The sequence below is a fragment of the Loxodonta africana genome, chromosome 13 (genome assembly GCF_030014295.1).
Source record: "Loxodonta africana isolate mLoxAfr1 chromosome 13, mLoxAfr1.hap2, whole genome shotgun sequence".
Lineage (NCBI taxonomy): Eukaryota > Metazoa > Chordata > Mammalia > Proboscidea > Elephantidae > Loxodonta > Loxodonta africana.
Window position 1 is genome coordinate 68,916,140 of NC_087354.1, and position 144,179 is coordinate 69,060,318.

The following is a 144,179-nucleotide window of genomic DNA, read 5'->3' on the forward strand; positions in this document are numbered from 1 at the left end:
TTCTAAATTACTGCCAGGCAAGTAGAACCAAACAAATTTTTGACTCTAAAAAAAAGGCTAAAATGAATTGTATCTTATTCTTAAAAGTAAACCTATTATTGTTTATTATTCAATTTTTACTTTGAAAAAAGAGAGAAGAAGGGGATGAAGGAAAAGACACAGAGAGAAAGAATTTGATGAAACTATTAAGGCAGGCATAAAATAATACTGTTGAAATCAAATTAAAACCAGAAAAGGAGAAAGAAGCAAATACCCTAACCACAAAGGATAATACAGTTACCGTGATTGAGGTCTATGCTTGGCCCTAAGCTTCTTGGCAGTCAAGACCAGAAAGAAAACACAGTAGGTTATATAATGCCAATGGGGAAAAAAAAGCATACAAATGCTTCAAGGAAGAAAACCTTTGTTTCTGGTAATAAATGTTCCAGAAAGCATTCATCATTAGATTAAACAATAATTGATAACAGTTGAGGTCTTTTGGAAGGAGATGCTTGCACCTACAGTCCTTAAAGGTTGCTATGCTATATCTTGGCTTACATTTATTATTCAACTCTTACTTTTGAGAGGTTAGTATGTATGCTAGTGACGCCACAATTTTATTGCTACAGAAAAATGTTTATGAGCATGGACACTATGTTCAAGTCTTACTTTCTCTGAGTTGTTCATAAGCAAGCTTTACTGTTTCAAACAATGCCAGAGGCCAGCGCCATGGTGGCATCCAAAAGAATTGGTTACATCTTCAAATCTACTAAAGAACATAAGGAATTGCCATTAATAATTAAGTGATCATTCTCCGTGGAATGACAGTGCCAGTGGAATGCTAAGAGACGTTGAATATTTCATTTAAGGTGAATTGGGTTCATTTCCATTTTAATGTCAGAAGTAGGGGAATGGGTTTGTTTTTCTTCTTTGCAGTAAAAAAAGAAGTACCTCTGCAAAAGCACAAGACTAGCACATCGAAAAGAGTTCTAGCAAAGATTAGGAAGTGGGAGATAAAGACTTATCCTAAGAGACAAAACAAGGGAATATAAATATCAATGGAAAGGGTACTAACAGGGACACTTAGGAAGGACACAGGAAAGAGATAAGGGTGGGATTTTCAGGGGGAAGGCAACTTTTAGAAATAAATTGCTGAAGACACTGCTTGAAAAGCAGAAATCAAGAACACAGGAAAAACAACTTACAGAGAATACAGGAATTCTGGAGAGCCAAGCGGTTACTTAAGGTGCAAGGAAAAGTAGGAAATGCTAACATATATAATAAACCACATTTTTGTTAAATCAGAACAAAAGCAATTACACCCTATGTGGGTATAAGGCCTTGTGACTGTTACTGGCATAGCCAAAAAAAAAGGAACCATAGGTGAACCAAAAGGATACCATAGGTGATTCAGTAGAGAAATAAGGGAAGAAGAGAGGTGAGACGAAAAGCAGCAGCATAGAAGAAAACATGGATTTGGAGTTAGGCTCACCTGGATGTGAATCCCTTTTTGCCACTCACTATTTCTATGATATAAGATAAGTTGCAAAACTTCTCCAAGCCTCAGTTTTTTAACTCGTTAAAAAAAAAAAAAAAAGATACAGTCAGAATTACGAGGAAAGTTAAATGGAATAATATGAAAAATACCTAGCACAGTGCCTTCCATAAGTAAATCATTGATGCATTTATAGGGAGAGCTACGATCAGAGGGAGAAGGCGTGCTAGGAGAGAGTAAGAAAGAAGGAGGGAAGGAGGAAAGGAGGGGAGGGGAGGGGAGGGGAGGGGAGGGGAGGGGAGGGGAGGGGAGGGGAGGGGAGGGGAGGGGAGGGGAGGGGAGGGGAGGGGAGGGGAGGAAGGAATTCCTACTTAGAAAGTGTGTGAACAAAGACAGCCAAATAAAACAGAGGAAAAAGTCCATGCTGTGATATATTATTGGAAGTTTTAGAGTGGAAATTCACCTTAGAGATTATTGAATTTAACTCCAGTTTTAAATATGCGTAAACTGAGACTCAAAGTGGTGCTAGCACATGATCACCTTGCAAGTTTGCAGTAGGTCTCTTCTCTGGGGGAAACAAAACCTATTATGGTTATTTTCAATATGAAAATTAATGTCAGGCAAGTTGGGTGGTTTATTTAGGGCCATAAATAAGGAAAGAGCATGAACCCTAGATGTCCAAATTTCCAAAATGCATGACTTGAGTTTTTAACCTACTTTTGACCTAATTACTTGGAGTCTTTCTTCTAAATTTAATGAATAGTGTTTCATATTCTATTTAAAGATAAACGTAGGAATTTATTGAACATTTTATTCATTATAAGACTGCCAAGACTGGGCATGTAACTCTTTGGAATAAATAATTATTACCCTTTTGTTACTTTAATCAGTGTCTGTGAAGACAGTTTAGCCCAGACATGTCAATTAATACCGGAATCATTAGTTCTTGGCAGCCATAGCTTCTTAATACCATTTCCTTTATTCTAGCCAAACCTTAGCAGCTATAACCACAGAGATCCATTTTAATGTCCTATAACCTGGTTGTTATTTTTAAATTGTAGCCAGAAAAAGTTTTTTTCTGAGGAAAAGAAATGTGTTCCAGCCAACGAAGGCATATTCTTGAATACGTTTATTTGTAGGGAGGGTAAGAGTGTGTTTCAGTTCTTTTTCTCATTGTTGAAAAATACAGAGCACTGAAAAATACTTAGAAAAGGATCTTAGTTTATATGCTTATTTTTACATCAGTATATGCAATTTTTTTAGGCCTACCCAGAATAATTGCATCTTAAGAAAATGTCAGAAGGTACTTGGTTCTACTTTTTAGCCAGGATTCTTGGCTTCTTACCAGGCAACCACTGCTAACCTCACTTCAATCCACAAATACTAGCTATGAGGTGTTTGGGGGCCCTTTTTATCTTCACAAAGAAGTATCAAACCGGTTTTTCTATCCTCCCAGTTTCCCAACTACACCAAAAAAAAAAAAAAAAAAAAAACCTTTGAGGTAATTCTGACTCACAGCGAGAGTCAGAATAGGTTTCCAAGGCTGTAAATCCCGATGGAAGCAGACTGCCACGTCCTTCTCCTGCACAGCCACTGGTGGTTTCAGACCACCAACCTCTCCCTCTCGGTTAGCAGTCAATCACTTTAACCGCTGCGCCTCGAGGGCTCTTTTCCCCATCTAAAGGAGGAGATAATACATAGTTTACAAGATAATTAAAAAGGAAATACGTCATTTTGCCAAATGAGTAGTTCAGTCAGACTGTCAACTGCAACCCAGTAGTGAATCCTGAAGTAGTTTCAGTAGTTTCAAATCAGTATTTACGTACAATAGAGTAAAATAGAACAGAATAGGATAGACTCAAAAAGGAATTCTCAGAATGCATCACAGGTGATGAGAACAGGAAATATTTCATGGAATATTATTTCTATTATGTATGTGTACACATCACATATATATATGTGCAGTGTATGGTGACGTAAAATTTATTTCTTAATATGTTGTAGTCAGAAGGAGCCCTGATGGCACAGTGGTTAAGCACTCTGCTGCTAACCCAAAGGTCAATGGTTTGAATCCACTAGCCACTCCTCAGGAGGAAAATGCAGCAGTCTGCTTCCATAAAGCTTACAGTCTCAGAAACCCTATGGGGCAGTTCTACTCTGCTCTATAGGGTCCTTTTGAGTAGGAATTGACTCGACAGCAACAGGTATGGTTTGGTTTTTGATTGTAGACAAAACGGTTTGAAAATGGTTTCGGTAGTCAGGATGGAGTACGCACACTTCACCCAGACTCTCTCACAGAATGTGAATAAAATCTGGACAGGATTCGTGTAGGAGCTATCTGAAGACTCTGAAAAGTTAAATGATTAAGAGAACGAAAAGACAAATCATAAACTGAGAGAAAATGTTTGCAAAACACAGATATGATAAAGGACTTGTTTCCAAAATATACTAAGAACTCTCAAAACTCAACAATAAGAAAACAAATAACCCAATTAAAAATGGGCAAAAGATCTGGAAACCTCACAAAAGAAGATAGCTAGATGGTAAATAAGCATATGAAAATGTGTTCAACATCATACATCATCAGAGAATTATGAGTCCAAACAGCCATGAAAAAATCACTACATACCTATTAGAATGGCTAAAATCCAAAACACTGACAACACCAAATGCTGGTGAGGATGTGGAGAAACGAGGCTCTCATTCGTTGCTGAAGGGACTGCAAAATGATGCAGCTGCTTTGCAAGATAGGTTGGCAGTTTCTTACAAAGCTAAACATAGTCTGACTGTGTGACCCAGCAATTGAGTGTCTTGCTATTTACCCAAATGAGTTAGAAATTCATGTCATACAAAAACCTACACACGAATATTTATAGCAGATTTATTTAATTGCCAAAACTTGCAGCAACCAATATGTTCATCAGGAGGTAAAAAGATAAACAGACTATGGTATATCTATACAATGAAATACTATTTAGTGCTGAAAAGAAATAAGCTGCCAAGTCATGAAAAGACTTGAAGGAACTTTATGCTGAGCAAAAGAAGCCAGTCTTAAAAGTCTACATACTGCCTGTTTCCAACTATGTGACATTCTGGAAAGGCAAAAGTATAGAGACAGTAAAAAGATCAGTAGTTATCAGAGGTTCAGGGGAAGAGAGGGAAAGATGAATAGGTGAAGCAAAGGGGATTTTTAGGGCAGGGAAATTATTCTCTGTGATACCACAATAGCAAATACATGACTTATACATTCGTTAAAACTGATGTTGTTGCTCTCAGGTGCCGTCAAGTCAGTTCCAACTCATAGTGACCCTATGTATGATAGAACGAAACACTCCCTGGTCCTGCACCACCCTCACAATTGTTGCTATGCTTGAGCTCATTGTTGCAGACACTGTGTCAATCCATCTCATTGAGGGTCTTCCTCTTTTTCACTGACCCCCTAATTTACCAAGCATGATGCCCTTCTCCAGTAACAGGTCCCTCCTGATAACATATCCAAAGTACATGAGACAAAGTCTCACCATCCTTGTTTCTAAGTAGCATCCTGGTTGTACTTCTTCCAAAACAAATTTGTTTATTCTTCTGGCAGGCAATGACATATTCAATATTCTTTACCTGACTCATTGTCCATCTTTCTTGTGTATATTAGGCGATTGAAAATGCATGACTTGGGTCAGGTGCACATTAGCCCTCAAAGTGACATCTTTGCTTTTCAATGCTTTAAAGAGGTCTTTTGCAGCAGATTTTCCCAATGCAATGTGTCATTTGATTTCTTGACTGCTGCTTCCGTGGGCATTGATTATAGGCCTAAGTAAAATGAAACCCTTGACAACTTCAATCTTTTCTCCGTTTAACATGATGTTGCTTATTGGTCCAGTTGTGAGAATTTTTAGATAGAACTCTGCAAAACAAAGAGTGAACTCGAATATAACTATGGGCTTTAGTTAATAATAATGTATTAAAATTAGTTCATCAATTGTAACAAATATACCACAAAAATGCAAGATGCAATAATAGGAGAAAGTATTAGGAAGTGAGAGGCTATATGGGGCCTCTGTACTTTCTGATCAATTTTTCTGTAAACTTAAAACTGCTCTAAGAAATAAAGTCTATTATATAAGAAACAAACAAACAAAAAGACAACTAAATAAAGTAGTTGCAGGCAGATCGAGGAAGGAAACCTGAACTTGAAGTGCTACCAAGCTGGTGGTGATTTTTCCATTTCTTTAGTATCTCCTGCCCTGTGCTCAAATGCAGCCTGAAAGTCAGAGCTGCACTGCAAGAGTGAAGAGAAAGTACATCAAGAGAACCCCTCCGTTTGACATCTAAGAAGCTAAAACGAAGGCCCTATAGGTCAGAATGAGTGGGGGAAATCTACCAGGATTTTTTGTTTTGTTTTTTCTGTTTTCTCCTGCCCCATTTCTCAGGCAACCTCGAAAAGTTAACTGAAACCCGAGTGAAGAGGAATCCTTCCATCTAACTGAAGGAGCTGTGTTTTTAAGAACATAAGAGAAATCCCTATTGTTTTTTCTGTCTTTATGCTCTCGTCGCTTGGCTCAGGGAGTCAGATCAAATCATAGAAAGTGCACCACAGAGCAAAAATACAAAAAAGTCCTAGCTTTCTAGCCAGATGACCTAGATGGAGGAATCCCTGGGAAGCAGAAAGTGTCAGGGAGAACAGAGATAGGAGGGAGCTCAAGAAAGTGGTCTCATAGAGCTGTATGTGAATTCCTGGGCTAAATCCACTACACAGTTTTTGAGAACTAAACCACAAGATAGACCACAATCCAGGTCCCTCATTAAGCACTAATTGGCAAATGAATGGGGAAGATCTGAATATCACTGCAAAGGCTTTGAAATTGAACTGACATTGAAATTTTAGCCCACAGAAGGAGCATAGAAAATTTCAACATTAACCTAACCAGCTGATTACCTGTTAACACAGACTTCCGCACCCCCCAAAAAAGAATCACCATTCTGCATAGGATTTAAACAAAAATCCAAGGATGCAATCCAAAATTACTTGACATATAGACAACCAAGAAAATCTCAACATCTAGCAAGGGAAAATTCAATCAATAGATGCCAACTTGAGGTGACACAAAATTTTTGGAATTTTTAGAAAAAACTTTAAAGGAGTTACTGTTACCAAGTTCCTAGAAGTAGTATGAATATTCTTGAAACAAATGTAAAGACAGAAAGTCTCACCAAAGACTCTGAAAATTTAAGCATTATATTGCAATCTTTTGAGAACCATCAAAATAACTATACAAAGAGATATAGTAAAGAAAAAAACTCTATAAATTAAAATTAAGTAACAAAAATATTCAAATAAATTAGAACAGAGAAACAAAATTCAGAGGGAAGAGACAGAAAACAATGATAGTAGATCTAAATCCAAAACATATCAGTTATTACATTAAATGTAAATTGTCTAAACATACCAATTAAAACAGAGAGAGATTTCCAAAAGAATCTAAAAACAAAACTATACAGTGATGAGTCACTTAATGTCCATGATATGTTTTGTGAAATAGGACTTTATGTGATTTGGATGTCATGCGAACACCATATTATATATTTAGCAAAGCTGTATGGGACACTGTAGTGTACCTGTATTGACTAAATATCCAAGATATTGTACACATACAGTACTGTATTTCAGCTAATGTATCTGGCAAGGTAATATATGGGTTAAGTAAGTTAATATTCTACAGTTAGCCTATCTAAGGTTTCAACAAATTCTTCTGCTGGCTTCTCATCAGTCCTTACAGACTCACCACTCTTACGTTATACAGTGAGAAACACTGTTTAAAGTGCTTGAACCACCAGGAGCTAGCGCTAAACTCGGTATAGTAATCTGGTCCTGCTTTTTCTTTAAGCGTCTTGAACAAGCTTCATGCCTCAGCCGTGATCATCAACATGCTGAGAAGAATTCACTTTTGTGTTTGGTCCTCAATCCACATCGTCAGCAATTTCTCCATATCTAACATAGTTCCCTCTCCCATTTTCATTCGCCTTATAACTTTCAGTGGAGCCGATCCTTTAACAGCTTGGAGAATTTTTTTGTTTTTGAGGATTGTTGTGATTGTCAAGTGGGACATGCCTAAATCTTTCACTGATTTTCCACCTTTGTGTTGTTTAATAACCTTTTGTTTCTCTTCAGATCGATACTTCTCCTTTGCCTCTTCCTGCTGCTATCGCTAGCAATAGTTTTGCTGCATGCGAGAGCCATGATGCACTTCATGGAAAAATTTTTGAAATAATTTAAACAGATAGAATTATAACACTCAAGAGATGGGTTATACATGATATTGGATGCTGCTGCCTACGAGTCAAAGCATACACTGTTATACAGTAAACTATTTGTAAGTAGGGTAGTTCACAATAAATAATAATAAAAACTATAGTACAGACATACATAAGCTAGTAACATAGGTGTTTATTATGACTGTGAAGACATATATGTACAGGTACCATTACATGCCTGGCAGTGCAACTGCTTTGTATGCAACAGACATGAGATACACGTATTGTGTGTTGGAAGCTATTGCATTAGCTATGCCTGGTTACATCCAGTACATCCCGTTCTCTGATCAGGATTTCTGAACGCTATTATAACCTTTTAGGACCACGGATGGAGATGCAGTCAGACGTTGCCTGAACAGAAGTTATATGGCACATGACTGTATACTGTCTATAAGAAACCCACTTTAAATATAAAGATTTAGGTGAGTTAAAGATTAAAAGGTTGGGAAAAGATACAGCATGCAAACACTAAAAAGCAGTCTAGAGTGGCTATATTAATATCAAACAAAGTAAACGTCACAGCAGAGATAAAGATAACACATGATAGAATGGTCAATTAACTAGGAAGGCACACATAACAATCCTAAATTTATATGTACCTAACAACAGCACCACAAAAACTGATCAAAACGGCAAGGAGAAAGGAACAATCCACAATTCTAGTTGGAAACTGCAACATTTCTTTCTCAGTTATTGGTAGAACAAGTAGATGGGAAATCAACAAGACTATAGAAGAACTAAAGAACACGATTAACAGGATCTAGCTGACATTTATAGAACATTCCACTACCAACAAAAAAATACACATTCTTTTCAAAGGCACATAGATTCTTGAATGGTATAAACCATACCCCTGGGTTCAGTCATAAAACAAATCTTATGAAATTTTAAAAGACTTGAAATCTTACAAAGAATGCATTTATTTAGAGACCAGTAACAGAAAGGTAAATCTCTACACACTTGGAAATCAAACCAAAAAAACTTTTAAATCACCCATGGGTAAAAGAGGAATTCTCAAGGGAAATTGGAAAATATTTTGAACACATCGAAATGAAAATAGAACATAAGAAAATTTGTGATGCAACAAAAACAGGGTTTAGAGGGTTGTTTATAGCATTAAATACTTATATCAGGAAAGAAGAAATATATCCAAATCAAGAGTCTAAGCTTTCACCTTAAAAAATTAGAAAAAGAAGAGGAAAAATAAAAACAAAGCAATCATCAAGAAGGAAATGATAAAGACAAGAGACGAAATCAGTGAAATTAAAAACAGAAAAACAATAGAGAAAAATCAGTGAAATCTAGAGCTGGTCAACTTGGTAAACTCTACCAAACCAAACCAAACCAAACCCATTGCCATCGAGTTGATTCCGATTCATAGCAACCCTACAGGACAAAGTAGAACTGCCCCATAGGGTTTCCAAGGAGCAGCTGGTGGATTTGAACTGCTTACCTTTTGGTTAGCAGCCGAGCTCTTAACCACTCTGCCACCAGGGCTCCTGGTAAACTTTTGCCAGACAGAAAATAGAGAAGACACAAATTACCAATATCAAGAGTGAAGGAGAAAAGTAACTACAGACCTCAAAGACATTAAAAGAATAACAAAGGAAAACTATAAGAAACTATACACATAAATTGAACAGCTTAGATGAAACGGACCAATTCTTTGAAGGCCATAGACTACCAAAACTTAATCACATCTTCAAAGACCCTTTATCTAAACAGTTCTAGGTCTATTAGAAATAGAATTTTTCATGAAAATGCTTCCCATTAAGAAAAATTCAGGACCAGCTGGTTTTATTAGTTAATTCTGCCAAACATTTAAAGAAGAAATATCACCAATTCTACAAATCTTTTCCAGAAAATAGATGTAATAAGTTATACTGTATTTAAACAATGTAGCATATACAGTTTCCAGGAATTAAGATATAAACATATCTTTGGGGCCACTCACTACAGTATTTGAATTAATTATGTCAAAATTCTAACATTTGTCAAGTCCAGATATTAGGCACATGGTTATATTTGAGCAGGGACCTAAAGAAGGTGAGGGAGCATGACATGTGGATAAACTGAGGAAAGCTTTTTACACAGAGAAAGAGCACCTGAGGTTGGAGTGCGCCCAGCCAGCATACTCAAAAAGCAGCAAGGAGTCCAGTGTGGCTGGAGTGGGAGAAGTAAAACGCCAAGTAGTAGAAACTCAGACATAACAGCAAGCCACACAATGTAGGATACTGTGGACCATATTGGAAACCCTGGTGGCGTAGTCGTTAAAAGCTACAGCTGCTAACCAAAGGGTCAGCAGTTCAAATCCACCAGGTGCTTGTTGGAAACTTGACTCAGCGGCAACAGGTGGACAATTTTAAAGGCTGACTTTCATTCTGTGTCAACTGGGAAGCCACTGGAAGGTTTTGAGTGAAATTATCATACTTAGTAGCATTATTTTGGCCCCTATGGGACAAGACAAGCAGGGAAGCCGGTAAAGAAACTACGTTAAAAATCAGCAAGACATAAGTTAGAGAGGAGAAGCAGGCAGATTCTGGATATATTTATAAGCTAAACCAGTTGCCATTGAGTCAATCCTGACTCATGGTGACCCCATGTGTGTCACAGTAGAACTGTGCTCCACAGGGTTTTCAGTGGCTGATTTTTTAGAAGTAGATTGCCAGGCCTTTCTTCCAAGGTGCCTGTGGGTGGACTCTAACTTCGAACATTTGAATTAGCAGCCAAGTATATTAACTCTTTGCATCACCTGGGGACCTCATTTACAAGGCAGAGTCTATGTAATTGGTTGATGAATTTGTATCAAATGTGAGAGAGGGGAAACGGATAACTGAAAGTTTTTGGCTTGAACAACCGAAAAACTAGACAGACCATTTTCTGTGATAGGCAATGCTATGGAAGAAGCAGAGGGATTTTAGCTCAGTGGGAAGATCAGGAGTTCAATGTTGGAAACATTAAGTGTGAGGTGTCTAGTATATATCCTACTGTACTGTCCAGTAGATAGTTGGATATATGAACCTGAAATTCAAGGGAGAGGGCTGCACTGCAGATACAAATTGGGGAATCATCAACTTACAGTAGGCATTTAGAGCCATAAGCCTGGGTAAGATCACCAAGGAGTGGAATAGATAGAGAATAGAAGAGGTCTAAGGACCCAGTCCTTGGGAATACCAACATTTAAGGAAGTCTGAGAGCTAAGGAGACACCTGTGGAAAAAAAAAAATTTTTTTTTTTTTTTTTAGAAAACCAGGAAGGTATGGTATCCTGGAAACAAAATGAAGAAAGTATCTCATGGAGAAAGGAGTTATCAATTATATTAAATGCTACTACTTAGTCAATTAAGATGCCCACCTGAGGATTGAGAATTGACTATTGGATTTAGCCTTTCCAAGTCAGTGATATACCTGACAAGACCAGTTTCTTGTGGAGGGGTAGAAGCAAAAGACAGGATCGTTGAGTTGATTCCAATTCATAGGAATCCTTCAGAACAGGGTAGAACTGCTCCATAGGGTTTCCGAGGCTGTAAAACTTTAGGAAAGCAGGCTGCCCCATCTTTCTCCCTCTGAGATGGCTGGTGAGTTCGAACCACTGACCTGGTTAGCAGGTGAGCGCTAACCACTGCACCATCAGCACTCCTTAAAAGATGAATTGGAGCGATATTATTAAGTCTTTGATTACCCTAAAATACTTAGCACAGACCAAAAACAAACCAAACCAAACCCAGCGCCATCCAGTCCATTACTACTCATAGCGACCCTGTAGGACAGAGTAGAACTGCCCCATAGAGTTTCCAAGGAGCGCCTGGCGGATTTGAACTGCCGGCCCTTTGGTTCGCAGCCATAGCACTTAACCACTCCGCCACCACGGTTTCCTTAGCGCAGATATTATCATATAAATGTATGTGTTCATTCAAGTTACTCTTGGTGGATAGTCATAAGTGCTGATTAGAAATATACACTCCAATATGGTCCAGTCAGAAAGTTTACACTCCAGAAGCAGCTACTAAAATTATTTCAGTTATTTTCATCTGAGATCAAAACCAGAGACCTTGCCTGTAAACATGATATTTCAACGAGTTTTCATAGCTGATGTTAGTGACAGGCAAGATCATGTGGACTGCCTAAAATATTTCTCCCCACTTTGGGTGAATAGGGTATAAAAAATCGAGTAATATATTTTTATGCAAATAACTGAGCCTTCTACCTTCGTTTGCCAACCACTCCCTCCCTTCCCGTACCCCCCAGGTATTTTTGTAAACGTGCTATACAAATTTTCTTTTCGACAATATGTAAAAAAAATTGGCATGGCAGCAGTTAGGAAAATATCTCTTGGAGGAGGGAGCGTTGGCAAACAAACATAGAAGGCGCGTGTTATTTGCCGTAAAAATGTAGTATGTCCTGCATACTTCAAGACTGCGCCCTTGCCATGATCCCCAATTTGATCTTATGTCCAGCTTTCAACTCAGAGGATTCTGGTTGTCCTAATGATGACTTTAGAATATTGTTTTGTTTGCCTTAATAAGGCTTTCCAGCCAGCTGGGGTCAGAATACATAAAAAGACAATGATTTGAAATGTTTGCCCCGTTTTAGTGCCTGCTTGCTAATGAATGCTGTACACATGTGAGAATTTTCTTTGAATCTACCTTTCCTCATAACTTGATAGTGGATTGTGGAGAAATAAAAACAAGCACGCTGCCATCCAGTCAAGTTCGACTCATGGCGACCCCATGTGTTGCAGAGTAGAACTGCTCCATATGTTTTTTGGGGCTGTAATCTTTACAGAAAAACCAAAGGGTTGTATCCTTTCACCATATTTATTCAATCTGTATTTTGAACAAATAATCCAAGAAGCTGGACTATATGAAGAAGAATGGGGCATTAGGATTGCAGAAAGACTCATTAACAACCTGCATTACGCAGATGACACAGCTTTGATTGCTGAAAGCCAAAAGGACTTGAAGCACTTACTGATGAAGACCAAAGACTACAGTATGAATTATACCTCAACATAAAGAAAACAAAGATCCTCACAACTGGACCAATAAGCAACATCATGATAAACAGAGAAAAGATTGAAGTTGTCAAGGTTTTCATTTTACTTGGATCCACAATTACCACCCATGGAAGCAGCAGTCAAGAAACCAAAAGACACTTTGCATTGGGCAAATCTGCACGAAAGACTTCTTTAAAGTGTTGTGAAGCAAAGAAGCCACCTTGAAGACTAAGGTGCGCCTGACCCAAGCCAAGGTGTTTTCAATCTCCTCATATGCATGTGAAAGCAGGACAACGAATAAGCAAGACCTAAGAGGAATTGAAGGCTTTGAGTTGTGGTGTCGGAGAAGAATATTGAATATACCATGGACTGCCAAAAGAATGAACAAATCAGCCTTGGAAGAAATACAAACAGAATGCTCCTCAGAAGCAAGGATGGCGAGACTGAATCTCACGTACTTTGGACATGTTATCAGGAGGGACCAGTCCCTGGAGAAAGACATCATGCTTGGTAGAGGGCCAACGAAAAAGAGGAAGACCCTCAATCAGATAGATTGACACAGTGGCTTTAACAACGGGCTCAAGCATAACAACAATTGTAAGGATAGGGCAGGAGCAGGCAGTGTTTCCCTCTGTTGTACGTAGGGTCGCTATGAGTCGGAAGCGACTCGGTGGCACCTAACAACAATGACAATTTTTACAGCAGCAAAATTGCCTGGCCTTTCTTTTGCAGTTACCACTGAGTGGGTTCAAACAGTCAATCTTTAGGTTAGAAATCAAACTCAATCCTTTTGCACCACCCAGGAATGACAACTCCTTAACTTCTCTGAGTATACACCATTATGTACCAAAAAGAACCTAATAGTTGTACATGTTCAAATTGGTCTGGGTCAGTTCACATCAAGTGGATTGAAGAAAGAACAGGAAGAGAGAAATTGGAGACTGAGTACAGACAATTTTTCAAGAAATTTTGTAAAGGGGAACGGAAGCATAGGGCCATAACTGCAGGGGAAAGTAAAGTCAAGAAAATCTATTGCATGATTTCCAAGTAGTTGATAAAGCAATCTTCCTGTCTTTTTTCATTTTTTTTAATAGTCCCTCAGTACTTTGAAAGTATCAAAAAAGAAAAGGAAAAAACAAAGAGCTTGTGGTGCTCCAAAAAAAAATTAAGTTGTTTTAATTCACATTCTTAATCTGTTATAGTCTACATTTGGATGCGCACATACACAATCTACTTATTTTCTCAGAAAGTCTGGCAAATTAGGAAACATATCTAGACCAATAGAATCAGTTTTTAAACTCCTAGAGGTTAGCCACTGGAAAACAGAGTCTTAAGCTTTCCGTTTGACAAATATTATTCTGTTCCATGTCTATGGAATGCCATTCCTCTTCAACCATCACAAAAAAAACTTTCAGCAGTATTTGTTCCTTGGGATATTTTATTTCCATAACTTCAGGTCACAGGAAGGTTGGATAAAAGGCAGGGATTTTTTGTTAATGAATACTGTTTTTCCAAAGGTTTAATCTTCATCCATTAGAATGCTTATTTTCTTCTGCAATAAATATACCCCAAGGCTATTTTCCCTGGCAAATTAGCTGGGTACAAATGGATCCTGTGTTTTCATGGCCTGAATTCAAAAATATTTTCTTTCACATTTGCCCACCTGGCAGAATCCTCAGATTGAAGACTGACTGACTCACACAGGCTTCAGGATTGAGCGTTCAGAACAAAATAATGAGACTCTTCAGCTGATGCTAGTTGCTGTATGGAAGTAACAAAGAAAAGGTGAGTCCTAAATATCTATTCTAGACAAAAGACTCAGCCAGCTAAAATAAATTAAGTATACTGAGACGAGGCACATTCTAAACATTTCTAACCCACTGTCCAGATGTTTCTATGAAAATATTTCTAAATTGGTTCCTTTTGGGTAGCAAAAGTTTGAAACACTGATGAAAACAAACCTCTTACTTTTCATCAGATCTAATGAATTGTTCTCCTTTATTAAACAAATATTTTATTCTTCTGCATTTGTCTTTTTCTCATATATCAAAGTTTAGTTTTAATAATAAAAATAATAAGTATTTGAATTCAAGGAGGCCTCAACTTGAAGAAAGTCAAGAATCCTATCGATTTTTAAGTTTAATCCTTGTTTAAAGATCAGATTGGAAAGGTATGAGAATGCTTAGCACTAGCTTACATTTACCTAAACTTTGTTTTCTTAAAGGACATTCACGTTCATTCTCCCACCTGATTGTCACAAAAGACCTGGGAGATGGGCTGGCAGGTATTATTATTACCATTTTGCAGATGAGGAAACCGGGGTTGAGAAATTCAAGGAGCTTACTGAAGGTCCCGCAGTGAATAAGAGCTAAAGGCAAAATCTAAGTACAGGGCTTCAAACTGCAATCCCAATGCTCCTTTTATGACTCGATTTATACCCTTTTTTTTTTGAGTATGGAGGCAGAAGACAGTGTATCTGTCGATATCAGCTCTGTTTCCGAGACGTTACATATCAGTGCTTTGTCAGGTGATTTCGTGAGACTGTCCTTACTGGATGGACTACCACAAAAACCATAGCAAATTTTGTTAAAAAAAAAAACTTTCAATGTTCAGATAAGCTCATGATTCTAACTTAACAGGGAGTAACGTCTAAAGATTTAGAAGGGATTAGTAGAGATATTTCTAGCTAATGCTGCATTTATACCATAATGATAAATGGTAAGTATGTATGCATACATACATGTATATAAAATATTAACTCATCAAGAGTAAGAAAGGAAAAAGTATACTCCTGGTAGGAAAAAAAACTGAGCAATGGGTCTAATAAAGTAATACCAATTGCTATACAGAGCTCATAAAGCTTTCAGTGCAAGGTGATAAACTAAACACATATATTTATTTTTCATTCCTTCCCAAACCCTACTTGAAAATATGAAAAATATATTTTTTTAAAGAGCAAATCCCTAACAGCACTGGAAACAAGAAGTACGATCACTAGACCAGAAATTCTGAGGAAATCGAAAGCAGATGGACGGAAAATCCAAACCAGAGAAAACTGCAACACACAATAGGTGTGGGAAAGACATGATGGAGGAGCCACTCATCTCTAAGGACCTCATCAGAGAAACTGCAAGCTCCGAATCCACACATATGAGGGCAGAGTGAGTGATGAAGAGATCAGTGCAATACCTTTAGAACAGCTGAGCCAGCTATATTGCTTTTTCTCCCTCTCTATGAAGATCTTCTGACTGGGATATGTGATTCCAGAGGATCTAACTGAAGAGGGCTCCTAGCATAGAGCAAGAAATAAAAGCACAGTAGACTCAGGTAACTCTAAATATTCACACATTCACAATGGGCATTTATACAGAGGAAACGATGCAACTTCCACACCTGAATCTTCCTGGTACTGGCAATCCTGGGGTCTCTCAGCCTGCCCAGCTGCTCCCAGCCAACACTCACAGAGAAACACTTTAATTCTCACGATATGCTATGTACCCAAACTCACACTGCTGTTGAGTGGATTCCAACTCATAGCGACTCATAGGATTTCTAAGGCTGTAAATCTTTATGGAAGCAGACTCCACAGCTAGTGGGTTTGAACTGCTGACTTTTTAGTTAGCAGCCAAATGCTTTAACCATTGCACCACCAGGGCTCCTTCTATGTACCCAGAAAACATAAATATTCAGAATTGTTTCCAGAATGAATTATAAACCCAACTTGTATAATAACCATAATAACCATACCAAAAAAAAAAAAAAATACCATAGATGACATTAAATACATGTAGAGTTGAGCGGGGGTGACTGGGATGGCAGATTTATGCCCCCAAAAAGGCACTGGGCTCAGATCGTTTTATGGGTAAGTTTGTTTCAGTAAAATAATCTATTTTAATTAAGTTGCCCCTACACATAAAATTTTAAAAGTATGCCTCTGAACTCATTCCCGATACAGCAAACTGGGTTCTATGGGCCAAATGTGTAGATAATTATGTTTAAACAACATATTTCTTTTAAATGGCAAATCTAAGTGCTGAGACCCGACATTTATTCTCCCATTACCACAGCCTCCATTTTTCCCTTTGTGAATTATATCTACATTGCTCAGGTTTTTAACTATTTTAGCTCCTGTGTTTTTTTTTAGTTTATAACCACAAATAATTTCACTTGTGAATGTGGATTGTAAAATTCTTGCTCAGATATTAGCAAATCAAATCTACCAATAGAAAGATCAAAGCATTATAACTAAGTACGGTTTGTACTAGTGCTGGTTTACTACTAGAAAATTAATTTACAGCTTACTACATTAATGGATTAAAGAACCATTCGATAGATGTTTAAACATACACACATACACACAAAGACACTTGAAAATTTTTGTATCCATTCCTGATTCTTTTGTAACTCTTAGTAAGTTAAGAATGGAAAAATAAAACTTTTTTAATTTGATAAAGAAATGTACCAGAAACATAAAGCAAATGACTTTCTTAAGGGTAAAGAGCAACGAACAACCAAGAAAAAAAAATCATCACTACTGTACTATTCAAAATTATTCTGGAGTTCCAGTACTGAAGTCACTCCCAAAGTTCCCCCTTCAGCCAAAGATTAGACAGGTCTACAGGGTCAACAACAACACACATGAGGGACATGCTCCATACTTCAATCACGTATACACCAGCCCAAAAGCAAAGAGGGGAAGACAGAAAGGGACAGGAAAACTGGACAAATGGAAACAAAGGGAAACTGGGGTGGAGAAGGGGAGAGTGTTGCCACGTCACAGGGTTGGCAACCAATGTCACAAAACTATTTGTGTATTAACTGTTTCATGAAAAGCTAATTTGTTCTCTAAACTTTCACCTAAATCACAATAAAAAAAAAATTATTTTGAAGTTCCTGGGTAATGCAATAAGAAAGCAAATGAACCATAAACATTAGAAGGACAAGACACAAAGCTTTGAATATTTACAGTTCAAAATAACTGTAAATTATTAAAACTAATGAGATTTTCCTGAGTGATTCAGATACATGATAAACATAACAAAATGAATGCATTACTATACATCAACAATAAACAATTAAAATGCAATTTAAAAATCCTATTTATAACAAAATAACAAGATTTTTTATGCACTTATTTTTTTTTATACTTAAGAATAACCTAACAAGCAAATTATTAAATATTTCTGAGAAGTATTTTTTATAATTTGAATAGATATCAAAATATTTTATTCATTTGTGCATAGGAAGATTCAACTGGTAAAGCCATCAATTTTTGCCAAATTGATATGTATAAATTCAATGTAATTCTGATTAAAATCCAAACTATTTTCAAATGGAACCCAAAAGGTTAATTCTAAAGGTTATCTATAATGTCACCCAAAAGTCAAAAATCGGAAAAAATAAATAAATAAATAATGACGGGGGGAGGATTTGTCCTAGCCAAAAACAAAAAAAAAATTTTTTTTTTTTATATCAGAACTATAAAGCCACCCTAATTAAAACAGAGAATCTATCTACATTAAAAATATAGTTACATAGACATAAACATAGAGCTAGAGATGGAAACTCAATGGGGCAGTTCTACTCTGTCCTATAGGGTCGCTATGAGTCGGAATTGACTCGACGGCACTGGGTATGTTTATGTCTACGTAACTATATTTTTGACGTAGGTAGGTTCATAGAGCTAGAGACGGAGATGGAGCCCTGGTGGCACAGTAGTTAAGAGCTATGGCTATTAACCAAAAGGTTGGCAGTTCTAATCCACCAGTTACTCCTTGGAAATCCTATGGGGCAGTTCTACTCCGTCCTATAGGGTCACTCTGAGTTGGAATCAACTTGACTCTAGTGGGAGAGAGAGAACACTCCCTCTCTAGGATAAATCCAGTGCCAACAGTGGCGAAAGAACTAATATGGCATTAAAAATGAAGTCTTCTTGAGTCTTCTTGTATCCTCAGTGCATCAGGATCAGCCACAGTGACCTCTAGAAGTTGAAAGTGGATGAGAGTATGCAGTTCAGGAACACTTTATATACACTATGGAGTATCCATAAAGACCAAATGCCTGTAACGTCTGAGTAATACTATGTTTAAATCTAATAACAATAATATGATTAAGGGTAAGCATTTAGTTATTCTTAATTGTGGCTCGCAGTTTCCTTTTTTTCTTCAGAAACTCATGAATTTTAACTCAGTATCAAAGCCTGAAAAAAATACTTGCACTATGACCTGGTCGACCAGGGTTTCTCAACCTGACGCTCTTGAAATGTGAGGGCATATAATTCTTAGTCGTGGAAGACATTCCTGTGCACTGTAGGATGTTTAGTAGCATCCCTAACCTCAACCCTCTAGATGCCAGTAGCACTCCTCACTCCAATTTCAACAAGCAAAACCATCTCCAGATATTGTTAAATGTCTGTTGGGAGCAAAGTTGCCTCAAACTGAGAACCACTGCTGTGGACAGTTGAAATCAAGTCTGCCTCCTCTGGGCCTCCACTTGAGCAGGCGAGCATAGACAAAGAATGTACACAGTGTACGTGGCCTCATTTCAAGATTGCTAACGTAAATCTGGGATGAGCCCTCCATATTGCCTTGCATTCCTGCATTACACCCTAGTCGATCCCTCTCCCACATTCCAGGAGTCTAAGAATAAAAATGGAGACGATTATTTCACTCCTCCTCCTCTTTTTTTCAAACCTCCATAAATGCATCCTCAATCCTCACTTTCTACATGTGGCTTTAGTTTCTATTTCACTGAGGAAATAGGAGCAATCATAAAACAACATCATCTTTCCATCACAAGATTTACCAGCTTTCATGCATCTGTAGCTCTATATTCAACCTTCCCTCTTGTTGCCATGAATGATCTCTCCCTGGTCCTAGCTAAGGCCAAGTTCATCCACCGATGCTGTGAAGGCCTTCCCCAGAAGCCTACTGAAGATTTTCTCCTGCAATTATAGCCTCTTCTCTTTTTCCTCTTACTCATTCCCATCTAAATGCAAACATGCTCTGATGCCACCCATTCTCTGCTCCCTTTGTAGCAAATTTCCTCCAAAAGATTATCTATACTCACTGTCCACATTTCCTCAACATTCATTCTCCCTTTGTTCTGCCTTTTTTTCCTAGTACTCTCCTGAACCCACACTCATCACAGTCACCAAGATCTCCATCATTCCTAATCCAAAGGTTAAGTTAGAGTCCTCACCAGTCTCTCAGCAGCGTTTGACACAGTTAATCATTTCCTTCTTGAAACACTTCCCATGTTTTTTGAGACATTAAATCCTCCCATTTTCTCCCATCTCAGTAGCTACTCCTTTGATGTTTCATTTCCTGCCTCCCCCTCTTCCTGGCCTCCAAAAGCTAATGCTCCAAGGCCAGTCCTCAACTTCTTCTATTCTTTTCACTACTAAAAACTCTCCCTAATGACCTCATCTAGTTTTGTGGCTTTAAATACCACAGATGACCCTCCCACCCCCCAAATATTATTTTCTAGCCTGGATAATTCCTCTGCTATCCAGACTCATATCCAACCTCGGACCAGATACTTCCACTTAGAGGTCTAATAGGCATTTCCAGTTTAGCATACCTATATCTGAGCCCTTTATATTTACCGCTTTCCTCCCCAGTGCTCCCCATCTCAGTGAGTGACAACAGCCACCCAGTTGCTCAGTCCTAAGACTTAGAAGTCACTATTATCTCTTTACAACCAACATTCAATCCAATGGTGGTTCCCATGATCTCTGCCTTCAAATTATTCCAGAATTTCACCCCGTTTCATAGTCTCTGGTGCTACCACCCTAGTCAAAGTCTTTGTCTCTCAATTTATTTTCAATGCAATAGCCTACACCTTGATAGTCTATTCTCCAGAAAGCAATCAGGGTGACATTTTTAAAAATAGGTCACCTCTCTCCCTTATTACAAAATCTCAATAATGACTTCCCATCAATTTGTAATAAAGTCCAAATTCTCTACCATGCCGTGACTGTCATAGAATGCACCACACAGATCTCCAACTACAGGAAGCATAATTGTGCTATGCTCTAAAATTCACCACTGTGTTTGCACTGAGTCTATGCTTTCCACATGGTTTCCACTGAAAGTGGCAGGGATACTAAATCCAACTGGTTCCTGACATTCACAAGGCTCCTCTGAAGGGCTCAAGACTCACTGATGACCTTGTGGAACCTTCCTTTTGTTATCGTTCTTAGTTGTTATTAGCTGCTGTTGAGTCAATTCAACTCATGGACACTGATGCCCAATCCTCTTTGTTTCTCTTTACTCAGGACAAATTTGCGTCATAACATCACAGTCTGATGGCTCTCTGGCCTTCACTGGAACTCCCCATCTTGTCTCACACAGGTATTCACTGACAGAATTCATTTACATTTCATCCCTTCTCCCCCACTAGAATATAAGCTCAATGAGGGCAAAGACATTGTCTGTTCATTACTGCAACCCCGCTGCCCGGCACAGGATACAAATTCAATATAACAAAATTAATTTTGTGAAATTAATTATTTTGGTGCTATATTTATGGAATGATAATACACACATGAATTTTGTTGCCTTTAGTAATTCATATTTACTGTCATTCAAAGTACATGTATTTAAATTAAGATATTGTCTTATTTCAGTTATGGCACCACTCAAATAATGCTCTACTTTTAAATTCTGATCTTATCATCTACTGATAATATTTATAGATATCCATAAAGGGTGAGAAGTTAGGATACCTGAGATCCATCAGCAAAGTCTCTGGAGGTCCCCATGTTTGTGAAGGGTGATAAGTCTTATTGATCGATATCAAGCAACTATACTCATGACTTTGAATAAATTGAGGCAGCTGGAGAAGGTGAAGGTGAAATTCTTTGGGTTGGTCCTTAACTTTTATCAACCTTGCTGATGAGAAACTAAATGTGGAAGCATTTTTGACAAGATTTTTATTGAGCACCTACTACAATGTTTTTAGAATCGCTCTAAACTCAGTGGGCTACTTTGGTAAGTTTGTGTATAACACCAAATTTAACACTGACTTTTAGGGTAAAATAGAATCTCCTTATGGTGATTCAACTCATGATGCAATTTTTCTGGCAAGAAAAAGAGACCGTCTGTTTATACCTGCCCTATCTTTCTCACAGGAACACTGTGAGCCTTAAAAAAGTTTCATTTAAATATGTTTTGAAAAAGTTAAGTGAGTTAAATCCAAACCAGTATTCCCCCAAAATCCAACCTCTACCCTGGAAATCTTACATTCTAAGGTGGGCAGTATGATTACTACGCATGTTGGCCCTTTTACCTTTAAAATTTTGTGGGCCCAGGGACTATATCTACTATATCCTTTTCTATTATATAAAACCCAAAAAAGGGGGAGAAAATGATGACAACAATCACAAACAAATAATACATAATCAGGAAGAGAGAAAGAATGAATACATTCTAACCCCTATTGTGAAAACCATAAGTGGACTGGGCTGGCTAAGTCTGGAAAGAGTCCATTGGTGAGGTGAGTCATGGGTTGTGATTGAAGGATAAGAGTGTGTTTTACAAAAAGGAACTGGGAGGGTATTCCAGTCAGGGTGAGTGGCAGATGTGATGGCTAGATGGCGGGAAAGGGTGAAACTGGATAGTACCTGCAGGAAAACTGTCAAACACATTTGGCTAAAATCAGAGAGCATATAGGCTCAAGAGTAGGGTCTTAGTTATAACAAAAAATCAATAAATATAGACTAGTAGGATTTCAATTTGTGATGCTGACAGAGATAAGACAATCAGGAGTTTTGGTTTAATGTGATTCAAGGAAAGAGAACATGAAGGGCCTTGCAGAGTTTTGGAATGGACTTTCACTGTGCATGCAAACCTAACCACACAGTGGCTCTATGAATTGTACAACTGGATCTGAATAGAAATAGAAAGGGGGGGTGTGGTGGAGTCTTTCACATGAGCTCTTAAGTCAGTTCTTACCAGACATTAAGCATACAGGAGAAAAAAATGTTGTGGGGAAACACTACCACAGCCCAGAACCAAAAAAGGGAACATTTCCAAGGAACAAATGGGTAAGGGCTCAAAATAAAAGCGTTTAAACTTCTGTTAAAACAATACCTCGAACTTAGTATCCTCAGGTATAATTTTTTTTAAAGTGTCATATGGGTGAAAAAAATATATATATATTTTTTTTTTTTACATATGGGTAGAAATCAGAAAACTAGAACCTGAGTAAACATTTCCCGTAGTGACTAACACTAACATAATATCAAACTAAAATGATGAGTAATCACTTATAACCACATCCTGGAGACTCACCTACATCAGTAATTTCCTAATGTTATCTAAGCACTAACCACTGTATGAATTATAAAATATTGACACAACACCAACCTAGAAGATATTATGCACACTTGATTGAAAAAAGATAGCAATAAATAATTGCTTCAAGAAAATATCAATATTGAATTTTATTTGTTGAAGAGGCAATAAGCATTGAATAAAATCACAAATAAATTAAGTAAGAAAATGTTCTTGTGTTTTAGAGACACTTAATGAAATACTTTGGAGCAAAGGTGGGTCAGTGGTAGAATTCTCAGCTTCCATATGGGAGAGCCAGGTGGGATTCCTGGCCAATGCAACTCAAGCACACCAATCACCTGTCTGTCAGTGGAGGCTCACGTGTTGTCCTGATGCTGAACAGGTTTCAGGAGAAGTTCCAGACTAAGACAGATTAGAAAGAAAAGCTGCCAATCTACTTCCTAAAATCAGCCAGTGAAAACCCAACGGATCACAACTGTCAGATCTACAACCGATCATAGGGATGGTGCACGGCTGGGCACCATTTTGTTCCATTGTGCATGGGCTGCCATGAGTAGAAGGCGAACTCCATGGTAGTTAACAACAATGAAATACAGGCAGTATCCAGGTTACGAACGTCCAACTTACTTCTTACACTAAAGTACATGTAAGGCTGTGTAAGAACTGTTTGCACCTGTTCTGACTTACCTACAAATTCCACTTACAGACACAGTTAGGAATGGATTTTGTTCATAACCTGGGGACTACTTGTATTTATGAATGAAATATGATATCTATAATTTACTTTAAAATACTTCTCTAGAAATATATACATTTATCAAGAAAACTGTTGTTGTTGTTGTTGTTTTAACTGTTAAGCCTAAAGAACAGTTCATGAGCCAACAAATTGGATCGGAACAATGGAGCTAAGAATGTAGTGATGTGTGCCAAAGAATCTGCAAAACCATGCTATCATTTCAAGCCACAGAGTTCAAGTTTTAGATGTTCTTCCAAATACATTCAAATCAGAAAGCTGTAAAAGAAGGTCCTTGAGATACTATCTAGTCTATCCATCCTTCTTTAGGCTGAGCAAGCTCTAAGTCTTCCAATTGAGGGATGAGAAGGCCACTGGGGAAAAATAACTGATATCCATGGAAGATGACTGAGTTGTTGGAGATAGTAGAGTGAAACAGAACTCTGAAATCCTGAGTGTAAATTCTTCACAGCACAAAACTCATTCACCAGTATTGGACATCTATTTCTCAACAGTAGTCTTTGCCTTGAATGACAAATAAATGATGAAAGAAATTCAAGATACGCTCTTGCTGCAGATAGAACACACTGTTAATTAAACATTACTTAATCAATAAATGGAAACCCTGGTGGTGTAGTGGTTAAGTGCTACGGCTGCTAACCAAAAGGTCAGCAGTTCGCATCCACCAGGCTCTCCTTGGAAACTCTACGGGGCAGTTCTACTCTGTCCTATAGGGTCGCTATGAGTCAGAATCGACTCTATGGCAGTGGGTTAATGGGGTTTTTTTTTTAATCAATAAATATACATTAAATACTAGAAGTCTCAACTATTGCTTTTTCAACTCAGAATGCGGATAAGACAATGGAGAAAGTCTTCAATTTTTAAAAAAGTAAACTAGAAATTAGAAACAGTCATTGCTTTAAACTTTACCTCACATGCAAGCTTCGTTGTCTTTTGTTCACCTCCATAAACCCAAACCCACTGCCATTGAGTCGATTCTGACTCATAGCGACCCTATAGGACAGAGTAGAACTGCTCCGAAAAGTATAATTAGAATCATTTCTCCATAAAATTCCTTTTCCAAAAGCTACCAAGAAGTCCTGAAAAAGCCTAATGTCGTACATATTCATTGTGGATGGTTTGATTTTTCGTCCACATATTACAAAAATAAAGTTCACAAAAAGATTTATACTCACTACTAAGCAATGTTTCTGCATTTCTTTTCCTACTGTTTCTAATTACTAAGTTATTTTGAATGTGTGTAAGCTCCAGGAGTTTGCCTAAAGGCTGAGCTTGACATCTGTAGAACAATACACCTCCTTATTGCCCATCTCAATGACCTGTTCTCACTCCTCATTCTTTTTGACCTCTCTTGACCACCCATTCATTCCTGAAACTCTCTCCTTTCTTCATGTCACAGACACTGCCCTTCCCTGGTTCTTTTCTCTGATGTTTCAGTCTCTTTTTGACAAGCTTCTAGTCATCTTTTATCTTAATTGAATGTTTTGTACAAGATTCTGTCCTGGTCTCTTTGCTTTTTTCTGTTTCACACTGTTTCCAAATTAAATGAATCCAACTCATGACTTTAGATGCTAATTACTACACTTATGTTTCAAGCCTGAGGCCCTCACCTAGACCTAGGTCTATAGGTTTATATGCCCTCAGGCATCTGCTTTGGAATGTTCTCAAACTGCTTCAGAATTGAACTCCTTCCCGCTTACATACCCCCATCTTCCAAAGGTGGCTTCTCTTTCTACCTGCCTTAATGGGTTCACTGTTAATCTTCCTTACCTGACTATTTTGTTTACATACTGTTTACGGCCTCTTTAAATCTAAAACAGCAGAGTTCAGTAATTGTGACAGAGACCACATGGCCCACAAAGCCAAAAAGTTAATTAAATAAACCATTAAAGAAAAAGTTTGCTTACCCCAATAGCAGGTAGCTCTATCCTAACAGTTAGTGGGTTGTTTTTAGCTGTTTGCATATCACTTTCCACTTCCAGGCTCTAGGCTTCTTTAGGATAAAACCAGCCCAACCAAACCCATTGCCATTGAATCGATTTGGACTCATAGCAACCCTATAGGACAAAGTTGAACTGCCCCATAAGGTTTCCAAGGAGTGCATGGTAGATTTGAACTGCCTGCCTTTTGGTTAGCAGCCGTAGCTCTTAGCCACTAAGCCACCGGGATTTCCTCTTTAGGGTGGGACCTGTCATATTCCTTTTTTTTTAAATCTCTACATAAAGCATGTGTGTACATAAAGCATAGCACCTGGTATACACTATTTACCCAGTAAATACTGGTGAATTGTTCTAAACTCCCTCGGGGAAATTTTGTGGTCATTTTTTGACATGGCCTACTTCACACCCTAGATCCAACCTGCTCTCTTCCCAACTTCTTGGTTCTGTTACATTGTTTGCAAAAATGGCTGCAAGAATTCCCTTTCTTTCCATGCTCTTGGTTAATCCCCTTCAGTACTGACTCAGGACTTGGTAATATTATTTGATTTGGCCAATGGGATAATAACAAATATGATGTAAACAGAGACTTGAAGAGTACTTAAGCACTGGGCTTGCCCTCTTGCTGCACTTGAAACCCTGATACCACTAGGTCATTCAGTCAGGATAGTCTGTTTAATGACAAAAGACAAATGGTCCACTTAGCCCCTGACTGCAGCCAACAGCCAGATATGTGAGCGAGGGCTGACTGCATACATGAGGAAACCCTGCTGTGTGAGTCAGCCCAGCCAAGACCAACAAAAGAACTGCCCAGTTGAGCCTAGCCCAAATTGCTGACCCACAAAATCATGAACTGATGAATCATTGTTTTAAGCCAGTATGTTTTGGGGTGTTTGTTACATAGCATTAGCTAGATGATACATTGGTCTTCATTTTAAATGTCTCCATGATTTATGCCTTAATCTTTACCACCCAACCACCAAAGTGGTGTCCATTACCCATTTATTCTCTATCCACATGCTTATACTAGGATAACAGCCCAACTTGACTTCTTGCTTCTGGTTTCTATTCAGTCAGATACATAAAACAATACTGTCAAATTAATCTTAAAATTTTCTTTCACCATACCCTAAACAATAATAAATAATGAAACCTTTTTTACTAAATCTAAAATCTAACCTCTCCAATTCTAGAGCCACATAATTATATAATTCTAGAACCATTGTAAATTCCATGAGGAATAAATCATAGTCAAAATTTCTTTTTTTTTTTTTATTAACCATACTATTTCCTATTTTTTACTCATCTAAATTGTTATGATGCTAAACAAGTTTTGGTAGAACTTCCAGTCTAAGACAGACTAGGAAGAAAGTCCTGCCGAACTACCTTTGAAAATCAGCTAATGAAAACCCTGTGGATCACAATGGTTCAATCTGTAACCAAACATGGGGATGGCACAGGACCCACAGGACCAGACAGCATTTCAGTCTGTTGTACGTGGGGTTGCCATGGGTCAGGGACCAATTCAACAGCAGCTAACAACAATAACCCATCTAAACAAGTTTCAACCTCACTCTCACCCCCAAATTCAAATCAACTGACACTTCACATTTAGAGCTTACCATTTTCCAAGGAGCATTACCATTTCTTCTATAAAGATAACAGCTTCTACGTCTAGTATTAATCCTAGAGAATTAATCTGTATGTTATCATAGTAAAGAATGTACAGAGGTGTTAATTGCAGCATTGTTTGTAAAAGTAAAAAACTGGAAAGGACCTAAAAGTCCATGATCAGGGCATTGATTAAATAAATATGGTACATCCATATTGCTTAAAAAAAACTACATGTATAACATGAAAAAAATAGCTAAAACATGTATTTACATAAAAAAAGAACGTTACTGAACGGCAGTTATAGTATGGTTCCATTTAACAAAAAGAAGCAAAAACAAAAAGATGTATGTTTGTGTTTATATATTAGTAGGAGAAGGATTGGAAGGACAAGCACTAAATGGATAAGTGACATAGGGGAGTAGAGTGGAAAGATGTGGTAAAGAGGCACGTTCATGTTTCACTTTATATACTCCTGTATTGTTTGAAGTGACGATATGTTCACGGATTATTTATATAATTTTTTTAGGGAGACAAGAATGCCCTACCACCACCATCGTTACCCCCAAGAAAGCACAGAGAATAATTGTCTCAGGCTGAGTTCTCTAGAGAAGTAAAACATATCAGTACACACAAAAAAAAAAAAAAAAATTTTTTTTTTTTTTTTACAGACAGGTGTATATCAAGGAAATGGCTCACACAGTTGTAGAGGATGGAACATCCCAAGTCTATGTGTCAGGAGAGGCTTCTCTTGAATCACGTAGCCACAGGGGCTGGCAAACACAAGATCAGCAGGTCAGAGAGCAAGGCTCTTGCTCACAGGCTGTGAAGATTGACAAATCCCAAGATCAGCAGGTAAGACCACAGGTAAGCTGCTAGCTCAAGTCTCAAGAACTGGAGGTCAGATGAACAGAAGCCAGCTGCAGGATCCAGCATGAGCAAAAGCCCAAGAGCCTTGCCAGAATACAGGCCACACACCCAAGGAAATCCCCTTTCATCTGACTGGCTACTCACAGCAGATCATGGAGCTGATCACATTGTATTAAATCTCATCATACAACTGTCAAACCACTGAGAATCATGGCCCAGCCAAACTGATACACAACCTTAACCATCACAGTAACATAAATGGTTTTTATTTTTGTTTTTTTCTTAGTGATGATAATCTACCTGCAAGCTAGTCTACTGATATTTGGTGCTGTACATTAGAAGTCAGCCAACTGCAGTACATGAGCTAAATCCAGCCTGTCACCTGGTTTTGTAAATAAAGTTTTATTGGAACACAGCCATGCTCATTTGTTTACATACTGTCTATTGCTGTTTTCAAGCTACAAGGGCAAGTTGGTGTCACTGTGATGGAGACCATATGGCCCTCAAAGCCAAAAATATTTAATATCTGGCCCTTTACAGAAAAGGTTTACTAACTCTATTCTAGAACAATGACAACAACAAATTTAATAGACAGCTGTATGAGGCTCAAATTCATATGATTGATCCCACTCAAGTCATGTTCAAATCTAGTTAACTGCCACAAACATTATCAATAACGGCAAAATACAAGTAAAAGCTGACTTTTTTTTTTTTTTCCCTAAAGACGTTTCCCCCTCATACAAACTTAATTTTCTTTAAGTGTCAACATGATGTTTAAAAGGTACAGTGTTTTGGTTGGACTCCATTTTCACCATGTCTAGACAAAACCTCTTATCTTTTGTATTAATTGACGTGGAGCAATTTATTTTATAGTAAAGCCTTTCTGCCTGCCACAGATACTGTATTATTTTTTATTAGAAGAAGAATGTAGACTGCCTGTAAATTTTAAAGTTGCTTATACCGCTTAAAGATTTACTGCTATCACAACAGTAAGATTTTGAACACTCAAAAGAGCTTGAGTTAGTACTATGTGTTTTCCTACAAATTAAAGGAAAACAAAATTTCCATTCTTTTGGCTAACAGAGAATAAATCAGTAGAATTAAAGAATAAAGTTTCCTGGGAGCACAATAAAAGCAGCAATATTTGGCATGGGAAGAGAGAACTAATGGTACATGTGGTATAGAAAACAAGTTCATAAATATGGTACTATGGCAAATTTACAGCAAATAGAGATACTTCAAAACAATAACTTTCTGGAGTATTTTGTTAATAGAGTATTCACCAAAAAAATCTATTATTATTATTGTTATTCATAAGTGTCAAGAACCATTCATCTGAGGGAGCACTCTGTCTAAATCCAAACAATGATCTACACACCTACTCCTTACTTATAGTTAAGTTCCAAAGACCAGGTAGTTATGCAAAAATTGGTGTCATGCAAAAATGGAGGATGACCCCACCAGATCACAAAATGGAGGATGATTACATCATTATATAACTGCCAAATTACACCATTACATAACAGCCAAACCACTGAAAATCATGGCCCAGGTAAGTTAACATATAACCTTAACCGTAACAGCTAGTGTTACTCTTGCCTTGCACCTTGGCATTTGTTACTGCTAGACATATGTCATTAATACCCAAAATAGTTGGATAGTAGATTTTTAATATTGTCATAAATGTAAAATGTCTGAAAATGAGAGAGCAGATAAGAGAGGAGTAGGTGTATTTCTCCCTGCCATAATCAATTCTGCATGCTGCCAAGAAGCTACCCAACCTGAAATATAGATCTTTCACTGGGTAAGAAACCTCAGCGGACTTGGAAACAAAGCTCTTCCATCCAAGACCCTCCACGATCCTTCTCCAACTTTCTGCCTCCTGTAATCATTCCAACATTATCCCCTGTTCATCCAAGACGATGTAAACCTTCATTCCAGCTCGTCCTTTCTCACTGAATTGATCTACCTCTTTCTCTCCTTTGAGCTGACTTTAAATCCCTCAACTTCCATGAGGTTTTTTAAAACAAGTGATCACTCTATAAAAAAAATAGCACTACATTATTTCCAGTTGTGCACATAACCTCACCACCTTGTTTGTCTGTCACCTTTCTTCAACAAGAATAAGACATCCAAACCAAAAACCAAAGCCAGTGCCGTTGAGTCGATTCCAACTCAGAGCAACCCTATAGGACAGAGTAGAACTGCCCCATAGGGTTTCCAAGGAGCACCTGGCGGCTCCCTTGGAAACTGCCGACCCTTTGGTTAGCAGCTGTAGCAGTTAACCACTATGGCACCAGGGTTTCTGAGTAAGACATAGCACCTTTTAAAAGGCACAGACTATGTCTTACCTTCCATATATTTTCATTAGCAATTAGTCAAAGGGCAATATGGTGTACTCAAAAATATTCTTGAAGAAACCACGGAAAACATAAAATAAAATTAACAGTTCTGTTTTCCCAACATTCAAACCTACACACAGTTCACTGAAAATTAATGTGCTCACATTACAGAATGCCAGAAATGTTATGCAGAGCAGTGCATTAGACCAGAAATTAGAAAACCTAATTACCAGGGGGCCTCTGCCATCATTGGAAGAATTTAAGCCCCTTTATACTCAATCCTTTCATTATAAAATTAGGGAGCTGATATAGATAATGGCTAAGGCACATTTTAACTCAAAAATACTGTTTCCACCTACCTGCTACTTACTAAGTATATGACCTTGAGCATGTCACTTAACTTTTCTGTTTCTGTTTTCTTCTCTTTAAAATGGGGGTCGTAACAGTTCCTTTGCAGAGCTGTTGTAATAATTACACCAGCTAACACATGCAAAGCACTGGGCATGTGGTAAATGTGCAAACAGTATTTATTGTTATTTAGTTATTATCATAAAGGATCATTCTACCGTTATTGTTACTAGTTAGCAACTAAGTGAATTAGGAAATGGACCTCAAGCCCAAAGTAACACCATCCTTGGAAGAAATATGGCAGTCAGAATATTCACACTAAGAGTTCAAATATTGGATTTTAAAATAGCTCATAAATACCGATATTCACTCTTTCTTTCATTCTGTGGTGCTGGGGGGCTACTGAAGAGCGGAAGGCCAGAGGCAAAAGCAGATATCCACTTGTATCTGTTCAAGACAGTTTTTTTTAAATAGATAAAATGATGACTCTTATACAAACATGAAGTTAATATGTGTCAAAGATTTTATTTAATTCATTAACTAATGAGGGAACCAGTAAGATGTTACAACCAGTTCAAAGAAAATTATGAAACCTCCACACACATATACGCAATCAGGAATGCTGAAATGAATTTACAAATAGATGCAAAGCTGGTCAACATCCACAGGGTAAGAATCACTTGATTCTGCACCAGATACAATTCATTTTCACTTTATAGACAAGAATCATTTGCATTGCTATTTGTTTTAAAATAGCTCAAAGACAATGAAAGTCACAGACTACACAGAAGAATGTATAGACAGGACACTAAGTAATCTTTTTTGCTAAGTTCAAATCTTTCACAAGTTCCCCTGATATATGTAAACAACCAGCTATAAAAGAATTGCCCTTCCCTCCCTTGCTTTGAAGTTACTCCACAGGAGATCTCTGTTACCTCTTCTAATTTAGTTCCCTCTTGAAAGACCTGGTAGCGCAGTGGTTAAGAACTTGGCTGCTAACCAAAATGTCAGTAGCTTGAATCTATCAGCCGCTCTTTGGACAGCAACTGGTATGGTTTTGAAAGGCTTAGACTATCTACTTCAAAAAATGAGTGATTGAGAACTCCGTGGAGCATAGTCCATACTTAGGGAAGCTATGAGTAGGAATCAATTCGAGGGCAAGTTTATTTCCTTTTTTTTTTTTTCCCCCTATTCAAGCTTATGCATTTTTTTGTTTGCCTTTTTTTATTACAAGTGTGACCCATAGTTCCTAAGCCCAAACTACCCATACAATGAAGGCATCATGGCACTAGTCTTGGCCTCTATTCCTTACTAGAAAAATCTAGAACTCTTTTATCTTGTTTAAAGGGCCCCTGCTGCGGTATCATATATGCTCCACTATGCATGCCTGTCCTTATCACCAACTCAGGGCATCAGTTCCCCTTCTAGCCTTTAGCTAATAGGTCTCTAGACACCATTGATCTCTCTGGCCCTAGTCACTACTGTAATCTCATATCCTGAAGTCACCCATTTTTGTCACATGAAGCTTCTTATTTGTCAGGTCTTTCTTCCTTGGAGCCACTGGGTGAGTTTGAACCGCTACCCTTTTGGTTGGCAGCCGAGCACTTAACCATTGCATTACCAGGGTTCCTTAGAGAGGTCCATAGGGAGATACATAATTTACTTTAAACTACCAACGCACAAACAAAAATAACACAAGGCAAAAAAAAAAAAAAAAGATCAGAAATATCTAAAAGCTTGGTAAATAATAGGAGCTCAGTAAATGCTAGAACAATTTCCTATATGTACAAAATAATATATTCACATTTAATAAAATAAATAATAATTTCTTAATATCATCAAATACCTAGTTCAAATTCAACTTTTCCCAGTTGTTCCAAAAGTGTCCTTTACAGTTGGTTTATCCAAACCAGGATTCAATCCAGGACTGTGTATTACAACAAGTTGTATTCCTTAAGTCTCTTTTAATCTAGAAAAATTCCTTTTTTATTGTCTCTGACTTGTTGAAGAAACAAGGGTAGTTGCCCAGTAAAATGTCATATCTTCTAGATTTGTCTACACGCTCTCTCACAGTACTTATCTGACTTGTTCCTCTATCCCCTGGAAACCCTGGTGGCGTAGTGGTTAAGTGCTACAGCTGCTACCCAAGAGGTCGGCAGTTCGAATCCACCAGGCACTCCTTGGAAACTCTATGGGGCAGTTCTAATCTGTCCTGTAGGGTTGTTATGAGTCGGAAAAGACTCGACAGCAGTGGGTTTTGGTTTTCTATCCCTCAGTTTTTTAGAAACTGGAAGCTACATCTAAAGATTTGATTATATTCAAATGAAACAGTTTTGACTGGATGGAATATATCATCACATTTAAACGACCAGTTGGCATCGAGTTGACTCCAATTCATGGTGACCCCATGTGTGTCAGAGTAGAACTGTGTTTCATGGGATTTTCCACAATTGATTTTTAGGAAGTAGATCTCCAGGCCTTTCTTCCAAGGTTCCTCTGCGTGAACTCAAACCTCAAACCTTTAGTAGTCAAGTGCATTAACGGTAGCCATCTTGCCATTAACACTTTGCAATATCACTAATGATGGTTGTCCCATCATTAATGATGCTAAAACTGACAGATTTCTTAGCCCTCTAACAGAGCCACCAGCAGTTAATAAAACACTGGGCTCCTCTGTGCTTTGATATATTTTGACCAGATAACCTGGGGTGTTAACCACCACGTACAACTTTGTTTCAGTAAGAAAACACTTCCGAATCCTTAGCAACATATTAACAACATAAAACTTTGGAATACTTCCTTTTGATAACAAACTGCCCCTAATAGTTTGTTTAAATTTAAAATGGGACTTCAGCTCCCCCTGGGCTCCTTGCTTCTTCTCCAGACCAGAGATGTTCGCTGCCAACAGAGCGCCCGGGCTACAGCACTGCTGAGTGTGGAGACAGGCTCAGCCCTCTTATGTATGTTTCCCCAGTTCCTTCTCCTCTCCTCCCACAGCCAGCTTCCCAGTCTTTATCTCTGCGATTCTCTGAACCCTTCATGTTTCATTTCCCCCTGGGAGCCCCAAAACATGAACGCAGCATTCCTAGTGAACACTGTGACACTCAGATCCTCTCCTGCATTTCAAGTTTGAGGATCCTGGGAGTTAGCGATTATGAAATTGATTTGCAAATTCAAACCAAGAAACTTAAATTCAGAAGAACATTTGCCCCAAGGATCCATGAAGAGTTGGTTTTTAAGTACTAGCTTGAGTACTTCTTAATCTTCGGTAATTATTTTCCAGAAAATCAATAACGATAATCTAATGCTGAGATACGTCAATGTAACCACCCTTAATGTTCCACTTGCTGAGCTGCTGGAACAAGAAGTCTAGTGTCATCAAGAAGCAAACAACAAAAAAAAACCAAGCCCACTGCCACCAAGTCAATCCCGGTTCATAGTGACCATATAGGACGGAGTAGAAGTGCCCCATAGGGTTTCCAAGGTTGTAATCTTTACAAGCAGACGGCCACGTCTTTCTCCCACAGAGCGGCTGGTGGGTTAGAACCATCAACCTTTTGGTTAGCAGCTAAGCACTTGAACCACTGTGCCACCAGAGCACCTTGTCATCAAGAAAGTCAGGCTAAAATCCAGGAGACCTGCAAAGCTGCATCCAACCCGCCTTCCAGGGAAAAGAAAAAAGCCTTGAAAGTTAAGTTGAAAAACTTAGTCAAATACATAAATTACATGTTCATTAAAAATACAAAGTAGGGAATATAGAGGCGGGACAAGTATATGAAATCTTGTCTATGGGAAAAGGAATTACTGTAGATACTGTTAACTTGGCTAAAAAATGGTTTGACTCCAATGAAATCATTTTCAGCAGAGAAGATGAGAATCTAAATCTCTAGCAACTAAGGAAAGTTGATGTTGTTCACACCTAGAATGAGATAGCCCCATCTCTTACAAAGGCCTCTCTGTGCTGGTGAGTCACAGAGATACATTTATTTATATTTGAAGGTCTTTGCAGTGGTTAAGAGCTTGGCTGCCAACCAAAAAGTCGGCAGTTTGAATCCACCAGCCAGTCCTTGGAAACCCTGTGGGGTTTCTACTCTGTCCTATAGGGTTGCTATGAGTTGAAATTGGCTCGATGGCAATGGGGTTTTGGTTCTTACAAGAGGGATTAAGCTCATTTTATGAATTTATCAACAGGTAACATTATAGGCAGGCAGATTTCATCCTGATGTCTTCCAGAAAAGTTTTAATAACTAGGCTTGTACCACTGTGGAATGAGTTGTCTCAGGAGATAGGGGTTAATGGATGTGCTCTAGAGAAAGCTGGACAGACTGATAAGTTCAGTCATACAGGTTGTGCGCTGCCCAAGTGTGTCTGGCCACAGGGTAAATAGGGGCTGAAAATCCAGCACATGTTGCACGTGCCAAGCTCTGAGATTTGGTATAGAAATGCCTCCCCTGAAAGGTGGCAGTAACTTTTTCTTCCCTCAAAGTATGGCCACTTGCCAAGCCATGTACCCAGAGAACACTTTTTTTTTTTAATGTGAGCTAAGGCTTTGGACATACTTTGGAAAACATGTTATCAGAAGAGGTCAATCCCTGGAGCAGGACATCATGCTTGGTAAAGTACAAGATCAGAGAAAAAGCAGCAAGACTCTCAAGGAGATTGATTGACACAATGGCTGCAACAATGGGCTCAAGCATAACAATTGTGAGGATGGCGCAGGACTGGGCAGTGTTTCCTTCTGTTGTACATAGGGTTGCTATGAGTTGGAGCAGATTCGATGGCACCTCACAACAACTCCTCTCCTCCCTTCATTCCCCCACCCCCACCCCCACCCCACTTTCATTTCAGAGAGGAAATAGTTAAAAGACTCCTGCCCTTCAGGGCCTGGAAGGAGGCGGCAGCTTCGTGCTTTATAGCGGCAATCTCCTTGGAGGGCTGGAACTTTAGGACGCTTTGCCTTCCTGGAGTGGAGCAGAAGGTCTGGGAGCTTTTGGAGGATAAGGGGAGGACAGACAGGAGGCGTGTTCCTCTGGAGTTTTCTTTTTCTTGGAAGCCCTCGCGCGCGCGCACAGTCATCCTTTTGGTCTGGCGATTGTGGAGAGGCTTAATCCCACACCGTCACCGGAGGCTGGAGGCTCTGTCAGACCTCCCCAGAGAAGCCCTGCAGGGGAAGTTTTCCAAAGCAGAGGCAGCTGTGCAGCCAGGGCCGCCCGCCGCCGCGCCGGAGCCCAGGACACCCGCCACCCTCCGCGCCACTCAACCTCGCCGACCAGGCGTCTCCTGCCCAGGCGCTGTGCGCTCACCCGGCAGCCATCTGAGCCCGCCGAGCTCCACGGTCGGTGAAACTCTTTTCTTTCGAGGACTTGGGTGGGGGTGGCAGTGACGCCGACTGGGCTCCTCGAGAGTGGAGACCTGAGCGTTCTGGCCGGCGGCTCTGCAGCTTGGGCGACCCGCCGCCGAAGCAGGGGCTTGCCACCTACCCGCCCCGCCCGGGGGCGCGAGGTGGGGCGGGCACCCTCCCTGGGAGGGGTGCGCTCGGGGAACGTTTGGGGATGGGGGAGCTGGTCGAAAGCACCTCAGCCTCCGCTGTCGGGATTCTGATTTTTAGGAAAGGGAAGACCAACAGTTCTTTCTGGGTCTCAGTCTTCCCCAAGCATGCAAGAGCTTTGTGGAACGTCACGCCGATGTTGTCGCTGGCTCCGAAGCCTAGTTGTGAAGTTGGCTCGGGGGCCCTTTCTTACGCGGTTGCTTCTCTTCCCCACACGCTGGGGTATGCCAAGGGTAGCCAAGTGCACTGGGTGTGAAGGACTGATGTGTTTTGGAAAAACCCTAGTGCAGATAGTCTTGGAAACCTGCCTGTGGAGGTCTAGGCGTTTTGTTCTGTGCTCTCCTTTAAAGGACACTTGTTGCTTATCAAGGAGCCTTGGTAGCGTAGTGGTTGAAGCACTCGGCAGCTAACCGAAAGGTTTGCGGTTGGAACCCACCAGCCACTCCAGGGGAGAAAGCTGTAGCAGTCTGCCCCCGTAAAGATTTCCAGCCTTGGAAACTTTATGGGGGCAGTTCTACTCTGTCCTGTATGATCGCTATAAGTCGGAATGGACGCGAAGGCAGTGGGTTGGGTTTGGTTGCCTTTCACGTGCGGAAAACTAGGGCAGTTTCTAGGTTAGCTTCTGTTTGCACCATCCTAATGGCGCTCCGCTGCTAGAGTTGGGGATGAAGGAAACAAAGTCAGCCTTCTTCAGTGAGGAAGAGCTGGTAATTTCTTCCCCAGAGAGCAAAACCCACCAAAAACTTGTAAAAAGTACCTACATTGTCTTTTTCGCCTCCCGTAGTTGTTTGTGGGGGCTTTCCCCTTCCTGCTCCCTTCTGCTTCAACTGTTAGCTAATTGAGAAACACCTTGGCAATCCTGTCATGTGAGTTACCGGCTCTAAACTCATATCATTTTGGTAAAGTTGGAATTTCCAGATTACTAATTACAGGTGAACCTTGTTCCTGAGAGTCCCAGGTGTTAAATGGTCTAAGTGTAAGCATAAGATTCCATTCTCTCTTTAATAATAGCTTTTGGGCTCCAGCGAACTCTCAGACCCCAAATCTGAGGCATACTGAGTCTACAGACCATGCTGTTCAGGTCTGAACCTTAAACTGCTTCACAAGAACTGTGACTGGTTATGACTAATGATTTGAAGCACATTTTGATAGAGATCTGTACAGATAAGCCACAGTCCCATTCTTGGTTGAACATCCATTTGAGAAGGTTTTCATTTTGTTTTGTATGTTTCACCCAATGATAGGATGGTGTCCACATGATTTTGTCAAGCATCCCTTAGCTGTACAGCTAAATATGTGTAGAGAGTAGATGGAGATGTCATCAGAAACGATGGTTGTGGTGGTATCATTGTTGGAGGAGGAAGCAAGGCGGTTTTGCTGACAGCTGACCCACAGCCTTGGCCCCCTTAGCTCCTGCTGTAATCAGCTGATCAAGCAAACCATGGTGCTGATGCTCAAAGTACTAATGGCACCTTTGATGATGGTAGGCTAACAACAACAAACCCCTTGCCCTCGAGTTGATTCCTACTCACAAAGGCCCTATTGAACAGAGTAGAACTGCCCCATAGGGTTTCCAAGGAATGGCTGGTGAATTTGAACTACCAATACTTTTTTTTTTTTTTTTTTTTTGGTTAGCAGCCGAGCTCTTAACCATGTCCAGGGTAGCCAGTTCTATTAACTAAATATCCTCCTAGCAGACTCTAATGGCCCGAAAGGGACCCATTCCCTTTCTGGAAAAGACCTTCCCTCTCTGTTTCTAGAGGAAACTATTACTTAAGATTCCATTCCAGTTGGGAAACTGGGAGGTTTAGTCATTAAACAGCATAAGAGATTGAAGTATTTCTAGTCTCCCATACCTGTGATCTGAAGAAAATGACCAAAAACTGTAAGCCAGTTATACTAAAATTTAGGCGTATGTGACAGGTACCTAGTATGCCTCTAGCTTTGAACATTTGATATTTTTATCATTTATTCAGACTGAGACAAGTCCTGTAAGTAAAGCTAGGCCTTCTAACCATCCTACCACTCCAGATGGTGCAAGTGGTTAACACACTCAGCAGCTAACTGAAAGATTGGAGTCTACCCAGAGGCACCTGGCAGCTTACTTCTGAAAAATCAGCTATTAAAACTCTATGGAGCACAGTTCTACTCTGACACACGTGGGGTCACCACAAGTTGGAATCAACTCAACAGCAACTGGTGGCCAGTTCTTGGCAATTGAAACCTTGACAAAGTCACTTAACTTCTTCAAGACTTAGTTTACTCATGAGTAAAATAGGGACATCCCCCCTACTACTGACTTAGAGTTGTAAAGTTCAGATAAAACCAAAACCAAACCCATTGCCGTCAAGTCAATTGTGACTCACAGAGACCCTATAGACCAGAGCAGAGCTGCCCCCTTCAGTTTCCAAGGAGTGGCAGGTGGATTTGAACTGCCTACCTTTTGGTTAGTAGCTGTAGCTCTTAACCACTGTGCCACCAGGGCCCTAAAGCTCAGATAGCAGGTACATATAGAATACATTATTATACATGTAAGATGCTATTATTATTTCAGTCTTCTTGGGGAAAAAAAACCCTGGGAAAAGCAAAAGTATATGGTAGTTGCACCTTATGTTTACCTTATGCCGTATATACAACTTACATAAGTCTTATTTCATCCAAATACTGACTAAACCTGAACTCTATTGATTTTACAAGATCACTGTCAAAAGTTCTGAAAGCATTAATACCAACTGTGATTAGGCTCAGAAAAAGGACACAATTTTTTAAAAATTAAATAAATTATGGACTGGGTATACATGACATACATACACACACACAGGCCACTCGGTAAATGAGGTTGTGGTCTTCGTTTAAAGATTCATATGAAACCACAGGAAGTGAAATTTATAAAACATTGGAAGGGGAGGAGGCTTTTTATTTACCTTTGCTTATTCTGTTACCACCAAACTCACTCACTTCCCCAACATCTTTTCTTTAAGAATGAAGGTGGAAACCTAGGCTTCTCAGGGAAAAGGGCACTTGCTGTCTTGCAGAGGAATAAAAGGAAAATCAGGTGGCCTTTTCAAAATGGCTACCCACCCTCCTGAACCCACTGATTCATCTAAACTCTGGAGACTTCTTTAAAACTCTTTAGGTGCTAGTAAGACTTGAGAATGAGAGACAGTATAATTTAGTGGGTAAGAGCTCAGGCTCTGGAGTCAGACTGACCTGGCTTAGAACCACAGCATTGCCTCCCACCACCCGTTGCCTTGACAGGCTACTTCATCTTTCTGAGTCTCTGTCTCCCAGACTTTATAATGGCACATATATCAGCTTCACAGAGTCGCTGTACGGATTTGATGTCTTCATGCAGGTAAAGTGCTCAGCACAATGACTGCCACATAATGAGTGTAACTATAGGATATGTATTTAAAATATATCATGAGGGTGAATATACCTTGGGAAGTCAAATAGTATAACTGGCCTGTGAAAGATCATTATGCCCAGTCCATTTTATTTCATACCTTGACAAACATAACAATGATAATTTGTGAGGGATGGAAAAGTAAACACTCGTGCTGGAAGCTGTAGTTTTTACATATCAGTCTTCAAGGTTTTTAGTAAAATAACTTCAAATATTTTTTCTATCAATTTTATCATTTTTAATTTTAAATTAGCCTTTTTAACACTTTAGATGATTACTTACGCTGCATTTTATTTGTATGTTCCATTATTTGCCATATGAAAAACAGCACACATTTTGGAATATTGAATTCACTGTGGAATTTGGTCATTTTATTTTATGCTTTAGCACTGTGTAACTTTTACTTGGCAAAGAGTGCCTTTTCTCCTTCGTTGAGAAATAGGGTTTTTTATCTCATCTCTTGCAGATTTTTGTAATTTAGGTTCTTATCAACCTGGGTGTAAACCCATTGCCGTCGAGTTTATTCCAACTCATAATGACCCTATAGGACAGAGGAGAACTGCCCCATAGAGTTTCCAAGGAGCACCTGGTAGATTTGAACTGCCAACCTTTTGGTTAGCAGCCGTAGCTCTTAACTACTACACCACCAGGGTTTCCTACCTGGGCATAGTGGGGAGGAAGAAAATAACTTTTCATCTACTACTTGAAGGAAAAACTAACATATCCTCATCTGTATTATGATATAGATATAGGAGTAGATATGGATAGAAATGAGATCAAGGTAGAGCAAGATAGAGATAACAGATATATATATACGTACGTACATAGCACGTACATAGGTAGGTAGGTGGATAGAACCTACCCTAACAGAGTTTCAGTCTTATCTGGTTTTATTCTACCACAGGGTAACCTGACATGGATATATCTTACCCAATTACCAAATATATCCTGCATTTTAATTGAGGCAGTAAATAATCATTGACTACGATCTTAATGACAGTTCGAGTTTGTAACCAAAATTATTTTTCCTCCTTTCTTTTTCCAGGTTGAAAAAAAAAAAAAAGAGAGAGAGCATAAAAGGAACACAATAAGAGACATTTCTTCAAATCTGCATCAAGATGGGAACCTTTTTCCTCAGGGCGTCCTTATGGTTGGTGATGATTGGTTGTGTGATAAGTGATCATCCTGAGAGATACAGCACAAATCTAAGTGATCACGTAGACGATTTCACCACTTCCCAAGGGACCGAGCTCAGCTTCCTGGTCACCACCCACCAACCCACTCATTTGGCCCTGCCCAGCAATAGCTCAACGCACATCTACTGCCCACAGCAGACTAAAATCACTTCAGCTTTCAAGTACATTAACACTGTGATATCTTGTACTATTTTCATCGTGGGAATGGTGGGGAATGCAACTCTGCTCAGGATCATTTACCAGAACAAATGTATGCGAAACGGCCCCAACGCACTGATAGCCAGCCTCGCTCTTGGAGACCTTATCTACGTGGTCATTGATCTCCCCATCAACGTATTTAAGGTAGGAAGGGACAACAAATGTATTTGCAGGTTTGAACACATGCTGATTCCACAGTAGGAGAGTCACTGCCGACTTTGTAAATGTTTGGAATATTTGCCTGTGTTTTGATTGAGAGCTATCTTCTGCTGCCTTAAAAATGCGGGGACATTTTGAATATTTACAGTTTGCTAAGTGTTAACACTAATTTTCTAACTCATTGTTGACAAAACAGTATTTCAGGAATGATTCTTCAAAGTCATGGTCTTTCATTCATTGCATTCTCATACCAGCCCTGAGTTTATTGGGTGGGTGTGTAGTCTTGGGAAGATCACTGGATTTTTCTGAGATTCAATTCCCAGAGTGAGAACTACTGAGCCTTGAAATTATTTTAAATTAGTATACCTTTAGTTTCAGTTCGTTTTCAATGTGATGTGTCTCAGAAGCCAGATATCCACGGTACAGTCTGAAATGAAAAGTCTTTTTGTTTTGACTGTCTGGGCTGATGATCGCAGTCAAAGGGCATCTTGGCTTTTCTCAGTTATCTGAGGGACTTAGAGATAATGGCATACGTGTGATAGCAGGCCAGCGTTGACCCCATTGAGCAGTTTTAATAGAACTCTTTAAAATATGTATTCATTTACTATTGTCTCCTTCATTTCTTCAGTTTACATTTATTGAGTGCCCACAGTGTGCCCACCCCTGAACTGGGTAATAAGGATCCAAAGACAAAATTAGTGCCTCAGGGCATTCCAGTGGGAAAGAAAGGTAACTAACCAAACCTTACTGTGGTCACCTGGATTTAGTACCAAAGCCATCTAAGCCCAAAAGGAATTAGATATTCCGTATTTGGTCTCGTGGTCATGAAGGGAAATTGCTATGAGGATTCAAATGAACTAAAATTCAAATGAAGTTACATGATGTATGCCAGATTTTACGAAATGTCTTTATTTTAAACTTAGGGCAAGTACTTCTATTGGTTTGTCATCCTCAGCCTTTGCTTACTTATTTTCTTCTATGTATTTTCCATAGAAACAAAATGATTCTGAGTAGTAGTATTCTGAAATACTACTTAAAATGTCAAGTTTTGTCAACTGAAGACACGATCGTTGTAAGTAGAACAGTAGCCTCTCAGTTTCCAGATAAACTGTGTGAATAATCAGTGGTCTCACAATAAAGATGAGAACAATGATTAAGCTTTTGAACCTTACAAATAAGAACCTTTCAGAGCTACACACTATACATTGTGCAATTAGACAACAAATAATCAAACGAAAAATCACTTACCATCTCTTTCCACAGAATAACATAAATACATGTGTTTTCTATTTGAACTTAAAATGGGATTTTAGAACAGAGCTATGACGTAAAATTGGAAATGTGTAATTAATTTAAAATGTTAACATATGCTACAGAACTCTTATGTCTACTTTTTCTCTTAAAAAAATCTTCATTTTTTCCTTATATGTACTCAACCCTTGGCTTTTTCATGACATCGTTCATTAATGATAAATTTGAAAAATGTTGACAGTGCTCTTATTCCGAGTTAGGCCCTTCGGCAGTCACAGTGTAGAATATTAAACAGTTGTATGATTATTCATGCTTGTGCATTAGTTAACCAACCCATCATTGCTCAGGAGAATAATTAGCCATCTCTGAATTAACAACTCCCAAATGATACTCACTCTGAAGTACTGTATATAGATTCAGCCATGTGCAAAACAGCTTCCTGGCAAATCAGAATCTGCAACTGCTCCGAAGGAGACTTGCTTATGTCTTTGGGATGCTATCTCCAGCCACCAAACTAGATTTCATTTCTATCCCATAGCAACATTTTAAGCCAAATAATCTGGGACACCTCCTCTAAATTTGGTGAAATTCCAAATAAAAAATTTTTTATGTTTATATAGCAGTGGATAAAAATTAACACATCCTTATTTGACCATATGGTTCTTTCCTCCAGTTGTTGTGTGCTGTTGAGTCTATTCCAACTTATACTTTTTTTTATAAGACAGAGTAGAACTGCCTCATAGAGTTTTCTAGGTTGTAATCTTTATAGGAACAGATTGCCAGGTCTTTTCTTCCTGGGAGTTCCTGGTGGGCTTGAATCGCCAACCATTCAGTTAGCAGCCGAGTGCTTAACCATTGCACCACCCGAGCTCCTTTCTTCCTTCTTAGAAATCCAATAGTTTATATACTTTAGAGTAGTTGTAAACAACATGGACAGTTTGACTGTGGTATTCTTCCATCACAGGAGTACATTTATGTAATTCCAGTTTTTCTAAAACTCATATAATGAGTAATTTAACAAGCATCAGTTTTAGAAAGTAAGCCTTTTAGGTTAAAAAATAGTTCTCTTTAGTCAGTTTAATCTTTTTCTAGAGGAAAAGAGAAAGGTATTGGAGTGAGCTAAAAAGTCTCACAGTATGTAGGGGTTATCTCTACTTCTTTCGTCAGTCCTCTTCCCTCAGTCAGGAGATCATAACATGTTGCTGTCTCTATGACTTCTGCCCAGGAGAGTCAAGAGAACTCCTCCCAGGCAATATGGTTCTTGGGTCAAATTCCTTTTCTCAACAGCAGTCTCCTGCAGTAAAATTCTGATGCTGTGGGGCTTCTCATGCCTCAGACCTATAAATTCCTCTAACCCCATCAAGTTCACTACATCTGTATTCAGGGCAAGAGAGCAGCTCCCAAATCTTTCACCTCACTTGTCCATTATGCTTAGGTACCTACAACAATAATGCATAGACTTGGAGAACATTCCATTAAAGAGATGCGTGAACCTTCTTTATCTCCCCCACTACTAGAAGAATTAGGCTAGCCCAGGATTCAAAATATCTGCTGTGCTCCTCAAGGACGGAAGGGTTTTCAAATCACACATGTTTTTGTGTTTAGCAATCATGTCAGTTGCTTTTCTACTCACTTCTAAGGCCTATCCAGAAAGAGAACATTGCATAAGTCACACCAGAGCCAGCATAAGTGGAAGTTGACAGTGTAAAGATGGTGTCTTTGGGCAAGCCAGAATTGCTGATTAGACTGCAGTAATGTTACAAGGAAAAGGAGAGGGCATGATAAACTGTTCTTTCTATTCACGTTTTATTCCCTTTCTCTCACTTTGAAAGAGATTGTACTGAAACAGTTTCATATGTCAGCATGATATAAAACACAACCAAAAAGCAATGCAGTGGTATCAGATAGCTAGGCTGTTTCTGACCTGTCGCAACCTGTGCAGCTGGGTAGCTCTGGATGGTCTTTGTGCATGAAAAGGTGTGTCACCCCTCACATGAATCTCCAGAAGTCTCAATGGAGTCCATGTCTTTAGGGTTTCTTCCTTCCAGTCTATCCTGGACTGTTTCTTCTTACCTAGTATCACCATTTGCTCAAAAACACTTACCCGTTGCCATCTAGTCAATTCCAACTCATAGTGACCACACAGAACACAGTAGAACTGCCCCATACCATAGGGTTTCCAAGGAGCGACTGGTGGATTCAAACTGCTGGTCTTTTGGTTAGCAGCCAAGCTCTTAAACATGGTGTCACCAGGGCTCCAAAAACACCTAGGAGCTCCCAATTGTACCCATGCCTCCTGCGTTTAGCAGTCAAGGCCATCCACATTCTGGCCAAATTTTACCTACTTCTTAGCAACCCCAACATGCACCCTCAGATCTTGTCAGGATGTCACCACTACCCCTAAGTAATACTCTTTGCCCTAAGTAACATTCTCAGAAAGGCTGGATGTCACCACCAAATTGCTGCTGTGGAAGCATTTACAGATCCTATATAGAGAAATGAGTTAGGTCTGGAGTCCTATACAGTACCTAGACAAGAAATAAACCAAAAGCTGAAGAGAAACTCCTCTGGCCCTGGCTTACATCCACACACAGACAGAGAGACACACCACCTGGTGATAAAAGAAAATCAGACAGTCTAAGACAATAAAATGTCTTAGTCTAAGATAATAAAAGCAGATGGAACCACAGGAAGCAAGTTAATGCGAGTTGCCCTTCTTGGTTTTCATATTATACAAGGACCTTGCAAATTAGCCATTACTAATTTTATCAAAGAATGACTCTCTAACTTTTAATCATTCAAAAAACAGGTATCACCAATCGCAAAAGAAGACTGAAAAAATAGGAGAAGGAAAGGACTTAGCAGACTCTTTCAAATACCCAAGCTTATGATCTAAACTGGTATGGATTCTGTGTGTCAAGAAATTACATTATCTGGTATCAGGAATTTCCAAGAACTGCAAAAACTTAGCCAAGTAAAGTTGATCTCTACATAAAATATCTACATTCATTAGAACAACAGCAACAAAAAAAATCAAAACACTGCCACTGTGTTTTGGACCAAAAATAACCCCAAGTTACTAAATGCCAATATCACTTGGAAATATAGAATTTAGTGATTTTATTCTTTCATGATTAATGTGATATATGACATGGAGTGTTACCTATAGGGAGATGGGTTATAATTTTGAATCGTGTGGAAACCCTAAAAATGATGAGTGTGCATGGGCAAAGGCTTGGCACCATGTAGTTCATCTATACATACACACAGACATGCGGATAAACCACTATACTTCGGCCATGCTGGCAGAGAGGAATGTGGAGAGACACATGTAAGAGAGAAATAGAATATGGGAGATTAGAATGAGAGCACAGGAAGGAGCAAGAAGTTGAATCCGGTGACTTGGCATAGAAATCTCTGGCACGCAGAGTGAAGAATTGAAGTCATTGGTGTCATAAGTAATACTTGTAGGTAATAATGCCTCCAGTTAGCATGTGGGGCAAAGTGGATCTTCAAGAACAAGTTAAATAACCAGCGATAGACTCCATTAACTTTCATTGTTGATTACTAGTTCTGTCCACTCTAAGCAACCACCTCTTGTTCAGGACAACAATGAAAAATAAACAAATACAATTTCTGCATGAAATTATCAGAAGTATTTTGCAATGAAAAGTCAAGATTCCCAACATGTTGCTCTGGCAAAAGATCTGAGCAATGTGGAAACCAGAGACATTCACATAGAGCCAGTTATCACCATGTTCACACACAGCTTTTGACATCTTGTGGAACTGAGATTCATCCTGTTTAGACAGCCATACAAAAGTTATTTCTTGACATATCAAGTTACCAAGGCAATTTCTGCCTCAAAAATAAATTGCCACAACTTAGTTATGGACGGGGTGCCTCAAACATAGCCGTGACTGTTGTGACTGTTGTTTTTAGCCACCATCAAGTCAGCCCCCAACACATGGCAACCTGACAGTGTTGCCCGGTCAGTTGCGGTCCATCGAGATTCATAAGGTTTTCACTGGCTGATTTTCAGAAGTAGATCACCAGGCCTTTCTTCCTAGTCCCTCTTAGTCTGAAAGCTCCCCCAAAACCTCTTCAGCATCATAGCAACACACATAGTAAGTGTTTGATAAATGTTTATTGATACGATTTGATTAGGATCCTTACTGTTAACACTGTAATCAGATTTCTCTGAGAACTTTAAGTGAAGATAATGATAACAATTTGCCAGAGGGATTTTTCATTTACAGACCAGGTGCAGGATATTATCTATAGTCTGCACACATTATTCTCCAAGTTAATCCAATTACTCATCAGATTCCATATGTGATAAGGGCATTGTTTCCATTTCACTGTGTCATTAAGCAAGTAAAAATGGCCCTTCCTCATGTATATGATTATATATTGTCATAACCAAAAATTAAGTTTAGAAGCTATATTCCTGCCTTTTAAGAGAGAGAATGTATCCTTGACTAATATCCCTGCCCCATGTTGGTGTGTTCCATTCCAGCGAGACGTTTCCCGGGAGGCAGCTTTGACCCTGCCTCCTCTCCAGGCACATCTGTCTTCACGCTTTTCCTCTCCCTGTGTCTCCTCCAGCTAACCTGGGTCTCAGTGTATCAAGATGATCCTCCTACCTGAAATGTTTTCACCTCATGCCTCCTCTGACTTGTTTCACTTTGTTCTTCAGATCTCAGCTTAAACATCTCTTTGTCTGGCGAGTATCCATAACCCAGATTGGGTTGGTGCCTCTCCCATGTGCTCCCACTACACCCTCTCATTAACCTTCAAAGTATTTAACACACACTCCGCTCTATTTGCCAAATCATTTGCCTGTCTGCCCTACTAGACTGCAAGTTCCTTGAGGCAAACTGCCATGATTCTCATTTATCATTGTATCCCCAGCATTCAGCACTGTACCCAGCTTTTAGAAGATTTGATGAATGGGTAAAATAGGAAAATATACTGTAAGAAATGTTTTTCTCCCACGCAATTCCAGGTCTTTAGCATTGGAACTCAAGGCAGACTTATTTCTTGAATTTCTACTTTTTTCCTGCAAACCAGGAATGTTTCACAGTCCATAAATCTGAGGAAAACTTATACAAAGGAGAATAACACATAACAGCAGGATCATTTTTCCCCTTTTCCCTTTTGTCTCTAGAGGTCAAGAATTCTTTTCCTATGGTTCAGACATTGTGTTGTTTAGCTAATTTCCACTCTCCCTAATACGTATGACCAATCCAAGGGTTGTGTATAACATGCATTCTTTGAGCATAGTTGCAGTTGAGGTTTTGATTGAAATATTAAACCTACAAGTGATTTGGAATATCAAAATGAACATTCTTATCACAGAAGATTTTATTTGTTCTTCAGAGAATAGGAAATAGGTTGATTTTCTGGCCTTGCCAAAACACACGTACATTGCAAAGATTCATTACATTAACTAGCTGATTGAAGAATGTATATACATAAAAATGGCAGAGCAATAAATTTATTACCCAATTTACTGTGAGTTATAAGGAAGTTTCTGTCTGGAAAGCTTTCAGAGCCCGCTCCCACTCTACATCCCCTCCTGACTTTTCATTTCCTGTGTCTGGGAACCTCATTGCTTTCTCTCATGGTAATGTTAAGTAATTATTCTCATGTGAGGTTACTCCACTAACCCTTAGCATTTGGCTCACAGCAAAGTTATTCTCCTTTCAGTGATGGGGGTGGAAACCATCCATAACTGTAAGATTGTTCCCATGGCTGAGGAGGGAGCAATGGTTTCAGTCCCATTCTTATTAGGAAGGTGTTGAGATGTTAGCAGCTTCATGGCTGGTGCTATTCTTCAGGTCAGCTCCTGGAAGAGTTTGTTGTATTACAAATTTAACATAAAATAATGAAAAAATTTTAGTTTCAAGAAAAGAATTTTCACATCATACACTTTTTTTTTCCACAAATATTGTTCTGATTCCAGCATTCTGATCAATAAAAGCAGATGTTCTAAGATACTTCTCTAGTAGGTACTGCTACGATGTGAGGGTTATTTTATTATTTAAAAAGTTTTTACGGTTAGTATAAAGCAAACAGAAACTCAAATGAAGGGGGATGAGGAATCAAGTTTATTGTCTCTAAAGTTGATTTTAAGACTTGAGGGGCTAAATAAAGAATGTTCTAAGTGATTTTGTCAAAATAAACCTGACATACAGCCAGAAACTCTCCAACTGCCTTCTGGATCTACCACATTCTCTTGGGTAGAATAACTGCTTTCTATAGCTACAATTTTTTGTTTTGAACTAAGTCTGGTTTTTGTAGAAAAAACTGTCTTGGGTTATAAAGTTAATAATTGAAATTAAATTCAGTAATGGAATGGAATGTAAGTATCATTCTGTATTAATTTTTGGCCGCATTTTTTTTTAATTTGAACATCAAAAATTATACAAAGCCACATGCTGTAAGGTGTCATTTAAATTTGGAAGATTTGAAGTCCCAGGTGCTCTTGGGCTCAGAAACCTAAAATCAAATGTACCCTCAGATGAATTTAATATTATTTTTGAATGTACAAATTTGGAGGTCATGCCTCAGAATTTAAACATCTCTAAGAGTGTCATTGACATTGTTTGTCATAATAAGTTTTAAAATGACTTACTTGGGGACTAATATTTATAATGGAAACTAGCCAAATCATGCTTCTTGTAATACTAGTCCAAAACATCAACCCAAACCAAACCTGTTGCCATCAAGTCAATTCCAAATCATAGTGACCCTATAGGACAGAGTAGAACTGCCGTATAGAATTTCCAAGGAGGAGCTGGCGGATTCAAAGTGGCAACCTTTTGGTTAGCAGCCAAATGCTTAACCACAGTGCCACCCAGGCTCTGTCCTAAACACAGGATGCCTATTATTTTAGATCATACTTTATACTAGAAGGCAATGGAGATGGTGAGTGATTGACCCCTTGGTTATATCAAGTCTTTCTTCTCTGTATTTTCTTCATTTATTCATTCAATAAATGTTTATTGAGCTCCTACTATAGTAGACATTGGGGAAATGGCAATGAACAAAACAGGCAAACATCCTTGCCCTCATGGAACTTATTCCAATAGAAGACAATGAGCAAAGTAAATAAATAAATAAATATCTACTATGTGAGATAGGTGCTAAGGAAAAAAGGCAAAATAGGGAAGAGGAACAGGAAGAACAGAAGATATAAATTTTAGAGTGGGTGGCCAAAGAAGGCTAAAACCAGGCGACAGCAAAGTAAAAACTTAAAACAGATGAAGAAGCAAACCATGCTGTTATCTAAGATAATAGCATTCTCACCAGAAACAGCAAACGCAAAGGCCCTGAGGCAGAAATGTGCCTAGAGAGTTAAAGAAACAGCAGTGTGCCATGATGCCTGAGTATAAGAAAGAGGACAGTAACAGATGAGATCACAGGGCTAAGGAGGGTAGGGCAGGAATGCGGCAGAGGCAGACCACATAGGGTCTGTCATGGACTGAATTATATCCCCCCAAAAATGTGTGTATCAATTTGGCTGGGCCATGATTCCCAGTATGGTATGGCTGTCCTCTATTTTGTGATTGTAATTTTATGTTAAAGAGGATTATGGTGGGATTCTAACACCCTTACTAATGTCACCTCCCTGATTCAATGTAAAGGGAGTTTCCCTGGGGTGTGACCTGCACCACCTTTTATCTCACAAGAGATAAAAGGAAAGGGAAGCAAGCAGAGATTGGGAGACCTCAAACCACCAAGAAAGCAGTGCCGGGAGCAGAGCAGGTCCTTTGGCCCCGGGGTCCGTGCATGGAGAAGCTCCTAGTCCAGGGAAAGGTTGATGAAAAGGACTTCCTCCAGAACTGACAGAGAGAGAAAGCCTTCCCCTGGAGCTAACACCCCGAATTTGGACTTTTAGCCTTCTTTACCGTGAAGACAAAAGTTTCTCTTTGTTCAAGCCATCTACTTGTGGTATTTCTGTTATAGCAGCACGAGATGACTAAGACAGGGTCCAACAGTAAAATGACCAGGACACTTTTGAGAGTGAAAAGAGGCACTATCAGTAATTTTGTCTGCACAGTAGGTATAAACCAGGATTGTCATGGATAAACTAGGAAAAATGGTCACCCTACCTGTTATGGGTTGACTTGTGTCCCTCCAAAATATCTGACAACTTGGCTAGGCCATGATTCCCAGTATTGTGTGATTGTCCACTATTTTGTCATCTGGTGTGATTTTCCTATATGTTGTAAATCCTACCTGTATGATGTTAATGAGGCAGGACTCAATCTACAAGATTAGGTTTTATCTTGAGTCGATCTATCTTGAGATATAAAAGTGAGAAGCAAGCAGAGAGACAGGAGCAGAGCATGTCCTTTGGACCTGGGGTCCCTGTGCTGAGAAGCCCCTAGACCAGGAGAAGATTGAGAGAAAGCTTTCCCCTGGAGCTGGTGCCCTAAATTTGGACTTCTAGCCTCCTAAACTGTGAGAGAATAAAATTTTATTTGTTAAAGCCATCAGTTTGTAGTATTTATGTTATAGCAGCACTAGATAACTAAGACAGAAATGCTTCTCAACAGTAGCCAGAAAGTTCTTGTTAAAATGTAAACCAGATTATGTCACTCATCTGTTTATAACCTTCCAAAAGCTTCCTATCTCCCTCAGAAAAAAAGCCAAAAGCTATATTTTATGAAAGGTAGGTAGGTAACGTCTCAGTTATCTATAACAAAAATACCACAAAAGGATGGCTTGAACAAAGAGAAACTTATTCTCTCACAGTGTAGTAGGCTAGAAGTCCAAATTAAGGGCATCAGCTCTAGGAGAAGGCTTTCTTTTTCCGTCAATTCTGGGGGAATGTCCTTGTCATCAATCTTTCCTGTCCTAGGAGCTTCTCAGCACAGGGACCCCAGGTCCAAAGAATGCACTATTCTCCTGGTCTTGTCTCTCAGTGGCATGAGGTCCCCATGTCTCTCTGCTCACTTTTCTATATCTCAAAAGAGATTGACTTAAAACATAATCTATTCTCATAGATTGAGTTCTGCCTCAGTGACATAACTGCCTCATTAATATCATAGAGGCAGGATTTACAACACATAGGAAAATCACATCAGTTGACAAAATAGTGGACAATCACACAATACTGGAAATCATGGCCTACCCAAGTTGACAGATATTTGGGAGGGACACAATTCAACCTATAACAATTTCCTAAACCATTGAAGGAAAAATATTAATCTTAAAATATGTTATACATAACTACATACCATGAGAATAACATTACCTAAAACTTAGTGTTTACACTGTTTCACAGTCATTGGATCCTCACAACAAACCTATGCGGAAATTTTACCTGATTTCTAAAAATGAAGACACTGCGGCACAAGGTGTTTAAATAATTTCTTAAGGTCACACAGCTAGCAAATTGCAGAACCAAGATTTGGATTCAGTCTGATCCCAGAGTTCACGCTATTCATTAAATAAATTGTCATGTTGCTACTCTTTCACAAATCTCATAAGACAGCCTTTTATACTTATTCAGATGTCATCCCTAACACAAAAATATATTTTCAAAGGCTAAGTTCAAAGATGAAAATCATTTCCTCCATTAAATCCAACAACTTTTTTAGTTCCTTATTTAAAACACAAGGAACACATTGTAAAGGAAAATATGTATGAGACAATGATTACTCTCCACGACGGCAGCTATGTTGTAAGTCTTAGAGATTGCCTTGGAACATCTGGTAAACCAAATTTTTGTATTCTGTACTCATTGTTATGTTGGTGAGGCCCACTGGAAGAAGGAAAGCAAAAAAATTTTGTTACAAAAACTGAGAAAAAAGGATGAGTTCTTTGATGGACTGATTGCCTAGATTGCTCATCTGCTCAGAGGATCCTTTTTTTTCCAAATTGGCGTCTCATCCAGTTATCGCTTCAAAGGTTAGGCAGTTTGTTCATGGACATGATACAGAACAATGAAAGTCTATGGCTAGCCTGCATCAGAGGTGGCAAACTTCAGGCTTTATTAATAAAGCTGGATGTTGCATTTCTAGACCTTTCTCCCTAGGGATTTGCCAGATGCACAGGAATTAAAGGGTGAAAGTGAAAGCATAATAGATGACATAAGAGGGTACGTCTTACCTGATCATTAAAAAGAAGCCAAAATCCTCCACCTTAAAAATTAGTATACTTTTTGAGAAATGGTTCCATTAAATCTAAAATTATTCAAATAAGGAGCTTTATTATTTATTCCTAATTTTAAAAAGCAACAAATAAATCAAAGAATATTGTTGAAAATGTCTAAAATCATTGCCAGACTAAATATGAAAGGTAATGGACACTTGTCTCTCTACCAAATGTTGAATTACCCAGCATTTCCCATTCTACGTAAGTTTTATGTCAGTTAAAGCAATTCTGGGCATTGGTGGCCCAGTAGTAGAATTGTTGACTTCCATGCTGAAGAGCCAAGTTCAGTTCCAGCAGATGCATCTCATATGTGCCTACCACTCGTCTGTCAGTAGGGGCTCATGTGTTGCTATGATGCTGAACAGATTTCAGCAGAGCTTCTGAACTAAGACGGCCTGGTGATCTACTTCCACACATCAGTCAGTGAGAACCCTATGGATAATAATAATCCAATCCACAATTGATCATGGGGATGGTGCAAGACCCTGCAGCATTTTGTTCCATGGTGCATCGGGTCACCATGAGTTACAGCCGGCTAACAACAATAACAAAGCAATTCTGCAGAATGTCTGTACAAATAAAACTCTGACTACTGTGAACTTCTAGCTTGAATTAAGACTTAAGGATTAGTTTCATAAAATAAAAATGTCCAGAAAACACCAAACTTTCTCTCTTAAAATGGTACCATTTATGTCATAAATATGGTGATTCTCTACATATTTCTATTGTTACCAATTTTGATTTGCTTATAAAGGTTAAATTTACGGCAACTAGAGCAGCATTACATCCTTTAAGAGCCCTAATGCTTTTCAAATTTTTTAACATTTTATTGAAATATAATATACATAGAGGAAAACGTACATGTCGTGTCTACTCAATTCTCACAGACTGAACAAAACTGTGTAACAAGGGTCAAAAACAGAATGTTACCAGCACCCCCACATTTGTGGTACCAGGATTAGAAAGCAGATGCATTCAATTCTCGTGACTGCTGTAACAGTTACTGCAAAGTGAGACTGAAATGTATTGCCTCACAGTTCTGGAGGCTACAAGTCCACATCCAGGGTCTTGGTAGGGTGCCCTGAATTCAGACAAAACACTGCCCAGTCCTGCACCATCCTCACAGTTATTGCTATGTTTGAGCCCATTGTTCCAGCCACTATATCAATCCATCTCGCCAAGGGTCTTCCTCTTTTTCACTGACTCTCTGCTTTACCAAGCATGATGTCCTTCTCCAGGGACTGGTCCCCCGGATAGCATGTCCAAGGTATGTAAGACAAAGTCTCTCCATCCTCACTTCTAAGGAGCATTCTGGCTATACTTCTTCCAAGACAGATTTGTTTGTTCTTCTGGCAGCCCATGGTATATTCAATATTCTTCATCAGCACCATAATTCGAAGGCATCAATTCTTCTTCAGTCTTTCTTATTTATTGTCCAGCTCTCATATGCATGTGAGGCAATTGAAAATACCATGGTTTGGGTCAGGCACACCTTAATCCTCAAAGTGACATCTTTGCTTTTTAACACTTTCAAGAGGTCTTTTGCAGCAGGTTTGCCCAATGCAATACTTTTGATTTCTTGACTGCTGCTTCCATGGGCATTGATTGTGGATCCAAGTAAAATGAAATCCTTGACAACTTCAATCTTTTCTCCATTTATCATGATGTTTCTAATTGGTCCAGTTGTGAGAATTTTTGTTTTCTTTATGTTGAGGTGTAATCCATACTGAAGACTGTAGTCTTTGATCTCCATCAGTAAGTGCTTCAAATCCTCTTCACTTTTAGCAAGCAAGGTTCTGTCATCTGCATGATGTAGGTTGTTAATGAGTCTTCCCCCAATCCTGGTCCTGTGTTCTTCTTCATATAGTCCAGCTTCTTGAATCATTCACTCAGCATATAGATTGCATAAGCATGGTGATAGGATACAACCCTTATGTACACCTTTCCTGATTTTAAACCATGCAGTATCCCCTTGTTCTGTTCAAACAACTGCCTCTTGGTCTATGTACATGTTCCACGTGAGCACAGTTAAGTGTTCTGGAGTTCCCATTCTTTGGAATATTATCCATAATTTGTTATGACCCACACTGTCCATTAAGGAAATGCAAATCAAAACCACAGTGAAATATCACTACATACCTATCAAAATGGCTAAAATACAAAAATAATACTGACATCAAATTCTCAGCAAGGATACAGAGAAACTGGATAACTCATAAATTGCTAGTGAGAATGTAAAATGGTACACCCACTCTGGAAAAGAGTTTGACAGATTCTTATAAAACTAAATATGAAATTACCATAAGACCCAGCCATTGCGCTCATGGACATTTATCCTAGAAGAATGAAAATTATGTTCACAAAAAAAAAAAAAAACTGTACATGAACATTCATTATTTATAACAGCCAAAACCTGGGAACAACTCAGATGTCCTTCAGTGGGTAAGTGGTTAAACGAACCATTATATCCATACCATGGAATACTACTTGGCAATAAAAAAGCAACAAGCCTTTGATACATGCAACAACTTGAATGATCTCAAGGAAATTATGCTGCGTGAAAAAAGCCAGGTTCAAAAGGTTATATACTGTATGATTCCATTTACATAACATTAAAAAGACAAAATTATAGATATAGGGAACATATTAATGATTGCCAGGGGTTAGGGATGGGCATTCGGGAGAGGGCATATGGTTATAAAAGGACATCACAAAGGATTCTAGTGGTGATGGAACGGTTCTTAATCATTACAAACATACAGAGTGATAAAATTGCATATAACTAAATACACACATATGAGAGCATATAAAATTGGAGAAACCTGAATAATATTGGTGGGTTGGACCAATGTCAAATTAAAAAATCGATTGTACCATTTTGCATTCCCACTGGCATTATATGAGGGTTCCTATTTCTTCACATTCAACTAGCACATTATCATTATTGTCTGGCTTTTTCATTACATCCACTCTAATGGCGTGTAGTGGTATCTCATTGTGGTTTTAATTTGCATTTCTTTAATGGCTGATGATGTTGAGCATTTTTCAGGTCCTTATCAGCTATTTGTTGGACCGATAAGCAACACCCTGATAAACGGAGAAAAGATTGAAGTTGTCGAAAATTTAATTTTGCTTGAATCTACAATCAAAGCCTATTTAAGCAGCAGTCAAGAAATCAAATGACATATTTCATTGGGCAAATCTGCTGCAAAAGACCTCTTGAAAGTGTTAAAAAGCAAAGATATCACTTTGAGGACTAAGGTGCACCTGCACAAGCCATGATGTTTTTCATAGGCGTGCAAAAGCTGGACAATGAAAAAGGAAGACCAAAGAAGAATTGATGCATTTGAATTATGGTGTTGGTCAAGAATATTGTATATACCATGGACTACCAGAAGAATGAAAAAATCTGTCTCGGAAGAAGTACAGCCAGAATGCTCCTTAGAAGCGAGGATGGAGAGACTTCATTTTACGTACTTGGGACGTGTTAGGAGGAATCAGTCTCTAGAGAAGGACATCATGCTTGGTAAAGTAGAGGGTCAGCAAAAAAGAAGAAGACCCTCAAAATGGATTGACACAGTGGCTGCAACAATGGGCTCAAGCATAATAACAACTGTGAGGGTGGCGCAGGACTGGGTAGTGTTTTGTTCTGTTGTACCTAGGGTTACTATGAGTCGGAACCAACCACCTAACAGCAATAATAACAAGTGGCTCTTTGTGTATCTACTTTGGTGAAATGTCTATTTAAATATTTTGCATATTTTTTACTTAGTTTTCCTTTATATTTTTTAGTTATAGGAATTCTTTGTGTATTCTGATTAGAAGTCTTTCATCAGATATAGGATTTGGAATTTTTTTTTTCCCGGTCTGTGGCTTATCTTTTCATTTTCTTAAGGGTGTCTTTTGAAGAGCAAAGTTTTTTTTATTTTGATGAAATTCAGTTTTTCCAATTTTTCTTTTATAGACCATGCTTTTGGTATCAAACCTAAGAAATTTTTGTCTAATCCAAGATCACAAAGATTTTCTCCTGCATTCTCTTCTAATGTTTTATACCTTTAGCTATGATCCATTTGAATTAAATTTTGTGTATGGTATGAGACAATGGTCTAAGCTCACTTTTTGGCACATGAATGTCCAGTTGTCCCAACATCATGTGTGGAAAAGACTATCTATCCTCTCCTCAGTGAGTTGCCCTGACACCTTTGTCAAAATTCAATTGATGATAAACAAAGATTTATTACTGGGCTTTCTTTCCTCTTATGATGATCTAGATGTCTATTGTTATGCCAATACTACCCTGTTTGATTACTGAGCTTTATAGTGAGTTTTGAAATCAAGTATTACATGATCTTACTTTGTTCTTTTTCAAAATTGTTTTGACTGTTTGAGTCCTTCACATTTCTACATAAATTTTAACATCAACTCATTAATTTCCTGGGATTTAGATAGTTTTGTTGAATTAATTTGGGAAGAGTGGCCATCTTAACAATATTGATTCTTCCAACCCATAAACACTTACTTAGATCTCCTTTAATTTCTCTAGGTAATTTCTTTTGTTAGATTTAGTCCTAAGTATTTTATTCTTTTTGATGCTGTTGTGAATGGAATTGTTTTTCTCAGTTTTGTTTTTTGACTTTTAATTGCTGACATACAGAAATGCAGTAATTTGTACATATTGATTTTATATCCTGTGACCTTGCTAAGTTCTTCACCATGGTTTTTGCACCATGATTTTTTTTTTTTTCTGTGAGTGTGTGACAGTGAAGAGCATGATGGTGATTTGTACAGTGTGGCACCACTGCCTTGACTGTGCTAAGGCACCAGGAGTTTGACCCACTATTGCTATCTCACCATCAGTGCAAATGTCAACACAGCGAACAAGGCGATAATGTCTTAGTGTTCTCTTGATCCTGCACACCCATGAAAGGCTCTCAAAGGTCATCAACGGTCCACAAACCACACTTTGAGAACCACTGATGTACATGATATCTAAGCTCTTTCCAAGTCTGAAATTCCACAATTCAAAAAATCCAGCGTAAATGTTGTTTACCAGACTCCAGACTTGTCTTCGTAACATTTGCTTATACAGCTGATTTTCACAGCAGTCAATATTCCTTAGACCATCACTGTAGGTGGAACAAGCTACTAATTCCTTTGAGAGAAATGAAAAATAAACAGAATATAAGCCCTAATTTCAAGGAAATGATACGAGACATCTATATGGGTATTCAAGGGTCTAGGAGAGGAGCCCTGGTGTCATGGTAGGCTAATTACATTAGATCCCAAATTTTTATGTTTTTTGTTCTAAGTGGCACTAAAAATAAACAAAATTCTTGAAGTAGAAAACGAAATTAAAAAAAAAAACAAACGTGTTGCTGTCAAGTCCATTCCGACTCACAGCAATCCTTTAGGACAGAGTAGAACTGCCCTATAGGGTTCCCAAAGAGCTTCTGGTGGATTTGAACTGCCAACTTTTTGGTTAGCAGCTAAGTTTGTAACCATTGTACTACCAGGGTTCCACTTGAAGTACAGATGTGGCATATATTAAATATTAAGACTAGAAATAAAAATAGGTAAAATCTATTGTTCTCGACTAGTACAACTTAATGTTATTTTATTTCCAAATGATAATAAATAAGACAAAGTGATATCAAACTTATTTTTAAAAAAGTTTTAAAGCTTTGATTTTACAGTATTATTTATGACAAACCCTTGACCAGAAGTTTAAAATAGCTACTTACCTAATTTTTTATTTTTTTACATTTTACACGGAGTCAAGATTGGACTTACAACATGATGTTTATAACCCACTGGCCAAACTACTATGTATTTTAGCTTTTCCTTTGAGATAATAAAATGCTATTTATGTATTCAAGGTAAATAAGTAATCTTAGTGCTTATTGTCTGTGGATTCCACAGGTTCTGGCATCCTTGGCCCTTTTGGGTGGAACAAAGGCAAAAGGAAGTAAAACACAGGAGAATCGGAGAGGAATTGGGGAAACAAAATTAAACATAAGATTGAGGCCAGGTTAGGGGTCAATGGAGCTGATAATAGTTTCAGAGAAACTAGTTACAGACTGGAGTTTTAATATGAAAATTATCTCACAATTTAACAGCTGGCAGAGGAGTTCAAAATAATCTAGTTCTAGCCCAACATTTCTAACTTAGCAGGGGAGGGAAATGAGGCCCCAAAATTTCCAATAGGATTAGAGCTGGATGCCAGGATTTCTAACTTTCTCTTTGGTAGGTTCTACCCTTCTCGCTCAGCACTGAATAACATTGGTGGTTTTAATACACCGCACAAGCATTTCCCTAGAACACAGCCAGGCTTCTAAAACTTTAATGGGTGAATTGTTAAAATGCATGTTATTCTTACGTGAATTATCATAACATGACTAGTAACGCAGATATCTTGAGTTTGTCTCTCTAGTGCATGCTAGGGCTCAGCTGTTGGTAGTTGTAAAGATTAATTTTCTAATTAATTTCTGTTAGTAAAAATAACAAATATTTATTATGTTTTTTATATACATATATGCACACACACATTTACCATAAGGTTTCTTACTATAGCGTGTCAGCTTCAACATCAACTGTATTTTTTTCCCCAAAGACACATATGGCATCCTTTACTGCATGCTGCATACCAAATCTTTGCTGAGTCATTGTTTCCATCTCCACACAGTATAATTATGACCACATGACACGATTTACAGTAAAGAACCAACTCAGGTTCTTAAGGAGCTATACATTAAATGATTAAATAAGCTGTATGCTTTCAAATATGCCTTTAGCTTTCCCTTTTTTTTTTTTCTTATCCATCACCACCTTCCTCATAAGTTTTTGGGGGCTACTACCTAAATTTGTACGTGAGGATCTCTGCTAGTTTGCTTTGGATTTTGTTCGTTGTTTGTTTTTGCCTTGCTTTTTTCTTTTAAATAAGTGCTAGCATGTTCTACCATAGAGAAGAGACTGCCAATTAAAATAAATAATAAAACCCTGCCATATGTTTTGGGGCCTTGGGTTACAATGTCCAGGTCAGGGAATCCATTTTCTATAACAAACTATGCTTGCACTTTGTTACAGCAAAATGTACTCCTCTAGCCGTGTATAAGGAGTCCTGGTGGCACAATGGTTAAGTGTGAGGCTGCTAACTGAAAGCTTGGCAGTTCGAACCCACCAGAGGCTCTGTGAGAGTGAAAGACCTGGCAACCTGCTCCCATAAAATTTACAGCCTAGGAAACCCTATGGGACAGTTCTACCCTGTCCTGTAGGGTTGCTATGGGTCAGAACTGACTCGAAGCACACAACGACAACTCACCATGTGAAATCTTTCCTCGATGCAGGAAATGTCCCTGTTCTTTCTTTCCAACATAAATCTTCTCTCTGTTATAAATTAAATCTTAAAGTATTAACAGAGTCATTCAGCGCTAGCCTGTGTAACTTTTATATTGAGTACCTCCCGGGTTCCTGGTTTAAAAAGTTTTGTTCTCGTCCATCCAATGATCCTTTGGTTTTATACATGCAAAAAATTACAAGGTTTAAGTCCCTGGCTTTGACATTGGCATCTTTATAATGGAGTTATTTCTTTTTTTCCCAGCCTTCAGGTGAGTGGGACTCTCAGAAATGATAAGCCCATATCCTGGGTAAATAATCTTTCCTCTAAGGATAAAACATTCATGACTCTGGAACTCTGGTTGAGAAAAAAAAAAAGTATTTTTCCTTTTTTTTTTCTCCTCCCCACCTGATTGTTATTAACATCTATGTATTTCAGGATCTAAAATGTAGGACCTCAGCAGAAACTGAAACACTGAATATTCAATAGTGAAAGAGGTGGGTAGCAAGTAGTAACAACCTTCCCATCTTTTGCCGTCTGAGTCCAGAGTAGCAAGAAGCAATTCTTCAAAATCCGTTTCTTGTAAGAATTAACATTTACAGTTTGCTGTGGGCCAGGCCCTGTTCTAATTGCATGTATTTATTCATTTAATCCTCACATCAACCATACGACATTTAAAAAAGAAAATGAAACCCATTGTCAAATTCAGACTCATAGTGACTATTATGAATTGAATTGTGTCCCCCAAAAACGTATGTCAACTTGGCTAGACCATGATTCCCAGTATTATGTGATTGTCCACCATTTTATCATCTGATATGATTTTCCTGTGTGTTATAAATCCTACCTCTATGAGTTGGAATCTACTCGAAGGCAACAAGTTTTTTTTAATTTTATTTTTTGGTATGTTGTTAATGAGGCAGGATTAGAGGCAATTATGCTAATGAGGCAGGACTCAATCTACATGATTAGATTGAATCTTGAGTCAACTCTTGAGCTATAAAAGAGAGAAGCAAGCAGAGAGAGAGAGGGGAAGGGGACTTCATTCTACCAAGAAACAAAAGCCAGGAGCAGAGTGCGTCCTTTGGACCCAGGGTTGCAGCACTGAGAAGCTCCTAGACAAGGACCTTCTGCCAGAACCAACAGAGAGAAAAAGGATTCCCCTGGAGCTATTGCCCTGAATTTGGACTTCTAGCCTCCAAGACCATGAGGGAATAAACTTCTTTTTGTTAAAGCCACCCACTTGTGGTATTTCTGTTATAGCAGCACTACATAACTAAGGCAGAGACTCTGTAGGAGAGAGTAGAACTGCCCCATAGGGTTTACAAGGCTGGAGTCTTTATGGAAACAGACCGCTACATCCTTCTACCTCAAAGCAATTGGTGGGTTCTAACCACCGACCTTTTGGTTAGTAGCCAAGTGCTTTAACCACTGTACCACCAGGTCTCCTACCATATGACATAGGTGCTATTTTATTGCCAGTTTTCACTGAGGGACTGTTAACTTGTCAAAGTCATGCTAGGGGACAAAGCTGGGAGGTGAGCCCTGCAGCTGGGTTCCAGAGCCTGTTCTTCACTACAGAGGAGCATCTAAGGAAAATAGCACCTGTGACAAGCATTGAAGTTGTGCCCGGCAGAGCTGTGATGAGCACCCGGGGCAATCTCTAAGTCTCGCCCCCTCCACCCACCAATTTCAAGATAAATAGACATTGATAGCTGTGATGGTGTCGAGCCAGCAGAAACACCTTCCCCTGTCTTATCTGGCTGCCTCAGCCAGCACCGTTCATATTTGTGGTGCCTTGGACTGTCATTCTGTACCTTCTGATGCCCCTTTGGATTTGCACCCGGGGGCAAATGCCTTCCTGTCCCCCCCCAGCTATACCTCTTCTTCACCATTAGACTACACAGCCTCTTCCTTCTATTGCGCTCCCCTCCCACAGAATGTTGCTTAGAGGTTTTGTTGTTGTTGTTGGTTGCCATTGAGTTGGCTCCAACTCATGGCAACCTTACGTATAAGAGAACAAAAATTTGCATGGTCCTGAGTCATCTTTATGGTTGTTGGTATGTTTGAGTCCATTTCTGTGTCCATTAGGGCTATTTTTAGGACCCATTATTTTGGTTCCCATCTTTTGGCAATAAGTTCCTTGAGAATGGGATCCTTTGCCCTTGTGGGACCCACCACCACCCCAGCATCTAATGATTTGGATAATCCCTCCTTCACAATCTCTTTGGGAAAACAGGACAAAACATAGAGATTGAGAACCATAGGTCCTTAAAATTGCTCCCATTCCCTGATACTTACTGTCTACCAGAGGTCCCTGGGTAGTGCACACAGTTTGTGATTGCCTACTAACCTGAAGGTTGGTGGTTCAAACCCATCCAGCAGCTCCATGGCAGAAAGGCCTGACAATCCGCTTCCATTCAGTTTAAGCCAAGAAAACCCTATGCAGCAGTTCTACTCTGTAACTCATGGATTCACCACGAGTCAGAAGTGATTGGGCAGCAACAGGTTTGGTTTGGGCTGGTATACTGTCTGCTGAGCCATTTATATGGATTGTCTCTTCCATTGTCACAAGGTAGGTACCACAACTCCTAGTTTTATAGACGCGGAAATCAAGAAGCAGAGAAGTTAGTCAACGTGCCAAGGTCACACTGTTGGGAAAAAGCAGAGCTCAGATTTAGTTCACCCCGGGGAGTCAGACTTCAGGGCCCATGCTCTTCACTACGATGACAAGTCATTTGCTGTAATTAGAGGGACTGCTGCTCCATGGCCCAGGTCACTGAGGGCACCCAGCGCCAATGTCCGTCAGGAATATTTATGGTGTGACTGCTCTGCTTTGCATTTGCCATATGCTCCAAATTCTTGGACTAGTCAGGGGCACGAGGCTCATCAAAAGAGTAAGTGTATAGATAGGGTGGAAGCCACAAATTTGTATTACATTTCTATGAAAGGTTTGTCTCAATCCTGAAGCAATTAAAGCAGAATGGATGGGCTAAAGCGTTCTCAGTCACGCAAAGTCATTTATTTATTTTGAGCCCATTGTTGCATTTATTTTACGGTATCCGCTTTGATATCTGCAATAGCCAAAGAGCATGTTTTCATTAAAGGCATGTCCTGGGCACCACAGTATTATAATCATCTGGCCTGTGTTGTTGCAGGATGTTTTTGTTTACTGCTGACTCGACTATGTGCAACTTCCACATGCCAACCTCTCCCCTAGCAAGAAAGAAAAGCTCAGAACCTCACTTTTTGAAGACTAATACCTGGTCGGTCATGTCCAATTCCAAGTGATCCTATAATAATTCATGTGAGAGGACAGGAACACTTTATTTGCTTTGATGTTTTTCAGCTCTCACATGCTGTATTCATAAATCCCTCACTCCTGTCTAGGATGGGTGGAGTAAGATGAAGGGGAAGAGGAGCATCACCGAATGAGGTGGAAGGAAAATTAGCTCGAAGAAAAGTGCCACTAGTTTTATTTGTACCATTTTAAGAAGCCACGGCGATATCAAAAATAAAGTCTAAGTAGTGGGATTAAATGGCAGGAGGTATTAGCATCAGGAATGAATAAAGGGAAGTAAATTCGTTTACATTATCCTTTCTTTTCATTAAGGCTCACATAAATGGTACATTTCAGTTTATGATTACAAATTATAGCAAGGTCTCAAAATAATAACTACCACTTGCATGGTGTACATTCCATTTGCAGAATTATTTCATTTGCATTGTCCCGTGTGAGTGTCCCAAATGGTAGCCATACCATGGTGGCAGGTATGAGTACCACTCCCATTTAACAACGAAGGAGACAGACTCAGAGTGGGTAAGTAGCTTGCCCAAGGCCACCTAGTAACACGTAAATTTTGTACTGGAACCTAAAAAAAAGTGGCTGTTGAGTCAACTCCAACTCATGGCAACCTCGTGTGTATCAAACTGTGTTCTGTGTAGTTTTCACTGGCTGATTTTTCAGAAGCAGATCACCGTGCCTTTCTTCCAAGGCTCCTCTGGGTGGACTCCAACCTCCAACCTTCTGGTTAGTAACCCAGCACAGTGAACCTAAGTCTTATGAATTCACAACCCAATTTGAATATAAGGGAAAAGCAGCTTTATAAGACCAAGCTGGTGAGGCTTAAGACGTTTGGGCTACACTTAGAGTTATTGAACTGTACCTTTGTATACGTTGTATGCTGGTGCCTTTAGGGATTCTGGCGGGAGAGGGGAATGGAGTGAAGGCTACATGGCCCCAGACCATTACGTTTTTTTATTTCTTACATCCATATTGAGTACTTTTTCCTGCTTCTCCCTCACTATCTGGCTGTCAGCTAGCACTTTTTGCTGATCATGGGGCGTCTACAGCAGTGGCCTCAAAGAATGGCTGGTGAACCAGCAACAGTAGTATCACCTGGGAACTTACTAGAAATGCAAATTTCGGGCTTTACCCTTGACCTATGGATCAGAAACTCTGGGGTGGGGCCCCGAGTCGGTGTTTTTAACGACCCTCGTCTCCCAGGTGATTCTGATGCTGCCAAAGTTTAGAATCGTTGTCCGAGGGCAGTGTTTCTCAGCCTTGGGTGTGCCCTGGAATCACCTGGGGAGACTTAGAAATACCAGTGCCACGGCCTCACCCCCGAAGATTCTGATCTAACTGGTCTAGGGCAGGGTTTCTCAGTTTCAGCACTATTGATATTTTGGGCTGGATAAGTCTTTGTTGCGAGGAGCTATCCCGTGCACTGTAAGATGTTTAGCAGCATCCCTGGCCTCTACCCACCAGATGCTAGTAGAACTCCAACTCCCCATCCCCCCGAACTACCACCAGTTGTGACAACCAAAAATGCCTCCAAACACAAAACCAAACCAGTTGCTGTCTGAGTAGAACGGTGCTCCACAAGAGTTTCCAATGTCTGTAATCTTCTTTGAATGTGCGATGGGCTAAAGAACAATAGAAGGTAAGTTTAATGGCATTGAGTGTAAAGTAAGAGTGAATCAAACTGTGGTAAAGACTCAGGCCATTTGCCTGTGAATAAAGTACATGCACTTCAGGGCATAAATTTTATATCAAACATCTTGTTCCTTAAATTCTTGCTCAGTTTCTGGTTGTGAGTTATGTTCCAGAGCACTGACATAAACAGGTGCATCTTGTGCCAAATATAGTGGTGGATGTAGATTTTGCTTTTGGATCTACCAAAAACCAGTCTTCATAAGGTAGATTCTGACTCATGGTGACTCCATGTGTATCAGAGTAGAACTGTGTCCCACAGGGTTTTCAGTGGCTGACTTTTTGGAAATAGATCACCAGGCCTTCCTTCCGAGGTACCTCTGGCTGGACTGAAACCACACGCCAACCTTTTGGTTAGCACCTGAGGGCCTTAACCATTTGCACACCAAAGGACTCTTGCTTTGGGGTCTAAACCCTGTTGCCATCGAGTTGACCCTGACTCATAGCAGCCCTGTAGGATCTAGCCATCCTAAAAACAGGGAGTCCTCAAGTGTGCTTATCAATGCACCGTGTGGTTGTTGTTGATGTTAGCTGCGGTTGAGTCAGTTCTGACTTATGGCAACCCAATGTGTGCAGAGTAGAACAGCTCCGTAGGGTTTTCAAGGCTGTGACGTTTCAGAAGCAGATCACCAGGCCTATCTTCTGCGATGCCTCTGGGTGGGTTCAAACCTCCAACCTTTTGGCTATAGTCAAGCATTAAACCCTTTGGACCAGCCAGGGACTCTGTATCATATGCTACAAGTTCTTAAGTAAATCAGACTTTGAATGATTAAAAACTTCAGCCTGTCAATTTTATGATGTTGATTTTGACATAATCCAAATCTGCCACACAATTAACAGAATTCTTACATGACTTTGTGCCATTTAGAAGTTCTTTAGTTTTCAGCCGGTAATCAGGGACTATAGGGTCGCTATGAGTCGGAATCGACTCAGCACCAACAGGTTTGGTTTTGGTTTGAGCCAGGGACTTTAACTAGACCACCATTTAGAAAAAAATCCCCTCATCTAGAGCAAAGGCAAGTGTCCTTCGGTAAAATCTGTGCTCAGCAGCTTATGCTCTTTTGTCACAGTGATTGCTTCTGTGGTGTTCTTATGTTATCCCTTGAGAAAGAAAAGCGTGTTAAGCACTGTGGTCTAAATACACCACAGGATGTGCGTCACCTCCAAGTGCCTGCTGTGTGGTTCTTAGCAGGCTGGGAAGTCTCCTCCCAGCCCAAAGCAAGATGTCTGCCTGCGAAGAGTCGGCGGCAGCCCTGCTTCAACCTAGACTCCTACTTCCTCAAACAGCTAAATGACAGGTGCATTGTTTTTCCCAACATAAAGAGTAGAAATACTACTTTGGGATACTGAGGAACAATTTTTAAATTGAAAATAAATTACATGATGAACGTGTTTCCATGGCAAAATCAGTACAATCTAATTTCAAAGTATGAAAATATTAGTGAGCTGTAGTCATTAATTCATTCAACACCTACTATGTGATGGGGCTTGTGTGATGTCCTTGGTGGTCATAAATATGAGGGTTACATAGCATAGACCTGTTAAGGGGTGACTACTCCAAACAAGCAGCCAGATTAACCCTTCGAATCGATTCAACCTATCATTTTGTCAAACTGGTTTGGTTTTCCTTCCATTGAATTGATAGTGACACTAATGAAACCAACTAGTTCTTTTGCCATGGTCTCGATATTACCTTGTGAGGCAGTGGTGGGTCAGTGGTAGAGTTCTCACCCTCCACGTGACAGACCTGGGTTCAATTCCTGGCCAATGAACCTCACGAACAGTCACCCCGGTCTGTCAGTGGAGGCTCGTGTGTTGCTGTGATTCTAAACAGGTTTCAGCAGAGCTTCCAGACTAAGATGGGCTAGGAAGAAAAGCCTGGCAGCCTACTTCTGAAAATCAGCCATTGAAAACTCTGTGAATCACAACGGTCCCTTCTGCAATTAGTCATGGGGATGACGCAGGACCGGGCAGCATTTCGTTCCATTGTGCACGGGTTTGCCGTGAGTCAGGGTCAGACTCGATGGCAGCTAACAGCAGCAGATGTTATCCTAAACAGTTACTTATCTTTTCTTATTCTAGTCTGAATTGTTCCACCAACGTATTTTTTTCAAGAATTAAAGACTTTTAATCAGACAATAGAACAGCTTCCCAGAAAATTACCCTAGGGGGAAAAAAAGCACAATAGACTGTCAAAAGGGATTATTTCCATATGTTCCCATTTAATTTAAAAAAAAAAGAAAAAAAAGGATACGTTTTTAGGTGTATAGGGAGTTTTCTGGAAGAAAATACAACTAATAGTGTTTGCCTTTGGGTAGGGAGTTTAGGGGCCTCAATTGGAATGGGGACTTATTTTCATTAGATAAATTTTTGTACAGTTTTTTTTTTTTTAACCATTTTATATATCGTATTTTCATTTTTTAAATGTCAGTAAATAACAGGAAGTACGCATCCCCGATAGTCTTCCAGAACATCAAAATGCCTTCTCTAAGTAAAAGAAAAAGAGATGAGCTATCCACTCCACCGCTATGGTACCCCCTCCTTTTTCCTGTGTTTCCTTGCTAAACTAGAGGGAACGAAAACAAGCCTTTGAACCTAGGATTGCTCCAACATTGTTCTATTAGAGAGTAAGAAGCAGGTTCTACTTTAGGTTGGGTACAGAATCCCTGGGTAGTATAAACAGTTCAGCACTTGGCTGTTAACTAAAATGTTGTCGGTTCAAATCCACCCAGAGATGTCTTGGAAGAAGGTCCTGGTGATTTACTTCCAAAAGATCACAGGCATTAAAAACCCTGTGGAGCAGTTCTACCTGGCACACACGGGGCTGCCATGAGTCAGAATCAACTCTGTGGTAACCGGTTTAGGTTTTTTGCTTTGTTTTAAGATTGGGTTGTTAATAATAGTCTCTCTGAGGAAGCTACATTTAACCAGAAAGGCAAGGAGAGGAAAATAATTGAGTCCAGGCAGGGCCCTAATTTTCCCCTGGCAGTATTGGGACAGTTACCATCCACATGTTCTCTCAGAATGAAGTAGCTGCAGATAAGGGAAGTGTGTCGTTATTGTTAGGTGCCACAGAGTTGGTTCCAACTCATAGCTACCCTATGTACCATAGAACAAAACACTGCCCAGTCGTGTGCCATCCTCACAATGTTGTTATTGCTTGAGCCCATTGTTGCAGCCACCGTGTCTGTCCAACTCCTTGAGAGTCTTCCTCTTTTTTACTGATCCTCTACTTTACCAAGCATAATGTCCTTCCCCAGGAACTGATCCCTCCTGATAGCATGCCCAGATTATGTGAGACCTAGTCTTGCCATCCTTGCTTCTAAGGAGCATTCTGGCTGTACTGCTTCCAAGACAGATTTTTTCTTTCTTTTGGCAGTCCACAGTAGATTCAATACTCTTCACCAACACCATAATTCAAAAACGAATTAAGGAAAGTATACACAGTGATAATACCTAAAAATTTCCTCCAGTGATTTCTTTCATAATGCTTTGACTGTAATTGCCAAGAAGAATGAATGCTCACTCCTGGGGGAAAAATGATAACAAGAAAAAAACACATTAGTGCCAAAGAAAGACAATTCCGTGATCATTTTGTTGCCCACCTCTTTCATGAAGTCTTTCCTTTCTGCCCTTCCTTTATACCTAGCCCTTGTTAAAAGTTTAAGGGAGTTTGAAAAAAGGAAAAACTTCAGTTGCAATTGAAAGAGCCTGAAACAATACATACTCGGTTGTGGTTTTTCTGGATCATCTTCCTAGCACTTGTCACTTAGATCTTCCCAAGATATCAGCTTTATCAAGCAAGAAACAGCCTTTGTTTTCTCTCCTTGTTGAATGTGTGAATTGGGAAACCCGTCCGCGTGGATTTCAGAATCTCCTGGTCTTGGAGAGTGAGCCAACAATAACAGCTCAATCATTCCGAAGCGTATCTCATAACAATCCCTGCACATTTTAAATACATCTCTGTGCTCTTTAGTGGAGAACTACATTTCAGTACCCAAAGGCCAAACTCTTACTCTATAAAAAAGCAGTTTTCAGGTTTTCTTGTCTTTATTATAGAGAGTGATTCATCCCAGATATACTGTTTTATGTCTTTACTTGCATCAAGCATTAGGAACCAATAGTCAACAATGATAACATTGTTAGCTTCATGGACACTGTCAAAGCTCAGTGCAGTGTTTCTGCGAAGAGCCTCGCAGTTGTCCTTGGAAAACATTTTATGTGGAAATTCTGGGAAGACACCACCCGAGAGTGGTTTTAGTGAACCAAAGAAGAGAACAGAGGCAGGATTGGGTTGAAGAAAAAGATCCTTTTAGAAAACTACTCAGAAGAAAGGAAAATATATATGAAAATTAAAAAGAAAGAACTTCTGAAACTAGGCCATATAAGGTCTTAGCCATGAAAATAGAATGAGAAACCCATGCTACTAAATTCTCAGAACGCCAAAGTTCTAATTTTGTTCTATGAAGTACCTCTTTCAATGGACTTATGTTGATGATAATACTCTCCATGACATTTGTTAGAAATATAAATCCACAAATCAAACTTCACATAACCTTTTAGAAATGGTACAACAGGAATTCAAAGCTCGACTTGGAGTTACTATGGCAAACGGTACTTTGCAAAAAAAAAAGACAAGTTCAAGTCAAGATAGTGGTATAGCCTTCCCTGTTAAAGTGAGTAAGTAAATTCTTGAGTCATTAAGCAAAAACTAGAAAGGAAATCAAGACTGTCTTTACTCTTGAAAAGGACCTATCTGTTCAGCAGGGACTCCCCTCACCCTTTTAGACAGCCCATGCTCTTAGTACAATACCTAATGAGATAAGTATGAGCGACTCACAGGGGACAGTTTGTAGTTGTTATTTTCTTGCTATTTGCCACAGCCACTAGAGAGTGTCCATCTTTTCCTTTGAATAAAACAAACAAAAAAAACCATTGGGGTCCAGTCAATTCCAGCTCATAGCGACGCTATAAGACAGAGTAGAACTGCCCCATAGGGTTTCCAAGGAGCAGCTGGTGGATTCAAACCGCTGACCTTTTGGTTAGCAGCCGAGTTCTTACCACTGTGCCACCAGAACAAAGATTTTAAATTGTTATCATGGAAGAATAGGTTTTTCTGCAAATGCTAGAAAAAGGTCACAGTAACTCCTTTTTTCTGTGTGAAGCCTGGGCCTAAACAAAAAGTCCTGGTGTTAACCACCAGGCAAAGTCAGTACACCCTGAACCACTACACTCTTCCGGTATTCCCCATAACCTCGTTCATTGTTTTAGCTGCTTCTCAGGAGGTAACATAACCTCCCAATGCCCCTAGTTGAAAATGACTTGCTTTACTCATTGTTTGGTAAGAATTGATAAGAGATGACTGACTGCTTCTTGGTTAAACAGTCACCCAAAAGGCAAAACTTTTGCTACTCTTTGAAAAGTGATTGTATTTGTCATTCACAGTATCTTTCCAGACCAAAGAATTACTGAGGCTTTCAATTTTGAAAAAGATAATAACCCCATTGCTACCCCAGGAACAGGAAAGTATAAAGAAAAATAAAACTTTGAAGTTTAGAAGCGTGACTGAAAATAAAGTGTCCACGTATCCCATGCCAGCTCTGCCATTTCTGACCACTGTGTCTCCTTTTTTCCAGCTGCTGGCTGGACGCTGGCCTTTTGACCACAATGACTTTGGCGTATTTCTTTGCAAGCTGTTCCCCTTTTTGCAGAAGTCCTCAGTGGGGATCACCGTCCTCAATCTCTGTGCTCTTAGCGTCGACAGGTAATGTGGTTTTTTTCTTTACTCTCTTGTCTAGTTTAGAAAAAGCTGTTTTCTTCCAAAAGAAGTCAAGAAGCCTTGAGAGTTGGTCCCCAGAAAAGATATTAATTAATTTCAAGTGAATTAAAATATTAATAATCTTGCCTCTACTGTTTATAATTGATTCACACATTTGCTGAGAATTAGTCATCTTTGGGTCAGGCAATTTGTACTTGGAAGATCCTGCCAGTTATATCTGTTTGCCAGCCTTATGGCAACAGAGTAGAAATGAACATATTAGATGCAATAAACTGTACAAAGGAGATCAAAGGACCCGTAATTCCTGTATTTTTAACTGGCAAGTTTACTATTAGAAAAAAGATACCTTTTAATTATATTTGCAATGCTTGATAACTTGAGCTGGGCGGTGAACATACAATATTGTTATGTTCTTCTCTCTGTTTTTTTGAATGCCTGAAATGTTTCAGAATTTTTAAGAGAGGGCTACAGCAGAAGCATCCCTTGACCCAATCCTGAGAATTCCATCAAGTATCTCAGAAATCTCAAATTGAGTCCTTCTAAAGAAGCCCTTCTGAATTTCATGACTTTCTAGATGGTATTTTCTTCAACCTTGTAATTTTCATAGAATGAATTATAAAGAATGAGGTTAAGAACTTTATAATACATTCTGTGGTACTCTTTTATATTCAATGTAATTTTACACAACTGACATTTAATTGGCTTCTGTACAGTTTAGAAGAAATCTCAATTTTTTTCTTTCTCACACCCTGCCAATCACTAAGTTCCATCATCATGGAAATAAAAAGCCCACTTTCTTAAAGAACATTTAAGGGTTTACAGATATTCTGTTATTTATCATTTATAATTAGGAGATCAAAATTGTTATTGCTGAAACATAAAAATATTCCATTTGTTGTTGAAAAGTATAATGTTATCCTTGTTATAAATTTATGGCTATAGTAATGGCAAAACACAAAACAAACAGTTTATTAGTGTTATTAAAAGTAAATATATTGCTGTAATTAAAACTAAGAATAATTCCATCGGTAGTGTAAAATGCAATAACGCTGTTGACAAAAATGTTAACATTGCAATAGTAAACACAAAGTAACACAACAGTCAATAGAAAGATCAGATACAATTTCATGACCCATTAATAGGATTCTCAACAGTTCTTAGGAAAACCCTGAGGTCTGTACAGGTTTCATTTGCATGGAAACACTTACATGGGGGTGGCCACTGTATCATTTCCACCTCATTAAATAGTAGATTTTGGTGCCATTTTCATAAAAAAATAACTAAACACCTATGATCTGGATTCAATTCACTAATAAATTCTCACTCTGATGTTCCCATCTCCAGTATCCCAATATTGCCACCTCTTCCTTCATGCAAAGCAGCATATTATCTAAAAATTAAAAGTTTTAAATTATATCTATTACATCGTTAATGTAAGGAAAACATTGAAATGTTTAATTATAACATAACTCTAAAATCTATGTGAGGAAAAGAAATGAGAAACCAATCGTGACATTTTTTAAGAAGAGGAACATGCCCTACACCTGTAAACCAAAAAAAAAAAAAAAATTCAAACCCTTTGCGGTCAAGTCGATTCCAACTCACAGGGACCCTATAGGACATAGTAGAACTTCCCCATAGGGTTTCCAAGGAGGGGTGGTGGATTTGAACTACCAACCTGTTGGTTATCAGCCAAGCTCTTAACCACTGTGCCACCAGGGTAGTATTTTTTAAATGATATTTAGAACAATGTGGTATGGGTACGTGAATGTAATGACAAATCAGCAGGAAGATCCAGAAACAGGCATTGGAGTATACAGGAATGTAAATAGAGGCTGAACTCACCTCAAGCATAAATAGGGAGGGAAAGATTCATCAACTGAAAAAAAAAAAAAGGCCAAACCCGTTGCCCTCAAGTTGATTCCAACTCACAGCGACCCTAAAGGACAGAGTAGAACTCCCCCATAGGGTTTCCAAGGAGCACCTGGTGGATTCGAACTGCCAACCTTTTGGCAGTGCCATTTAGCCATTTAAGGAACCTTGGTGGCGTAGTGGTTAAAGCACTTGCCTGCTAACCGAAACATTGGTGGTTGGAACCCACCAGGCACTCACTGAGAGAAAGATGAAGCAGTCTGCTTTCGTAAAGATTACAGCCTTGGAAACCCTGTGGGCAGTTCTACTCTGTCCTATAGGGTCGCTATGAGTTGGAATCAACTCAACGGCAATGGGTTTGGTTTTTGGTGGTATTCAGCCATTTAGGGAAATAAAAAGCACGTTGAAGCCTTATTCTATATACATAACAATATTTATAATAGCTATCATTTATAGAGTATTCGTAAGTACCAACTCTGTTAAAAATACAGACATTATCGTATTTAATCCTTACAACACCCTCTTGTGATAACCAACCAGCCGCCATAGAATCAATTCTGACTCATGGCAACCCCAGCTGTGATAGGTGCTATTATTATCCCCAATTTACAGATAAGGAAGCTAAAGTTCAAAGAGGTTCATCGAGGCCATGATGTTACTACATGTTGGAGCCAGTAACAGAGCAGGTAGTCAGCATTCTTAACCGTTATACTGAAGCATGTAGAAATGCAAACCATAAAGCAGAAGAAAATAGACATCTTTTGATCTCGAAAATGAAGACCTTCTGAACCTAAAAGGAATGGTAGAAATTCCGAATAAAATTATTGATGTATTTAAGGACATAAAATTTTAAAATATTCAGTTCAAACATTCATAAAATTAAAAAACAAAGAAAGCAATAAAGCTAGGAAAGATATTTGAAGCAGAACTATATAATATGTTAATATTCTTGGTAGTTAAAGCTGCCATAAATAAGTGTACAAAGGATACAAAAATAAAAATCACCAAAGAAGAAATAAAAATGACTAATGAAAGTATAAATAAGATTCATGTATTAAAACAAAATATTAATAAAAAGCATATTTCTCAGTATCTGGAAAGGATATTGGTGGAAATAGAGATTTGTATAGACATTCCGTAAAGCAAAAACATAAAAATACCTTCACCTTCGCTTTCTGACCTAGCGGGAACCCTGGTTGCATAGTGGTTAAGCACCCAGGATGCTAACTAAGAGGTCGACAGTTCAAATCTACCAGATGCTCCTTGAAAACTCTATGGGGTAGTTCTACTCTGTCTTATACGGTCGCTGTGAATTGGAATCAACTCGACGGCAGTGGGTTTGGTTATTGGTTCTTGACGTAGTAATTCTAATTTCTAGGATCTGTTCTATAGGAACAGTCCAAAATTTGGGCAGAGAATTGATGTACAAAGGTGTTCTTTAGAAGATAATTTACAGCGAAAGCTGAAAGCAACCTAATTGCCCCATATTAGGGAGATGGGTAATGATGTGAAATGTAACTTATATCACTTGCTGTGAGTCAGGTACAACTGATGGAGATCCCATGTGTGTCAGAGAACTGCTCCATAGGGTTTTCAATTGCTGATTTTTAGGAAGTAGATTGCCAGGCCTTTCCTTCAAGCCACCTATGGGGGGACTTGACCCTCCAACCTTTCAGTTAGCAGCTGTGCATATTACTCCTTTAAGCCGTCTAGGTATTCCAAATTATATGTATAGCTATATGAATATAAAACTCCTTGAAAGAAATATGATAAATATTATTAGCTATTATGTCTGGGGATGGGTGATGGGTTTTTGGAATGATATTCTTCTATGAGCAGAAAAAAATTAAGGTTTTATTTACTTTTAAAGGAGCCCTGGTGGTGCAGTGATTAAGTGCACAGCTGCTACCTGAAAGGTCGGCAGTTTGGACCCATTACAGCCTTGGAAACCTTATGGTGCAGTTCTACTCTGTCCTACAGGGTTACAATTAGTAGGAATTCACTTGATGGCAAAGAGTTTAACTGGTATTTACTTTTAGTAACTGCCACCCATTTTCCTTATTTGGTTTATGCCAATCTGTACATTCTATTTTTCTCATTTGTGCAGCTTATTCCTTTGACCTTTATTATACACTAACACTAATTTTCCACGGCTAGGGTTTTTTTTTTTTTTTTTTTTTTAGGGAGTGTTGCAGTGGTTAAGAGCTCAGCTGCTAGCCAAAAGGTCAGTAGTTTGAATCCACCAGCCGCTCCTTGGAAACCCTGTGGGGCAGTTCTCCTCTGTCCTGTGGGGTCGCTATGAGTAGGAATCGACTCAATGGCAACAGGTTTTTTTGATTTTAGTTTTTTGGGTTTTCAAAAACCTCTAAAACACAAGCACGCATATGTATATAAACATGAACACAGACCCTTGTACATGGAGAAATGTATCTACATATGGGTTCCTTCCATCCCTACTGCTGCCCTCACAAAAGCACCATCAAATTTTGGAAAGTATTGTTTTATCAAAAAATGAAACTTTGTCAAAATGATTAGGTAAGAATCAGAATGGTAACTAATTATAGGAAAGAGGAACTCAGCATTCTTACGGAAAACTGTACCTCTGAGGAAATACCTAACAAAAAGCCAAAGCTGCCGAGAAAAGCATAGAACATAAAATAAGGAGAGATAAGAGGATCAAGACAATGAAGGTGCTTGGTTCTTGTAAACAGTGAAATGCTTTTAAGGCAGGCAGGACAGTCCTCTGAGAAGAGGGTATTTAGTTAAAAGACTTGTCATCCTGGTCGAGTCAATTCCAGCTTACAGCGACTGTGTAAGACAGAGTAGAACTGCCCCCAGGGGGTTTCCAAGGCCGTGATCTTAACAAAAGCAGACTGCCACATCTTTCTTCCAAGGAGTGGCTGGTGGGTTCAAACCGCGGACCTTTCAGTTAGCAGCCAAGCACTGATGAAAAGACACGCCAAACAAGACAGAGAGAGAGAGAACTTGCTTGGTTTGGTAAGCAATATAAAAAAAAAAAAAAAGTTTTTTTTTTTTTATATTATAATATATATTGTATTGTATTATAGGGGACATTTAATCTCTGTAATATGCTTTCTGGCCACAAAATTTAGAGCGAATTTTTGTAAATAGTGTTATATAGTGTGGTATAGTGGTCCCCTTTATATTTCACATAACCCAGACCCAGTTTAATAAATTTTTTTGTTAACAAAAAAAAATATTTTTAGGAACTTTTTATTCCCTGGAACCCTAGGGGGACAGTTTTATTCTACACAATAAATGACCCCTAGATTGAGAAGCATAATTCATAATTCACTTCAACAGAGCAACTTGGGCAGAAGGGGAGTAACAGAGAGCCATGAAGAATGAGGCCTGGCTTCTCTTGTTTAGGAGTTTTTACAGTCCTGGAGTCATTGATCGGGAAACAAAGGAGAATGAAAAAAGCGATGGAGGTATTTAGGCAATGGGATTCCTAAATCATCACCCTCCATCCTTTCTCAAGTTCATTGTTCTGTACCCTGCCCCCCCTTCTTTCTTTCTTGGAGGACTCTCAAGGGATTCGCTTGCTGAGCTTCAGTGGTCCCAGTGTCCAAAACCAAAAAAACCCAACCCCATTGCTGTCAAGTTGATTCTGACTCATAGCAACCCTACAGGACAGCGCAGAACTGCCCCATAGGGTTTTAGAGGAGAACCTGGTGGATTTGAACTGCCAGCTTTTGAGTTAGCTCTTAACCACTATGCCACCAGGGTGTAGGTCTTAAGTAATAGAAGGCTGAGGGAGAAGAGCGGAGGCCCATGATAAGATCATAGATTCCTGTTTCTGGGGTAGCTTCACCTCACTTATCCATCTCCATGCATGAAGAAAAATGAACTGAATATTCAGTCACAAATTACCAGCTGTGTAACCAGTTGACGTCAAGTTGACTCCTACTCCTGGTAACCCCACGTGTGTCAGGGTAGAACCTTTTGTGCTCCATACGGTTTTCAGTGTAGGTCACCAGGCCTTTCTTTGGAGATGTTTCTGGTATATTTACTCCCGAATACCTTTAGGTAAGGGAGAAAAAGAAATGTGAGTCATTCTTGGTTAGATAAAAAAGAAGATACGAAAATGGCCAAGATCTATTTCCTTGAGACTTGGTCTCAATTTTAGACCAAGGAGATAAATTTCCATTCCATTTTCAATTTCCATTCCCTAGAAAATCTGCCTTCATCTAAGAGGTTGAACTGTAGCAAGGAAAACTCATGGTTCTTTGTTGCTTAGATCCTTTATTATTTTTACATTTCACTTCGTATTCACTCTAAGCTTTGGTGCTTTGATGTAGGGAATCCATTGTGACATTTCTATTTTAAAAGCTTTCACACTAGAGAATGTATCATTTATACTTAATACCCAAAGACAAGATACCATTTGTTTTGAATCTATATTTGGTTGCATTATATTCTACTAAAAAGAAGAAAATGACTCTCCTTTTTTTTTTTTTTTAATAAAACCAGGAGGAAAAACAGGGAAATTGGAAGCTGTTAGAAAACAATTGACAGTTTGTAAACCCTTGCTTTAGTTTTCTGAGGTGAGTCAAGTTTTATAGCCCAGGAGAATTTCCAGGATGAGTTTTTTAAAATATGATGATGACCTCTCATTTCTAAGTTTTGTTTTTTTTTAAAGAAAACAGTGAAAGAAAGGGTACAACCAAGTTCTCCGCAAATTCCTGGTTACTTCGTTGATTGCTCAGTGTTCACGGAATACTGAAAGGTCAGGGAACTAGTTTTCCCACTATCCGCTTTTAATCTGAGTGAGGGAAACAAGACAGTAACAGAAGGCACGTGATTGTCCTAGAATGGATGAGTTTCGTTATTGATTTCAGCTATGGGCCTGTCTCAGTTTAACCTTTTTACTAATTTCCTCCTCAAATCTTTTATTTTGTTGATTTTTAATGCCACATCCTAAATCACTTAAGAAAAAGAATAAAGTAGGACTTTTTGAAGAAATTTAGGAACAAATCTTGACCCTTGCCCAGCTTCATTAGTGAAAGAGTTTTTTAATACTAAGGCAGTATATTTCTGCAATGAATGACCTTTTTCCAACAAAATATGAATAGCCAGCCATTACAAATGATTAACATAGGTATTCTTATGTGTCATAAGTGGCAAATTTTCTATCTTTGAGTTTAGGGGGCAAGAAAGAGGAATTCTGGATGGGGAAGAGGAATTCAATGCTATTCTTTGTAAAGTCAACCCAAAACAATTGCCATTGAGTTGTCTCCAACTCATGGCAAACCCCATGTGTGTCAGAGTAGAACTATGCTCCATAGGATTTTCAATGGCTGATTTTTGGAAGTAGATCACCAGGCCTTTCTTCCAAGGTGCCTCTGGGTGAACTCAGACTTCCAACTTTTTGGTTAGCAATAGAGCATGTTAACTGTTTATATCACCTAAGGACTCCCATAAAGTTAACCCAACCAAAAACCTGTTGCCATCAATTTGATTCTGACTCATAGTGACCCTAGTGGACCAAGTAGAAGTGCCCCATAGGGTTTCCAGGGGTCAGCTGGTGGGTTCAAACTGCCAAGCTTTTGATTAGCAGCCAAGTTCTTAACCACCGTAGTGATTAAAACTGGAAAATGACTCGGGTCAGACCTGCGAAGGGGCCCGGGTACATATGCAACTTGTAGTTAAAATTGTATGGGGAAGGAGGCTGTGAAAGGCTACAACTCTTACCAACTATTTCAAAGTGGTGTGTAGTTTGATACCTGGGAAAGTAGCAAAGATCCATTAATAAGGCAACTCTGCTTTGTATGCCCCAGACTCAAAAGCTTATGTCAATTCTTCAACCCATCATTTCAAGTAGTAGTTCAATGGTCTCTATGATATTCTTACAGGTTTATCCTAATTCAAGAAGCATGAGGATGATTTTCTGAAAAGCGTCATTGTTACTTAGACTTGGACTTGGTGTGTCCTTATTCTCCTGGTGTTAGGACTTTCTGTTGCCACGTAACAAACTACCCCAACCCTTAGTGGTTTAAGACAGCAGCCATTTTATTATATTCCACAATTTCGTAGGTCAGAAATTGGGCCATTCTGCTCCCTGTCATTTCAGCTAGGGTTGCTTGGTGAATATCAGCTGGAGACAGGGTTTTTCTCCTAGGCACAAGACTCACATATGGGCCATTGTCTTAGCTATTTAGTGCTGCTATAACAGAAATACCACAAGTGGATGGCTTTAACAAAAAGAAATTTATTCTCTCACACTCTAGGAGGCTAGAAGTCAAAATTTAGGCTGCCAGCTCCAGGGGAAGGTTTTCTCTCTCTGTCAGCTCTAGGGGGAAGGTCTTTGTCCTCAGTCTTCCTGTGGTCTAGGAAATTCTCAGCGCGGGGACCTATGTCCAAAATACGCGCTGTGCTGCCAGCGCTGCTTTCTTCGTGGTATGAGGTCCCCCTGTCTCTCTGCTCACTTCTCTGTTTTAAATCTCAGAAGAGATTGACTTAAAACAGCCTAGTCTTGTAGATTGAGTCCTGCCTCATTAACATAACTGCTGCTAACCCTACCTCATTAACATCAGAGGTAGGATTTACAACATATAGGAAAATCACATCACATGACAGAATGATGGACAACCACACAATACTGGGAATCATGGCCTAGCCAAGTTGACACACATTTTGGGGGGACACAATTCAATCCATAACAGGCATCTTGGCAGCAACAGCTGGAAGACTGAGCTAACAGAGTCCATCTCCCCGCTGTGTAGTCTCATGCCTCCAAACATGGTCTCTTCATGGTCTACCAGGGCTCCAACGTTGAACCTACTGCTCCTTTGAATTTAAAGGCCAGGCCTAGAACTGGCAAACGGTCATTCCAGATGTACTCAGTTGGTTGAAGTAGTCACAAGCCAGCAAAAACCACGGGCTCAATTAACAAAGTGTCAAAGAACTTGCTGCCGTCTTTAATCAACTATACCTGGTTTATCTTTAAAATTCTTCCTGCTACTATTTTGCCCCTAAACCTCTGTATGGCAATTGATTTGTTTGTCACATGTTGTTGTTGTTAGGAACCATTCAGTGGGTTCCAACTCACAGCGGCCCTATGTACAACGGCACAAAACACTGCCTGGTCTTGCGCTGTCCTCACAATTGTTGCCATGTTTGAGCCCATTGCTGCTGTGTTTGAGCCCATCATTGCAGTCACTGTCTCAATCCATCTCCTTGAGGGTCTTCTTTTTTGCTGAACCTCTACTCCTGATGTCCTTCTCCAGAGATCGGTCCCTCCTGATCACCTGTCCAAAGTACATAAGACGAAGTCTCAGCATCCTCGCTTCTAAGGAGCATTCTGGCTGTACTTCTTCCAAGACAGATTTGATTGTTTTTCTGGAAGTCTATGATATATTCAGTATTCTTCATTTTTTTGTCACATAAGAGATATAAATAATAAACAAACATTACAGATGGCTATGTTTGCTGTTAATTAAAGATGTGCAGAGGTAAAGATACCAGTTGCTTCGAGCCGATTCCAACTCACGGCACGCCCATGTGTGTCAGAGTAGAACTGGGCTCGATAGGATGTTCAACAGCTGATATTTCAGAAGTAGATCACGAGGCCTTTCTTCCCATGTGCCTCTGGGTGGACTTAAACTTCCAACCTTTCAGTTAGCAGCTGAGCATGTTAACCACTTGCACCCCTCAGAGACTTCCAGAAGTAAAGATAAAAGTACCGTTTTACCTTATGAAAGTGGCAATGTGGGAGAAAGAACAGGAAATTCTAATGCAGGCAAGCATTCATTGAGAGGCACTTAAACTTTTTTTAAAGGTACCTGGGCTGCATTTTCATTCACTTGATCCAGTAATCTCTCTCAAGATAATTAGTCCAGGAACATAATTCAAAAAGAGAAAAATCTATTTGTGCAGGCAGGCTTATTGGCATGTTATACACAACAGCGAAACACTGGAAATGATATAAACAGGAGAAAAATTTAAGTCAGTTGTCTTGTCAGACTAGCAGCCATTACATCTCTAAATGTCATGCTGATGTAGAATTCTGAGAGAGTATTTTAACTGTAAAGTGAATAGAGCTAAACATAAAATTGTAACTAATATGAATATAACATGTAATCAAATTTTGCCTGTGAAAATAAAAATGGGCAAAGAATCTGAAGGAAAAAATAGATTTTGTTGAAGAAGTACGTTTTGAATTTATATTTTATTTTTTAGCGTTTTAAGGTGCACTTAATAATAAATTAAAAATTTAATGACTGTCCCAGACCACAGCTTAAAGATTTAATAAACATGCGTTAAATGCCACCAGGCCTTGAAGACATGTAAAATCTATTTATAGAGACACACACAGTGACAAACATCTTTACATAAATAAAACATATAATTTATACTTTTATTTTGGCATATCACATGACAGGGTACAAGGTGATGTCATGGGAACAGACTCCTCTGGGAGTCGGCTGACCAGGGCCCTGGTCCAGGCCCCACACAAGTCACTGGAGACCAGGCAGAGGGCGTAACACGCCAGCGCTCAGGTTCCCAACCAGAGCACAAAGAGGGGAAAGATCAGCTCAAAGGTCCCTCCTGGTTTTCAAATTACTTATTTCTGGAATTCTAAAAATAATAGCTTTTTATCTGTTTCCTAATTGAGAGTTGGCTTGAAAAATTAGAAAATACACAAAATGTAGCTAGCTGTTGGCTTTGGCTAATAGACAAATGCAAGGTAAAGAAGGATTGAAAAAAAAAAAGACTTTATTCAGCACCTAATTTCTCTAGATGGAGTCACTGGATGGTGTATACAGTTAACTCACTCGGCTGCAAACCAAAAGGATGGAGGGTGAAGCCCACCCAGAGGCACTTCAGAAGAAAGGCCTAGAGATCTACTTCTGAAAAATCAGCCATTGAAAACCCTATGGAGCATAGTTCTACCCTGACACACATGGAGTCGCCATGAGTCAGAGCTGACTTGTTTTTTTATTGTTCTAGATATTGTGACCAAAACAGAAAATTTCTGCCCTCATGGAATTTGTATTCTATCAGGAGGGCTGGATGTAGACAATAAATAAAATAAATACGTAAAATAATAAGTTTTCTCAGATAGTAGTAAGTGGGCTATGGAGAAAAATAAATCTGAGTGAGCAGGAGAGGATAAATCTGGAGTGGAGTTGGCAATTTTCAATAGGGTATTTAGCAAAAGACCTGAAATAAGTGAGGAAGCAGCTCTAAGGATACCTGAGGGAAGAGGATTCCCAGTGGGGTGGGAAACCACTAGGTGGTCTGAGCACAGGGGTGACTTGATCTGACTTACATTTGAACAGGCTTCTGGCTGCTGGGCTCTGGGTAAGCTGCAGTAGAGTGAGCTGTATGCCAGGCAGGGTAGTAACAGGCGAGATGGCGAGAAGTGGTTGCATTTGAAAATATTTTGAAGGAAGATAACGCAAGATTTGTTAAAAGATTGGATCTGTACTGCAAGAGGAAAACGGGAGTCAAAGCTAACTCCAAGGTTTTTGGCCTGAGATGGTAAAGACTAGAGAAAATCTGGTTTGGGGACCAGGGGGAGGTTAGAAGTCAGGCTTGGGAAAGTTTGAGTGTCTGTTAATACCCAAGTGGAGATCTCAGGTTGGCAGTTGGATATACATGCCTGGAGTTGAGAAATGAGGTTACTGGCTAGAGTTACAGATTTGGAAATTATCAGTACACAGATAGCTTAAATAATACTAAAGCCAAGAGAATGATGATATCATATCACCAAGAAAGCGAATATAGATCGAAAAGAAAAGAGGTCCGAAGACTAAGCCTCAGAAGAAATCCAATGCTAAGCTTTTGGGGAGTGGGAAGGAACCAGCCAAGGAGACTTGGAAAGAGTAGTCTGTAAGGCAAGAGGAAAACTGGAAGAGTGTGCAATCTTCAGGGCAAGCAAAGCAACCATTTCAAAAAAGAGGGATTCTTTCTGAAATATCAGTTGGTAGTAGTTGGATCCACACTTTGAAGATTTTCTGTGGCAGATGAAGATTTCCTTTCGATATGTATGTATATCAAACAAATTAGAAGCTGTTTATAGTCACATCTAGTAAGGAGAGCATATTTATATGCATGTGTGTTATCTGATTATGTCCCATATAGAAATAATTTTTGGAACATCCAGTATTTTGTATTTTCCATACTTTTATCCACCCCCATGATCGCAGATGATTCAGTGTTGTAATTGCTCTTACGGTTGTTCTCTCCATGTCTCATGGAGATATCATTAGGATCAGTGTGATCACAAATGGAAAATATTCTCATTCTCAGCGATGCAGGTTAATGAAGGGACAAACTGATTATTATTCATTTGCTAAACTAGGCAATAAAAATTATTCTGACTTAAAATGAAAGTTTGATTTTACATTGGATTATTGTTGTTACTTGTGGTTGAGTTGACCCCAACTCTTGAAAACCTTAGAGATAACAACAAACAGCACCCAGTCCTGCACCATCTTCCTGCGCTCTATAAGAATATTCGGTTGTTATCCTTAAGGTTTTCATTGGCTAATTTTTGGAAGTAGATTGCCAGGCCTCTCTTCCTAGTATGCCTTAGTCTGAAAGTTCCCCTGAAACCTGTCCACGATGGGTGACATTCCTGGATTTGAAATACTGGTGCATAGCTTCTAGCATCATCACAGCAACATGCAAGCCACTGTACAACAAACTGACAGATGGGTGGTGGGTTGCATGTGTAATATTCTAAGAACTCATGGCATGTTATCAAATGAAGCTGGTCTGTGAATGTATTCATTATTTTCTAACTTAAACCATTCTCCATCTTCACCCCTGCCTGAGAAATCTTTCTTAACTTCCTGAGAATCAAGGTATTTTATTTAAATCACCTTTCCTGGAGTCCGAGCTAAGGAAAGGGAAGAAGAAATAGTTGTAATCCAGTTGACAGCCTTGGGATACAGACATCCCGTCTCCCTTCCCTGTAGCTTTTATTGGACATCAGGCTGCCAGTCTAATAAAGCAACAAAGAAAAGTAAACAGAAATGGAAAGCAAAATAAACAGTCTTCTTGATCTCACTGGAAATAGCCCAAAAAAATTAAAAAATGCAATCTTGGCTATACAGTAAAAGGATTTTCTTGGTCTATTTTCATAGCTGTATTTTATTCCATTCCAAACTAATCTGGACCTTTTTAGAGATTGTTATTGTACACTAATTGTGTTTGCCCTAAAAATCTTTTGTAGAACAGTTTTCCAGCAAATTGTGCCGCATATATGCCATGTGATAGCATCATGCTACCAAATCCATGGGTTCTAATCTGTAAGCAAGAGCCCTGGTGGCACAACAGTTAAGCACCCAGCTGCTAACCAAAATGTTGGTAGTTCAAACCCATCCAGCAGCCCCGCAAGAGAAAAGACTTGCCGATCTGCTCCCATTAAGATTATAGCCTAGAAAAGCCTCTGAGGCAGTTTTGCTCTGTCACGTGGGGTCGCTATGAGTTGAAGTCCACTCAAAGGCACCACCACCGCCAACAACAATCTATTGACAATTCCAGTGAAGAACTAGGCTGCATAAGTCCTAGGAACCTTGTCTTCACAGGTACTCCTATTCTATCTTTTCCTGCGACTGTACACTAAATATAAGTTATAGGGGCTCATCTTGGCTGATTTGGGTAGCTTATAACTTGCTTTGGCTTTATTTGGCCAGTCTCCACATGAATTTTCTTGTCCTGTGAACCCAGGTGCACTTGTCTCCAATCCTTGGTCAGTTTTACAGTCTTCTTCTGGCATTATCTAATGAAAGCTATAAAAAGAGAATGTTTCCTTTCCATTACAACAGCAATGAAAATGTCAAGAACGAAGCCATAAAAACATCGTACTACATCACAACCCCTTTCTTAATAGTAAACCTAAAAGCAATTAGCGTCAGACCATCACATCAGGTCAAGGAGCATAGAGGGTTTCTGAAACCAAACCTTATTTACACTTAACATTTAAATGTGATTATTATAATAAAAAAATTAAAGAAATAATACAAGCACAATCTATTAATGCCATTTTTTTTGATTGGCATAAGTGTTCAGTTATGTTGATTTCCTATACTTCTGAGTGAACCATTCTTTTCTGTTAGATTGTAAATCCTCAAGATTAGGAAACAAGGTATATTAACCAGTTTTGATATGCTGTAGCACAAGACCAAAATCGGAGAGGTTTAGCCCTCCTTAGATATTTATCAGAAATATGCTTTATTTCCACCTGGTACAAGCCCACTCTGATCATATTTTTGAGGGAAGAAATGATGGAATATCTATTATCATGATTTACTTATAGCTATCTAGACCCACTTCATAAATAATACTTCAAGGTTTTTTTCTATAATATATAAGGAGAAATAAGCTACTAGTATAACAGGTAACAGCAGCTTTCACAACCCCTTCCATTGTCCAATTTTCCCCCAGTTTAGAGAACGCAGACCCACCTATCTAGTGCTACTACATTCTAAACCTTATGAGTTTCAGTTAGACCCCAAATAAAGATCTCAGACTCAGGCCTGCCTAGGCAATTGATTTCCAAATAGCTGGAGTCCTGGTGGTGAGGTTGTTAAGAGCCCAGCTGTTAACCAAAAAAGGTTGACAGTTCAAATCTACCAGCCGCACCTTGGAAACAGTTTGGGGCAGTTCTGCTCTGTCCTATAGGGTCACTGTGAGTCGGAATCAACTTGACGGCAATGAGTGGCACTCTCAGTGGCCTCATACGGTTTTTACACCAAGGCTCACAGAAAGTTCCTAATAAAGCTGATGGTTGTTCCCTGACAACCTGACTCCATACTTCATTTTAACCCAGAGTGAAGTAAATGTAACTCTCATGACCACATACACTTGTCTACGTTAAGTATAAGAAGAAAGCAAACAAAAAGAAACCCACATGGAGGAAAAAGATAACACTTCGGGCCAATCCCATAGTTTCTTTGGCTCCTTGCCATCCTCCCCCCACCACCCTTTTTCTTCCCACTATTTCTTATTGTGTTCCCTCACTCTACTCCTTCATTTAAAAAATTATCATTCACACACTTCTCAAGTTGCTTATATATGCTGCGGTTATCGGAAACTACTTAAATATCCTTCAATTCAGAGTCTGATCAATGGCAAAGGTTTCTCCAAAGGGTCACCATTATATTTTAAAATTCATTTTGAAAGAAAATGTAGCCTATTGGCTCTCTCTCCTAGTGAGTTTCCATTTCTTAGTTTCTATGACAATACTATCTAATTAGGTTAATAACCTTTAAGATATTTCTACAGTTTATAAATTTTGTTTATTAAAATAGATTTTAAAATTCCTAACAACTTGGTTACTTGGTTCCACAGCCCAATTTTTCTTTTTTCAGGTACAGAGCTGTTGCCTCCTGGAGTCGTGTTCAGGGAATTGGGATTCCCTTAGTCACTGCCATTGAGATTGTCTCCATCTGGATCCTTTCCTTTATCCTGGCCATCCCTGAAGCAATCGGCTTTGTCATGGTACCCTTTGAATACAAGGGTGAACAACACAAAACTTGTATGCTCAATGCCACATCAAAATTCATGGAGGTACTAATAGTTTACAAATACTGAATTGGGGAAGGGAGAAAGTTTTCATTTATGCTTCACCATCGTAAAACTTTACCTCTCCACAATGCCAAGTGTGTTTTCCTCTGCCAGTTCAGTCAGATGTACTTCAGTTGCATCAAAAAGTGGATGTGAAACTAGTATTTAGCTTCTTGACTGGAACACAGTTGATTAACTCATTTATTTTTTTTACGCATATTATTGTACAACTGTAGACACAACTGTTCTATACCAAACAGCTAAGAATTTCTAAACAAATTTACTAAAAAAGAAGAATTGAAATACATGTGTGTATATATGTGACGTAGTGGTTAAGAGCTCAGCTGCTAACCAAAAGGTTGGCAGTTCGAGTCCACCAGCGGCTCCTTGGAAACCCTATGGGGCAGTTCTACTCTATCCTGTAGGGTCACTATGAGTCGGAATTGACTCAGCGGCAACAGGCTATATAATATTACTTGTTTTTATAGTAAGGAATACAACATTTGACAGGCATGCTGATGCTTATTTTATATTACTTGGGAAAATGTGCGTTGCTTGTTTGCATTTTTAAAGATGAATTTACTGATTCCAAGAAGGATGTAGTGTTTATATGTATTTATTAGTACAAAACTACGTCTAATATACAAATCATATAAAATTGCTGAACCTTTTTCACAAGTGTTTTTAGTTTACCTAATTTAGTAGTTTGTTTTTTTTTAATATACCTTGCCAAATTATTGTTTTTCTGAAAAGCTTAATCACATGGCTGAGTGTATTAGGAAATATTTAAAATGCATATTTCCTTTGCAAAACAAGTTACATGTGGACTGAGGAGGAAAACCCAAAGGATAACTATTTTACTTAAACCAGCATAATTTAATGCTTTGATGTGAGTTTTTACGAAGCTCAAACTCCACATTTAATCATTTACAAACATCTCAAGGTATGTTTTCTTAACTTGGAAAATTCACAAAATTAGTGATTTTCCAGTTGACCAGTTATCCTGCTTGGAGTTTCTTATTTTAAAATTAAACGTGCTCATGAGATCTGCCAAACTTAAAAAAAAAAAAAATTTTTTTTTTTTTTTTAAACTGGCAACGTTAAAATTGAGGTCGTCTGTTTATCTACGGACTTTTTCATCAGGTCAGTCTCCATAGTGAAAAACAAAGTAGACAGGAGGAGGTTATCAGAATTTGGGACCATATCGCAGACTAAAACAAACAGAGAGAAGTTCAGTAGAAGAAGGAGCTTACTGATCATTGGAGTTAGATAGAATGAAATGGGCTGAGTCTTCTTTATAGAAGTGTTGGAGCAAAGTGTGGCTACCCTTCAGGCAGGGCTGTCCTCGAGGGTAGCACTAAAAGTATGAATTTGAATGGATAGATTTTTAGATTTCATTTCAAGTTGAAAGTTTTAGAATTCTCTTTCTCTTCTTGTCTTTTTTTTTTTTTTTCCTAACTTTATTTCCCCTCACTTTTCCACTCTTTTCTCCTCGACTTTACTGTAACCTAGACTGACGGGAGGGATCTCCATACCCTTGCTGATGTCATCCTTTAAAAAGAAATGTGCGACCCCTCTCTCTACAGGCCACCAATGCAGAGGGGGTAGGGGATTGCATCTAGTCCTCTTTGGGGTCAGCTTCCAGACCCTTTGCAGCTGCTTCTGGGCCATTCACACCCAGCCAGCCATGCACCAGGAAGAAGAGGGCATAAAAGAAGCAGGCTACTCAAAGGAGCTTTTGTGTTGCACTTAGAGAGAGAGAACACTTTCTGAATTTTTTTTCTTTTTTTTAAGTTCAGAACTTAATTCTTTCTACACGGTCGCTATGAGTTGGAATCAACTAAATGGAAACAAGTTTGGTTTTTTGGTTTTGTTTTGGTTATGGCATAATATGGATAGGGAAAAATATTCATACAAGCAAGCTTGAATAAACCAACTCCTTTGAGAGTTGGCACTTAATCTGAGGACAGGATAGGAAAAAAATGACATGTTCATTTTCATTAACTTGTAACTGACATTTATCATGTCCTTCTATCATGAATGTGGGCAACAAACCACACTAGTTCTTATCATTACCCACGACTTTTTCACTAGTAGAAATCACAGACATTTTCACATTTTTGTAGTTGTTGTCGGGTGTTGTTGTTAGGTGGTGGTTTTAGGCATGGAATCTCAAAGCATCATTTATTCCCATCACTACTTCAATATTCTGGTCGTAAGCAGAGCCACCACCAGTCCAGCTATTTAATTGGTTAATAAAGAAATGCATAGCTTACTAGATCAGAATTTTATTTTCAATGTTTTGATAACTGGGTTTCAATGTAATTGTTTCCCTTTGTAATCTTATGAATTTTATTTTATGGGACCAAAAGCATTAGTCTCAGAAGGGATGATAGTCTTCGTCAGACTTCCAAGAGGGGGGTCTCTGACATAAAAATAGTTAAGAACCCCTACTTAGAACTTTTTATCCTGAGGAACCATTTACGGATTATTTTACTAGACATGTTATAAACGTAGCCCAGTGGTCCTTTTTCTATATTCAGAGACTGACCAGCTTTTCACGGCATCGCGCGATTTTTTACTGTGGGAACTGAGTTATTACATACAGTAGGCTGCTTTATCCTTAGTAAATAAACAATCTGAAGAAACATTGTCAGGAAAAGAAGAGCGTTTCTTTCCCATGTCCGCAATTTAGTGGAAGGAAGAATTTACCTATTATTTTCCAATTTTAATTTGATAGGATATTAAGCATTCTTTAAAAAAAAAAAAATTAGAAAACTGAATCATCCTGCCCACAGGGAGATAATGCTAAATATGCCTTCAGATAAAAGATTCTGCCCCAGTAATTTCCAGGTGGTAATTATTAAGAGCAGGAAAAAGACTACAGTTATTGATGGCTGGAACTAGCTGGCTCCGAGGTCACATAGCAGGCATACCAGACAAAGGGTTAACTCTGAGTAACCAAAGCTACACAGATAAGCCATTCATAACCTTCACCGTTTCCAAACAAGATGTTCACATGAAGTACACTTTAACCGCAATCATCAAATGTAAACCAGACACTAGCAAAATTTTAAGACTTATCAATAAATAAAGATATATATAGTCTGTATGTCTCAAAATCACATTTTGGAAGCATTGAAAAGGAATTATTTGTATTGATTAGAGCTCTTTTTCATTGCAGGATTGGAACCAACTTTAGTTTATAAAAAGTGTCCTTGTCAGGATTTTTTTTAAAAAGAATTTTCACGTGCAGTTCATAGACTTTTACATTTAATTGGATTTTGAGCCCTCCCCTCCCTTCCTCATTGTCCCATTCCTGCAACCAGTGAGCATGAATATACACACATATCTGCAGGTGTGAAGATCTCAAAGCTATCTGAGACTGCACATTGAATTCACTTTTCTTCCCTTTACAGTTCTACCAAGACGTAAAGGACTGGTGGCTGTTTGGGTTCTATTTCTGCATGCCCTTGGTGTGCACTGCTATCTTCTACACACTCATGACTTGTGAGATGTTAAACAGGAGAAATGGCAGCCTGAGAATTGCCCTCAGTGAACATCTGAAACAGGTAAATCCAATAAGATCATAAAAATCTGGCTGAGACTGTTTGTCCTTGACAAAACGCCTCCAAATACTGTATCGATGGATATGCCAGCAGATTTAGCCTGGCCTTTTCTAAAAAAAAAAAAAGAATACTATCTTATAAGTGTTTGATTTATAATTATAGTGTTAGGGATTTCTCTGGTGAAATAGGGAGGCTGCCAATGAAACAGGTGGCCCAGGAAGCTCTGCTCCAACAAAATGAATTATTTATTCATCCATTTTGCCAAAAGTATATTGAGAGAATGTGTGTGTGTGTATAATGGATGGACTCGGAACTGTGGTGGAACGAAAAGAGCCATATTACTTGCTCCCTTGAAGGCCTTGCAGCCCTGTGTGGAGATAAAACACAAACATGAACCAATTAGAAAATAAAATCACAAGTAGGCCCATCTATAAAAAGCCAGGGGAGGTATCAGCTGGACTCACAGAGAAACTGTTCATGAACCGGGCCTGAGAGGATAAAGGGGAATTGACAGGTGAAGAAGAGGACAGATGGCATTTCAGGTGGGAGGACAGGCATCTCGTTATAACTTGGAATGGGCACCACACATTTGGGAAGTGGAGAAAAAGAGATGAACTTGACCAGAGCAACATCTAAGGCAAGGATCATGATAGGAAATGGGATTGGGTTGTATAGAAAAGGAGCCCTGGTGGCACAGTGGTTAAGCACTTGGCAGCTTATTGAAAGGTCAGCAGTTCAAACTCACCAGCCGCTCTTTGGGAGAAAGACATAGCAATCTGCTTCCATAGAGATTACAGCCTTAGAAACTCTGTGGGTAGTTCTACTCTGTCCTATAGAGTCCCTATGAGTCAGAATCGACTCGGTGGCAATGGGAAGTTCTAGAAGGAATTTGACAAGTCAGTAGGAGGCTATTTTTGATCCCTTATGGACAGCATAACTGACCAGATAAAGCTGTGGACTTCAGAAGACAAAATTTGGCTCTTATACTTGCTGGCTCTGTGAGGTGAACAGATTACTTAACTTCTCTGAGCTTGTAGTTCCTCATAAAATACATGATGGGGATTACCTAATGAACGTAAAGTACCCAATAGAGTCCATTCATAATAGGTAACTCACCAAACGTCGATGTATGTTAATTCAACAGTTAAAACTAGGACTGCAGGTAAGTTCTTGGTTTCAATAGACAGAACACTGAACTGTATGAAAAGTCACTGCCAGTTGGTTGGTGTAGCTTGTAAATCTATCGTATGTAATTACCATACACAAGCATCATTTCATCAATAGCAACTCTTTTCCTTGTACTGTACTGATTTTTGTTAGCTTCAGCACCTCATCCCTCTTCATTTAAGCCAGGTTTTGAAAAAAACTGTATGTGATGAGATGGTCCTAATAGTATAGGAATTGATGTTATGATAAAAAGCAAAGAAATAAATGTATATACACAGACTTTGTAAAATCTAATAAGCCATACAAATATTTGCTATTTGTTTGAAATTTAGCAAGAAGATTACGTTGAGAAGCTGTCATATGACTTTGTTCAGGCATTAATGCTTCAAGTACTCCCGATATAAGCCATATTTAGCAACTATTTACCTCTCATTCCTACAATGGAAATAATTCATTAGAATTGAGATTGTGAAAAACAGTGTTTTAAATGTTGGTTTTAGTCTTAGCCTTGTCTTAGTCACCTAGTGCTGCTATAACGTAAATACCACAAGTGGATGGCTTTAACAAAGAGAAATATATTTCCTCACAGTAAAGTAGGCTCAAAGTCCAAATTCAGGACGTCAGCTCCAGCAAAAAGCTCTCTTTCTGCCGGCCTTCTCATCAATCTTCTCCCGGACTAGGAGCTTCTCTGCACAGGGACCCCGGGTGCAAAAGATGCGCTCTGCTCCTGGCACTGCTTTCTTGATGGCGCCAGGTCACCCCTCTCTGCTCAGTTCCCCTTCCTTTTTATCTCTTCAGAGATAAAAGATGGTGCAGGCTACACCACAGGGAAACTCCCTTTACATTGGATCAGGGATGTGACCTGGGTAAGGGTGTTACAACCTCACCCTAATCCTCTTTAACATAAAATTACAATCACAAAATGGAGGACAACCACACGATACTGGGAATCATGGCCTAACCAAGTTGATACATATTTTTGGGGGGACACTGTTCAATCCATGACAAGTCTCTTTAAGCTATGAGTGGTAACTGCTCTGAAAAAGAATTAAGTAGCAACTGGGAACAATGATAATGATACTGCTTTATATTGATATAGCATTCTTTATATTTTCAGAAACTTTAGTTTATAAAAAGTATCTTTGTCAAGATTTAAAAAAGATAAAAGAACTTTCTTTATGTACTACGTCTTATTTGATGTCTCCCTATACCCTACGAGATAGGTAGGACTGACATAATACTCATTACACAGTGTGATTAAGGGGTTTCCTCAGCCCGTTAATGGAGATGATAACCCCAAACAAATCCTTGTGCAGTAATTGTTCCCTTGAGTCACACTCAGAGCTGTGGTAGGTTCCAAGGGCAGAAGGGCGAGCCTGGCTGGAATATCTTCAACTAGGACGCGGGGGAGCTAGTGCGGAGTAAAAGGCACTGGACTCTTTGACTAAGATTCCATATGACTCTTGGTCTTGCTTCTCCTGTGGTTTTCTCTCATTTCTCCTCATTATCACGGCAACAACCTGATCAGTTAGGGCTTGTGTTTGGATGCTGGTAACAGAATGCCCCAAATAACAATGATTTGGCCATATAGGGGTTTATCTTTCTCATGCAGCAAAGAGTTCAAATAGCATTGGCTTGGTGGTCAAGGAAGTCACTAGCCAGCTGTCTTTTGTTCTGCTGACCTTAACCTTCAGCATTGCAAGGGGGCAGCCGCCACTCCATCCTTGTGTCTGATTTCTAGGCAGCAAGGAGGGGAAGACCATAAGACCCATTAGTGTGTGTGCCCCCCAATTTTAAATAGATTTTCCAAATAACCCCATGCAACAATTTCTACTGAATCTAATTGTCAGGACTGTGTCACAGAGCCACTCAGATGTTTAGGCCAGACCCCACTACTGCCGTAACCAGATTGAGGATCTGGGTGACAGTAAGACACAAGAATGGATGGATATTGGTTAAGCAAATATCAGACTGTCATGGTAACTTATTAATGTTGTTGTAAGCTGCCATCAAGTCAGCGCCAACTCATGGCAGCCCCACGTACAGCAGAACAAAATACAGCCAGGCCTTGGGGCCATCCCCATGATCCTGTTATGATCCATAGGGTTTTCATTTGCTGATTTTTGGAAGTAGATTGCCAGGCCTTTCTTCCTAGTCTGGGAGCTCCGCTGAAACCTGTTCAGTGTCATAGCAACACCGAAGCCTCCCCTGACAGAGGAGTGGTGGCTGCACACGAGGTGCATCGTCTAGGAATCAAACCTGGGTCTCCCACATGAATGTCAAGAGTCCTACCACTGGAATGATACCTTTTAGAAAGATAATCCTCTTTGAGGATGTGCTCAGGAAAAGTAACCTCCCCCACTACTACCCTCCTTATTATGTTTACGGAAATGCTGTCTTTCCATGTACACACACTGACCTTTTAAAAAGCCCCCTCATTCCCACAGTTTGGAATCCTTTATTTCTTCCCTCAATCAGATCTTGAAAAAAGATCCGATTATCTGTTTATGCCCTGTTTATGTGTTCTCTGGAGCCATACCCCAACTAGCCCAATAACGATGGAAGATTAAAGACCCCCCTAGTTTTTTGGATTGCAGCAGCAATTTGTGACAACTTCCCTAGAATCTTCTTAAATAGCTATCCTAATCGTATGGGTTTACTGCAGGCCTCCCACCCTTAATGCTGTATGGTTCAGGTTGAATCAGCATTGCTCTTCCAAATCCTGGTTTCGGTCACTTTTATTTTGACATCAACGGATCTCAGTTACAGACAGTCGTATTTTATATTACTAGTTAGACTGCTAAGTGCATGCATTATAGTGCACGCAAACGAATGGTTGCAGAGATTTCCTAACCGAGGATCCTGCACAGACATGAAAGCGTGTAAGCCCTCAACTGAAGTCAGCCCAGGGTCAGCATGTCTCAGTTTTTCAAATCATCGTTGCCGATAATCTTTTACTCTCACATCTCTGTTTTCAAACACTGTATATTTGGATGCTAAATGCCATTCATCAGAGAATTTAAAAAGTAAATGGATCCCAGTGCTAGCTTTTTTCAAGATCAGGGAGTGTAGAAAACATGTTGCTGTGGACCTTTGTTTTTTCTTTTCTGCTCCTGTTTTGTTTTCCATGGAGCTTTGCAAATTCATCTGTTATTATATTCTTATGTCAGTCACCTTGCCTCCCACACCATCACTGAGGCTGTTGGTGTTGTTGAGTGCCATCGAGTCAATTCAGACTCATTGAACCCCACGTGACAGAGTAGAACTACCCCCATAGGGTTTTCTTGGCTGTAATCTTTATAGGAGTAGATTGCCAGGTCTTCCTTCCACAGAGCCAATGGGTGGATTCGAACCACCAACCTTTGGGTTAGCAGCCAAGCACTTAACCATTGGGCCACCAGGGCTCCTTTTTTTTTTTCACTAAATGCTAGTTAGTTACTATTGCTGAGGCTTTTACCTAACTCCTTTCACCTTACACTCATCACATACATACACACAGACGTGGCCTCAGTATTGGCTGACCTCCAGCCAGTTCCCACCTCCAACCCAAGCCAAATAACAAATCTGAGGCCACCATCCTGCCTGGCAGCTGCCCAAAAGCATTATCACCAACTCCTTGCCTAGAAAGTTGGACGCAGAATCTGGAAGAAGTGGAGATGCTATGAGGCTGGCCGTTCTCCAGGCTCTCCTGTGTGTTAGTCTTTCCCTGGGACCCACTGCCTCCTTATTGTGTAGTTCTTTCATCTAATATAAAAACATTACATCTCATTTACTTTTTTTTCCCTCACTCTCCTCTAGCGTCGAGAAGTGGCGAAAACCGTTTTCTGCTTGGTTGTCATTTTTGCTCTTTGCTGGTTCCCTCTTCATTTAAGTCGCATTTTGAAGAAAACTGTGTATGATGAGATGGACAAGAACCGATGTGAATTACTTAGGTAAGACCCTATTTACCTGTTAGGAAATTAGAATTTCCCTGATTTTCATATTTGTAATACTTTTGCAAAACCAATGAACCTACACTCTTGTTAGCCCTGAAAATACAGATTGCAAAGTTGTTTATTTTTCTTTAGCTGACATAGCCCATAACTGATCCCAGGATTTGTGCAAGCTGTATCTCTTATCTTGCCATGCCACCCCTGAACCTGAGCATAAGTGTTGGAACTAACCAAGCGGCAGAACTTACAGTGCCATTTAAACAAACAGCCTCAAAAACAAAACAAAACAAAATCTGCCACATATAAGAAATGGCTTGTGGACTAGAAATACGCTTATTCTAGAGACAAATGCTAGTTAGCAGATTAAAAAACCATTATGTTCTAATTATTCTACTCCGTTTTCTCTTGTTCTAGTTTCTTGCTGCTCATGGATTACATCGGTATTAATTTGGCAACCATGAATTCTTGTATAAACCCAATAGCTCTATATTTTGTGAGCAAAAAGTTTAAAAATTGTTTCCAGGTAAGACTGTCATGCAACTTTTTTTTTCCTTTTTTAAGAACAGCCAAATGAGTATTTTAATATTTGTCCTTTTGTGTCTGGCTTATGTCACTTTGCATAGTGTTTTCAAGGTTCATCCATGTCGTAGCATGTATCAGAAGTTCATTTCTATTTATAGATAAATAATACTCCATTGTATGTATATTCCACGTTTTGTTCATAAAGTCATCTGTTAATGGGCATTTGTGTTGTTTCCACCTTTTGGCTCTTGTTAACACACTTTACGATTGGTCTTTATAAAAAGGTGGCATGCCCATGGGAAAAAGTCCAATCTAGAGGGTCCTTGGTTCTAATTCTAGTTCTACCTCTTGTCATTCTCTGTGGATCTCACTGTCCTCATTTTTAAAATGGAAGAAATAGCAAGCGGGGCTGTTGCAAGGAGCAGACAAGGTACCACACAGATGATGTACGCTGAAGAAACGTCAGGCATCTCGGGCCCCTTCCCACGCACGCCCACCCCACGTCAGTAGAGCACTCCCTGGCTGGCCAAACACTGCTTGATAGATAGAACTAAAATGAGAGACAAGGGAAATGTTTCTCTTCTCTAGAAAGGACCATTTAACTTGTACCTAAAGATTATAAGCTCTGTACTCTAGCTTAATGTTAAGGCTTACATTCTTTCCTCACACATGTATGAAATTTAACCTGGTTGGTGGGAACTCAAGGCCCCCATGTTCTTCTGGAGGTGAGTTGGTAGATTCCTGTTATTAAGAGTCTGTTCCTTTTTCCAGTCTTGCCTCTGCTGCTGTTGTTACCAGTCCAAAAGTCTGATGACCTCAGTCCCGATGAACGGAACAAGCATCCAGTGGAAGAACCACGAACAAAACAATCACAACACAGAGAGGAGCAGTCATAAGGACAGTATTAACTAAGCCTCTTAGGAGACATTCATCAATATTCTTTCAATTCCTATTGGAGAAAAATCATACTCAGCTGTGTCTCCGTAAATCTCCTCTCCAGTCCTTCTTCTCCCTAAACTCAGCCTGGGGGGACAAAATGCTTCTAAAACATCAGAGCTTGGACTGGTAATACCGGAAAATTCTGTGCATCATCTAATTTACATATTCTGCATGTTATATTGAACACTAAAAAATGACGGGAGTTAGGGGAAAGGAGACTGTTAAATGAAACCAGAAAGATATTTACTACTTTTGCGTGAACATAGAGTTTTCACGTACATGACCAGCTGTCATGACAGTTCTACCAAACGTTCCAAGAGAACCGATCACCATGGAGTTTTAGAGATTATGACAAAATTTTCCATCTTAAAGTGATTCTTTTTTGTTTGTTTTGGCCAAATACAGTATGGGTTTAAGCCACTTTTATTTGAAATGTCATTCACTGCCAGTATTTTTCTTAACTTTATGGTAGCATCAGAATGATTATCCGAGCTTCTTTATACATATTTTGCAAAAAAAGAAGAAGAAAAACAGTATTCGGGTGAGACGTGCAGTTAATATTTCTCAAATCACTGTTTTACTTTTAAACGTGAATTCTAAAAGCTGCAATGAATGCGGACACTTGAAGCACAGACTGATAACCACATATGGTAGTTTAATAGCTGCTGCTCGAAGAATTTTTAAGAACCTGTATTTTATTTTTTAATGGTCTTTTGTTACAGGACATCTTGAACATATTTTTATATTATACTCGAAAATAATTCTTGACTCAAATAGTTCTGTTTTTCCTAAGGCCAATTCTTTTCATGCATGTAAGTTTTTTATGTAAACTCAATATCATGTACCAGAATTTAATGGTACATGGCATTTAACCATGCCTGAGACTTTCAGTACAAGGCATAGAAATCTAAATCACACTTCAGAGAAAACGAATGAATATTTTTAGAAGGTTTGGAAATTTTACTGATTTTTTTTTGTAATAGTAACTCTTGTATATACATACATGTATACTTACATTATGCATATCACCTCATATGTTAAATCTCTTAAAATGTTAACTGGCAGTAACTTTTTCAGTCATCCTCTTTTCCATATACCTATTGCCATTAAGTTGATTTTGACTCATAGCGACCCTGTAGGACAGAGTAGAACTGCCCCATAGGGTTTCCAAGGAGCGGATGGTGAATTTAAATTTCCGACCTTTTGGCTAGCAGCCATATCTCTTAACCACTGCACCACTAGGGCTCCTGTTTTCCATAAAGGAAACATAATTTCAAAATGCCCAACTGAGTTTATCATGCTTCCCAAAAAACTCATTGCTATTGAGTCAATTCCAACTCAGAACGACCCTGTAGGACAAAATAGAACTGCCCCATAGGGTTTCCAAGGTTGTAATCTTTATGGAAGCAGACTGCCACATCTTACTCCCACAGTTTATCATGCCAGGGATATATAATTACCCCCCAAAGTCATCCTGAATTTACGATTCTTCACTTCTCTGGTTTTCCAGTCTGAACCTAAATCTTCCCACACCCCTCATGTGGCCACCATTTCAAAGGGCCCACAGTGACTTTTGCTGGGCATTTTCCCAAGTGTTTACAGAGTGTGAGTACAGCAGAAAACCTTTTACTGTATATAGATATAAATATATATATATAATTGTAAATTTCTCTTAGCCAGTTTTTCTGTGATTGTCTCTATGGAATGTGTTTGTGTCTGTAATATAGGCATGTGTGGTATAATGCGTATGGACAATGTAATATAATAATACTGTCCTGTAGTTGTGCCAAAGCACATACTCTGAGTGGGATCTAGGCGATTTCACGTCAGGACAACTGCCTTCCGTCAGTTTTAACCTATCAGAATCATCTGTATGTATAAATCTTGTGACCATGTTGCCATTACAAGTGGAATGCAGCGTGCACCCTGAAAGAGGGTGAGCCCTGGGTTCACAGTAGGGTTTTCTTCATTTGATTGGTTGGTTGTTGTGATAAAGCAGTGTTTGGTGTTGTGTATTTTTTCCTGTGCTGGAGCAAAAGTCATGACACTTTATTACATTGTTCTCATCTTCAACACAATGTGGTGATGAGATTGACAAGTTGCCTGATGTTTCTGTCAGATTTCACCAGACAGACTGCTAATGATAAATTAGCAAAACTAATCTGCTGGGCCAAATTTTAGCCAAGTCACACGTAATGTGTTATCAGGTGCTGGCTGCTTGAATTGTGGTGCTAGAAGATGCTGCCCCTGAATGTGTTAGCAGTCAAATTCCATCACTTCGCTGGGGCATCACATGCAGTGAGATATGCCTACAATAGAAGCCATGGGTTCACACTACTTTGTCTAGGCAATTGTCTTCTTTTTAAATATGCTTTGTTTCTTGCATATGAAAATACATATATATATTTTATAATTTCAGGAAGTTGTATATTTCTGAATAATTACACAGGCTTTCATATGCATGTTATTTATGGACTGGTAAGTGACCATGGTTTACTTGTACGATCATTTCCAATTTCTGCCTTGATCATATCTTTCCAACAAGTAAACCTGTAGAAAAGAGCCAGAAGTCAAGGCCCTGTATTGGCAGTAGCCCATAAATGTAAAAAGGTTACAGAAGCCTTGAAGTGTCTCTTCATTCTTACTTTGTTCTTCAGAGAAAATGTTTGTTACATAATGCCTGTTGCAAACTTCTCCCTAGTAATAACCAGGCAAGCAATTTTACTTTCAAATATGTACTTCCTAATTAAACTCTATTCTCAATCAGACCTACTTTGTTGTACTGAACACTTCACTTTCTCAGTCATTTTTTCAGGCACGTGTCCAGTGAATTTTATTGAGCACCTACTATAACCAGGCATTATTGTAAGTACTGGGCACGTATCACTGAGACAAACAGCTCTCATGGAGCATGCTTTTTAGAGGAAGAAGTTAGACAATAAACAATTACAAACAGTCAATAAACAGTTGTATACATAAGAGTGGAGCTGGAAGATATTATCCTGAGTGAAATAAGTCAGTCACAAAAGGACAAATGTTGTATCACATCACTTACATAAAAAGACAAGGAAAGGCGTATGTATAGACAACAAAGTTTATTAGTGGTCACGCCCACGTTTATTGCAGCACTGTTTACATAGCAAAAAGATGGAAGCAACCAACGTGCCCATCAATGGATGAATGGATAAATAAATTATGGTATATTCACACAATGGAATACTACGCATCAATAAAGAACAGTGATGAATCTGTGAAACATTTCATAATATGGAGGAATCTGGAAGGCATTATGCTGAGTGAAATTAGTTGCAAAAGGACAAATATTGTATAAGACCACTATCACAAGACCTCGAGAAATAGTTTAAACAGAGAAGAAAATATTCTTTGATGGTTACAAGAGGCGGGAAGGAAGGAGGGTGGGAGAGGAGTATTCATTAATTAGATAGTAGATAAGAACTACTTTAGGTGACGGGAAAGACAACACAATACAGGCAAGGTCAGCACAACTGGACTAAACCAAGAGCAAAGAAGTTTCCTGAATAAACTGCTTTGAAGGCCAGCGTAGCAGGGGCAGGGGTTTGGGGACCATGGTTTCAGGGGATATCTAAGTCAATTGGCATAATAAAATCTATTAAGAAAACATTCTGCATCCCACTTTGGAGAGTGGCATCTGGGGTCTTAAACACTAGCAAATGGCATCAATTGATCTCAACCCACCTGGATCAAAGGAGAATGAAGAACATCAAGGACACAAGGTAATTATGAGCCCAAGAGACAGAAAGGGCCACATAAACCAGAGACTACATCAGCCTGAGATCAGAAGAGGTGGATGGTGCCCTGCTACAACCAATGACTGCCCTGACAGGGAACACGACAGGGAATCCCTGAAGGAGCAGGAGATCAGTGGGATGCAGACCCCAAATTCTCATAAAAAGACCAGACTTAATTGTCTGACTGAGACTAGAAGGACCCCAGTGGTGATGGCCCCCAGACCTTCTGTTGGCCCAGGACAGGAACCATTCCCAAAGCCAACTCTTCAGACAGGGTTTGGACTGGACAATGGGTTGGAGAGGGATGCTGGTGAGGAGTGAGCTTCTTGGATCAGGTGGACACTGGAGACTATATTGGCATCTCCTCCCTGGAGGGGAGATGAGAAGGTAGAGGGGGTTAGAAGCTGACAAAATGGCCACAAAAAGAGAGAGTGGAGGGAGGGAGCGGGCTCTCTCATTAGGGGGAGAGCAATTGGGAGTATGTAGCAAGGTGTACATAAGTTTTTGTGTGAGAGACTGACTTGATTTGTAAACTTTCACTTAAAGCGCAATATTAAAGAGAAAAGTTTATTAGTGATCACCAGGGATGGTTACTGGTGACAGAAATACCACATTGATTAAGGGTAGGGTTGCACAGTCGATTGTTGTAATTGCAGTCAATCAGTTGTACACCCATAAAAAGTTGAATTGGAAAAAGTTTTGTGCTAGAAATATTTACAATGACAAAAAAAAGAATAGGTGCTGAGGCTGCTTATGTACAATAAAAACCTCATGGGATTTGGTTTCTTGGTTTGGAGGTTTAGAGTCACGGTGTCGTGGAACATCTCGGTTAATTGGCCTAATAACATGTTCAGTGTCTCTGTTCTACCTCCTAGTTTGATTCATAGGGCCTGGGGTTTTAAAAGCTTGCAAGTGGCCATCCAAGGTAGAACAATTGTCTCTATTTGCCTGGAACAACAGAGGAAGAAAGAGAGTCAGAAATAGGAGAAGAATATGAAATGTGTGGCTAATTGCCTTCATGAACAACGGCCTCCTTTGCCATAAGACCAGGACCGGATGGTGCCTGACTATCATTATTGAACAATTTGGTCAAAGATTCTATAGAAGAATCCCAATCAGAAAGGGGAGAGTGCAGAACAGAATTTCAGATTCTCATGGACTGTAGACTTCCCAGAGCCATGAAGGTTGGATGAACCCCTGAAATTATTATGCTGAGATAATCTTTAAACCAAAAATTTCCCCTGAAGTCCTCTTAAATCCGAAGAGCACTTTAGCTTAACTAGTAAAAAATATCTGCACTGAGCATTATACTCTTGTGAGAACTATATATGGAATTAAACTGATAACAGCAACTCAAAAAATCAGAAACTTTAGGGGCAGTGAATTTATGTTAATGCGGGAGGAACAACTCAGAGAAGGAGGATAATAATGGTTATACAACTTGAATAATTTAATCAATGTCACTAAATGGTACATGTAGAAACTGTTGAATTGGTGTACGTTTCACTGTGTATATTCTCAACAACAACAAAATCAATAAAATTTTATATGTGTGTTTTATATATATATATAAAAGAAGGCGGTGCATACCAGGAGGAAGAGATTCAGATATATCCAACTGCTTATTTAACATCTCCAGTTGGGGTGCATAGGCATGACATATCCAAAACTAACCTCCTGATACCCCCTTAACCTGTTCACCATAATATTCCTCTGCTCAGTTAGACAACTCCACCTTTCGAGTTGTTCAGGATAATGACCTTGAAGTCATTCCTGATTTCTTTCCCTCATACCTCACATCCACTGCATCCCTATTTTCAGGATACATCCAGAACCTGGCCACGTCCTACTTTTACTCCCTAGTCAGAGCCACCATCATCTCTTACCAGGATTGCCACAATAGCTTCCTATCAAGCCTACTTATTTCCAGCCTTATAAACAGCCATCCATCCTCTAAGTGGACCCTGTCTCTCTACACCCATAAATGGTCTAAAGGTGTTCACATGTTTGAGCTGGGCTGATCTGCGTCCTCTGCAGATTTTTCTAATAAGAAGTCAGGGGAGAAAGAAAGCCCTTTACACACTGTGGCAAGGCTGGGAGATTGTGAGTCTGGGAGCTGCTGGCCACCACTGTTCGGGCATTGTGAAGAAAGCCAAAGTTAGAGTGTCATATGTGAGAAAGAGCATGTAAGTCCTTGGTTCCAGTTTTCCTCAGTGCTTTCCCATGACTTGAGTAAATAGGCCAATAAATTTGTCTTTTTCCCTGAGCTAGTTAAATTTGATTTTCTGTTGCTTACAATACACACATCCTAAGGCTATCTCATTTATCCTGACTTATCTTTTCACTTAACACTGATGAACACCTACCCTATTACATTGTGCTAGTTGGTGGGACACAAAACCAGACATACCAATAAATAAATTCACTGAAGTGCTTAGTGGTGACTCAGTAGACATTGGCATAGGGGATGCTGGATGCACAAAAGAAAGAGTTCTCAAAGTTCTTTAAGCATAAGCTGGTGAATATCTCTAAATGAAGTGTGAGGGCTCTTGCCTCTATAATTCTTATCTTTGTTAGCATAAATACTATATCTCTGTGGGGAGAATGGCCTAGTAATAAGCAATATAGTATTGTCTCTGCATTATGAGCTTTATTTAAGTCAGTAGTCCTTTTTAGTTGCCATCAAATGAGCTCTGATTCATGGCAAACTTATGTTTAACATAATAAAGTATTGCCTGGTTTAACATTACTATGGTGATTTTAAAAAATGTGAATTAAGTTCAAGAAATAGCCAAGACAATCAAAGCAAAAGCTAAGAAATTTCCTGGACACATCCAAACACTTTGAGGGACAGAGTAGCTGGGGCTGGGGTCTGGGAACCATAGTTTCAGGGGCCATCTAGATCAATTGGCATAATAAAGGTTATTAAGAAAATGTTCTGTAGAGGCAGGGCCAAGATGGTGGAATAGTTGGATCCTTCCTGTCATTCCTCTTATAACAAAGACCTGAAAAAACAAGTAAACCAATTATATATGACAATCTGGAAGCCCTGATCATCAAAGACAAAGGTGAGGAGTTGGTCTGAGTGGGAGGGGGAAAGAGAGAGAGTTCAGAAGCAGCAAAGAAATGCCAGTCATGAGGTTGTCAATACCATGCTGGCTGGGTCAGCCGGGGCATGTGGGTTGAGGTGAGTAGTAACATTCAGGATGCGTCCTACCTCGTCAGGAAAGGCTGGGTGGTGGAGAGTCTGCACAAGCCTCCAGAGCTAGGTTGAAGCAGTGCTAGACCTGCAAAAGTTAGGTGCAAGCATCTAACCTACTGCATGGGTTCAAAATAATCCCTCCCCCTCCAGGAGTTTCACAGCAGAGAAGTCCTTCCTTCCTCTCACCCAACCCTGCTCCACTCCAATATCAGTCCAGCAGTTTTCAACAACTGCCATGCTTCCTAAGCCAGAACTCAGGGCCATTTGACCAAAACCAGTCTCATGTCTTAAAACACACACACACACACACACACACACAAAGCCCTCTAAGCCAGGAACTCAGGGCAGATAATGCCCTTTGCCCAGGCACAGGCAAAGGGGTCCATGGACTTGTAGCACCCTTCACCCCTGCCTAGACCTGTGTAGGCTGATTCACACCACATGCCCTCTTTAGCATAAAACAATAAGACATACACCTGAAGCCTCTTTTCAACTGCAGCAGCCAAGGGAGAGTTGCAGATTCATGACATTTGACACTGCCATGCCTATTAAGCAGGGACCTCACTTACCCATCTCAGAGGCCTGAGGGCTGGAATTATCAAAATAAATAAATAAATATTTTTTTTTCCATCTAGCCACCCATGACAGGGGTCTGAGAATAAGTGGTGCCTTCCAGTCCCTACAGCCAACAGCACTGGGTTTCCAAGGACCAGCTGCAAAACCCACTCCCCCATGTGCTTTAGGGGACAGTGACATGCCTGCAACCCAGGCACCCAGGGGCAGCCATCAGCCCCCTGCCTTGCTCAGCACACGATCTCCTACTGCAGCCAGATATTTGTGCCTGCCCCCAACACCTCTATACAGCCCTACCCACCTATGACTGTGTGTGAGAGTCTGTACCACACACTTGGTGACTGATGATCTGGACACCTGAGCCACATCTGCACAAGAAAACTGAACAGACCCCTGGCTCACACACCTAGTAGTTGCTCTAACCACCTGGAGACAGGATGTGAGAGCTTCAAAGATGCCAATAACCACAGTAGCTCATATGCTCAGACTATTCAAGCATATCAAACAAAACAAAACAAAAAACTAGGGGACAGTAAACTAACATACAAAAAATCAATGTAATAACTTATTGATGGCTCAGAGACAACAGTCAATATCAAATTACATAAAGAAGCAGGTAAAGAGGGCTCCAGCAAGTAATGAACATAAAGAACCAGGAAACCTTCCAGAAGAAGATAAAGTCTTGGAATTACTGGAAATAGAATTGAAAAGATTAATATACAGAGCTCTTCAAAAGATCAGGAAGATCAGGTAAAACTCAGACCAAACCCAGGAACATACAGAAAAGCAATAGAGGAATTCAAGAAAACCATACAAGAACAGAATGACAAATTTAATAGGCTGCTAGAAACAATAGGGAGAGAGCAAAAGATTAACAATAAAATTTCAGAATTAGACAACTCAGCAGGAAGTCAATTGAGCAGAACTGAGGCAATGGCAGTCAGAATTAGTGAGATTGAAGATAAATCCCTTGACACCAATTTATCTGAGGAAAAATCAGGAAAAAAGAATTTAAAAAAAAATGAAGAAACTCTAAGAATTATGTGGGACACTACCAAGAAGAAAAACCTACAAGTGATTGGACTATCATAATGGGGGTGGGGGCAGATAACAGAAAATGCAGAGAGAATTGTTAGAGATTTGCTGGCAGAAAACTTCCCTGATATAGTGAAAAATGAGAAGATATCTATCCAAGAAGCTCAACAAACACCACACAGAGTAGATCCCAAAAGAAGGTCACAAAGACATATTATAATCAGCCTTGCCAAAACCAAAGATAAAGATAGAATCTCGAGAGCAGCTTTTCAAATGAAATGTCATATACAAAGGAGAATCAAGCTTAGTCTTAAGCTCTGACATCTCAGCAGGAACCATGCAGGCAAGAAGGCAATGGGATGACATATATAAAGCCTTGAAGGAAAAAGCAACTGTCAAACAAGAATTACATAACCAGCAAAATTGTCTCTCAAATATGATGGTGAAATTAGGGCATTTCCAAATAAACAGAATTTAAGGGAATTTGTAAAAAATCAAACCAAATTTACAATAAATATTAAAGGGAGTCCACCAGCTAAAAAATATTAAAGGGAGTCCACCAGCTAAAAAAAAACCAATAATCCCAGACAACAACCCAAGACTAGAACACAGACAGAACAACCAGATATCAACCCAGATAGGAAAGTCACAGAAATAAGTCAAAGCTAAAAGACTGAAAATAGGAAGACAGAGATGTCAATATGTAAATGATCACGACATTAAAACAAAAAAGAGGGAATAAATAGTGTAGTCTTAGAATTTCCACATAGAGAGGATGTTAAGGCAATATCAAGGAATAAAAGATCTGTTTAAACTTAGAAAAATAAACGTAAATTTTAAGGTAACCACAAAGAAATCTAACAAATCTACCCATCAAAATAAAAAAGAAGACAAACATAAAGACTCAGCAAACACAAAATCAACAATAATGAAAAGAAAACACATAAAGAAAAATGACTCAGCACAGAAAATTAAGTGGAATGAAGAAATTGTCAACACCACAAAAAAAAATCTAAATTACATAGTGAACTCATACCAATCAATAATTACACTGCATGTAAATGGAATAAATGCACCCATAAAGAGACAGAGAGTGGCAGAATGGATAAAAAACACAATCTGTCTATACGCTGCCTACAAGAGACACATCTTAGACTCAAAGACACAAACAAACTAAAACTCAAAGGATAGAAAAACTATATCAAGCAAACAACAACCAAACAAGAGCAAGAGTGGCAATAATAATTTCCAACAAAATAGACTTTAAAGCAAAATTCACCACGAAGGATAAGGAAGGATGCCATATAATGACTAAAGGGCCAGTACACCAGGAGGACATAACCGTAATAAATATATATGCACCCAATGACAGGACTTCAGAATACATAAAACAAACTAACAGCAGTGTACAGAGAAAAAGCTCCACAATAATACTAGGAGACTTCAACACGACACTTTTGGTGAAGGACAAAACATCTAGAAAGAAACTCAATAAAGACAGGGAAGATCTACATGCCTCAATCAATCAACTTGACCTCATAGACACACAAGGAACACTCAACCCAACAGCAGCCAAGTATACATTCTTTTCCAATGCACATGGAACATTCTCCAGAATAGACCACATTTTAGGCCACAAAGCAAGCCTTAACAGAATCCAAAACATTGGAATATTACAAAGCATTTTTTCTTACCATGAAGCCATAGAAGCAGAAATCAATAACAGAAATGGCAAGGGGAAAAAAAATTGCATACATGGAAACTAAACAACACTTTGCTCAAAAACTACTGGGTTACAGAAGAAATCAAGGACGGAATAAAGAAAATCATAGACTCAAACAAAAATGAAAACATGTCTTAACCAGAACCTTTGGGATACAGCAAAAGCAGTGCTTGTGGGTCAATTTTTAGCAATAGTGAACATGTCCAAAAAGAAGAAAGAGCCAAAATCAAAACTTTAACCCTATAATACAAACAGAGACCAGCTAAAGAAGCCCTGGGCACCAGAAGGAAGGAAATAATAAAGTTTAGAGCAAATAAATGAAACAAACAATAGAAAAAGAATTGAAAGAGTCAACAAGGCCAAAAGTGAGTTCTTTGAAAAGATCAACAAATCAATAAACCACTGGACACACTGACAGAAGAAAAACAGGAGAGTAAGCAAACAACACGAATAAGAAATGAGATGGGCGATATCACTGCAGACCCAAATGAAATAAAAAGGATCATAACAGAACACCATTAGAAACTGTATTCCGACAAACTTCAAAACCTAGAGTAAATGAAAAAAGTTCTAGAAACATATTACCTACCTAAATTAACACAAACCAAGGTAAAAAAGCTAAATAAACCCATAACAAAAGAAGAGATCGAAAAGGTAATAAAAAATTTTTTTAAAGCCCTGGCCAGGATGGCATCACTGGAGAATTCTACCAAACTTTCAGAGAAGAGTTAACACCACTACTACTAAAGGTATTTCAGAGCATAGAAAAGGAAGTAATACTCCCAAACTCATTCTATGAAGCCAGCGTAACCCTGATACCAAAACCAGGTAAAGACAGCACCAAAAAAAAAAAAAAATTATAGACCAATATCCCTCATGAACTGCAAAAAACTTCAACAAAATTCTAGCCAACAGAATTAAACAGCATATCAAAAAAAAATTCATCATGACCAAGTGGTATTCATATCAGGTACGCAGGGATGGTTCAACATTAGAAAATCAATCAATGTAATCCATCACATAGCTAAAACAAAAGAACCATATGATCTTATCAACTGATGCAGAAAAGGCATTTGACAAAGTCCAACACCCATTCATGATAAACACTTTCAGCAAAATAGGAATAGAAGGGAAATTCTTCAACATAATAAAGGCCGTTTATACAAAACCAAAAGCCAGCATCATTCTAAATTGAGAGAGTCTGAAAACATTTCCCTTGAGAACAGGAACCAGACAAGGATGCTCTTATCACCACTCTTATTTAACATTGTGCTAGAGGTCCTAGCCAGAGCAATAAGGCAAGAAAAAGAAATAAAGAGCATCCAAATTGGTAAGGAAGACGTAAAAGTATCCCTATCCACAGATTATATGAACTTATACACAGAAAACCCCCAAAAATTCACAGGAAACAACTGGAACTAATAGAAGATTTCAGCAAAATATCAGCATACAAAATAAATATACAAAAATCAGTTGGATTCCTCTACACCAACAAACAGAACTTCGAAAAGGAAATCACCAAATCAATACCATTTATGATAGCCCCCAAGGAGATAACATACTTAGAAATAAACCTAACCAGAGATATAAAAGACCTTTACAAAGAAAACTATAAGATGCTGCTGCAAGAAACCAAAATAGACCTACCTAAGTGGAAAAACATACCATGCTCATGGATAGGAAGACTCAACATTGTGAAAACGTCAATTCTATCCAAAACGATCTACAGATACAATGCAATCCCGATTCAAATTCCAACAGCATTTTTTAATGAGATGGAGAAACAAATCACCAACTTCATATGAAAAGGGAAGAGGCACTGGATAAGTACAGCACTACCGAAGAAGAAGAACAAAGTGGCAGGCCTTACTCAAACTCAGTGCCGTCGAGTCGATCGAAGAAGAAGAACAAAGTGGGAGGCCTTACGCTACCTGATATTAGAACCTATTATACTGCCACAGTAATCAAGACAGCCTGGTACTGGTACAACAACAGATATGTATACCAACGGAACAGAATTGAGAACCAAGACATAAATCCATCTGCCTATGAGCAGCTGATATTTGACAAAGGTCCAAAGTTCATTAACTGGAGAAAAGACAGTATCTTTAACAAATAGTGCTGGCATAACTGGATACCTATCTGCAAAAAAACGACACAGGACCCATAACTCATACCATGTACAAAAATTAACGCAAATTGGATGAAAGACCTAAATATAAAATCTAAAATGATAAAGATCATGAAAGAAAAAATAGGAACAACTCTAAGAGCCCTAATAGGTGGCATAAATAGTATACAAACGATAACTAACTGCACAAACACCAGAAGAGAAACTAGATAACTGGGAGCGCCTAAGGATGGAACACTTAATACTCATCAAAAGGCTTCACCAAAAGAGTAAAAAGATTACCTACAGACTGGAAAAAAAATTGGCTACAACATATTCAATAAGAGTCTAATCTTTAAAATTTACAAGATACTGCAACACCTCAACAACAAAAAGACAAATAACCCAATTAAAAAATGGGCAAAGGACACTTCACCAAAGAGGACATTCAGGTAGCTAACAGACCCTTGAGGAAATGCTCACGACCATGAGCCATTAGAGAAATGTAAATCAGAACTACAATGAGATACCATCTCAGTCCAACAAGACTGGCATTAATCCAAAAAACACAAAATAATAAATGTTGAAGAGGTTGTGGACAGACTGGAACACTTAAACACTGCTATTGGGAATATAAAATGATACAACCACTTTAGAAAACGATTTGGTGCTTCCTAAAAAAACTAGAAACAGAAGTACCATAAGATCCAGCAAATCCACTCCTAGGAATATATCCTAGAAAAGTAAAAACCATCACATGAATACACGCATGTTCATTGCAGCATTTTCCACAATAGCAAAAAGATATAAACAACCTAGGTGCCTATCAACAGAAAAATGAATAACAAATTATGGCACATACACACAATAAAAAAAAAATAATAATAATACTATGCAGCCATAAAGAACAATGTTGAGTCCGTGGAACATCTCATAACATGGATGAATCTGGAAGGCATTATGCTGAGTGAAATTGTTGTTGTTGTTGTTAGGTGCCATTGAGTTGATTCCCACTCATAATAATCCTATGCACAACAGAACAAAGTACTGCCTGGCTCTGCACCATCCTCACAATCAGTGTTATGCTTGAGTTCACTGTTGCAGCCACTGTGTCAATCCATCTTCTTGAGGGTCTTCTTTTTTTGAACTGGACCTCTCCTTTACCAAGCATGATGTTCTTCTCGAGGGACTGGTCCCTCCTGATAGCATGACAAAAGTATTTGAGACATACTCTTGCCATCTTTGCTACTAAGGAGCATTCTGGTTGTACTTCTTCCAAGACAGGTTTGTTCCTTCTTTTGGCAGTCCACGGTATATTCACTATTCTTCACCAACACTGAAATTCAAAGCCATCGACTCTTCTTCTGTCTTCCTTATTCATTTTTCAGCTTTCACATGCATATGAGGCAACTGAAAACACCATGGCTTGGGTCAGGCACACCTTTGTCTTCAAGGTGACATCTTCAGTTGTCAACACTTCAAAGAAGTCTTTTGCTGCAGATTTGCCCAATGCAATGTGTCTTGATTTCTTGACTGCTGCTTCCATGGCTGTTGATTGTGAATCTAAGTAAAATGAAATCCTTGACAACTTCAATCTTTTCTCCTTTTGTCATGATGTTGATTATTGTTCCACTTGTGAGGATTTTTGTTTTCTTTATGTTGAGGTGTAGTCCATACTGAAGGATGTGGTCTTTGATCTTTATCAGTAAGTGCTTCAAGTGTATTTCACTTTCAGCAAGCAAAGTTGTGTCATCTGCATAATGAAACCTGGCATTTGAATACCAAGGGCATACCTGCCAGCATCACCACAACACACAAACTCCCACGGTATGATAAAATGACAGACCTGTGAAATTAATCAGTCACAAAGGACAAATATCGTGTGAGAACACTATTATAAGAACTCAAGAAAAGTTTTAAACACAGAAAAAAGCATTCTTTGACGGTTACGAGGGTGGCAGGGAGGGGAATTCACTAACTAGATAGTAGACAAAGATCACCTTTGGTGAAGGGAAGGACAACACACAGTACAGGGGAAGTCAGCCCAAACAGATCAAAGCAAAAGATAAGAAGTTTTCTGAACACAACAAACATTGTGAGCTATAGAGTAGCTGGGGCAGGACACTGGTGACCATGGTTTCAGGGGAAATCTAGGTCAACTGGCATAACAAAGTTTATTAAGAAAATGTTCTGCATCTCAGTTTGGTGAGTGGCATCTGGGGTCTGAAAGGCTTGCAAGAGGCCATCTAAGATTCATCATTTGGTCCCAACCCAACTGGAGCAAAGCAGAATGAAGAGCACCAAAGACGCAAGGAATATATTAGCCCAAAAGACCAAAGGTCCACATAAACCAGAGACTCCACTAGCCTGAGACTGAAAAAACTAGATGGTGCTGGCTACCACCAATGACTATACTGAGGCGGAACACAGCAGAGAGTCCCTGACGGAGTGGGAGAAGAGTGTGGAGCAAACTCAAATTCACATAAAACGACCAGACTTAATGGTCTGACAGAGACTGAAGGAGCCCCCGAAGCTATGGCCCCCAGACACTCTGTTAACCCAGAACTGAAACCGTTCCCTAAACTCACTCTTCAGGCTAAGATTAGACAGGATTATAAAACAAAAAATGATATATGCAAGGAGTGTGTTGCTTAGTTCAACCAGACACACAAGACCAAATGGGCAGCTCCTGTCCAGAGGCAGGATGAGAAGACAGGAAGGGACAGGAAACGGTTGAATGGACACACAGAACCCAGGGTGGGAAGGGGGCATGTGCTGGCACATTGTAGGAATTGCAACCGTCACAAAACAATATGCGTATAAATTTTTGTATGATAAATTAACTTGAGTTGTAAAATTTCACCAAAAGCACAATTAAAAGAAAAAAAAAAAGCCAAGGCAAATTTGAGTCTTTCACTAGTTTATTATCTCTATTGTTTTTGTTTGTTTGTTTTGGTTTGGTTCAGCGACCCTATAGGACAAAGAAGAACTGCCCCATAGGGTTTCCAAGGCTGTAATCTTCATAGAAGCAGACTGCCCCATGTTTCAGCCACAGAGGGGCTACAGAGTCTCTGTGAGTCAAAATTAATTGGACAGCAACCGGCATTGTTGTTTTTAATACTGTTACTAGTCCATGACGTAGTATTAAAAGTTACGTATGTGTTGAAGGAAGGAAATGTACTGTCTTCCCAAGCCTTTCCAGGCTTGAGATTCTGAGCCCAGGATTCCTTTACTTGTAACATAATCAAGTAGAACACTCTACTGATTTTTCTCCATACTTTGAACGAGCAAAGTCAAGTCAGAACACATGTCCGCATGCAGCTCACTGTTTCTGGAATTCTGATGGGGTCTTCACATTGCAAAATCCCAGTGCTTTTTAAATAAGCCTACATTTGGAGAAGCTGTTATCATACTTTTCTCTAAGTAGTAACAAAGACGAACCAGTGCCTATATTTGGTCAGCGCTGATACTCTTTGGCTTTTTTGTTTCTAAAACTGAAAGGAGACAGGCCACAGTTCTTAGAAACTGAAATAATCAAGGACTGAAAATAACATTGTAACTGCAAAGCTAGACTTCATCATGAAGGACGCTAGTGTACAGTGTAGTATATATTTCACTCTTGATTTGATAAAGCCAAAACTCACAGTATCACATGATTTCCTAAGCTTTTAGCATCAATATTATTCAGTAGATTCTATCGACTGCATTTCTTCCTGGGAGGTAAAAATGAGGAACAACAATGCCAATTTTAAATATAACCCAAAGAGTCATGGAATCTTCCTAGGGGAATAAATAGAATTCCACGAATTTTTCCTTTTTGGTCCTAAACCACAGCCCCCTTATCTAATTTATCTACATGGAGCTGATCATCTTTTACTTGAATTAGAATCTGTGAAGGTAGGTATAATTATACATTTGGTGTTTCATGATAAATTTTTCCCAGCAGGGAGTAGTAGACTCTGCTAGACTACCGAGGATCACATGTCAGCCAACACACAGGCCCCAGCGCCTCCCGTGTATAGCCCTGACTCACTCCTTTTACACACATTTTTGCAGAATGAAGCCATTTCTTGATGCACTATAGCTCTCTATTTCTCTCAAAGTATGACAATTACAATTAACTTCAGTTAAGTTCCAGTTTTTTTTTAATACCCTGAAAAGAGAAAATCTACTAAATGTGATCAAGTGAAGTGAATATGAAGTCCCTGAGTGGTGTGCATGGTTAACAAGCTTGACTGCTAACCGAAAGGTTACCAAAGGCACCTTGGAAGAAAGGCCCGGCAATCTACTTCTGAAAAATCAGCCATTGAAAACACTGTGGAACTCAGTTCTACTCTCACACACCTGGGGTCACCATGAGTGGAATAGACCTGATGGCAAATGATTTTTCTTAGGCTTTTCAAGCACTCATTTATGCATAATTAAAAATTGACCTCCTAGGTCCAGTCTTGTCTCAGAGTTATGAAATCAGGAGGGTTTAGGCTTGGATAACTGCTTCTCATTCTCTATCAAGACTCCTTTGAGATGGGATGGGATTCTGCTGATCAGCTTGGGCCAAGCAGGGCCAACCTCTGCAGCAGGGGGTGTGGTGACTTCCCAAAGGAAAATCAACGTACACCTTAGAAAGGGAAAGAGGGAATGGCGGCACCATTTCCTTTCTTCATATTCAAGGATATTGCCCATCTATCCTGCTACTGATTATTTCTGCTGTTTTTTTTTTTTTTTGAATCAGATAATTCCTCAACTATTATTATTTTAAAAATTATTTTTTTCCCTCTGAACTATAAAACAAATATTTAAAATATATCAATACTGAATAAAAAGTAGATGACACAACTTTGCTTGCTGAAAGGGAAGAGGGCTTGAATCACTTACTGATGAAGACCAAAGACCACAGCCTTCAGTATGGATTACACCTCAACATAAAGAAAACAAAAATCCTCACATCTGGAACAAAAAGCAACATCATGATAAACGGGAAAAAGACTGAGGTTGTCAAGGATTTCATTTTACTTGGATTCACAATCAACACCCATAGAAGTGGCAGTCAAGAAATCAAAAGACACATTGCATCGGGCAAATCTGCTGAAAAAGACTTCTTTAAGATGTTGAAAAGCAAAGAGTTTGCCTTGAGGACTAAGGTGCATCTGACCCAAGCCATGGTGTTTTCAATCGCCTCATATACACGCAAAAGCTGGACGATGAATAAGGAAGACTGAAGAAGATTTGACACTTTGAATTGTGGAGTTGGGGAAAAATATTGAATATACCATGGACTGCCAAAAGAACAAACAAATCTGCCTTGGAAGAAGTACAACCAGAATGCTCCTTAGAGGCAAGGATGGCGAGACTATGTCTCACATACTTTTGACATGTTATCAGGAGGGACAAGTCCATGGAGACGGACATAATTCCTGGTAAAACAGAGGGTCAGCAAAAAAATAGGAGGGCCCTCAACAAGATGGACTGACACAGTGGCTGCAGCAATGCACTCAAGCATAGCAACAATTGCAAAGATGGGGCAGGACCGGTCAGTGTTTCATTCTCTTGTGCATAGTGTTGATTGTGAGGATGGCGCAGGACTGGGCAGTGTTTTGTCCGGTAGTACATAGGGTCACTATAAGTTGCAACCGACTCGATGGCACCTAACAACAACAACATCGGAGATTAATATATATGTAATACTTTTTTTTTTTTTAATGTATATTACACCTATGGAGCCCTGATGGCACAGTGGTTAAAAGCTACAGCTGCTAACCAAAAGTTCAGGAGTTTGAATCCACCAGCCACTCCTTAGAAACCATATGGGACAGTTCTGCTCTTCTACTCTGTCCTACAGGGTCACTATGAGTTGGAATCGACTCGACAGCAACAGGTTTTATATATATATATATATATATATATATATATATATATATATATATATATATACTGAGTATATCCCACCAGAATTTAGAGGCCATCTGAAAAAGAGATTTGATGCATTGAACACTAGTGACCGAAGACCAGACGAGTTGTAGAATGACATCAAGGACATCATCCCTGAAGAAAGCAAGAGGATTGAAAAGACAGGAAAGAAAGAAAAGACCAAGATGGATGTCAGAGGAGACTCTGAAACTCACTCTTGAACACCGAGCAGCTAAAGCAAAAGTAAGAATTTTTGAAGTAAAAGAACTGAACAGAAGATTTCAAAGGGCCTCTAGAGAAGACAAAGTAAAGTATTATAATGACGTGCAAAGAGCTGGAGGTGGAAAAACAAAAGGGAAGAACACGCTCGGCATTTCTCAAGCTGAAAGAACTGAAGAAAAAAATCAGGCCTTGAGTTGCAATAGTGAAGGATTCTATGGGGAAAATACTAAATAACGCAGGAAGCATCAAAAGAAGATGGAAGGAATACACAGAGTCATTACACCAAAAAGAATTAGTCTACATTCAACCATTTCAAGAGGTGGCGTATGATCAGGAACCGATGGTACTGAAGGAAGAAGTCCAAGCTGCTCTGAAGGGACTGGTGAAAAACAAGGCTCCAGGAATTGATGGAATATCAACTGATATGTTTCAACAGACAGATGCAGCGCAGGAGGTACTCACCCGTCTGTGCCAAGAAATATGGAAGACAGCTTCCTGGCCAACTGACTGGAAGAGATCCATATTTATGCCTATTCCCAAGAAAGGTGATCCAACCGAATGTGGAAATTATAGAGCAGTATCATTAATATCACACGCAAGCAATATTTTGCTGAAGATCATTCAAAAACGGCTGCAGCAGTATATCAACAGGGAACTGCCAGAAATTCAGGCTGGATTCCGAAGATGACATGGAACCGGGGATATCATTGCTGATGTCAGATGGATCCTGGCTGAAAGCAGGGAATACCAGAAGGATGTTTACCTGTGTTTTATTGACTGTGCAAAGACATTTGACTGTGTGGATCATAACAAATTATGGATAACGTTGCGAAGAATGGGAATTCCAGAACACTTAATTGTGCTCATGAGGAACCTTTACATAGATCAAGAGGCAGTTGTTTGGACAGAACAAGGGGCAACTGATTGGTTTAAAGTCAGGAAAGGTGTGCATCAGCATTGTATTCTTTCACTATGCCTATTCAATCTGCATGCTGAGCAAATAATCCAAGAAGCTGGACTATATGAAGAAGAACGGGGCATCAGGATTGGAAGAAGACTCATTAATGACCAGCATTATGCAGATGACACAACCTTGCTTGCTGAAGGTAAAGAGGACTTGAAGCAGTTACTAATGAAGATCAAAGTCCACAGCCTCCAGTATGGATTGCACCTCAACATAAAGAAAACAAAAATCCTCACAACTGGACCAATGAGCAACATCATGATAAACAGAGAAAAGATTGAAGTTGTCAAGGATTTCATTTTACTCGGGTCCACAATCAACAGCCATGGAAGCAGCAGCCAAGAAATCAAAAGACACACTGCATTGGGTAAACCTGCTGCAAAGGACCTCTTTACAGTGTTGAAGAGCAAAGATGTTACCTTGAAGACTAAGGTGTGCCTGACCCAAGCCATGGTATTTTCAATCGCATCATATGCATGTGAAAGCTGGACAATGAGTAAGGAAGACCAAAGAAAAATTGACACCTTTGAATTGTGGTGTTGGCAAAGAATCTTGAATATACCATGGACTGCCAAAAGAATAAACAAATCTATCTTGGAAGAAGTGCAACCAGAATGCTCCTTAGAAGCAAGGATAGAGAGACTGCGTCTTATATACTTTGGACATGTTGTCAGGAGGGATCAGTCCCTGGAGAAGAACATCATGCTTGGTAGAGTACAGGGTCAGTGGAAAAGAGGAAGACCCTCAACAAGGTAGATTGACACAGCGGCTGCAACAATGAGCTCAAGCATAACAATGATTGTGAGGATGGCTCAGGACCAGACAGTGTTGCGTTCTGTTGTGCAATAGGGTCTCTATGAGTTGGAACCGACTGGTCGGCACCTAATAATGAATAATAATAATAATGTTTAGTCCCTGGAGGTGCAAATGGTTAACATACTGAGCTGCTAACCAAAATGGTGGAGGTTTGAGTCCACTCAGAGAACCCTCAGAAAAAACGCCTTTTGACCTACTACATCACATTTAACGTATCCAGTCCTTTGCTACCACAAACAAAGGTATACTATACACCTTTGTACAAGTCTCCATGGGGACTTGTGTGCTGTCTCTGGAGCGTCTAAGAGGAGTAGGATTGCTGGATGACAGGGATCATGCACCGTTAATATCACTGCGTACTGCTGGGTTGTCTCCAGAGAGACAGAGCCAGTCCTGACTTGATCCATTAATAAAGATTGCAGTGGCTCTGGGTACTCTGCAACAGCTCACTTTACACCAGGGCCATTCCACTGGAGGGAGACAACTTGGGCACATCTAGCAGTCACTGTTGGAGACCTGACCAGGTCACCTCGGATTCCTTTTACCAGCTCTGTTCACTAGCTCCAGCTTCTGTGTTTTTGCTATTATCTCTATCTACAACTTTCAGAATTCTGCCCTTGGCCACTGGAGCCCCCAGCCTATAAGGAGAGGAAGAAGTATTTCCACCCCAGCATTGCTGCAGCCAGTAACTTATGGTGTGGGAATACAAAAGCCTTGTTTTTACTTGCCATCAAGTGAATTCCTACATGACAACCCAAATCCTCGTCTCAAAGTCTGCTCTTTGAAGAGCCTGTCCAAAGACAGCACACATGTCTATCTCGCTGCTGAACATAAATGACAAATTTTAGACATCGAACATGTTAGATTCTCATACTAAGCTTGAACTCATATTTGAAACCACATTTTTATTTCTCTATCCAGGGGATTGCAGTGTACGCAGTCTCTCTCCTAATCGGCAACCTAAACTTTCTCACCCTTGTCTTCACTCCTAGTTGTCTATAAAAGAGTGTGGCTTTCCTGTTGGAATATCACATAGACTGCACCTAGGAAACTCATTCCAAGCTCTGTGCAGCATAGCTGTCTAGGTTTTCTGTGTACCCAAACGTTCCTCATATCAACAACCAGCTGTAATTGCCCTTAAGAGAAACTGCCCTTCCCACGTGGCCGCCAAATGAAAGGTTAGGCCATTTATGAAGCTGGAAACCAAGAACAGAGGTAACAGAACTAGTCAGCAAGGAGTTGAGGGGGTCGCAGGCAGCATGCACAGGCTACTCTTTCAAGATGTTTGACAGTGAAAGTATAAGAGAAAAAGGATGAGACTTTGAGGAAACAACAGGATCAAAGGAAAGGTTTTTATTTCTTCAAGAGAAAAACAATTTCAGCATTTTTAAGTTAGAAGAATTGAAGCCAGTGAAAGGAAGAGATCATGCATGGCTGAAAAAAAGAAGATAATTGATGGACCGAGGTCTCAGAGGAGGTCGGAAGAGGAAGAAAGGAAGCCTTGCAAAGGAAAGAAGATTCTGCCTCACTAACCACCCAACAAGCGTCTGTTTCTTCAGTCTCATGATTTCTTGAGTTCCTTCTCACAAGTGTCCTCTATGTTTTAGGCCAAAGGACAAGGATAGAGCCTGTTTGTACTATGGGTGGAAGAAAGCCCTTGTTAAATAGTACCTGTCTTAGCTTCCTATGGCTGCAGTAACAAGGTACCACAAAGTGGCTGGCTTTCAAAAACAGAATAGTATTGTCTCACAGAAGTGGACCCAAGTCAGGGTTTCAGCCAAGTTGATTCCTTCTGACAGCTCTGAGAGGGGAGCTGCTCCATGCCTCTTTCCTAGTTACTAGTTTCTGCTGGAAATTCTTGCAGTCCTTTGCTGCTTGAGTGTTTACATGGTGTCTTTGACATGTATGTGATTCTGTCTGTGTCTTTCTCCCTTTTTATAAGACACCGCTCAGAAGGGAATGGGATTCACCCTCATTAACTTAACCGATCCACAGTATATTCAGTATTCTTCACCAACAGCGTAGTTGAAACTCATCAATTCTTCTCTGCTTTCCTTTTTCAGTGACCAACTTCCACGTGCATGAGGCTATTGAAAAGACCATAGCTTGGGTCAGATGCACCTTGTCATCAAAGTGACATTTTTGTGTCTGATTTCTTGACTGTTGCTTCTGTGGACACTGATTATTGATCTAAGTAGAATGAAATTGTTGAAACTTCAATTTTTTCTCTATTTATCATTACGTTGTTTATCCAACAGTTGAGAGGATTTTCATTTTCTTCATGTTCAGGGGTAATCCATACTCAAGGCAGTAGCAAAAAAATTGGACAAATCAGTCCCAGAAAAAAGACAATAGGAATGTTCATTAGAAGTGAGGATGACAAGGCTTCAGCTCGCTCACTTTGGACATGTCATCAGGGAAGACCAATTGCTGGGAAAGGACATCATGTTTGGTAAAGATGAGGGCCAATGAAAACAAGAGAAACTCTCAATGAGACGGATTGATTCAACAGCAGCAACAATGGATTCTAACATAACAATGATCAAGAAGATGGTGTAGGACCAGGCAACATTTTGTCCTGTTATACACAAGGTCACCATGAGTTAGGGCTGACTTGATGGCAGCTAACAACAGCAACTTAACTGGTAATATTTTAAGAGAAAGACTATTTCTAAAAAAGGTCACATTTGCAGGTACAGGGAAGAGGACTTCAACATACTTTTTGGGGACACACAATTCAATCCCTAACAGTACCTTACAGGAACATCCTGGAAAGATACCCATCCAAGTGCAGTTGTATGAACCCTTCACCTTTTGTAGCTAGAGGGCCTTAGGGAAGTCTGATACATGACTGGAGTCAAAAGAGGTCTCATGCACACTTGAGTCAATCTGTGGGTGCCAGTGGAAATTATTTTTGGGGGGGGGTTCAACCTTCCTCAATTTAACAAGTGGTTATACAATGAAAACCCAAAATAAATCATTTCATTATTTTTGTATATTTTCTTATAGAACCTATCAGGGAATACAAATGTCCAATAACTGAAGATGTATACTAACCATATAACTCTGTCTTAAAGCTTTTATTTTACAAATTTCTCCCAATCTCATAGCTGTCCCACATTAAAAAGTTCTTTTCAGCGTTCCAAATCCATCAGTCAGGGTGGCTGTTGGAGATTAGACACTGAGGCAGCCTAACATGTTTATCTTCCCCTCTTGTGTTATGTTCAGAGAGTCTGTACAGAATAGCAGACTGTTTTCTAACGTCTCCTCCTCCACTGAGTGCAAGATTTCCAAATATACTTGGGCCCAAATTCTTTAGGCAGAAGTGATCCTAAGTTCACTGCTTCCTCCACGTTATTCTTCTGTTTCTCAGATTCTGCATCATCTGAACATACCAAACAATTACATTATAAATTACAAAATTCCCTGGGCTTAGCTAGTTGGTAGGGCCACCCACTTCTGTAATCCCCAAAGTAGAAGGATCATGAAAACTTAACATTCTACTGAACCATGAATTGGTTCTGGCAAAATAACAGTGTAACTTCTGACCACTTTTGGGACCACTCATCATTCTGCCAGGGTGTCCCAATACTCTAGGGAATATTTTGTGGTTATGCACTTGAGTAATCCCATCCAGGAACTTATGCTGCATGACGTACAATCTTACACGCTCTTGCTTTTGTTGATTACACAATAAGTGACAAATAAAGGGTTGTCATTCTGATTTCAACTTAAATGTCACCTCTTCAGACAGGCCTTTCCTGACCACCAGTCTAGTTACCCATTCATTCTCTCACATCACTCTGTGTTAATTCTCTGCACAGCACATATCACTAAATGATATTTTTCTTGCTCATTTAATAGTTAGTCTACTGTCAGCCTCCTCCTGCTTGAGAAAGGATCTGGTCTATATTGTTTATCACAATATCCCTAGTCCAAGAGCAATTTTAGATGGCACATAGTAAACCCTCAGTATGTTCATGTTAAATTAATTAAATCAAGCTGAAATGACAGAAAATGGCTAGGATGAGGCTACCTTTAATATACAGTGATCATAAAGGCCTCTCTGCAGAGGTGATTTAGCTAAAACCTAAATAATGAAAAGAAACTATGAGATCAGGGGAAGAGATTTTTCAGGCTAAGTAAATCACAAGTGCAAAGGTTCTAAACCAAGAAAGACTTTGCTGTGTTCAAGGAACAGAAAGAAGGACAGTGTGACTGGAGTGAAGGGGAACTAGGTGGGTGCATGGTAGAGATGGGATTAGATATATTGGTAGAATTGAGATCACACAGGCCCTAGTATTCAAGGAGTATGAATATTATTGTAAATACAATGACGAACAATGAGAGGGTTTTGAGTAGGGTTGGGACATGATATTACCTATGTTCTTAAAGCATTATTCTGGAAGTTCCTTTTCTGGCATACAGTTGATTGGGATCATGGAACAAATTCTCCTGGTTCAGCACAACTAAAAATTCTGGATAAAATATTTTAAAATATTTTTATGAAGCATAGCTCTGCTGCAGACATAGCAAGAGACTTTCTCAGGGTGAAACAAAAAGAAAGTGTGAATCCAGAAGTGTATCTAGTTCTGCAGCCAATGTTATCAGGCCATGTCCAGGAGTTAGAGCCTGGTTTCAAGGTAGAGCAATTCTATGCAGAAGAGAAGGCAAAGCTTGGGACTCAAGTAGTATGAGAGGTCAGGTCAGAGAGATGCCCCACAGGGTGGATGGAGCAGAACCATCACTGGGAGGACTTGACAGAACATACTCCTCAGAGGGAGATGGTAAAATATATGCCTGTCTTAGCCTTAGCCTGATGTAAAGTGAGTGGGTGGGGAAAGGTAACTGCCTCTCAGAGATCTCCTAGAAATGAACTGGTGTTAACACAATTCTGAGAACTGGATTTACACTACTGTGTAGGGAAGTGGGGAGAAAGGCACTAAAAATATAGTTTAAAATGAAACAGGTTGTTCATGACCTCAAATGCTTGGCAGAAACAATCGCAAGATCATTCTAGAGGGGTGCACTTTAAACAAAGACCCCAAAGAATTCACACAAACAAATTCAAAGGAACATGAGCTCACAATTAAAAAATATCACTTACCTCATTGGAATCCAGCAAGTAGAGGCACCACATACAACAAACTGCAGAATTAGATGCATAAAGAATATAGAAATTTGTATTAGCAGATATATAATATAAAACACCAAGGTTTGAAACATTTCAACAAATTAAAGAGGCTATTGAAAATATAATGTAGATACAAGAGGCTGCCAAAAACAGTAAGATGAATTTAAGAAAAAAAAAAAAAAAAACCTCTGCAAATAAAAATATATTATAAAGTAGAAATTCAAAGAATAGGCAAGACAGCATATTACATAAGGCTGAAGAGTGAGTAAATGGGAAAATAAAGCAGAAGAAATTTCATAGAAGGAGCACAAAGAGACAAAAAAAAAAATTTAAGGGAAAAGAGAGGGCAAAATATAAGAAGGATAGAGTGAGAAAGTCTAATATATATTTCATCCAAATTTGTGAAGAAAGGGGGAGAGAGAACATGGTAGTAGCAATATTTAAATAGATAATGGCTGAGAATTTTTCAAATTTTATGAAAGACAACAATCCTTAGATTCAGGAAGCCCAGTGACTCTCAAGCAGGAAAAATAAAAATAAATCCATGCTAGATCCATCATAGTGAAACTGAAGAACACCAAAGACAAAGAGGTGACCTTAAACAAGGAGAAAAGACAAATACAAAAGATCAACGATTAGGCTGCCAGACAACTTCGCAAAAGGAATAGTGAAAGCCAGAAAACAATGGGATCAAAGAGAATACTACCACAAAATTGTATACCCAGTAAAATTATCTTTTAAGAATACAGGCAAAATTAGAGCATTTTAAGAATGAGGAAATGACAGTTTATTACCAACAGATTCTTACTAATGGAATCTTTAAGGAATATCCTTCAGAAAGAAAGAAAACAATCTCAAAAGAAGAAATATCTAACAAATAGTAATGGAGAACCAAGAAAAGTGTAAACATATGAGTAAATAAATGTTGTCTGTATAAAATGTATAGAGTTAAAAGAAATCAAGAGATATTAAAATTCTGAACAACAATACTACGTATCATTAGGAGGAAAAGATAACATTAAACACCTCATACAGCCTTTGTACTATTTAGGAAGCAGGTAAAGATACTGATAGATTTCATGCTTTTTAAGTCAAGCAATGCATGTATGTAATTCTGAATAGAAATAGAATATAGCTTTCAAACTTAATGGAGGGAAAAAATAGAATAAGGGGATAAAACTCTATCAGCTTAAAAGAAGAGACAGAGAAAAATGAAATATGGAAAAAGCAGGACAAACAAAAGTTACAAAATATTATAGTAGGTAAAGATTTAGACATATCACAAATATACCAATAATCATAATGTAAACGAACTAAATTTACTAATTAAAAGGCAAAGATTGTTAGACTGAGCTTCTTTTTTAAAAAATTCCAGTTATATATTTGACAAGAAACACATTGCCATCAAGTAAACATAGAAAGATTAGAAATAAAAAGTGGGAAAAGAAATGCCAGACTAGCTCTAACCAAAAGAGGAAAGATGTAAATTATACTACTGTCAGCAAAATAAAAAATAAATTTTTTTTTTTTAAATAGACAAGACAAAATACATCATCCAAAATAAAGAGGGACACTATTCGATGATAAAAGGTTGAAATCACCAAGAAGCTATAATGGTTCGAAATTTGCATTCACCTAATGTGTTATTTTTTTTTTTAATAACACAACTTTAAAATGTATAAAGGAAAATTTGAGAAATAAAATGACAAATCCATCACTACAGTGGGAGAGTAAAAAAAAATTTTTTAATGCCATTTAGAATAGCAAATATATATTGTAACTAGAACTAAATCTAATAATAAATACCAAGCTTTTTATGGAAAAAAATTACTTAAAATGTTGAAAAATATTAAAGAATATCTAAATAAATCTAGAGATACACATGTTCAACTAAATATAATAGAGATACCAATTTTTTCCAAAATTTTTTATCTATATTTTTTATAGCTTCAATTTAATCCAACCAAATAAATGCCAGCAAAGTTTCTCATGGAACTTTATAAATTGGTTCTCAAATTGAATGAAAATCGAAGTAGAAGCAACCAAGAATAGCCATGATACTTCTAAAGAAGAAAAAACAGCAGGAGGGACCTGCCTTGCCAAATATCAAGACTTATTATAAAGCTATAGTAATTAAAACAATGTGGTATTAACATGGGATTAGACAAATAGACCACGGAACAGCAAAGAGACCAGAAACAAGCCAGGAAGATATGGAAATCTGATATATGACAAGAATGGCATTACAGATAATGGAGAAATGTTCACCAAATGATGCTAAACTGATTGGATAGCCATATAGGGGGGAAAATAGATTTCTACTGTAATAATTTAAACCTAACAGATTATTAAAATGAATATTTACATCTCAGTTTCAGCTGAGGATCCAAAAGCCAAGAACAAATGCAAAGGTGCTAAGTTTAGCCCCTAAATTCCAAAGTGATTTGCTCTACTGCCTATGTACTAAAAAAACCCATTGCCATTGACTCAATTCTGACCCATAGTGACCCTATAGGACAGAGTAGAAATGCCCCACAGGGTTTCCAAGGAGCAGCTGGTAGATATGAACTGCTGACCTTTTGGTTAGCAGTTATAACTCTTAACCACTGCACCACCAGGGCTCCATTTCCTATATAGGACTTGCAACAGAGATGGTAGAACACTGATTTTGTGCTCCTCAGTCCATATTCACCTTGAAGGTTTGAAAATACTGAAGTCGAAGAAACCAAGAGAGAGAATTTCTCTGGAGAAATTTGCCAGAGTACTGTGGAATTTTTTTGCTTACCCTGCACTCCTCCACCACAGGTTAAAAGAGGGAGGTTTCACTTTTACTTAAGCCTTGTGAAAAGCGCTTTAGTGGGAGACTAGCAAGAGAGCTTAAATATGTCTCACCAAGAGATTTGGGGACACAGTTGACTTGTCTCAGTCTTGCCTGAGAATCTAGCTATGGCAGGCTTCCATTTTCATGCTAAGGCAACTGAACAGAGAAAAGGAGGGCTGCGCTGTCAGCAAACTGTATTTTACCCAGGGCAATATCAAGGATGAATGAAGGTTCCCAAGGAAGACCATCTCTTGGCTCTGTGGGAGAGCCAGCCCAGAGAAGTCAAAAAGGGCATTTGTCCTTCTAGGAGGCTGTGACTTCAAAAGCAAGTCTCTGAGTAATGGACTCCCAGATGCCCAGGGGCTAAGAAGTGGAGTCATGAGTGGTCACCTGGAGCAAGAGCGTTGCCCACATCACAGGAGTGCAATTGGTGGCACCCAATGTGGAAATCGAGGGACTTACACGAGTATCGTGTCAGAGAAAGACCCAGCCCAGAGAATACCAAACACAAAACTGTTTCAGTCACATAAGCTTGCCTTCTTTTCCGTAGTTCCCTCTTTCCTTGGGCTCAGCACTGGAGGGGCCAGAAAGCACACTCAGCAAACTGGAAAGAAGAAGAACACGGTGGAGAAACAGCAATAGCCAACCATGCTACTGTCACTGCAGACTTTCTACCTGAAGCTGACTCAGACCTAAAGCAGGAGAAGCTTTACCTTTGAATGAAGTGTGGAATTTTGAGTTTTACACTAGACTAGGTTAAAAGTGATTGGAATAATTCATAAACTGGGTGTATAAGAAAAAGTTCTGATCTTCCCAAGACTCATTCATGGGAAGGGTAAGGACAGAGAAAATTGGGAGGAAAAGGAGTATTGTAAGAATAAAATCTTCTATTTGCACCATATTGAGTTCAGTCTATTCAACCAAATTGTTATATTTGGCAGAGAGGGTTCTGGGAAAGAGGAAGTTATAGTGGATCAATTTCTGCCCCAGGTTCAGTTGGGTTCTATATCATAACAAAGTCTCTAGTGCTACTTCCATTTTTAGAAACTGGTTTGCAAGAGAAATGGTTATGTGTGCATATATTAATATGAATATTCATTCAACTATATCAAGAATCTTAAATTCATCTATAGGTATAAATATATACTCTATGGGGTAGTTCTACTCTGTCCTATAGGGTCGCTATAAGTCAGAATCGACTCGACGGCAATGGGTTTTGTCTTTTTTATATTAAGAATCATCATTTTAAATGCCTCCAGGAATGTTATGCTTTTTGGTTATCTAGATTTGTTTTTAACCTAAAGTCTCTTCACCATTAAGGCTTAATCACCCCCAGGGTGAAGGATGGTGGGAACCACTTAGAACAAAAAAGTCCATAGTGAGGAAGGAGGACATGGTGAGAGAGGTAACCACCGGACTGGGAAGAGTAGATGCTCTTCTCCTGAGCTGTGGGAATGCTTAGGAGGGAAAAAATGCATACCTGCCTGGGATTTGTAGGGTTCCAATACTCTCATCCCAGCTTCTAAGGTTTATCCATCTGAGGAAGAGAGTGTGGAGACAGAAATTAGGCAGAGAAGAGAGCCGAGATAGAAGCTTCAGACTGGTTAGTGTTTAAATTGTTTCTTCTGTAGAAAAATACCATTATGTACTCCAGTCCCTAACTGGAACGCAGGAAGAGACCAACACAGGTATCTACAGCTAAGAAGAAATAAGTCTGAGTTGTTAGAAGAGACAATTGTATAAAGCTAGCTAATACATTTGTCCAAATTATGGCACTGCTGTCTTTTGTGTGTGTGTGTGTTTCTTAGGAGAATCCAAGAACAGAAAGTGTGTCTGTGTGTGTGTGTGTATCTGTGTGTGTAAAAAAAAAACCTTACCTTCCCTGAAAGAAAACCTATAAATAATTTATAAATAATGTCTAAAATTAATAAGTCCTGGGGAATGGAGTATAACCACATTGTTTAACAACATGAAGTTAAATACCAGTTGTTGTTGTTGTTGTTAGGTGCTGTCAAGTCAGTTTTGACTCATAGCGACCCTATGCACAACAGAACGAAACACTGCCCGGTCCTGCACCATCCTTACAATCATTGTTATGCTTGAGCTCATTGTTGCAGCCACTGTGTCAATCCACTTCATTGAGGGTCTTCCTCTTTTCCGCTGACCCTGTACTTTGCCAAGCATGATGTCCTTCTCCAGGGACTGATCCCTCCTGACAACATACCCAAAGTATGTAAGATACAGTCTCACCATCCTTGCCTCTAAGGAGCATTCTAGTTGCACTTCCTCCAAGACAGATTTGCTCGTTCTTTTGGCAGTCCATGGTATACTCAATATTCTTCGCCAGCACCACAATTCAAAGGCGTCAAGTCTTCTTCGGTCTTCTTTATTCATGGCCCAGATTTCAAGTGCATATGATGCGATTGAAAATGCCATGGTTTGGGTCAGGCGCACCTTAGTCTTCATCTTTGACATCAAAGGTATCTTTGCTTTTCAATATTTTAAAGATGTCCTTTGCAACAGATTTACCCAATGCAATGCGTCTTTTGATTTCTTGACTGCTGCTTTCGGGCTGCTAATTGTGGATCCAGGTAAAATGAAATCCTTGACAACCTCAATCTTTTCTCCATTTATCATGATGTTGCTTATTGGTCCAGTTGTGAGGATTTTTGTTTTCTTTATGTTGAGGTGCAATCCATACTGAAGGCTGTGGTCTCTGATCTTCATTAGTAAATGCTTCAAGTTCTCTTCACTTTCAGCAAGCAAGGTTGTGTCGTCTGCATAATGCAGCTTGTTAATGAGTCTTCCTCCAATCCTGATGCCCCATTCTTCTTCATATAGTCCATTTTCTCAGATTATTTGCTCAGCATACAGATTGAATAGATATGGTGAAAGGATACAACCCTGACGCACACCTTTCCTGACTTTAAACTAATCAGTGTCCCCTTGTTCTGTCCGAACTGCCTCTTGATCTATGTAAAGGTTCCTCATGAGCGCAATTAACTCTTCTGGCATTCCCATTCTTTGCAATGTTATCCATAACATTGTTATGATCCACACATTCGAATGCCTTTGCATAGTCAATAAAACACAGGTAAACATCCTTCTGGTATTCTCTGCTTTCAGCCGGGATCCATCTGACATCAGCAATGATATCCCTGGTTCCACGTCCTCTTCTGAAACCGGCCTGAATTTCTGGCAGAAATACCAGAATAAAGAGTTAAAAAGTTGAAAGTGGTTGCCTCTGAGGAACAGGAATCAGAAGGGGCAAAGAATATTGGCAAAAGGCTTCTGTTCTTTATTATAAGCTGGCCACAAATTATGTGGCCACAAATTCTTTGACACTCTTCCCATAGAGGCATGGGGTTAATTTCCCCTTTCTGTGAATATGGGCTGGCCTATAACTGTTTACCAATAATTTAACAGTGGAAGTGGCATTCTTCCATCTCCAAACCTAGCCTTTAAGAGGATTAGAAGTTTCCACCTTGGTCCCTTGAACCCCTGAACCATCATGTAAGAAGACTAACCATCTTCCTGGAGAGACCACGCGGAGAGGCCCTGAGACTGCATGGAGAAAAAAAAGGACCAGCTGAGCCCAACCTTCTAGTCACCCCCACCGAGGCACCAGATATGCGAACTAAGCCAGTCTTGGACACATCAGACCAGGGCAACCACCAGCTAAACACATCAGCTGAAACATACCCATTCAAGGCCATATGGAAAAGAAAAATCACCTAGCTGAGTCCCGTCTGAATTCCTGATCTACAAAATCGTGAGATATAATAATATTGTTGTCGGTTTAACCCATTACATTTTTGGGATAGTTTGTTGTGTAGGCTGGAACTTAAGTCTTTAGTACATTAGTAGTAATGTCTTCAGTCCTAATTTTTAAACTACGTGCATTTGCAATTTTCCTAATAATTAAGAATCGTTTGACTTGAATAAAACCAATAGATTATTTAATGTCAATTCACGATCATGGTATTATAGTTATATAAGATGTTACTGTTGGGAAACGCTAGGTGAAGAGTATATGGGATCTCTCTATTATTTCTAACCCTCTTTTATTTCTTACAACTGCATGCACATCCACAGTTATTTTAAAACATAAAGCTAAAAAAATTTGAACAATTTAATTTTGTGTCTTATCATATCCATATATATTTTAACAGAAATGTATCATGCCTTCCCTACGATTCTTCATTTTTTTCTATTTAATAAATTTTGTACCTATTTCCATGTCAGCACTTACAGATCTAGAATTTATTTAAACTCATGCCTTACTGATGGATATGCAGATTGTTTCCCTTTCTAGATAGTTTGTCTTCCATGAGATCAGAAGAATTCTAAGTTTCCTTTGAGTCAAAAAATCAGAGCCCTGGCAACACGGCAATATCTTCCTATTCTAAACTCTGAAGAAAGTTACTTCTACCACTCTTATGATAATAATTTTCTTGTCTTTACATTTCCCATAAGCAGCTGCAGAATTATTAATTTTACTTCTAAATCCAGGGATTCTCCATATATATATATAGCAAACTCTGCTTCTGGGTAGCAGACTGCAACTTAAACTGCCAGATGTCAGGACAAAAAATAATAAATTAAAACTCAAAAGTCTCAGCCCTGAAGGAATTCCAGAAAAAACTAAAACCAGTAAATAATAACACAGATCTATTTTGAAGAACCGACCTTTAAAATCAAATCTAAAATCTCAATGCTTCTAATACCCATCGTCTCGAAATAATTACTCAATCTGATTAGCATGTTTCACAGTAATAATATTAAGATCAAGAGAAAAAGTAAGAAGTATGTTCTAGGTAGGTAAATCCATGAATTTTGGCCAACAGAAAGTCAGTCTGCCCTAAAGACTCTCTGTGGCTTTTAAGAAAGTGGATCTAAAGTTTATTATTCATTCATTCAACAAATATTTGTGTCAGGAAGTATGGCAGGAGTTAGCAATAGAAAGGAGACTAAGGTGACTGTTGTCCTTGAGGAGCTCATAGTCTAGAGGAGGAACCAAAAGCTAAATAAAAAAACCAAACCCACTGCCATTGGGTCAATTCGGACTCATAGCAACCCTATAGGATGGAGTAGAACTACCCCATAGCATTTCGAAGGAGTGCCTGGTGGATTTGAACTGCCTACGTTTGGTTAGCAGCCATAGCACTTAACCTCTGCACCACTGGGGTTTCCAAAAGCTAAATAGACAAGTATAAACAATATGGCAGAGTGTACTGAAAACAAGTACATGATAGTATGGAACCCTGCTGGTGCAGTGGTTAAGAGCTCGGCTGCTAACCAAAAAGGCAGAAGTTCAAATCCACCAGCCGCTCCTTGAAAACCTTATGGGGTAGTTTTACTCTGTCCTTTAGGGTGGTTACGAGTAAGAATCCATCCAACAGCAACGAGCTTGGTTTGGTTTTGGTTAGCATGGGTTACACAGGAGAGCGCACAAGGCTTTTCTTAAGTAAATTAACTAAGGGATTTTAAAGTAGGAATAGGCATCATCTGTGTGAGGAAAGGATCCAGAGGCACATGAGCAAAGCCTCAGAAGCAAGCATAGGTTGACTGTAGTTTGCAGGCGGGGTGGTACTCGGGGACAGGAAGCGCTCTAAAAAAAACAAGATCCCGTGTGTCTCAGAGTAGAACTGTGCTCTATGGGGTTTTCAAAGGCTAATTTTTTGGAAAGAGAATACCAGGCCTTTCTTCCAAGATGCCTCTGGACTCAAACCTCCAACCCTTCCATTAGCAGCCAAGCTAGTCCTTGACTGTTTGCACCACTCAGGGACTAAGAATGGCTCTATAAGCAATTATATGTTGCTACCTCTTATAGTCTGCTTATAGTACCTTTCTCTACTTCCCAGAAATTTTATGGTTTTATTCTTTTGTAAGGTACATTTTCGATCGTTTTGGTAGGCCTTTGAGAAGAGAAAACAGATTTTCATTTGAACTAAAACTTTTTTTTTTTTTAATGGCAAATGGTTTAACTAATCAGAAACATGAGGGCGACATACTGGTTTTAAATCTATCCCAGTCTTCAGTTTGTTAGCCTTAGCGGTAGCAGCCTGAACTTAAGTCTACAAACACTGAAATAATATATCAGTGGAGCACGCGTGCACTTTTCCTTAAAAAAAAAAAAAAATCACATTTCTTATATGGACTCATTTTAAAAATAGCTCTATGATATCAATTAAGTTGTCAGGCTTCAAAGTTTGTGGAGTTTCTCATTATAAAAAGAAACATCACTTTACCAGGAAAATCAACTATTTTTAAGGTCCATTTTTCTTCAGCCAAAGATGTGGCTTATGTGTAGAGAGATAAATGAACACTATAAATCTAAGGGTAAAAAAAGGAACATCCTGATTTTAGCTTATTGCTTTTTGCTTTCTATTTGCACATCTTCACAGACTCCACTCCCATCAAAAGGTGAAAAGGTTAGCAAATAAGAGAGTTTCATTCGCCCCTCCAGAACTCAGTACAATTTTGTTGAAATAATTTCTCAGAAAAGGCTCAGCACCATAGGACTCCCTAGTAAATTAACATTTTTTTTCCTAAGAATGTTCTTTGTAGGGGACTATTGCATTTAGCTTTTTCTGGCTATGCTCTGTCATTTAGGGAGAAGTGGTCTTTACTAATGAAACATGGCATGAGAACCACCATTTTAAGTCTCTGCTTGTCTTGGTTTCCTGGGCGGCCATAGGAAATACCACAGTGGCTTTTTAAACAACAGAAATTTCTTTTCTCACAGTTCTGGAGGCTAGAAATCCAAATTCGATAGTCAAACCTGTGAAGGGCTTTGAGAAACTGCTCTATGCCTCTCTCCTAGTTCCTGGTGGCTGCCAGCAACCCTGGACATTCCTTTGCTGCTGTGGATGTGCCCACCTTCTTCACACGGCACCTGTCTTTGCCCTGTGTGTGGATCCATGGTTCTCTCATAAAACGCCACCCAGAAGGGATTATTAGGCTTAGGATCCACCCTTCTCTAATGTGCCTTAACTGATAACATGTACAAAGAAAGACACTCTTCCCCCAAACAAGGTCACATTCTGAGGTACAGAAGTTAGGACTTCAACTTATCTTTTGAGGAGACACAATTCGATCCATAACACTCTTTCTTCATGATTCTGAAACAAGCTGTTGACTTCATCAGGTTTTTTCTGGCAACTTCCAGGAATAAAAATTGACAAGGAATGTGAGACAGGACAATATCAGATTTTTTTCTAAAAACAATACAAACTGGTGTGTTATTTTCAATGGGCGGTTTGGCAAGTGTCTTACAAACAATTCATGTATTTAACCAGACAATTCCAATTCTGAAAAGCAAAACTCACTTTCTTATTTTTTATAACAAAAAGTAGTGTATCCTAAGAAATGTCTGAATACAGATTCTCTCAAAAACAGAGCCTGAGACACAGACAAGGGCAGGTAGCTTATTTGAAAGGTAAATCCAGGAAACAGAGTAAAGGAGAGGAAATACTGAGAGAGAAGGAAAAAAAATCCAATGAAGTGTCCATTTTGAGCTGCTTACATCTGTAGCTAACTGGAGTCTGATACTGCTGCTGGTGGGTCCTCTGAATAGCATGGTATAGAGCACCCTAAGAATCGAGGGACAGTTCCCTAAGCCCAAAGGGTGTTGACCCCAAGCCGTCATTTAGCTGAGCCTTTAATAGACCATCCCAACATTTTATCAGGTCATTGTTTCCAAGTGATGTGGTATATTTAGTACTCATGGATCTTGTGGTAATAAATCCAACCTATCTTTTTATCACATATCCTCTGCCCCAAGACAGGTTCTGTGGTCCAATGTAGTGTCATGAAGGGTCCATGTTAGTACATGTCATGGATTGAATTGTGACCCCACAAATATGTATTGAAATCTTAACCCCGGTACCTGTAAATAAGAATCCTTGGTAGTGCAGCGGTTAAAGCACCCAGTTGTTAATCGAAAGATTGGAGATTCGAACCCATCAGCTGCTCTGTGGAAGGGAAATGTGGCAGTCTGCTTCCATAAGGATTTACAGCCTTGAAAACCCTATGGGGCAGTTCTACTCTGTCCTAAAGGGTCGCGATGAGTCGGAATCAACTCCATGGCAGTGAGTTTGGCTTGTTGTTGTTATGTGCCATCAAGTGAGTTCTGAATCATAGCGACCCTACAGGATAGAGTAGAACTGCCCCATAGGGTTTCCAAGGAGCAGCTGGTAGATTCGAACTGCCAACATCTTGGTTAGCAACCCAGCTCTTAACCATTGTACCACCAGGGCTCAGAGTTTTGTTTCAGTACCTGTACATACGATCACGTTCTAAAATAGAGTTTTCTTTGTTATGTTAATTAGGTCATTCTTCAGTAGGGTGGGTTCTAAATCTAATCACTTATGAGTAGTAACAGCAGAAGAATGGGCAGAGAGACACACCAAGGGAGATGAGGAAGACAGAGGACAGAGACAGATGCATCTGTGCTATTGTGTCCAATATTGTGAGGAGTCATCCTGTTATCATTTTAGTACATTTTAACATAAGTTCTACATGCACTTTTGATGGCATTAAATCCATAAACTCTCCTCTATCTAGTCTCATATTTTGCCTCAATTCTACTCACGCAAGATTTACTCATCTTTCCCCATTCCTCCTAGTACAAGTCCTGCAACTCTAGGTGAATAAGTTATTTCTTTTTGTAGTAAGCATTATATTTTCCTGGTAATTCTATGCTGAAACCTGACCCTCATTCCTGGTCTGGAGGCAACAGTTTGAGGTAAATCTTGAAGAGGACAACAAGCATTAGATTACAAGTTTCATCTGTTTCAAACAAGGTATTTTCATGATCTACAGGGAAGAAGATTATGTTTTTCTCTAGCAAGGCAAAGGGGGCTGCCTCACCAGCCTAGAAGTTTTAGAGAAATCTAGAGATTCAAGTTTTCAGCTATATCCACACAATTTCTCCTACCCTCGGTCAGAGGTTCATGCTACATCTGATTCCAGGCTTTGTCTTTCATACAGAAGATTCACCAAGGCTTGCCTTCAATCATTTTTGCAACCTGCAACCTTAATGATTCAATGATTTCTCAGCACAATTTGTCCTACACCTGCCAGAAATGAGGGTCACTTTAAATGTGACCATAAGACCTAGCTCTCACAGCATGTCCTGAATCAATAGTTAGCTGACTCAATCGAACCAGTCATTCTTTTTATGCAAGGTTTCTAGAACAGTTGGTAAAATACAGCTCACTCCTTCTAAATATCATTCAAGCAGTAGAGCTTGTGTAGAAGCCAAGCCTTCCCCTTCCACATGTATTTCATTCAAGTCCACCACAAGTGAAACTCTCAATTATGCTGGTGTTACAGACACCAGCAATGGGATCTTTGTTACCATCTGGCTGTCCAGTGCTCCACTCCCAGTAGACAATCCAGCTTGATTGTCCACTTTCCCGAACTACTTCCAGTACTCACAGCCCTAGACACAGACTTGAGTGCAAGAGCTGATATGATAGTTTATGGGGGATATGATCTCAGGAAACAGAGGAAAGGAGTGGGGAGAGAGAAAGGGAAGGGGGGGAAAGTTGATAAGAGTACACTTTTAAACTGGTGGGCAATTAGGGCTCAATTCCACTGAGAATTCTCTGAGGAATTCATGTAAATGCACCTCAGAATTGTTCCCTAAAGAACGAGAGGCTGGGGCATTAATCTATCAGCTCCCATCCCTTTATTAGTTGACCCATACACCAAACCAATTACTCGTGAGTTGATTCCAACTCATAGCAACCCTATAAGAGAGGGTAGAACTGCTCCACGGGGTTTCCAAGGAGCAGCTGGTGGATTTGAACTGCTGACTTTTTGGTTAGCAACTGAGCTCTTAACCATTGCACCACCAGGGCTCCCTTTGTTAGTTAAAGGTGTTAATTTCCCCACACTTTCAGGCTACACACCCAGATCTTCTTACTCTTAATACTTCCATTGCACCTGTGAAATGCCTAACAAAGATAAGACATTTCAAACTCAGTCCTCTGAAAAGCTTGTTCAGAGCCAGCCAATAAAGGGTAGAATAAAGTGTTCACCTCTAGCGGACAATTTCAGAGAAGTGACAGAGGGGTTCATGACTAAGCAATGGTCTTCTCCCACAGTTCAGTGGTGCTTGAAATGACTTTTACTCAAAAGAGAAGAGACTTCAAATATAAAATCACTAGAAGAGGAAACTGACAGACCCAGCCCATGCTTAATTAACCTAGAAGAGATTCTAATAGAAGGCAGGGGAGGGACTGCATGAGGTATTGGATTCACAGGGAGAGTGGAAGGATATCATGGAGAGGACAAAGGGATGAGGAAGAAGTTATTAAAGGTTCCAAAGACAGCCAACCGCATAGCTCTATCCATATAAGAATGTGGACCCAGAGAACAACCAAGTAGCTGTCACTGCATACTCATCATGTTTCGCAACACTGGGTAGCTGGACAAGGTCTTCCCCTAGCTTGTACCAGAGCCAAAGTAGCCTGGTAAACCATGTCAAGGGTTCAACAGCTTCCAAAATTTCTTTACTCACAGGCCCTCTGTTCAAATGAAATGTTATTAGGGGTACCCAGATAAACATAATGGACAAAGGCTGCTCTGGTTGGACTAGAGACTTCCCTTTCCTGTGTCAGATCATGAGGGGGCTTCACAGAACATTACTGGAAATCCAGCAATTTATTACATAAATTATTTATTTATTTACTATATTTATTCATGATATTTGTTGCATAAATTCACTTTTGTGTTTTTCTCAGGAACAACTGATAAGAATGACTTAGGGAAAATAGGTGCACAGGGGCTAGAAGAGGTAAAGAGAACTAAGTGAGTTTAGGAATGGTTAGTAGCCCCGAGGAGAAGAGGGCTGGGGATCTGATCCCCTAAAGATTCACAGCTTTGGAAACCCTTTAGGGGAGTTTTTCTCTGTCCTATAGGGTCGCTATGATTTGGAATCAACTCAATGACACACAACTACAAGAGAAGAGATAGTTGTGGCCACTGTGGTATTTGGAAGCAGAAGAAGAAAAAAGCCACAGAATACCAATCTCTGGCCTCCTGATGATCCCAGAGAAGAGGGAAAAAGGATAAAGGGAAAGGGAAGAAAAGACCTACTTATACAATGACTTAGAGTGGAAGTTAATATTTTTATGTCCCTTTTATGGATTCAGTGAGCCCTGGTGGTGCAGTGGTTAAAACCCTTGGCTGCTAACCAAAAGGTTGGCGGTTTGAACGTACTAACTGCTCCATGAGAGAAAGATGTGGCAGTCTGCTTCCATAAAGATTCAGTCTTGGAAACCCTATGGGGCAGTTCTACTCTGTCCTTTAGGGTTTCTAGGAGACAGAGTAGACTCCATGGCAATGGGTTTGGTTTTGGTTTTATTATGGATTCAAGTCCCCAGGAGGTACAAATGGTTTGCACTCAACTACACCTCCTCATCTATCGACTATCTCATTATCTGATATTTTCCATTATGGCAATAGTCAAAAATCTACGATCCAACTATTCTGCACTTTAATGAACTATGTCTGGCTGTAAGGAACGCTGAGGTACGAGGTGAGAGTAACACTGGCTGTGATGGTTAAGGTTATGTGTCAATTTGGCTAGGCCATGATTCTCAGTGGTTAGGCAGCAATGTAATGAAATAATTTGGCAGTTATTTAATGATGTAGTCATCTTCCATTTTGTGATCTGACATGATTATCTTCCATTTTCATGTAACACCGATTTTTGCAAAATGGCCCAGTCTTTGGAATTGAACCATGTCAAGAAGTGATGAGTGGGTGTACTAACCTCATGACTGGCAGTTTGAACCCACCCAGTGGTGCCACAGAAAAGAGGACCGGCGATCTGCATTCATAAAGAACAAGCCAAGAAAACCCTTTGGAGTAGTTCTACTGCATAATATATGGGGATGCCATGAGTCAAAACTGACTCGACAGCAAAGGGTTTGGTTTTGATTTGGATTATGGATTCATAGAGGAGGCTTCAGAGTTTCCTGGGTCAAGTTTGAGGCAATTAGTTACATAGTGCAGGCAAGTTTACACTGAACGGCTTAGAGATCTTCTGTTTCCCAAATAAATGGATAAACAGAAGACTTTACTCTTTAGACTCATTAATGCAATACCTTCTGCAATCACTCAGCATGCATACAAGGCAAAATAAAAGCATTCAATATAAATAAATCGATAATAATTTATATCTTTTGATCTCTCCAAGAGAAATGTTTATATGTGAAGAAAACAATAAATAAAATGACACTCAAAGGAAGAAACCATCCCTGTCCACAAACACATAGGACATAAAAGAAAGTGAAAAAACAACGTGGATGAATCTGGAGGGCACTATGCTGAGGGAAATAAGTCAATCACAGAAGGACAAATACTGTATGAGATCACTACTATAAAAACACATGAAAAGGTTTACACACAAAAAGAAACAATCTTTGATGGTTAACAGAGAAGGGACAGATGGGAGGGAAAAATACTAACTAGACAATAGGCAAGTGGTAACTTTGGTGAAGGGTAAGACAGTACACAATACTGGGGAAGCCAGCACACTCCAAGGTAAGGTCATGGAAGCTCCATAGACACATCCAAGCTCCCTGAAGGACCAAATTACGGGGCTGAGGTCTATGGGGACCACGGTCTCAGGAACATCTAGCTCAATTGGCATAACATAATCAATAAAGAAAATGTTCTACATTCTACTTCGGTGATTAGCATCTGGGGTCTTAAAAGCTTTTGAGCTGCCATCTAAGACACTCCTCTGGTCTCACCCCATCTGGTACAAGGGAGAATGAAGAAAACCAAAGACACAAGGGAAAGATTAGTCCAAAGAACTAATGGACTGCAACTACCATGGCCTCCACCAGACTGAGCCCAGCACAACTAGATGGTGTCTGGCTGCCACCACCAACTGCTGTGACAGGGATCACAATAAAGGGTCCCAGACAGAGCTGGAGAAACATGTAAAACAAAATTATAACTCACACAAAAAAGTCAGACTTACTGGCCTGACGGAGATTGGAAAAACACCGAGCGTATGGCTCCCAGACACCCTTATAACTCAGTACTGAAGTCACTCCCGAGGTTCACTCTTCAGCCAAAGGTTACATAGGCCCATAAAATAAAATAAGACTAAATGGGCTCACCATCCCAGGTTCAAGAACAAGAAGGCAGAAGGGACAGGAAAGCTAGTAATGGGGAACCCAAGGTCAAGAAGGGGAGAGTATTGACATGTTGTGGGGTTGGTAACCAATGCCACAAAACAATATGTGTCAATTAATGAGAAAATAGTTTGCCCTGTAAACCTTCATCTAAAGTACAATAAAAAAAAAAAAAAAAGAAAGAAAGAAAGAAAGCAAAACACTAAGCCATTCAGTGTATGTTTATCGTCTTTACCAAAGGGGGGACATATCTGTCCAGATGCCAAAGACTGTGAGTCAGTGGATCAGTTAAGCTTGGCTGAAGTCATGCTGCCAAAAAAGCACTTTAATTTATTGTCTTAAATCATTAATAACTTAACCTACTAATTCTCATATTTCGGAACTAGCTGAGTCTGATATAGAACAGAGTGCTAGTTGGCAATAATTCTGCTATCAGAATGTTACTAAGCAGCCTCACTTCAACAAAGATGAATAAAGAATGTTCTGTCCAGGGACGGCTGTGCCACCAATACCACCTCTGTGACAAGTTATTCTCAGTGCCAAGTTCTTCTTGAACAGGAGTTCTTAATATATACTTTTCTTTTTTTTTTTTTTTGAGGGGGGACATGGATGTTTTAGGCAATTCAGTAAATAATATCCTTAAATGCATAAAATGAAATACATGACCATCTATTTCCAGCCATTTTACCTACTGAAACAATTACTGCAATTACTTTTTTAGTAATACCAGTAGCCTCTCATCCTCTCTGTCTCTCATCATTGGTGACACTATCAGTCAGTTAGGAATTATCCATTGCATCCCTCCTTTACATGAGCTTCCTGTCGCCCCTATGCAGTGGTCTAAGAAGATCAAGACAGGTTTCCTAGTAACTCTCAAAAGTCTCTTAGAACTTGAAAATGTTAAATTGGCAAATGTTGTGTTATATATATTTTTTACAACAATTTATAAAAGAGGAATCTCTTAGAATTCGGGAACTAGGTCAATAGGCCCAAGAGCAATTTCCCTTTTCAACAGATAATTCATGCTCTTGGTTTACTGAGCTGAGAATTCTGCCCTTGGATTACTTTCTGTTTGCAACCACATCCTTACTCCTTTCTCTTCACTGTTCTTGTTCCCCAAACTGATCTGTAAAGAACTCCGTTAGCCACAGTTGTTCTTTCAGGATCATCTTTCCCAGTCCCCTTTTTATTACTTGAGCCTATTAGTGCCCTCTCTTCTTTTCTTCTACATTTGATGATGCTTGTAAATTGTGATTTTATTTGGAATTGACCTCATCTTTTTTAAATTTTCTCTTCTCTTTTCTCCTTCATTCCTACAATACAAATTCATTTGTTTGTTCCTTGAATGTTATCATTTCCACTTTTGTGTTTTCAGCTTGTCTTGAAATTCTCCAGGATGGTAGAGTAGAAGGAGAACAGGCTTTGGATCTGAGAGCATGTGATATCGATCTCAGCTCAACCACTAAACCTCATCTTGTTCATCTGTAAGAAAAGATAATCTTATCTTCCGCATGAATCTGTTTTAAGAACTATCACATTTTAAAAGCTTCATGATGCCTGGCACGTTGTGGCATCTGAGCAAACGTCAATTTCCTTCCTTCTTTCCCATCATTAAACTCAAACATGACTGCAGACATTCATCATTTGCTGTGGTATTACACCCTTCTCTGAAAGCTCATGCTAAATCTGAATTAAATTTATCACGTATCAGCAGAATCCAACTGATTGAAGAGGCTATAGACATCTACTTCTTCTGAACATTTTTTTATATTTCTAAACCTTTCACAACCTTGCTTGCTGAAAGTGAAGAGGACTTGAAGCACTTATTGATGAAGATCAAAGACCACAATCTTCAGTATGAATTATACCTCAGCATAAAGAAAACAAAAATCCTCAGAACTGGACAGAATATGCAACATCATGATAAGCAGAGAAAAGGTTGATGTTGACAAGGATTCCATTTTCCTTGGATCCACAATTAACACCCATGGAAGCAGCACTCAAGAAATCAAAAGGTGAATTGCATTGGGCAAATTTGCTGCAAAAGACCTCTTTAAAGTGTTAAAAAGCAAAGATATCACTTTAAGGACTAAGATGCCTTTGACCAAAGCCATGGTGTTTTCAATCCCCTCATATGCATGCAAAAGCTGGGCAATGAATAAGGAAGACTGAAGAAGAATTGATGCCATTCAGTTATGGTATTGGCGAAAAATACTGAATGTATCATGGACTATCAGAAGAAGTACAACCAGAATGCTCCTTAGAAGCAAGGATGGCATACTTTGGACACATTAGCAGGAGGGACCCATCCCTGGGACATCATACTTAGTAGAGAGTCAGCGAAAAAGAGGAAGACCCTAGATAAGACAGATTGGCACAGTGACTGCAATAATGGGCTTAAGCATAACAACAATTATGGGAATGATACAAGACCAGGCAGTGTTTCATTCACAGGGCCACTATGAGTCGGAACTGACTCGATGACACCTAATGACAACAGCAACAAACTTTTATGTTCTAATAGGAATGCACTTACCTTCCTCAAGCCACTACAAACTCTGAGACTTTGAGCAATTAATTTTAGTTATTATTACAAAATGATCAGATATTATTTTGGCTCCTCTTTCACAATCTGGAATCCCTGGGTGGAGCAAATGGTTAAGTGCTATACTACTAGCAGAAAGGTTGGTGGTTCAAACCCACCCAGAGGCGCCTTGGACGACAGACCTGCTGATCTGCTTCCAAAAGGTCACAGCCTTGAAAAACCCTATGGAGTAGTTCTATTCGGCACACAAAGGGTCACCGTGAGTCTGAATTGACCCAACAGCAACTAACAACAACAACAAAATTTCACTGTCAAAAAAAATAATAATTCTACTGTTTATTATCTATTTTCTTTCCCAGAGAAAATTTTGCCATTTCTATTGGGCCATTTCATATTTTGGTGAGTTTGTTCCAGATACCGTATGTATCTAAACAAGCACCTTAAATTTTACATGATTGCTGTTTTTGTCAGTTGCCACTGAGTCCATTTAACTGGTTAGACCACTTAAAAGTATTAAAACATTGAGGTCACAATTTGGTTACTTCCAATTCTATTAAAAAAGTACACAGAGTTATATTAATTTAATATATCATATTAATAAATTAACAGAAATTAGTAATACACTAATACAGTAGATAACATTAAAACAGGAATATACTAATTACAATTATCTCAAAATACATTTATCAAAATATTTTTTTAATAAATTTGTGGTAGGCAGACAATATGTTTTTTTCATTAAGACATTACATAATAAGATCTAGTTGCAACTATCATAATTTCAAAGTAGCGATGAGTGTAGGTGATATTTTGAGATACCTCTAACACCTGTAATATGATGTGAAAATATCTGTGATTTCTATTGGTGAAAAAGTCATACGTACAACTAACACCACTGTGTTGTGTTACCTATATTCATGATTGGAAAAAAAGCTAATTTTCGGTTGGAAAACCCATTGCCATCAGTCAATTCCAACTCCTAGTGATCCTACGGGATAGAGCAGAACAGCCCCATAGGGTTTCCAAGGAGTGGCCGGTGGATTTGAACTGCTGATCTTTTGGTTAGAAGCTGAGCTCTTAACCACTGCATGAAAATAAAAGCGTAGTTTCTTCCATCCATGTCCTCAGACCCCCTAAATTCCATTCACAGAATCCTCATTCTGAGCCCCTCTACAAGGCTCTCTGACTTTAAACACTCTCCTTTCGTCAATGCCCCCAAGGGGCAACAGACCTGAATGAAGAAACACACCCTCCAGAAAGGACTGCCCTTAGTAGTTCCTGCTCATGGCTGCACTAGCAGAAGTTGTTCATAATCCCATTTCTGTCACTTCAGTTGGAGAGTCTCTGAGAATCACGGGAGAAAAAGACTGGGGCATGGGGAACTGGACTGTTGACACCAGTATCAGAAATTCAAAATAATGGAAATGGAAGGGAGAGTAGCGCTTATCTGGTCTCTACTGGGAAAGCATAAGACAGGCCAGGAGCTTCACAAGCCACTGTGCAACTGATCCAACCAGAGCAAACTCCCAAATGGTCAGGCACCCTGAAGAAGTTTCCGTGTGCTGTGTCCAGAAGCCAAACACGTGTGTCCATTCAATGGCTCAATAATTTACACACAGGAACATACTGAGGGCCTACTTCATGCTAAAGGGGCCCTGGTAGCACAGTGGTTAAGGGCTTGGCTGCTAACTAAAAAGTTCAGTGGTTCAAATCCACCAGGTGCTCCAAGGGAGAAAGATGTGGCAGTCTGCCTCCATAAAGCTTACAGCCTTGGAAACCCTATGTGGATGTTCTACTGTGTCCTACAGGGTCACTATGATTCAGAAAGGGCTCGATGGCAGTGGAAACGAGAACCTCGTGCTGGGCACTGTGTGAGGGTCTAGGAATGGATGTCCCGCTCTCATGGATCTGCAGTCCTGGAACTGTCACTGCAGTCCTGGTCTACAAGGGCATGGACATGCCTGCCCATTACCAGCTGCGGTGAAGTCAGTTCCAACTCAGGGCAACCACATGTGTGTCAGAGTAAAACTCTGATCCACAGGGTTTTCAATGGCTGGTTTTTTGGGAGTAGATGACCCCTTTTCTTCCAAGGTGCCTATGGGTGGACTCAAACCTACAACCTTTCAGTTAACAGCTGAGAATGCTAACCATTTGTACCACCCAGAGGCTCCTGAAAATGCCTAAAAGCCCCTCAGTATGATAAATAAGAAAAGATGGAGAGGTCAGGAAATCCATACCAAAGGGTTCATTTCCAAAATGATGCTCTGGGCATAGGATGCAGCTTGGAAAAGAAGAGGGAGAAGAAAACTAATGTTTCCTGAGTACCTACTACGTGCCATGCACTGAATACGGGCACTTCACATTCATTATCTCAAGATGTTCTTAAGAAAGGAAGAAAATGGGTCTCTGAGTGGATTAATGGTTTATTTTCCAGTTAGTATTTGCAGTGCTGACACTGGGCCAGCCTCTCAACCATTCAGAATCAGTTTCCTTATCTGGATATAACAATATCGTGAATCATTTGAGAATACGTGCACAAGTGCTTTGTAAACCACAAAACCCTAAGTACTTCTTACTGTGTTGTACTCATATATCACTGTTATTATTATCATCAGAAATTCGGTACGTAATAAAACTGAAATCATTAGAACTCCTGGGCACCCAGACAATTCTATGATAAATAAGTCAAAGCAAGGCGGACGGCTATGTCTCAGTAATGTGGGGAAAAATATATTCTGATTCTTCGGTAATTGTTATTTACGGAAATCGAGTCATTCCTAACAAGAAGTAGAATTTGCAAATGCAGTTTCATTTACTTAATACAATAAATAGTTCCCAGGAATTTATATAAAACTAAACAAAAGATCTAAAAATATTATACATGTGATAAAGAAGTCTCTCAGTTAATAAAACACTGAGAAGAGATAGCAGCCTCATTCAAGGAGTTGAAATTTCCTCTCCATTCTTGTGAAAATGGACATGCAATAACTTCTTAAAGGCAAGTTTGTTCTTGACGTTCTTCTTTGTTTTTCATTTCATTGTGCTGATGCTCACTGAAGTGAATTTGTTTGAAATAAAATTATTTGTTTTATAATTTTTTTAAAGTACTGTTTTTTCCTGTTCACAAAAATAGTACTTTACTGGGGAAAGAAAAAAAGACAGAAAGATGCCGAAAAAAATTAAAAAAAAAAAAAAAAGACAACGATTTTAATATACTATGTAAACTTCTCATAATATTCAAGCTTTTAATAAAAGTCAATACTTTTTTCGAATTCTGTGTCTTTTTGGCAAGAAGGGTCCCTTTAGCGGATTTAGCACCACTGAGTTTCAATGTGTTATTGTTGGCTACCACCAAGTCAACCCCCAACTCATGGAAACCCCATGTGCTACAGAGAACTGCTCCATAGGGTTTTCTTGGCTGTAATCTTTACAGGAGCAGTTCACCAGGCCCTTCTTTCGCAGAGCCACTGGGTGGGTTATAACAGCCAACTTTGAGGTTAGCAGCTGATCAAAAACCACCCAGGCTCCTTGACTTGTAATATACAGGGCCAAAAATACCTCTCCTAAAGAAGGAAAGGAGCCCTGGTGGTACAATGGTTAAGAGTTCAGCTGCCAATAAAAGCTCAGCAGTTTGAACCCACCAGGAGCTCCTTGGAAACCCTAGGGGCAGCTCTACTCTG

The 144,179-nt window shown here is 39.3% G+C and overlaps 1 protein-coding gene across 1 annotated transcript; it reads left to right on the plus strand.

Annotated features, from left to right (window-relative positions):
• The first annotated feature begins 35,861 nt into the window (after positions 1–35,861).
• EDNRA (endothelin receptor type A) lies at positions 35,862–102,259 on the plus strand. The gene is made up of 8 exons (XM_003417525.4): positions 35,862–36,273; positions 40,938–41,430; positions 70,829–70,956; positions 86,190–86,388; positions 89,805–89,957; positions 94,920–95,053; positions 95,468–95,576; positions 96,347–102,259. Exons 2-8 carry the CDS (start codon positions 41,011–41,013, stop codon positions 96,485–96,487), a joined length of 1,284 nt encoding a protein of 427 aa, XP_003417573.2. The 5' UTR covers positions 35,862–36,273; positions 40,938–41,010; the 3' UTR covers positions 96,488–102,259.
• The last annotated feature ends 41,920 nt before the right edge of the window (positions 102,260–144,179 follow it).

Coding starts and splice junctions, on each gene's coding strand:
- EDNRA (XM_003417525.4), top strand. CDS start 41,011: ATGGGAACCTTTTTCCTCAGGGCGTCCTTATGGTTGGTGATGATTGGT. Junction 95,054..95,467: donor AACCGATGTGAATTACTTAG/GTAAGACCCTAT, acceptor CTCTTGTTCTAG/TTTCTTGCTGCTCATGGATT. Junction 95,577..96,346: donor AGTTTAAAAATTGTTTCCAG/GTAAGACTGTCA, acceptor TCCTTTTTCCAG/TCTTGCCTCTGCTGCTGTTG.